This window comes from Mus musculus, chromosome 18 (assembly GCF_000001635.26).
Source record: "Mus musculus strain C57BL/6J chromosome 18, GRCm38.p6 C57BL/6J".
Lineage (NCBI taxonomy): Eukaryota > Metazoa > Chordata > Mammalia > Rodentia > Muridae > Mus > Mus musculus.
The window spans coordinates 46678942-46823120 of record NC_000084.6 but is presented as its reverse complement, the minus strand read 5'-3'; the positions used below and the strand labels follow the sequence as shown (position 1 = coordinate 46823120).

General features: G+C 41.2%; 3 protein-coding genes across 8 annotated transcripts; 2 read left to right on the top strand and 1 right to left on the bottom strand.

The window, feature by feature from the left end:
• Positions 1 to 32294: 32294 nt before the first annotated feature.
• Positions 32295 to 81427, bottom strand: Ap3s1 (adaptor-related protein complex 3, sigma 1 subunit). 4 transcript variants are annotated; one of them, NM_001303015.1, is made up of 7 exons: positions 81040 to 81245; positions 68659 to 68750; positions 65007 to 65118; positions 43862 to 43933; positions 42353 to 42460; positions 39322 to 39362; positions 32295 to 33224 (listed from the first exon to the last, which is right to left on the bottom strand). In NM_001303015.1, the coding sequence occupies exons 1-6, from the start codon at positions 81106 to 81108 to the stop codon at positions 39327 to 39329; spliced, it is 489 nt and encodes a 162-aa protein (NP_001289944.1). In that variant the 5' UTR covers positions 81109 to 81245; the 3' UTR covers positions 32295 to 33224; positions 39322 to 39326. The 4 variants fall into 4 exon arrangements, with proteins under 4 accessions (NP_001289944.1, NP_033811.1, XP_006525589.1 ...); XM_006525526.3 differs by having other exon boundaries at positions 32502 to 34464; positions 81040 to 81427; NM_009681.5 differs by lacking the exon at positions 39322 to 39362.
• Atg12 (autophagy related 12) lies at positions 81397 to 90704 on the top strand. Of its 2 annotated transcripts, NM_026217.3 has the most exons (4): positions 81542 to 81740; positions 85590 to 85726; positions 87804 to 87866; positions 88612 to 90704. In NM_026217.3, exons 1-4 carry the CDS (start codon positions 81575 to 81577, stop codon positions 88669 to 88671), a joined length of 426 nt encoding a protein of 141 aa, NP_080493.2. In that variant the 5' UTR covers positions 81542 to 81574; the 3' UTR covers positions 88672 to 90704. The 2 variants fall into 2 exon arrangements, with proteins under 2 accessions (XP_006526250.1, NP_080493.2); XM_006526187.2 differs by lacking the exons at positions 85590 to 85726; positions 88612 to 90704 and having other exon boundaries at positions 81397 to 81740; positions 87804 to 87865.
• Positions 90705 to 94618: 3914 nt separating this feature from the next.
• Cdo1 (cysteine dioxygenase 1, cytosolic) lies at positions 94619 to 109928 on the top strand. Of its 2 annotated transcripts, none has more exons than NR_151681.1 (5): positions 94619 to 95148; positions 99726 to 99803; positions 102680 to 102834; positions 107306 to 107524; positions 109160 to 109928. NR_151681.1 is itself a non-coding variant. In NM_033037.4 (5 exons), the coding sequence occupies exons 1-5, from the start codon at positions 94979 to 94981 to the stop codon at positions 109187 to 109189; spliced, it is 603 nt and encodes a 200-aa protein (NP_149026.1). In that variant the 5' UTR covers positions 94619 to 94978; the 3' UTR covers positions 109190 to 109928. The 2 variants fall into 2 exon arrangements, 1 of the variants encoding a protein (NP_149026.1); NM_033037.4 differs by having other exon boundaries at positions 107355 to 107524.
• The last annotated feature ends 34251 nt before the right edge of the window (positions 109929 to 144179 follow it).

The following is a 144179-nucleotide window of genomic DNA, read 5'->3' as shown; positions in this document are numbered from 1 at the left end:
TAGAGGGTTAGTCAAAACAGAATGTATATGAAAAAGCCAAAGGGAAACCTACTGTCTTATAACCCAACTAAAAATACATTAAGAATAATTACTTAGAAGGATGATATCCTACAAAGCTAGATAATGCTGATTCTAGAAGTCATTAAATAGATATCCCAGTACCAGCTTTTGATACCTTCCTTTGTGTTGCCAGTCAGGGAAGCCAGGACCACCACCCCCCAACCAAAAAACACAAGAGGGGCTCTTGCCATCCTTCTTGGTTGTTTACCAGAACTCCATAATAAGCCCTTATTGCTGAAGATATCACATACCCTGTTTGCAAGACTTAGAGAAACTGAGCTGAAAATGTCTTCTTGCCCAACTCACTTCCATATTGTCAAAGGGGACTACACAGTCTCCTATAGAAGAAAATGCACCATCATTCCTAACCAGCTGTGAACTTTAAGAACTCCAATAGCAACCTGGCAGGCTTGATGAGCCCAATTGTGCAATAGTGGTATGCCTATTTGGGGGATAACCAACCACTCTATGCATTTGAGTCTGCTTTCTAGAAGATCAGTCATTCCTGATACTGTCACTCCAACTAAAAATAAATGTCTATGGAAGTCAGGAGCCCCAAGATAAACTCACCACTGCTGTTTAGTTAAATAGACACGGAATCAAAATGTCTTATAAACAATTACATTTATGTCTACAGGGAATTGTTAATATCAGCCTCAATGAGAGAAGCCTCTCTATGTAGTGAATGGCAGTGGATGCAGACTCTTGGATGCTCAAGGTGCTAAGAATAAGTGACTGTTGAATGCTTATCCCTAACCAAGACTCAGGGAACATCACAGATGAAGGAGCTGAAAGAATGTAAGAACAGGAACTTATTTCAGGAAAGGGGCTGTTTTCCTTTTCTGTTATGTCTATTTGATTTATGTTTATGTTGTCTATTTGAATTATATCATTTGACTTTAAAGTTTCTTTGCTTAGTTTTTTCTGGATGGTCTGTCTGTTGGTAAAAGTAGAGTGTTGAAATCACCTCTATCTTTGTGTTGTGCTTAATCTGTGGCTTTCAATCCATGAGTATTTAGAAGGTTCTTTAATTAAGAGACTGAGGGATGTGATACTAGAATATAAGTGTCTTAGTTAGGGTTTTACATGCCCACGTTTCTGGGTATAACATGGCCATTGTAATCACGAACTCACACCAGCAGCAGTTACCTGCACTGGACCAGCCCCATGAGCAATCACTATGGACGGGAGAGGGGTTTATGAAACCCTATTCCCTACCCCTCCCATACTATTCATTACTGACAGGTTCTACTGGAGGGGAAGTCATTATCTTCTGCTGTGTACCCACTGGTGAGGCCACCAGCATCTAGTGGATAGTTCCAAGCCTGTGGGACACAAAAGAAAACAAAAAGATGTGACTGTGAGAAAAATAGTTTGTGGGGAAGAAGAGGTGGGGAGGGTTGACAGGGATAGGAGGAAGGTAAGGTAGAGGGTGAAAATAATTAGAATCACACACACACACACACACACACACACACACACACACACACACACACGTATGCCAGAAGTGTCAAAGAACAAATTTAATTACTTTTAAATACACCACCCTCCTCCAACCGAGAAAACACTAAAGTAGAAGGTTGTTTTGCTTGAAAAAACAAGAATTTGCTGTCATATGACATTATGACTACTTTTTTGGTAGATTGAATCATTCTAGAAAAACCTGAGGCTTTGTTTACTTTGGCAAACTAGGATAAAGCAAGCAATCTTCCCAAGTGCTCAGAATAAATCCCTTGTGGATGGAACTGAGAGATGCTTGTATTAACTGAAGAGGGAGATGAAGCAATGCACCCTAAGGGAGAAACAGAACAGCCAGGGGTATTGCACAGACATATTTTCATAATAATTTAATAAGCAGGGGACAGGGAAATAAGAAAACAGGACAATATTTTGTTTTTAATGCCTCATTCATTATGCCCCAGACCTCAGGAATACTACCCAGCTCCCTTTTACAGGAACAGAGAATATGTGAGGATTCCATTTTCCCTTCGCACCTCTGAACAATGGGTTCTGAGAACTTCATTTAGCAGCTGCCTTCTTAACCATGCCTTCCATTGTTTTCAAACTCCAAGCCAGAGCTCAGTTTCTTCATAAAAGACACGTAGCTACTTTTCAATTGCTTTAACAAAACCCCAGGACCAAGACAACTTTATCAAGTAAAAGGTTTAATTCAGGGCTCACAGTTTCAGAGGGTTGGAGACCGTCCCAGTGGAGAGTGTGGCGGCAGGCAGGCAGCTTTTGTTCCAGGCACTGGAACAAAAGCTGAGCACTCCTATCTTGAGGGAACCAGAAGGCCCGATGTTGCTGAGACCCTCCTTACTCTGCTTGTTGTCTCTTTAGCATCCCCCAACGTGGACTGCTCTCTCCTGTTGGAGCTCTGGACCTAACACTCTTTAGCTCCTCTGTTCCTCTGTGGTGTTTCTGTACTTGACCTTCTAGCCAAACACTAAGTCTGGAGTTGCTCAGGGATACGTCTTAGCCCTAATCTCGTTCTGTGCTGTCACTTTCTCATAAAAAAGATGCCATTTCCAGATAAAAAAACAGACACACACACACACACACACACACACACACACACACACACACGCACACACACACACATGTATCTAACCCTACACCTCAGCATTCTAACTGTCTCCCAGGCCCTTTGGCCTAAGCTGCACGCACTCCCTCTCTCCTGAGCTCTTACCCTACACTACCTACCTGCTGCTCTTCAAGGATTCCCTGTCTTGGGAAGGTATCTCCATTCCTACCCAAATGCTAAAACCCCATTGTGAAGATTTAGCTGTCCCCCTTCCCTCCCTCTTTGTCACTGTTTACATTAAATCAATTGCCTAGTTTTATCACCTTGTCCACCAGCATCTCTCTCTAAGTTCTCTGTGCCTTTGACTTCCCTGGTCTTGTGCCAAGTTGATCATAGCCCTACCCTAGAGCCTTAGGAAGGGCTCTTGGATCTTCTGATATGAGGTTAGTTGTTCAAGCCTGGTCTTATGTACTGGACTCTTTACCGCTGTAAGGATAAGGACTGTCTTAGTTGACACTTCACTTACAGCCACTACTCCTACTTCCTGACACAGTCCATGCCTCATAGATCTTTCATGAAAAAACTCAAGGAACACAGATTTTTTTTTTCTAATTCAAATCAACTAGTCTACCATCTCAAACAAGCACACTATTGCCTCGACCCCAAATCCAACAACAAAGAAACATACTAGGAAGTGCCACACATTCTACCTGTATCATAGTCATTATGGGTAGACATCATTAAGGCCTTGGGGCAGAAGCTGGAACTGACTGCTCTCCCAGAGGTCCCGAGTGAACTCCTAGCAACCACATGGTGGCTCACAACCATCTGTCAGAGGATCTGATGCCCTCTTCTGGTGTGTCTGAAGACAGCTACAGTGTACTCACATATGATAAATAAATACATCTTTGGAAAAAAAAAAGCTTCCCCAAACTTCATCTTCCCAGATGATGAGATAATCATACATGAGGCCCTAGGTTCTGTCCTCAGCACCACAAAAAGACACAAATTATCCATATCATGAAGTATTACTTGGCCATAAAAAAGAATAATGTATTGTTACACATTACAACAAGGAGGAATCTTGGAAACATTCAGATAAGAAACCAGTCACAAAAGGCCACATATGAAATAATTATACTCATATGAAAATGTGTAATAACCAAATATATAGAGCCAGAACATAGAGCAATAGTTGCTTAGGGATGAGTAGAATAGGGGAGACAGCAGAATATGCAACTAAAGGGTACAGAGTTTAATCCTTGGGATGACAAACATATTTTCAAGTTGACAGTGCTGACTGTCTCATGTACTGGGAATTTTACAGGAAAAAAAAATCAAATTCTGCTTTTTAAGGATTTATTTTATTTGTAATTATGTATATTTGAGGGTGGGAGTACCTGGACAAGGAGACCAGAAGAGGGTGTCAGATCCCATAGAGCTCAAATTACAGATAGCTGTGAGCTGCCCAACATGGGTGGTAGGAACTGAACTCAGGTCCCCAGGATGCTTAACCACTGAGCCATCTCTCCAGTCCCTAAACTGTATGTCGTAAGTGGGTGAATTGTATGGTATATCTGTTGTAGCTAAATAAAGTTGCGGTTTTGATGTTTGTTATTGTAATGGTGAGTGGAGTAGAGGAAGGGTCTAGGACTGTGCCCAGGCCACTGCTGGGTCAACTGGAAAGGCCAGTGGAATGGCAGAGAAGGAAGACGGGCAAAGGATGCTGGTTTAAATACTGCACCAGCTGTCACACATGTGGACTCTGCTGTCACTGACCGATCCATGTGGATTATCGAAGTGAGCAGGTAACAAGGAACAGGAGAATACCCTTCTCTTCTCAAAGGCCACCAACTGTGGCCCTGGGTTTGTTTGAGAATGACAGAAAACCACTTTGGGACCAGATCAAACACATGCCAATTCCACCTACCTTTAGAGCAGAAGAAAGCTATTAATTTTTCTTTGAGGGTTAGATGGCAGTTCTTTCATAGCTTGATGCTGTTACCATAGTTCCCCTCCCACTCCACCCCCTCCCCGCAGGAATTCTGTCTGTGGTCCTGGCTGGCTCTTAACAATGTCGGCAATCCCCACTTTAGGTAGCTCAAACGCACTGTCCAGCATGTCAGCGCTGCCCGGGAGTTCTCAAAGTTCTATGTTCCCTTTACTAACTTCAAGTGTTTGAAATACCAAGAACTCACATCATGAACCCAACGGGTTGCAGCCTGGTCCACATCCCCCTACATCTCCTCCTGCAGACTTCCTTTCTGGGATTTCAAATGCTTTGTAACACTGTCCTTTTTGGGTCTAAAATATTTATATTTGTGTATCAACATCATAATTTTGTGGGGGTTTTTTTCCTGGAATTTCCTTCTTTCAGCTTTCAGTTCTTTATGACAAAAATCTAAGGAGAGCTGATGATGGGTGGCCCTCAAAGAGAAAGTTAAGGTTTTCCCCTTCTGCTGTGTGGATACCCAAGGATTGCACTCCACTCACAGGCTTTGCAGCCACTAAAGCAGACATCTTTAGGTACTGGATCATCACCAGCCCTCTGAGTCTCTGCTTTCCAAAGAAGGAAGGAAGCTACATTGGAAGAGAACTATCACTAAGTGGCTTAAGTTCACAACTTGAAAAATTCCAACACAGCTGATTTAAATGACACACTTGCCTACTCCTTATTATAAAGGTCTCCAAAGAGCAATAATAGTAAGAGATTTTCAAGTGCTGATAGGACACCATCATGACCATCTGGAAAAAGTTTATAGAGATGGAGTAAGAGGAAATAGTAAAGGCCTGTGTGAACACTCTCTGGAAAGAGGAGAGAAAAGCATTCAGTGGATATAGGAGTTTCAAATAAGACGTAACGGCCATCATGGAATTGTTCAATGAGACAGTGGTTTCATGCTCACCTATGTTGTTCTCTTCTATGGCCCATGATGTCATAGGGGAAATCCAACATGCTTTTTGTAGTTGCTGTTATTGTTACGTTTACAACTCATTGAATTTTATTGCAATGTCTTTAATTTGAGCTGTTATGTTTTGCATGTTCTTCACATGTTCACATCTTTAAACAGTTGACTCCCAGTCTCTGGTTTGGGGATGTGGAGGGGAGATAGTGAGCTCTTAGAGGTAGCACCTAGCTGAGGAAGTGAGGGGTTAAGGTAGGTTTGAAACTCATAGTCCAAACCGGCTCTAGCTAAGGTCTCTTTGCTTTCTGTTAGGCTATGCTAGCATAATTTCCCTGCAGAAATAGACTGTTCCCTTTAAACTGAAAGCCATAATAAATCTTCTCTTCAGGTGCTTCCTCCATGCGTCCTGTCACAGAAATAAGACGAAATGATGAATACAAAGATTCATATAATTTTAACTGTTCTCGAAGGGAATGTCTACTGGGTTGGATTTTATACACTCTTACATCATCTTCTCTACTACCTACAACTCATAGCAAGAAATATTTACGTTTCAATAATGTTAACAATAATTTATTCACTTTATTTCAAACTAGTAAAATCTTATTTTTATTTTGAGATGTTTGTGACAAATAAGAAAATGCCCAGTCCTTTTAAATTGACGTCATAATGACCATATAATAAGATAACACATGATTCATTCACAAAGCAGAATTCTTCAACTGTGGGAGGTCAGCTTTCTAATTCTTTCACCTGTAACCCAGACTGAGATTTTTGCCACACCTAGAAGTAGAGCCCTCTACATGGGACATTAGAGGAAAACATCTCAGGGTCCGGCTGCAGGTTTTCAGCTGTACACAGACCATGGGTCTAAGGTCCAGCTCTGTTTCCTCTCTTGAATTCCCTCGTGGTGTCTATTGTATTCCTCCAGCTGCAGTACCATGGCTGATCCCACAACAAAAACACTGAACTCCAAGGACACCATGTCTCCCAGATTTGCTGAGGGACTCTGCACTGGCCTGGTTCCTGCCTAGAAAGGGGCTCAGACCAGCCAAGCCATCTGAAAGAAACAGAGGTCATCCAAGCTGACTGAAAGCAGCAGAGCCCAGTCGAGCTGCCTGGAAAAAGCTGCGACCAACCGAGCCACCTGGTGAGCTCCAGGTTCCCAGCTTGTGTGAGCTGTCACCCATGCTGGGGTGGGATTCTGGAGACACAGCTGTCTTTGAGTCATTCCTGATCCTGTAGTCTCTCACCCACATTCCTGTAAGTAACTGCAATGAAACTTATTGGTTCACTAAATCGGACTTTGGTAGTTTTCACACTTTGGTCTGTCATCGGTTCCCTATCTGGGGTGAACAGTGTCACACAACATGATTCCACTGTCTAGTAAAGCTTCCCCCAACTCCTTCCTAAGAGCCCACTCTGGGAAATCCAGACTAAAGCTTTGTTTCTTAGGTAAGGGCAAACTTCCTACAGAACAAAGAAAGCTGTCATAGTCAGATGTTGCAGTGGAGCTAGATCTCAGGGACATGTGCTGTGTGGACAGGATCTGCTCAGCCAACCCTCACCCTTCAAAGGCAAGAACCTAGATCGCTCCTGTATCTTTCCACCTCCCCTTATAAGCTGAGCTTAATGTGTGTGGGTTTATCTCTTGCCTTTCACTCAAATCAAGAAACTTGGAGCAGAGGGGAGTGCCCGGGTCACTTTGTTCCCTACTTAAAATATTGGAACTATTGTGTTTGTGTTTTCTTTCTTTTTCTCATAAGATACAGAGCAAGGACTGTTTCAAAGTCCTTAACCCTCATCTGGTAGTGGTGTCTGCTATGGAAACATTTGTTCAGTCAAGCATCCGGCCTCTGAACACCTACCAGAGCACTTTCAGATGTGTCTTTATGAGTAGTGCTTTGGAGGTACTTTGGGGGCAGAGTGGAAGTAAGCCAAGAGGAAAATGAAGGGGATCTATTATAGCAAGTGGGACAGTTTACAAGTAGATTGTTACCAGACCGATGCAATGCATCCACCGAGCCTTTTACAGTAAAGCCTATGTTCAAATGTCATTCACAGTACTGCAATTGCTTTGACCCAGACACATTTTGTAGCAACTAATGTGCCTGCCAAAGGCTGAGTACTTTTCTTCCAACTGAAGAAGGAAATTCTGGGGTAGTTATCCATGAGATAGAACTGGGTCCTCGTATTTGAAAAGGAAAACTCTTTGATATCCACTGTTGTCACTCTCCCTGAACACCTTAGAGTATCATTAGGCGTGAGTCACTGGACGCTGGGGTCTTTTTAGCATCATCCACTGTCCTTATCCAGAAGGTAAAGAGCCCACACTTGATGCATGAAGCAAGGCCCAGGGGCAGGTAGGGCTCACCAGGGCTGCCAGATGTTGTACAAGTCTTGAGCTTGGTTACTTCCTTTCCTCCTCCTTCTGCCCTACCCACTCCCACATTGCAGGAACAGAAGCCTTACTAAAGCACTCAGCACAAGGCTCAGAGGAAGTAGTAAGAGATCAAGAGCACTCATCAAAACATCAGGATGTTAGTGTGCCAAGACACAGGCTCTAGACAGCTGTCCAGATGTTTGCACTCCAAGGTCTCCTTTATTATACTCCTTCTCTTCCTGAAGCAATAACTCCTTTCAGGATTCTGTGAACAGGGTCCTTTGAAAGGGTGTTCTCTTCTTAACCAGAAAGAAAGAAACCAAGAAAACTAGTCCATCTGAATCAAACATCAATGGCTGGATTAGAAACAGAGTGGTGTGGGATCCAGGATGCTGGTCTTAGAGAAGGGCCACAAAGGACAGCTCAACCGAACCCAATAAGGCCACTTTCAATCCGCTTCAGCCCACCACATCAGAACAGGAGTTCAGAGGCTTCTAGTACACCACCGCTAGCTCCCACTGTCCTAGTTTTCTTTATCCTCTGGGAAGGATAGTTGTGAGACCCCTTTGGTATTCTGGGATTCATCAGCTGGTAAAATATTAAAGTGGAATTTTGAGAATGCCACTGGCTCAGAGCCTCTAATATGCTAGGTTGTTACATTCCTGGTATTATTCAAATACGGAACACAAAGATTTCTACATGCTTTTGTGAAGTCAGTCAATGGACTGTCACTGAATTCACTTACTGGGAACAAGATGGTAGACAACTTAATAACAGCCACATCATACATAATGGCATATCAGAATGTTTATGAGCCTCCTGTTGTATGAATTGTTCATTTCTAATTGTGAGGTGGTAGCGTGGGCTGTCTTTTGTCTCTCTAAAACCTTGAAGTCCCAACCCCCAAGTACTTCACAACTTAATTATATTTGGAAATAAGGTTGTTACAGATGTAATCAGTTAAAAGGAGGTCATCTTGGGGTAAAGTAGGCCATCAAGCCAACATAACTGGTGCTTATTAAAAGGGGGAATGAATGGAGCTGGACAGATGGCTCAGCAGTTGAAAGCACATCCTGAGTTCAATTCCCAGCACCAACTTTAAGTGGCTCACAACTGCCTGTAACTCCGGCTCAAGAGGCTTGAATGCTTTCTTCTCCTGGCCTCTGTAAGTTCTACATTCCTGTGCACAAATCCATCCACCCACCCCCGTACCCGCCCCCACCTATATACATAATTTTAAAATAATAAAATACAGCATTTTTAAAAGGTAGCATAGACTAGACGACCACAAGAATAGGAAAACAGATTGAGCATTGAGTGCATGAGTTAAGGAAAACTACAAACTGTCAACAAGCCTGTAGACACAGTGGAGAGTTCTAGAACAGGACCAGAGGGCGTGGCCCAGCAACACCTTGATGTTGGGCTCCTAGGTATTCTCCAGAACTGTAGGACAGGGTCTGTTGCTAGAAAAGGCTCGTGTACGGCTCTGTTACAGCATCTCTAAAACTCAAACAGAAGAGGAAGAGGTCTGGGGCCACAGGAGCAGACCCAGTACACGCAGGAGGAACACTTGGAGGTTTGGGGCAGTGCTTACTTACCAGTGCGTATATAAATCTATTCAGACTTTTATCCATCTATTTCACCACAATACAACTTCTTACAAACGGTAATAATACTAAGCATGTGTGGCAAGCCCTGGGGAAGTCATAGCCTCATACTTAAAACGAGAGGAACAAAAAATCCTCTCCCATTGAGTAAAAGACTCCATGTACCTTGAACTGAGGTTGGGGGACAGGAATTTTATATGGGGTCCTTTGTTGTTGTAAGTAACTTGAGGACCATTCTTTATTCGACACCTATCACTTACAAGTTACACAGCTAGCCTAGACCATGACATTGGAACAGAAACCCAATACTGTATTTACAGGAATTTATAGCTTGCTTGTTGGAATAAGACTGGGTCCCTTGAAGTAAAACAAATTAGATAAAGCAATTGGAACTCTGGTATGGGAGAATTGGTATAAACTATTACTATCATTAAGGTTAGGTAGCAGCTTAGGTAAGAGACTGTTGATAGCACAGGGTTCCTGCTGTAAGACACACAGTCCTAAGATTCTGGGACTAACAGTTTCTGTCACCTCTGCCAACTTGTTACCCCATGTGCTAGCTGCTCACAGTGTTGGGAAGTTGTTCACTATAATAAATAAACAGCAGTCATCTGTAAAGGAAGCTGACATGAAAGTACCTCTCAGATATGAGGTGCATTAGTATGGAAGGCCCTCAGGCATCATGGGGCCTCGAGGTGGGGGCAGAGAGGAGCAGATAGAAGCAATGCAATCAATAGAGAGATAAACTCAATGGGGCCTTAAAGGGATGGAGAGCCATCTTTTGAAAATCTGCACAGGAACTTCATAAAGAATGAAAGCAAGCAGCATGTCCAGAATCAGGCAGAAGTGGACCTGCCTTTTCCCTTTCCCAGGGATGGGATCATTCCAGTTATAGCATCTGAGTAAGTAGCAACCTGCCCTTTTGTCAGCCTCTTTTCCCTCAGTTGATGGGAACTGTCAGGTGATGCTGGAGTTTTCTACAGAACCACAGTGAAATCAAAGATGTAGAATCATGCCATACCCACTCCAGTGGAGTCTGCGTGACAAATCCAAAGGCTTGCCTGAGGTCCTGAGGCACAAAGTTTCACGGAAACTTGTCTCCTGGACAGGCTCTGGCATCCCATAAACAGATATGGTCCAGATTTGTCCTTGTGATAGTCAGTGAATGGTCCTGTGTGCTTTTCTTCAGTATTGTTTTATTATAGGTACCCCCAAAGAATGATTTGACAAATAGCTAGTTAGATTGAACATTGCTTCCTGGCCTTCACTGGTGTCCCAATGTCCTAGGCAGTCCTTGAGCTGACCCTGGGCTTGGAATTTAGTAAAAATGTTACTTATTCAGACAAAATGCCTCCAGTATTAAAAGAGAGATAGTGAAAGAAATCGGGCATTACAATCTACTAAATAGAGTTAGAAATTCCAGGACAAGCTTAACAAAATAAGTTTAGAATTCTTATTATAGTCATGTATGACAGACTTCATTATATAATAGAAGAAAGTTTGGTGGGCTCCTCTGGTAAATGGAGGTCCCTCACAAAACACTTAGAATAACAGCTGAGTCACTCCCATATACAGGAATTTACAATGGTTTAGGAAGAAGATTGGGCTGTGGTTTAAGAAGGAACTAGAGTACTGTGTTGCTCACGGAAAGGTTAGCAAGTACGGACCCTCCCTAGAACATATTTTCACTAGCCAAGAAGAATAGCATAGTTAGGTATTTACTAAGAGCTGGCTGATGGTAGGTTGAACAATAGAATTAGAACTATGGTTTGGGTGTGAAAGCCCTTGCCCCTGGAGTGTAAAGACCTCACACCTGGCTTCTAAGAATAAGCTAACCTTAGATAAAGATCTGTCTCAGTTGTTACATTGTCTGGTTCCTGCCAGTCTTTATGTATTCATTTTCCCGCTTTGAGTAAAGAGTCATTAAGCATCAGGTAACCTCAATGTACCTTGTCACCTAACTTTCTTATTTTCTTCTGTAATATAAGTCTGATGCTCGCTTTGAGAAATTACATTCAGATCAACACTCCCTTGTGTTCGTGTCTATTTGTCACTCGCCAACTCCTTGTCCACCTGAGTACCAGGACCCTGATTTCTCCTGCAGGTTGAGGGACCGAGTGAGTCCAGTCTGTGGCAGAATCATTTGACTGTGTTCCAGGAAGGAAGCACAGTATGTCGTGTTTCAGAGAAGGGGGTGGAAAAGACAGGGGCTTGTGGGTGTGGTGTATTCTTGTCACCTGGGACCCTTGGACTTTATGATGCAGTCTTCTTTATTTGGTTGTATATGGAGTTTCTGTTAATGTGTACTGTGTTGACTGTTTGAAGTAAATTCAAACTCCAGTGAACACTTTGGGGGTCTCCATTAACATTAAAAGGAGACTGAATGGGAGGGTCTTTGGGACATGGATTCAGGAAGGCCCTGCCTGGGTATACTTTCCAATCCTGTGTAATGTTTAAGTTGTGAGAATGAATCAGAAGCAGTGTTAAATTATAGCACCATTTGTACTTCAGAAATGAGTACCTAACTGTATGATCCTACTATGTAAATGCCACTTTTAAAGCTCTAAGTAGACTTTGTACATTTTCTTTGACCAGGTTGTATCCTATTTAAATTTTTACACCCATCACCACTACAGGTAAAATTTGAGAGGAAAGAATGTCATTTTTTTGGAAATTTTGATATTAAAAGAAATGAATCATTTATTTTTACAATAGGCTTGGCCCACAAGTGTTTGGTATCCCTAACATGGGATATGATTTGATTCTTGGCAGCAAATGCAGATGTAGACCGACAGACATAGCTGAGTATCTTAGTAAATGTAAATTTGAAGGTTAGAAACGTGAGAATGAGAGTCTCTCTGACAGTGGGGGATGGAAAAAAGTCTCTTTAATGACCCACAGAGCAATGTTCCACAAGCCTGTCCCCGGAGTCTCCGACCCATGCCTTTAACAATGGCGACAACCAAAAAGGTCTAACTTTTATAACCTTGTAGGGGTGGTGGGGAGTTTCATGTCAAGCGATTTAGTTCAGCCTGGCTTACATGACGAAGAGCTAGGTATCATAAACTGAGACCTCTCAAGTCCCGGCACAGTCTGCTTCTTAACTCTGTCGCAGAGAGTTGCAGAGAGGCGGTGGCAGATTTGAGCTGTAGGATCTGGCCAAGGTTCAAGGCCATTTTCTCACTGAAGTGAGCATCTCTTTCGGCTGTGAGCTGAGAACTGACTCTTTCAAAAAACAACTGGAACTTTGCCTTATCCCTTTCCACAAGCAATGTTAGTGATTGCATGTTTCTTAAAATCTCGGTCTTGACGGTTGTATCCATTTCCATTTGGTTTCTAGATGTCCGTGTCCGTGAATGTTAAGGTAGCCAGGCTGTTTCATCGACGTCTCTGTAGCCTGTTGAGTTTTCCTGCCTGCTGAGGGCATGTGGATGTAGACTAAGCCCTTAAATGTTAGCTGTGCACTGAATGACCCTTTCTAGCAAATTCCAAAGGGAACTCTGCATTGTGAGGAAAGCCTGTCTGACAGACAGGAAATGAGAGGGGAAGGGTGAGGCTAAAACATAGCAATAAGGAGGTCTTCCCAAAAGGAGCAGAACCAGCCAGGGACACATCAGGACATGAGGTCTGCCAGGAACATGATGCACTTTTGAGCCCCTCAGGAGATAGCATGCTCCAAATGGTCACTTCTGAGTGAGAGTGGACATGGCCCCAGAGGCCAGGACAAGTTCTGATCTCCTAGTCGATTAAGCTGGGAAAGCCTGAGGGATGGAAATATGGCCATACAATTCCAGAAAGCAGCTCCGACATCTGCTGCATGTGTTCCTGGGCTCAACATGAGGTCCTGCCAAGCCAACTGGCAAGTGATGTTCTTCTCCCAGCCAGAGTCACACAAGTCCCACAAATCCAAATTCACCTTGAATTCTCTCTTCCTTCGGGAAGTTGTTGTTCTTACTGAGTTTTGTTTTTCTTTTATTTAGGCTTTTTTTTTTTCCTGAATTACTTTAAAGCTTGAATTTAAATAGGTATTTAAAAAAAAAATGCTGGCACTGTAGGTCTCATGTGACCATAGTAACCACAGTTCAGGAATGCATGGAATAGAAATAGGATGTTATCTTGTTATTTACAACCAGAGTCATTGTTCCAGTTTGCTGTGTGTCTGTATTTGGAGAAATGAGGGGTCTTTCAAATAGGAAGTCTCACCTCATAGCTCAGACTATCCTGGGCCTCCTATGGAGCCCAAGTTGGCTTCGAAGTTCCAGTCCCTCCACCTCAGCCTGCAACCACACTCAGCTCCACTACAGTCTCATGGAGATGACACCGCCATCCCTTTTCATTTGGTTTCTATATGCCCTTGGTCATTAAAAAGTCTAAATCTGGGCTGGAGAGATGGCTCAGTGGGTAAGAGCACCCGACTGCTCTTCCGAAGGTCCAGAGTTCAAATCCCAGCAACCACATGGTGGCTCACAACCATCCGTTGACTCCCTCTTCTGGTGTGTCTGAAGACAGCTACAATGTTTAAAAAAAAAAAAGTCTAAATCTTCCCCATGACCACGCGTGTCTCAAGGTACCACTGATCCGGTGTGAGCAATGCCAAGTCATCTCTCCCTCCGCTCACACTCCTTTGCCGTTTCTCACTTCATAGTCCTTTACAGACTCTGCGGACTTTGACTTACAAATAGTCACTTTGCTTCCGTAAACTAAGGTCTGCATTATGTTCCCTTCTTCTTTTATTCCTAGTCTCAGAGATAGATTATTTTTTTACTAAGTCCCTAAGAATTTTGACTGTTTGTGATCATCGGTGGCAAACAACTTCCCACAGTCAGTCGGGAGAGTGTCCGGTGGGCTCACACTGCTCCTACTTGTACAATCTTCCCAGCATGCTCCTTTGAGGGGGCAAACAACACAGTCTCATTCAATCCCCAAATGCAGGATTTCCTGAAAACGTGGGCTAGCCACATAGGTTAATTAAAACACCAGTACACACGCCCACCACATAACAGATATCCAAAATGAAATCGACAGGAGATGAAAGCATTTGGATATTTTCTGCCCACTGGTTGATTTGTTTGAATTGTTCTGGAGTTTTGATTTGTACTAGTCTATAGTCTGTGGGCTTCTACCCTGGCACATAGAAAAAAAAGAATGGAGGAGGAAAAAAGTTATCATCGGTGGGAACCAGACCCTCCTGGTGGCCTTTGCTGCTCACTGCTGAATTTGTGCTTTCCAAAAACCGTTGCACCCTACTTTGTACGTTTACCATGGAGCTTCAATTTGCAGGAGAAGTGACATTTTAGAGAAAGTCCTTACATGACAGAAGAGCTGGGGGCCACTTCTGCACTCCCCGCAGTGCCCAACACAGAGCCTCTAATATGTACCGATGTCTCAGGAATGTGTATTTGCTAAATTTAGATGAATTCTGAAAAGCTGCATGTGAATTCAATTTTAATACGCTAAATCATAATTTTAAGAACACATGGAGAGCACATTTAAAGGAATACAGCATGGAACCAATCCTCCAAAGTGAGAACTTCCTGTCAGGCTCCTCTACGGCTGAGTATGATGGCCCTCTCCATTCCTTACCTGCTACACAAAGAGGTTAAAATTCAAGATCCAAGTCTAAGATGCTGAGGCCACAGAACCTAATTTTAGGAACTGATATATTTGTCCATTTTTTCTGCTTTGATGTGCAGAGGAAAGATGTCTTTTTCAGCCTAGCTCCAGTCCAAGGCACAGCTTGTGTGCAGAAAGGAGCTTAGCACCTCTCAGATCAGGAGAGACTAGCAACGAGGTGGTTGTAGCCAGGGCCACACCCCGACCAGGAACTGCTTAGTTTACCTCTTGCCTTTTATTTAAACCTAAAGTGCAGGTCAGGACCCTGAAGATAGACTTGGGAAATTGGAGCAGCCAGGAGACTTCTTCGTTCCTTTTCCTAAAGTGGCATTGATTTATTCTCCTTCTGCCTGTTACTTGCTTCAAGAGAGTGAACGAGCCTGGTTGTTAAGGGGCCTGACAGAGCTGAGACTGAGCCTAACTCCAGTAATATAGATATAATTCTTATCATTGATTCTCATCCCCATCCCTGCCTTGTCTATCCATCAATCTATTCATCAACTATCTCTCTATCTCTCTATCTCTCTATCTCTCTATCTCTCTATCTCTCTATCTATCTATCTATCTATCTATCTATCTATCTATCTAATGTGTTGGGGGTAGAACACATGCCATGACATACAAGCAGAAGTCAGGGGACACTTGCAGGACCCCTACACTTGAATTCAGGTGGCCATGCTTGGCAGTACATGCCCTTGCCTACTAAGCAGTCTCACCACACTATCTTCATGGTTTCTGGAATTAATTTTTATGATCTATGTTTTTTCTGCTCCATGTCGGATTCTTCTCAAGGCTAGATTTACCTGAGCTTTGCATTTATCTTTCATTTCCTTCCTCCTCTTCTTGCTTCTCTTTTGTGATTCTTCTATGGTATGTTTCTTCTCATTCATCTCTCAAGTCCTACAGGTCCTTTTATCCTCTTGTCTTATACTGTTCAAATAGTCCTGTCAATTCCTTAAGTTCTTAGAGAAATCAACATATCCTAAATTCCCTTTGAAATGACAGATGCTCTCCTCAAGCTCCTGAATTCATTCCCGTGTGTCTTCCAGTACATTTTGCCCTTTTCTGCTCTCTTCCCTTCTGTGGTAGTATCTACTTGCTCTGTGCTCTGTCCTAATAGTCCCTTATTGTCAGCTGAAGCCAAGGGTGAAAAGGGATAGGAAGGTCATAAAGCTTTGTTTCAGGTTAATATCAAAGGAAGGAAATGAGAGAGGTGATCATTAGTTGCTGGTGTTCAAAGGGTGATACAGTGGCCTAAGCTTCAAGCCCTATCCTCTTTGTTAAGTGGAGAGCTCTCACATGATCTCATTAGGTTAGCAAGCAGAAGGGATCTCACTAGGCCAGCAAGCAGAAGGGGTGGCCATCGCATGCCAGCAGAGCCTGCAGGCAGCTTCACTTTCCTATGTGTTGGGAAGCTTCTCCTAGAAACATTCCCTGCTTCTCCCCTGGGCAAGCTATGTTCTTGAGTCTGACCAAAATAAGCAGAGATCTTCCTAGATAGACCTCTTCACCATGTAAGTTGATTTCAGGACAATGTTTCCAGTCCAACATCTTAGAAAGCAGAGTTAGCTTTTGTCTTCTTCCCCAGTTTGATTGCACAGTATTTCAAGTGCCCTTTGGAGTTTGTGGCCTGGGCTTTTTTGACCATGTCTTTATATTATGGAAGATGGAAAGGCTATTTGTTTTTTGTTTGTTTGTTCAGTGTTGGGGGGGGGGGTGAGGGAGGGCAGACTCTTTTTGTTTTTGTTCTATTGTAGATTTCTGTGAGTTTAAAGAACTGTGGTATAAAATGCTTTGTTAGATTACACTTCACAGGAACAGCCAAGGGGTTTCTAAGTCTTTCCTCCCTGACCCCTTCTCCAAATTGGCAAAGGCAGACAACCGAACAGTGGATGGATATCATTTATCAAGTAGTCAACATTAGTGTGTCCGTATGCTCAAGACCCAACATGAGGTCCATCTTCAGAGCCTATTTTGTATTACAACATCCTTGCCATCCCTCCCTCCCTGTAGCTACAGTCCCGAAAGCCCTGTTCACCGGTCTCCTCCCTTCCGTCCAGGTATAAGTGGCCTTGAAGTAGGGGACTTTGCTTTCTGTTATCTTCTAATTTTTCACTTCATGGAAGTGGTTTAACCAAGGGAACGGAGGCTGGGTAGATGGCTCTGTGGTTATGAATGCTTTCTGCTCTTCCAGGTGACCTGAGTTCAGTTCCCAGCATCTGAGTCAGGCAGCTTACAACTTCCTGCAGGAACTTCCTACAGCTCCAGGGGGTGTGATTCTTCTAGCCCTCCAAGGGCATCTGAACTCATGCCTACTCGAACACACACAAACACACTAAAAGTAAATCTTTCAACAGGGAGAGTGGGCTCTTTAGATAGGATACTACCAAACTGTTTCTATTTGGCAGCAAATACTGATTCCTGGGTTGAAAACTGTTGTTCATCAAGCCAGAGAGGAACAGGGCAGCTTCCTGTCTGTGTTGTACAGGGAAACTGAATTCCCGACAATTTGTTGTTTATTTTGCTTTTTCTGAGACAGGGTCTTAGCAACCCAGGCAGGCCCTGAACTTTCTAGGCAGCCAAAGCTGCTCTTGAACTACTGATCCTCCTGCCTCCACCCACTAAGTGCTGGGATTACAAACCAGCACCTCCAAGGCAGCTGAAATTTGTATCCCTCATGCTGTTAACTATGAGCTAATCTTGTGGACAGCCAGCATTCTTTGTGAATTAATAAATCCTCCTTTAAGAGTATTCTCATCTTCACAGAAGCATCCCACAGAGTATAGAACAGACCACTCCATTTTCATTTGGCAGTGTTATTCTTTATTGAGCAATGGGTCCTGTGCACACTAGTCACAGATTTTAAGGAGAAATGTAACAACAGCATTTGCTTGGATCTGTGTGTCATGAGTGCACTCTGAAGTTTCATATCAAGAACTTCATTTGTATTTACTGAAACTGAGAAGTCACAATGGGACCTTTGAGGCAATCAAGCTTCAGGAAAACATTCTAAGGTTTACATAATCATGTAAAATTAATTTTAGAAGAAATGTGGTGGATAAGAGCAGGCATATAGTGTGGGATAAAAAAAATCCTGGCATTTATGCTCCATTGCTTTGTAAGTCATATCTAAGCACTGAATAAACTTAACCTTCCTGACAAGCAGATTTCAGTTACATTTCTCTCATTGTATCTTGAAGGAAGAACCAATTATGGTTGCCGTGATGTTAGCTCTTAGAAATGACCACAGCAAAATTCCTGTTTGCCTTCTTGAGTCTTATCATCTTGCTCATCTTTTAGGATGATGCTGGATAACAGGGTACAGTGTCAGTGAGTCCCTGGGCATGTGACTATTCCTGATGACCTACAACCTTGACACTGGTGTGGTCACGGGCCAACGCACCTCTCCCTGCCTCTAATCAGCCTGTACAAAACTGTGGGTGGAGTTCGGGTTTCAAATCCCTCATTCCACTTCCCATTCTGTAAATACTGGAGCCAGGACTCTATGAACTGGAGCCAGGACTCTATGAACTGTGTTTCAAAGAACCCCTTAGCAGCTAGCTCCCTATCTGTACACCTAATTCTGAGATTAGAGGGTGGGGAGGCGTATTCTTTCTCACGTTTTCTATTTCTTGTCAGCTACCCAAGTATATTTATTTATTTGGCAGTTTGTTCCAATTGGTGTCAATTAGCTCTTTTCTAGACGTGACTCAGAGATGAAGCCAGCAGTTGGTCAGCCCCAGGTCCTGCATCTGAGCAGTGACTTAGCCCCACCTTCTGTTCCCTCAGTTCTTGTCTGCTCGTCTAACCTCTCACCTACATTAAGTCCTACCTATGTTCTCTTGTCTGACTACCTACGTCAGAGTCTACCTATGTCAGATCTTGTCCACTTCGATGATACAACATACTCTCAAAGCGGGAACAGTTAAGTCCGGCTCATGGTTTCAGAATTCGGTCCATGTCTGGCTGGCTCTGTTGTTTGGGGCCCGTGAGAGGTGGAAGGTTGTGGCAAGGAACGAAGAGGGAGCAAAGCTGCTCAGATCACAGAGGCCAGGAGGCAGGGGGAGAGGCCAGGGCATCCTCTTAGGAAACTCCTTTAATGATTTCACTTCCTCCTACTAGGCATCCTTTCTACAAGCTCCATTCACTCCCACTAGTACCAGAGCCTAGAAATTAAGCCTTTGATATATGGGCTTTAGGGGACATTCAGGAACTCTGCTATAGCACTCTTTAAATACCTAGTGTTAAGTACTGTTTTCCCGACTGGACTCTAAATCCATGAGACACAGAGTGTTCAGAACTTCCAAATGCCAAGTAAGCAATTTACATTTCTTTTTTTTTTAAGATTTATTTATTTATTATATATAAGTACACTGTAGCTGTCTTCAGACACACCAGAAGAGGGAGTCAGATCTCGTTAGGGATGGTTGTGAACCACCATGTGGTTGCTGGGATTTGAACTCAGGACCTTCGGAAGAGCAGTCGGGTGCTCTTACCTGCTGAGCCATCTCACCAGCCCTGCAATTTACATTTAGTTGAAAATAAAGACAATATATTCTGATCCATTTCCCCTCCCAAATCCTCCCACCTTCTCATTATTCTAACGCCATACCTTCTTTCTCTCTTTTAAGAAAACAAATAGACAAATAAAAAGACAAGGAAAAAAACAAAAGAAAAAATGAAACTAAGATGGAACATGAGAAATACACACACACACACAAACACACACTCAAAATTGAAAACAATAATGTACATGCAAAAGACCAGTAAGGCTAAAAGAAACCTCAAACAAAGCAATAAGAGACAAAAATAAAACAACAACCGCCCCCCAAAAATCAACAACAAAAACCTCCAAAATAATTCTTTTACTATCATTTATTTTGTATTGAAGTTTGTATAGGGAAATATTAACTCCTGTTGTATAAAGGTCAAATACTTGACAAATACTCAGAAATGAGCATCCGCACTAAGATGGTAACGCAGGACAGCTTACTACCCCAGGTTTCTGCTGTTGTCCTTTAGAGACAATCCCTTCTCCTAGCCCCAAGCTCTGGTAGAGACACTGATGCTCTTCATCCGTCCTTCTGTCTTCTCTGCAGAGTCATATAAATGAAAGCATACATCACACACTTTTGACCTGTGCTTATTTCAATGATGAAAAATCAAATTCAAGATTTGTTTGTATTGTTGACTGAATTTTAAATTACTTCAACTTAATAACCCTATATTGCAGTATAATCCAGATTCTGCTCTGGGAAGTGCCTTGAAAGCCATAATTGTGTATTGCCTATAATAAATTACCACAAATTTAGGGGCTTAACATGATACCTATTTATAGCCTCTGTGGATCTGGAGCCCAGTCAGGGTGGGTGTCACAAGGCTGCAGCCACATGTGGGGCAGGGCTCAGTCTCACTTGAAGCTCATGGAAATGGTAATGAGACGATGCATATGAGACATCCCATGCCAGACTGCTGCTGTCACAGCTGGACAAGCACCTCTGCAATGTGTGATCCTGGCCATCTCAAAATCGACTTGATCGTCATGGCTACTGCAGCCAGGTGTAATGCATCTGAAGAGGACCCAGGCGGCAGGGGCTCACTGTGAATATATGAGACTGACTCCTGCTTTCTAATGCAGAATGGCTGTGTTCATTCTAAAAACAACAACAACAAAAAACTTTATCTTGAATTTTCTGTGCTTTGCACTAGGAGGTGCTTAAGGGTGAAAGGACTAGTCAGTACCTGGCTGCTGTTATTTCTACAAGTAACCAGTATAAATGCACCGTGTGTTTAGGAAATGACATCTAACTAGAGCTTCTGTGGGCAGCTTCCCCCCCCCCCGCCTCCCCCCCGGGGCAGGGTTTCTCTGTGTAGCCCTGGCTGTCCTGGAACTCACTTTGTAGACCAGGCTGGCCTCGAACCTCAGATATCCGCCTGCCTCTGCCTTCCGAGTGCTGGAATTAAAGGCGTGCGCCACCACCGCCCGGCTGTGGGCAGCTTTATATGGGCAGGTGCCAGCCATGAGCATAAAGCCAGCTCCCTGGTCAGTGGAGCACGCAGCAGTGGTGACTGATGCCAAAGCCTTGATTATGGTAATGGTGTATTTCCACTTAGGGGATACGTCTCACACGTATCGCTGTTTTGAGGTCTGGGTAGGGCTGTGTCTTCTGCTTCCATATGGACATGAAAGCACCAATAAAAACGACTGCCAGGAAATGAAGGATGCACTACACAGACTCTAAACACACGCATCACAATCCCTGCCTCCTGAAACAAAAATAACTCACTGGGAAGACACCATGATGGGAATTTCTGTGTGGTGGTAGGCAGCCCCTCCCCAGCAGTGGGACGATTGGACTGTGGTGAAGAGTGGTCTCAGCAAGCCAAAATTCAGAAGCCTTAGTAAGGAAAGGAAGGGTTTTGAAGAAAAGGTTTCAGCTGGGTGGCGGTGGCACACACCTTTGGGAGGCAGAGGTAGGCAGATCTGAATTCAAGGCTAGCCTGGTCTACAGAGCAAGTATGGCCAGGACAGCTGGGGCTACATGGAGAAACCCTGTCTCAAAAAAAAAAAAAAAAAAAAAGAAGGAGGACAGAAAGGAGAAAACGGACCAACAAAAAAGGAAAGAAAAAAAAAAAAAAATTCAGGCAGAACCAACCCCTAATAAAACAAAAACAAAAACAAAAAACAACAAAACCCACTACTTCCTAGACCTTCTATGGAGTTTCTGAAAGAATGGCGTACATGTTAAAGACAAAACAAATCATCATCGCCATCAACAACAACAACAACAACTCCATTACAACAACAACCCCGTTACCCGCAACACTGCTGACACGCACGGCACTGCACTGAGTACTTTATGTGGATTAGTGTGCAGTCATCCCAGGGACGGAGGGCCATAAGCACCACTGACATTCCCACTTCAGACTTCGAAACCCCGAGTTAGGAGGACTGTTTTACAAGGGACCCATGCTAGGACCAGAAGGTGGATCAGTGTTCTACTGCTGTGGAGCGACACCATGACCGTGGCAACTCTTACAAAGGACGGCATTTAACTGGGGCTTGCTTACAGTTCAAAGATTTAGACGGTTGTCATCATGACGGAAGCATGATAGCATGCAGGCAGACTTGGTGCTGGAGAAAGTAGTTTGTGGTTTTTCTACACTGGGGTCCCCTGGCAACAGGAAGAGAATGAGACTGGGCCTGGCTTGAGCATCTGAAACCCCAAAGCCCATGCCCAGTGGCATCCTTACTCCAACAAGGCCACACTGTCTCGTCCCTGTCAAGTAGGGCCACTCTCTAATGATCAAGCATTCAAATCTATGAGCCTATGGGGTCCAATCTTCAGATCTTCAAACCAGCACAGCCGGCACTTGGGTCTTGAGGCCCTATAGTTGATCCTGAGGCGTGGTGCACGAGGCTCTTCCAGGCTCTGCCTTGGCTCACTTTACAGTGTGAAGGGAACAGAAAGCTGAGTGGGTTGAAATGGAAGAAGCCAGTGAGCTGTTAACTGATGTCAATGCTATGAACTCTTATGGAGCCGGCTACGACAGAAACTACTTCTGACACAATGTACGTGTCCTAAATCTTTTGATGTTGTGTGTAGTTACCTAGTGAATATCTTTACTCTTACCCATAAACAACAATATTATCAGGTTTATGCCCAATTCTTGTTCAAGAGAGAGACTGATTTTATTTTTTCGAGACAGGGTTTCTCTGTATAGCCCTGGCTGTCCTGGAACTCACTCTGTAGACCAGGCTGGCCTCGAACTCAGAAATCCACCTGCCTCTGCCTCCCAAGTGCTGGGATTAAAGGCATGTGCCACCACTGCCTGGTAAAACTGATTTTTAATATCTCACTTTGAAATTATACCCAGTTAGCTGTAAACCAGCAGATTAGTGTATATAAGTGGGGACACTCATTCTCCCTATGGTACCTGGGGTGTATGTAATATACTTACTGGGGACATAGCATCATATAATGGCCACTGATTTAGCCATTGATTTAACCCTGGAGAATGTGGCTCCATCTTTGTAGGGTATCTTGTTCAAGCTGGTGGCCATGTTGTAATGGCCCTCCCAGATCAAAGGGACGGCAACAAGGCAATCAGTATCTATGTGCCCACATTGGACTCTGTCATTACCCTGTTGCAGAGAACAACAATCAATCAAGATGTATTTTATCACACAAGCTATGCCAGTAATGATTTCTTGGTTTCTGAGGGATCCCTTAACACACAACACACACACACACACTCTTACTACACCCCCAACCCCTCCATTGATGTCCATGTGTATAACTAAAAGCCCCAGCCATTAGAAGTATTTCTCCTTACCCAGTCCCAGGAACTAAGGGAAAAATATTGGCCAACAGTACAAAGTAAACTGGGGTCAGTGCTGGTCTGGCTCATTGTGCCCTATGCCCCATCATCTCCCACATGTACCATTTCTTTTTTGTTGTTGTTTTTTTTTTTTTTCAAGACAGGGTTTCTCTGTGTAGCCTTGGCTGTCCTGGAACTCACTCTGTAGACCAGGTTGGCCTCGAACTCAGAGATCCGCCTGCCTCTGCCTCCCAAGTGCTGGGATTAAAGGCATGCGCTACCATGCCCGGCACATGTACCATTTCTATCTTACTACAGACTCTTGTACTGCCAGCCCTGCCTATCCTTATGATCTGCCAGATTGATAAAACCCCAGCTCTATTCTGGGTGCACAGCCCTTGCCAGTCAGGGCTAAGATGCCCAACAAACTGTTTTCCATAAGCCCTGCAATTTCCCTGTCAGTGGCATGATTTGACTGTAAAATCCTATGCTGGATTCTCCCAGTGAGGCATGCCCATAAACACCACACAGTGTCTTCCCTCTCCCATCTCTGGCAGCTCTAATACTGCCAGGTGCTCAGGAAGTATGGTGCATGAAGAACCCCTTGCAGCCTGAGCTGCTGAACAGCCCTGCCCTGGGGCCTGCCCTGGGGTGTGGTTGACATCCCAAATGATACTCCTTTGGAGAAAACTGATTTGCCCTTTAACAGTGGCTATCAATAACAGATAACTTCTTGGATAAAGATAAGATTTTGTGTCCACTGCCCCTACTCTGTGCTGAGATTTTTTGCCTTGTTTAAAATTGTGTAGGTCTTGTGCAAGCTCTCAGTCTTTTTGAGTTCATGTGTTACCTGTCCTAATGTGTCTAGATGATTCTGTTTCCTTGGAGGCATCCATCACCAAAATAAATAAAATAAAAACCAACCATCTTTCCTTGTCCACTAGAGGCCACTATTTTCAAAGCTACCTAAAGGCTCTTAGAGGAGACGGTTTAGAAATCAGGTTTGCTCTTTGGTTCCACCTGCGTGACTTTTAAGTTTCTCCTACTAGGCTGTTTATGAAACTAGAAATGTTATCCTTGCTTGATTTTTTTTTTTCACCAGCCAAGTTAAATCCCTCCTTCCTCTTACATCTTTTGTGTGATCAGAAGATTCATTATTAAAGCAAAACTAAATAAAAATATAGTACAAAGAAAGCCAGGCATGGCTGCATGTGCCCAGAAACCGAGCACTGGAGTGGTGGGCTGGGTGGTGTTGGCACACGCCTTTAATCCCAGCACTTGGGAGGCAGAGGCAGGCAGATTTCTGAGTTCCTGAGTGAGTTCTAGGACAGCCAGGGCTACACAGAGAAACCCTGTCTTGAGGAGAGGAAGAGGAAGAGGAGGAGGAGGAGGGTGGAGGAGGAAGAGGAGGAGGAGGAGGGGGAGGAGGAAGAGGAGGAGGAGGAGGAAGAGGAGGAGGAGGAGGAGGGGGAGGAGAAGGAGGAGGAGGAAGAGAGCTCTCTGTCGGCAAGACGGGTCAGAATGGTAAACTTCTAGCTTAGTGCTCAGCCTTTTCTTAAAGCAGTAAGGCAGAGTGACAGGAAAGATGCACACCTAAGGCTCTGGCCTCTAAATGCATGTGCACCTACACACTAACATGTGCACCTACACACTCACCAGAATGCATTTACCAGATCAATCGTGTATGTGTTCTAGTTGATATTTAATCTGAAATCAAGGTTTTTTTCTACCCTGCCTTTGGTCATTCAGTACCCAGATAAAAGACACACAACTTTTATATTTATAATAAGCCTATAATGCACTAGAGCTGGGCAGATATCTATCCTCTAAGCTATTATGACTACTTCCCTGCCAATAACCCCACAATATGATTGTCACGTTCTGTCTGGGCTGCTCTTAACTCCAGCTGGCCAGCAATGATTTTTAAGCTTTTTACTCCTTGGTGTCTTCTCTTTTCTCATGGTCTCTCCTCTCTCCCCAAGCCAGGAACCAAAAACCTCACCTATCTCCTGCCCAGCTATAGGCTGTCAGCATCTTTACTAAACCAAGTTTTAAATTAAGGAGCAAGGTCACATTGTACATGTGGGTTATCTCATCCCTGTGGGTAGCCAGGCATTGGGGGCCAGTATTAGCAATACACGACAAAAGACCAAATCTCAGCATGCATGTATGTATGTATGTATGTATGTATGCATGTATGTTTAAATGTATGTAATATATGTGTATCTATATGACACACCATGGTTTTATTAATCTCCTCTAATATATATATCACACTGACACAGTAGTTACTATTGGGCTGCAACCTGAAGTTGTTCATTATCATCTTCCAAGGCCAAGATGTAGGAAATAGATCTATCAATTAAATGGGAACATGAGACCTCCTACCCACAGTCTCAGACACAGCACCAACACTGACTTACAAGAACAGCTAGAGGGAGGAACCACAGGTCTATTTGTCTATATTCACGCATTTCAAAGTTATGTGAAGTATTTCTTCTCTGGCAGTAATACTACCAGCCCACTACATAAATCAGTTTATCTGCTTCGATTTCAACTTTTAGGGATTAAGAACGATCTAAAATGGTTTGAAAATAATGTTCTTTGAGAAGGTTTACTTGGAGTCCCAATTTCCTGTTTCTTCTCACTAAGTATGTGTGACTTACCTTTGCATTTTAAAAAAAAGGTAGATACAGATACTCATCTGGCCCCGGGAAAGAGATTTCCTCGTCTCACTCCTTTTTAACTACGACACTGGATCTTTCCTTTCTTAGGATTAAAAACTGATTGGCTGCTCCTGAGCCCTACATCAAGTTGATGCTGCAGATCTTGGGACTTGTCAGTTTTTTCAACATCAAGCAATCCAACTCCTATGAAAACCTCTCAATAGTTTCCTACATAGAGTTCTCCTGAAAAGCCCTTACATACATGTACCATACCATACCTTACATCCACTTCACCAAGTAGTGCATTCTAAAGGCTACTTCTTGGCAATCTTCAGGGACCTTTTCATCTTTCTGGCAGTGGTAGAACTGCATGGTATGGACATAATGTGGCCTTTCAGCTAATCTTGGACAGACACTGGGTCATTCTATTCTTTCGCTACTAAAACTAACATAGCACTTACTCTAACCATTTTCTTACAGATAAACAATTATTTTCACTTACTCTTTTGTTTGGTAGAAAATTAATGTAATAAATGTCTTTTATAGAAAAGGATATCAGCCCAGAGTTGTGAGACACGCCTGTAGTCTCAGCACTCAGGATGTTGAGACAGGAGGATCATCAAGGTCAGCACTGGACACACAGATCCTGTTTTTAAAAATCAAAACAAAAGACACACAGGAATTCAGAATCACCACAAAGTGTTACAAGGGATGTTTATAAATGTTTATTTTTCATTAAAATTTCCCACAGAACTTGATTTTTTTTAATGTTAAATCACAACCGAGTTATCAATAGTGAGTTCTCTCATGTTCCCCTATCATCTCTACCACTGGATGTAAGCCAACTCTACTAAGTTTTGCCAAGATGACATAACATCTAATTCAGTGGTTCTCAACCTGTGAGTCATGACCCCCTCTGGGATCAAATGACCTTTCCACAGGGGTCAAATCTCAGATATGCAGATTACCAGATATTTAAAATTCATAACAGTAGCAAAATCACGGTTATTAAGTATCAATGAAAATAATTTTATGGTTGGGGGGTCATCACAAGAAGAGGAAGTGTATTAAAGGGTTGCAGCATTAAGAAGGTTGAGAATCTGTGATCTAAAGAGTTGACAGGTAATATCTGCTATGACCTTGCAGCTCCTTTCCTCCCCGTTGCACCTACAAACCAGTCCTCTACCAACAAATATGCTAAAGGCCTGATCTTAAATGGAAACTTCCAAACCTATTAAAGACAAGTGCCACGTGTTTATAAGCTACTTTGAGCATTTATAGCAGCTCAAAGAGAGTGAGACAATGCTTAAAACTCTTATATTGAAATGCTAACTACTGAGGACTAGAGAGATGGCTCAGTGGTTAAGAACAATGACTGCTCTTCCAGAGGTTCTGAGTTCAACTCCCAGCAACCACATGGTGGCTCACAACCATCTGAAATAGGATCTAATGTCCTCCTCTGGTGTGTCTGAAGAGAGCAACAGTGTACTCATATGAATAAAATAAATAAATAATGTTCTCTGTAGATGTCCTTAAAAAAAAGAAAGAAATACTAACTACCAATGCAAAAGTATAAAGGAGCCCTTTAGAGGTAATTATGCCATGAGGATGAGCCTTTTATGAGTGAGATTAGTTCCTTCTGAGGTCCGGAAGAGCTAGCTGGTCCACTTATCCTCAAAGGACACAACTAAGAGGTATTTGTCTACACCAAAAAACCAACACCCTTGCCAGACTAAAATAAAAATCAAAAGCAAAAAGCAAAAAACATGCTGATTTCTTGATCTGAAATGGCTTAGTCTCCAAAACAGTGAGAATACATTTCTGCCACTTATAATATACCCAACGTATATTATTTTATTACATAGCACCAGGACAACTAGGGCACTAGTATGAGTCTTTTTCAATATGTACTCTGAGAGCCCTTGAACTTCAAAACTTTTACAACCCAAGTAAACATTAAGAAAAAATGGAAGATGGGGATGTGTGCTAACTTCCCTTTGTCTTCTGACTCCTCCACCTATGGAATTTTATGGAATAATTCTCATAATTTTATCTTCTACTTTCTAAATGTCTTTAATTTAGTTTTCTAGAAATTGAACTTTATCTTTCATCTAAATATTCAAATTTATTGTATTTAAAAATATATCCAATAACTGGGCCTAAACTCCCTCTGTCCCAGGCTGATTTTGGATTCAGGCCTTTGCCTTTGTAAGCACAGACAATAGGCTGGCTGGGTGGGATCTTGCACTGTGATCACCACTCCCTAAATCTCCTTCCTTAATATCTTCCTGACAAACTGGCTCATAGCACAGCTGCCTCTGTTCTTAGGTCTGTGAAGCCAGCGATCTGAGCACCAGGAAGTTGAGACCAGACTGAGTTAGAAAAATGTTTATTTATCCAATAATTTCATTTCCTTCCCCAAATCTTTTAAGTATAGGTATGACAAAGTGTATTAGGATTAGCTGTTGCTACAAGACTTTTTTTTTCAAGTTACTTTTATTTTTTACAATGCAGTCATTACCCCTCCTGGTCCACCCTCCCCATCTCCAAGAGGATGTCCTTGCCATCCCACCCCACCCCACCCCTGCCAGGCCTCCCCACTCCCTGGGGCCTAAAAAGCCTCTCTTGAGGGTTAAGCACGTCTTCTTTCACTGATGCCAGCCCAGTAGTCCTCTGCTGTATTTTTGTCAGGGGCCTCGGACCAGCTAATGTATGCTGCCTAGTTGGTGGCTCAGTGTCTGAGAGATCTGAGGGGTTCCAGGTTAGTTGAGTCTGCTTGTTTTCCTAAGGGACTGCCCTCCTCCTCAGTTTCTTCCAGCCTTTCCCTAATTCAACCACAGGGGTCCCGACTTCAGTATCTGAGTCTGTCTCAGTCAGCTTTCTGTTGGGCCTCTCAGAGGACAGCCAGGCAAGGCTCCTATCTGTAAGCACACCATAGCATCCGTAATAGTCCTTGGAGCCTCCCCTTGAGCTGGATCCCAAGTTGGGCTGGTCACTAAACCTCCTTTCCCTCAGTCTCTTCTCCATTTCTGTCCCTGCAGTTCTTTTAGACAGGAACAGGTAAGTGTCTTTGACTGTGGTATGCCAACTCCATCCCTCCACTTGACGCTCGCTCTGTCTACTGGAGGTAGACTCTACAAGGTCCCTCTCCCCTCTGTTGAGCATTTCATCTAAGATCCCTTCTTTTGATTCCTGAAAGTCTCTCACCTCCCAAGTCTCTGGGTATATTCTATAGGGTCCCCCCACCTCCCACTCTACCCCAAGGTTGCATATTTCCATTTTTTCTGGTGGCCCTCAGGGCTTCTCTCCTGTTCCTACACCCCCATACCTGATCCTGTTCCCCTTCTCCCCCCCCCCCACCATGTCCATCCCTCCCTCTGCCCACTGTGATTGCTTTCTTCTCCCTCCCAAGTGAGACTGAGGCGTTCTCACTTAAGCTCTTCAGTTTGTTTACCTTCTTGAGTTCTGTGGACTGTATCCTGGGTATTTTTTTGGCTATTATTCACTTATTATTGAGTACATACCACGCACGTCTTTTTGCGTCTGAGTTATCTCACTCAGGATAATGTTTTCCATAAGACTGACATCAGGGAGATTCAGTAACCCTTTCTATCTTTCATTCACTCTGCTGCTGGCTCCTGCTGGTTCTCAACTATCCTAAGCACATCCCTGAATATGGGCTCTGCTGTTCACTACAAATTCTTCCTGACCACCTGTACTGGCTAGTTTTGTGTCAACTTGACACAGCTGGAGTTATCACAGAGAAAGGAGCTTCAGTTGAGGAAATGCCTCCATGAGATCCAACTGTAAGGCATTTTCTCAATTAGTGATCAAGGGGGAAAGGCCCCTTGTGGGTGGGACCATCTCAGGGCTGGTAGTCTTGGTTCTATAAGAAAGCAGGCTGAGCAAGCCAGGTGAGGCAAGCCAGTAAAGAACATCCCTCCATGGCCTCTGCATCAGCTCCTGCTTCCTGACCTGCTTGAGTTCCAGTCCTGGCTTCCTTGGTGATGAACAGCAGTATGGAAGTGTAAGCCGAATAAACCCTTTCCTCCCCAACTTGTTTCTTGGTCATGATGTTTGTGCAGGAATAGAAACCCCGACTAAGACAAATTGGTACCAGTGGAGTGGGGTATTCCTGTGACAACCTGACCATGTTTTGGGGAGGACTGTGGAAGGACTTTGGAACTTTGGGCTTGAAGATCCATCCATTGTTAAGACCTCTGTCGGATGTTGTGTAGGAGCTTGGAAGATAATGTTGAGAACACTGCAGAAGTTGGAGCTCTGGTGTGTGAAATTTCAGAGGGAAAATTAAAGACTCTTTTCAGGGCCATTTCTGTTTTGATTGTGAAGATTCTGTAGTTCTGGTTAGCTGGGGCTGAAGAATCAGCTGTGATTAACAAGATACCAGAACTACTAAAGCAAAAACTTTGCATTACTGGGACTATTGATGCTGGTTAGCTGGAGCTAAGAAATTAGCGGTGATTAAGAAGAGACCAGCATCATTGAGGTGACATCTTCTGGGAAGTATTTTCTGAAAGCACAGTGGCTGTGTTCCAGATATAGCCAAAGTTGTACCTTGTGCTGTGGCTGGACTTGGTAATGTGTAAGGGTCACCCAGGTGGTACTGGTTTTGAAGGCATGAAGGAGTTGAGCAGAGCAGCTGAGGCTTGGCACTGTGAGAGGCCATGGAAGGCCATTGGTGAAAGTGCAGCCTCAGTTGCAATTGATGGCCCAGGACTGAAGGGGTCATGCAGTGTTTTGGAGATGCCAGTACCATGAGATGACCACCAAGAGCAGCAGCAGCAGTGGAGTACAGGCATCTGGAGCCTAGAGGATGACTCGTGTGCTACAAAGGGCCTGGCTGGAGAAGTGACCCAAGCCCTTGGAGGAGCCCAGAAGATCGTGAGTTGGATCCCAGACATTGGACAGTTGGAGATTGACTTTTGCTTTTGATTGTGACTGTGCCCTGATATTTTCCCTCTTGAAGGAAGAAACTGTTTTAGTGGAGCCCACAGTTAAGAGACTTTTAATTGTAAAAAGACTTTGGATTTTAAAAGAGATGGATATTTTAAAGAGATTGAAATTTTAAGCATATGTAAAGACTGTGGGACTTTTAAAGTTATTTAGAATGGGGATGAATAAGATTGTAAGGGTTGAGGCTTACTAGTGATGTTTTTGTGTGTCAAGTTGACAAGGGGTCAATTGTACTGGCTAGTTTTGTGTCAACTTGACACAGCTGGAGTTATCACAGAGAAAGGAGCTTCAGTTGAGGAAATGCCTCCATGAGATCCAACTGTAAGGCATTTTCTCAATTAGTGATCAAGGGGGAAAGGCCCCTTGTGGGTGGGACCATCTCAGGGCTGGTAGTCTTGGTTCTATAAGAAAGCAGGCTGAGCAAGCCAGGTGAGGCAAGCCAGTAAAGAACATCCCTCCATGGCCTCTGCATCAGCTCCTGCTTCCTGACCTGCTTGAGTTCCAGTCCTGGCTTCCTTGGTGATGAACAGCAGTATGGAAGTGTAAGCCGAATAAACCCTTTCCTCCCCAACTTGTTTCTTGGTCATGATGTTTGTGCAGGAATAGAAACCCCGACTAAGACACCACCCTTCCTTCACAAGTTCCCACTTGTACAGCTTTCCCCTAAGTCTTTTTACCATCTCAGAACAGGTGGAAATTGCAAAAACCGAAGACTCAATTTTCTTTTACCTCAATATGATAAAGTCTGTGATTCTACATAGAAATAAATACAGTTCAGTATAAAGGGGAAAAAAACTCTATTAATAATAGATTGTTTTTGTCTTATTGCTTAAAGCAGTAAAATAAATGAGACAAAGCTTGAAAAAAAAGATGATATTTTTTCTTACAGAATTCTTAAAGTAAAATTTATATGTAAGACAAATCTGGAGAAGTGCTTCAAAGAAACCATGTCTGGAAAGAGAACTATATGGAGACCATGGTCTGGAAAGAGAACTATATGGAGACCATGGTCTGGCTAGGGGAGAAACAGGAGCCCTCAGCTCCTGAAGAAGAACATGTGTGAAAATATGCGCACACAAGAACTTACAACATGTGCCAGAACTTAAGAGGTAAAGCCAGCCACTCAAGACCAACAGTTAGCTTAGCTATGACTTTGTAACACTGTGTGCAGTCGTCACAAACAGCGATCTGCTGACATCACTGTTCATCACCTGCGCAAGAATGGGAGGCAAAGAGTTTAAGACAAGGATATTTATAGAAAAACAAAACATATCTTTAACACTTTTGAAAAAGACCCACCATCTCCCACTGTAAGTCTCATCATACAAAATAAACAGCCTGAGATACAACACTCGGTCTTTGACAGAGCAGTTTCTGACTGGTTCAGTGAGCCACTGAGAAATAAAAACGTGAGTATGAATTGAAAAAGTCAACACTGACAGTTGCTTAACAGTGGGAAAATATACTTTTATTTACTTTGTTGAGTCAGAAGATTGTAAAAAAAAATTATTGCTAAAGTAGATACCAAGCAAAACAGAAAGGTACTTTAGAAGTCCAGTTACCTTGGAGTTTATTTAAACTAAAGAAAAGGTCATGTTTTCATGCAATACATACTTGGTTCTTTAAATAACAATTGTGACAAACAGCAGAAAGAATTAGAGAATGCTGCACTTGTGATCCATACAAAACATCAACATTTTGGGTTGTACATAATTAAAGAAACATCTCACTTTTCGAAATACTGTAATAGCCAATATATAGAGGCATGCCTTTATGTGGGCATAGGAATGCAATTTAGAAAAGAAAAGAAAAACAAAACAAAACAAAATCACACGGGAGCTAGTCAATTTCTTTAAAATCACTGAGCAAGAAAAGCAACATTGAACTTCCATACTGATTTTATGCAGCTTCTATACAGTACCTTGACTTAACTCCAAGAGCAAAGTTAAGAGTCTCCTTCACTATTTTTGGTAAACAATTGCATGGTAAACTTAGATGACGTTCCCTCTGGATTTTACCTGGGAGTGGCCTTTTTAATACTTATTTAAAAGAGGGCAGGTTTGGCACTTTTATACTGATGTCACCAATGTTAATATTTCTTGGGATCTCAGGAAGATTCATATTCTTTACAGCTGATACAGCACGGGCTGGAGCTCCTGCTAAGCCAGCCTGTATACGGAAGCAAATAAAAGAAAAAGAAAATGTACAACTCAGGTGTAGCTCATTACAAACAAACTTAGCAATGGAAGACAATGATAAAGTGTTTCACATAACAAGCTTAGAGCAGATGGTAGTTTGAATCAGTATGAGATGGTTACTTTGAAATACTAATCTATAAAGAAAAAACAGTTGACACATTAGAATATACAGTGAATACATGCAATAAGAATGTAAAGAAAGATTTAAGTACGAGTTATGTGTGCTATCCAGATAGCACACACAATGTGCACATAAAACCTAAATGTTTCGCTACAATCTGAATAGTGGCGAGTTTTGAAGAATGATTATTATTACTTCCCTTATTAAAACCTTAATCAAGCAGGACAGATTTATTTTTTATTTTAAAATGGAAATTATCATCAATATATGTTTGTAAAATAAAAGTAATAGTAATTATTTAGTTTCTTCATTCCGGGTTCCCCTTACATTTCAAAACAATGAAATTGGCTTTAATACTATGAAGGCTCTTCCAAACTTTTCTAAGAAAGGTCTAATACACTAAATTAAAAAAAAAATCACACCCTTAGGGAAGCCTTAGTCTAAAAAAGAACAATTTTTTCCAAAGCTGAAACGGCATGGAGACTCTTTTAAGCAACTCATTAGTGGGACTCTAATGATTAAACATGCTTTGTCATCTGAAGTAAACTCAGTAACACAAGTCAAGTTTCAACCACACAAACTTGGAGAAAGAATAGTATATGTAAAGAAATGAATTTTAAATTTATAGTTATCACCATTGGTACATAACACTTGGCTTCCTCTAATAGGAACATTTGTAATTTGTCAAATAATTTGACAAAAATTAAGCTTTAAATGAATATATGTAACTTTTGAATTTTATTAATAGGCTTCACTGTCAAGATTTAACATACGCCAATAAGATTTCATTGTTTTTTAAAAAGTCAGACTATATAAAAAGCAAAAGCCACAAATACATCTGAGTTCAATGGCACTGTTTTACACAAAACAAATAATAAAAAAGAACCCTTCCCCTCTGATCAATTATATATATATATGAAAAGAAAATATCCATACAATTAGAAGCAGTAGTTTTAAAGTCCCTTTTCATAATTTAAGCTTTTGTCTTCTGTAATCCTACCTCTCTTAATTAAAATAATAATAATAATAAAGCTGTTGTTACCTGAGAAAAATCTTGACTGATACAAAATAGGCCAGTGTAAACTATTTGCTGAATAAAGGATACAAACATTGTTAAGCAATAAAATAAAAGCCATGGATTATCAATTTAGGATTGGAAATAGAAAGATTAGTAATATTGTATAATAATAGATATGGTCTACACAGGCAACGATATGGGTGACGATGGATGAAAGTTCCACACCCAAGTCCAGATAGGGTGGGATAATGCAATTTCTGTAACTTAATGAAGGTTGTTTTTGATGCAAGATTGAAACTTTGACTGACTTCTTCATTTGTACCTACCTGAAACAATGAAGTTTATGATACACACTACTTCCTTCCCACCCACTCCCAAAGATGTTAAAAATACAACTAAATATCACATCTTCAGAATAATATAACTGAATATATATCATATTCAAAAGGATCTTGATAATTTCAAGTAAAAGTCCTAGCTATCAAAAAAAAATTTGGGGGGCGGGGGGTTTGGCCTCAAACTCAGAAATCCGCCTACCTCTGCCTCCCGGGTGCTGGGATTAAAGGCGTGCGCCACCACGCCCAGCAAAATTTAGAATGACTCTGGATCAAATAATCCAGTTCAAATATGGTTACCACCCTGTAAGTTTCCTTATCCCAAGAACATGTCTGCAAGGGAACAGAAATTACTTCAAAGTTGTAGGCATCTGAAACTACCATAATTTTTCTAGGTAAATGACTTGGGAAATTTTCAAATGGCCAGACCAACTTGCTACTATTTTAATGTGAAATTTCCATAAGGGGGGTTACATATGAAAAATTGACAATGGAAATTGAATGTAAATATTTTAAAGGTTTAATTATTAAAACACTTCATTATTGTGAAAGAATGTGTCTTATTTTGCTGATTGTCTAGTTTACCTTTGTATACAGGAGCCCTATTGTTCACTATGGTGAAGCCTTGTTTCCTATAATACCATGTGTACAGCTGAGCTCAGGCAAAGGAAAAGAAAAACATCCTGTTGCATTGCATGAACCTGTTTCTGTGACCAAAGATGGCTTCTTAGCTACTAATGAAAATATACAAAGTCACCATAGAAACGGATGTCAATGGCATTTATATGCCACACAGTGCTAAGCAAACCCGGAGTTTCTAAGTGCAACAACCTAGACCTCTTCTAAACATATGCAGCAAGCCGTAGACATGCAGAGGATGGGAACTGTTTAGAACACGCAGATGAATTAGCAGAATCAAATTATTTCTCAAGCATGTTCAATGCTTTTGTGTACTAGGTATACTAGGAAAGTAAATGGTAATAAATAATGAAATATTTATTTTAGTTACTCTAATATTCAAAGAGATCAGATTCTGCAGAATATAAATAAAAAATTAGGCCTACTAATCACTTCATAAAGCTTTCATGGATTATAGATGTTTGAAGATATATTATGACTTAAACAAAAAGACTGTGTTACTCATATAACACCAAAACAGAAAATAAATTTCATTTTCAGACATCCTTGACTGCAAGTCTGAAATAGTTTTACTAAAACATGGAATATGTAAAAGGTAATTTCCCATTAGGAAATTAGTTTTCTGACACAGGTTGACAGTAATTTCCATCATGGCTCAGCTTTTTTTGAAGATGTACTCAAAGCAAATTGGTAACCTTTACTAAGGACTTTTCCAACAGCAACATTTACAGAAATTAAGTTCATCTAACTTTTTAGTAGTATATATAATTTTAAAATGTAAAAAATAAGCTATTCTTGACAGTACAGCATTGCTGGTAAAGATTTAAGATTGCATAGTAGACACAAAGCAAAAATAAGAAGAATGAAGTTCTACTGGAGAAATAACTTGTTTCCATCTGTCACACTAGCGTACTACCACGGCAGCTAAGCAGCGGCCACTCCACTAAGGAAAACAAATCTATGAATCCAAAGCAGCTAAGAGTATGAACTGGATGAAAGAATGAAGTACCACAGAGAAAAGAATGGCCATGTTTTCTCTCCCATGAGGTTAAATAAATTAACAGAATTAAGAGAAAGAAAACAAAATGAAGTCTGCAGGTATACCAAAATGAGGCCAAACAGATAGAAGACTGATACAGACAGACTCTCGGGAATTTCAAGCACCTCAGTCACGAAGATAGTAATGGATGGATATGATTTGGTTTTGGTTTCGTTTTTAAATTGCCAGACCCAAAAATAAACAAAATATGTGCAAGCAAAACTGAAAAAGCAGCATTGCTAAAATATATTTGAAAGAACCTGAAAATTTCCCTTTCCTCATGCAATAATCAATTTTCTTGAAGGGAAACAGAAATTAATAGCTTATGTACTTATTTCATAAAGTATAAAATACCATCCTACCACCTTGAAGTATTTTCTTCAAGCTTGAAATATAGCATTGTAAGATGGTAGTTGGAATAATCTATACAAACTGAAGTCTTTCTTTAGCCTTTCCTCTAGAAACTGCTATATGAACATTCATAATTTTGATCTAACAGCCAAATCAAAAAGACCAACATTAATAAACATAGTATTAAATGGTTTCAGAGTCAAAATCATTAACAAAATAATGATATTATTAATTAATTAAATTTAATTAACATTATTTTTTTTAGTAAAACAGAAAATTCCAAATCTTTTAATTTTTGAATGTGAGGCAGATTAACTCTTAATTTAGGAACTTATATAGCCGTGTTCTTGCAGGGCACAGTGGCACACACATGTAATCCCAGAACTCAATTAAAACCCAGCCTGAGCTATATTGCCAAACTAGGTCTCAAAAAAACAAAACAAAAAACAAGCAAGACAAAACAGGCTTGTTTCTTGCTTCGAAGGCAGTACTTAAATCACAGTTACAAACACATTAGACATTCGGATGACAATCTAGTGAGCCAGACCTGTAGTACTTTATAAACAATTTTAGCAAAATTTCAAAAGCTTTTAAACCCTAAAAAAATAAATTTATATATCATCTTCAATTTCAATTTTAATTTTCCTCTCTCCCTGTCTGTCTCTGTCTGTCTGTCTCTGTCTGTCTGTCTCTGTCTCTGTCTCTGTCTCTGTCTCTGTCTCTGTCTCTGTCTCTCTCTCTCTCTCTCTCTCTCTCTCTCATTCTGTTTCTTTAAGTAGCGCTGGCTGGCTGGTAGTTCTCTATGAAAAGCAAACTGGCTTTGAACTCTGCTTGCTTCTTCTGCATAAGCACTGGGAATAAAGGTGTGTGCCACCACGACTGGCCCCACAGTTTCAATATGTGACAGAAAATCTGCCTGAGTGAAATAAATACAGCAGACTAATAACATTCATGAGTTGATTATAGGTAGTTCTGAGCATAGCACGTGACCTCAGGGGTCCTCATAGTAATTTTGTAAAAATACTACATAAATGTTCCTATCAAGTTAAGGGGAAAGAATCAACTCATGTGCTAACCAACCTTCACAGGTTTCTATCTTCTGCTCTTTTGAAAAAGACATTTAATTTCTTTAAAGTCAATTACTAGTTTTAGGGATAAAAGTTAAAAGACCTAAGTGGTTATTGTCTCTTGCTAGAAAACACTTTACTACAAGTAATTACTGGAACATAGAAACTGCTGGTGGTCTCAGTCAGTGAAGGGAGGAGGCCATTTGATAGAGGGACCAGAAGTTGCATCTGAACTACTACTACTACTAACCTGTAATTTCAAGTTATTGGTAGCCTGGTTCTGGATGGGATCTCAAGCCCATCTAGACCAGTAATGTCGTGGCTAAAGAACAGTTCCAGACTTTAAAGAAGATTTTTCTAGTCAGCCACGACTGGAAACACCTGCTAACCTAAAGAGCACTTTATCTTCCACAGAGGAAATTATTTTGATTTGTCTCCATTCAGTAAATTATTTTGATTTGGAAATTTTCCATAGGAAGTTTATAACCATCTTAATTATTTTTTCCAAACAGAATTTTATTTAAAAAACAAACAAAAACAGTGCTCATCACCATCACACTATAAAGCAATCCACCACTAACTTATGAGACAATCAACGGTGTGTGCTTGTGTGTGTGTCTTAAGGTAAGTGCACGGTGACTGGGGGCATTGTGGGTGTGTGGATGTGTGTAGCATAAACAAGAAAAATTAGTTTGGTAAACCTAGGAGTTAATTTGAAAATTTTCCAATACTTTCCAATAGGCTTTATAAACACAGTGTGTTTGGATGTTTGGAATTTTGATATATATAATTTTAGTCTTAGATCCCATTCATCTTTTAAAAGTTAAGTCTTTTTGTTAGCCACTGTTACTATGTACCCGTAGGTCAAAACTGTAAAAACAATTCTGTTAAGATTTTGGAACTGAAAACCATTTTACAAGGAAAGAGATTTTAATTATTTAACAGTCATTATTCTAAACCTTCACTGTTTCCCACTTTATATGGAAAACTCAAAAGGTTCAGCTTTTGGTTTTCAAATTCACAGCTCCCAAGATCCAGCAGGTAATTTTATGTTGGAACCTTAATGTAGCAATTTTTTAAAAAAAAATACAGGCATATCTCTATATAAACTGCCAGAGTTAAAATGAGATTGATTCTGCTAAGGGGATGCTCACAATTAACTTTCTGTATATAAAGTAAATTGTCATTTCTACAAATGTCATTTTTTAATTAAATGACCATATTTTTATAAAAAATAAAACAAAGAATTAAAAATTTCCTCTTACAATGCAGGCAGACAAAACAGAACAAACATGACGCCAATGATATACTAGTAAAATACACTACGTCCAATAAAAGATGGAGAAACTACAAGGAGAAACTAGAATGGAAAATAGGCTACAGGGACTATATGGGTTTATTAACACAAAGAATTTTTGAGTCTGGCCTAAAAAGTAATTGCCTTCGACATCATTTTGCTTTCCCTTTGTTAAGTACGTTTTCTCAAAGTCAGCAATACCTTGTCTACCTGTCCTGTCTGGGAGACTGAAAGATAAAGGTCTGCAAGAGAGAAGAATGGAAAGAGCTAGAAAGATCAGGATGTTCAGGAAAAAGGAGGACTGACTTAAAAAGTAGTAACTAGATTCTGATCCATTACCCCTTAAGAGTAACATGAGATACATAATCCCAACAAGTCCCCCCCACCCGACCACCCCCAGAATTCCTTTTATTCCCTGGCAGATTACTGGGTGACTCTCAAGCTTCCCGAAACCCCACCAACCTCCCAGCTGAACCCCCCCTTTCCCCAAATCCCAAATAGACAATAAACCACTTTTTTTCCTATCAAATCACAACAGATGAAAATACACTGTGCATGTCTTTGCCTCTCTCCTCCTTCACGATGGGACAGACCTGTCCTTCTACCTGTCTAGACTCTAGGAATTAAACTGGTCATTTTCTTCCATCACTGGAAACTCACTGCCTCAAAGTCACCATATTTAATTATTAAAATAGTCACCATATTTAATTATTAAAATAGGTAACCTAGATAAATTTATACTGTAAAAGCCATAAATTAATTAAATTCAGGGTGATTTTTCAAAAGCTAGAAGATAATCCTAAAATAGTCCATAAGAATTTAAAAAATATGATCAGTTCTTTTTACCAATCAGAATTTTAGTTATGTCTTCCTTATTATTTTTCTTTATGATAATTTAACTGGAATTTACTAAGAAAATAATACTTTACTCTCAAATAAATTTGGATCAGTCTGTGGAGCCACCTGGCTGGTTAGATCTACATACCTGAAGTCAACTAAAAAAATTAAAGACTTGAATTCTTGGAGACTTGAATATGAAAATATGAAGACTTGAATTTTAGTGTATGGTCTTCCAAACATTGAAACTATAGTTAAGTCAATGAAAACGAAGTCAATATAATATTAACACTATTTCGAGAAATAGAATGGAATGTAATTTGGTGGTTTAATCCTTATCTGATTAAATGATACCTTCTCGAAAAGTACATGCACATAGAAAAATACTAATCTGACAGAAAATAACAGCTGATTATATATATTAAAACATGGCCCGTGGATGACCATTAGAAGCATTCATCAATATTCTAAACTATAAACAAGAGTATACCTGTGAAAGAATATTTTTGCATAATAATTTTACAACTATAGCATTCCCAACAAAAATGTAAATTCAGCATCTTGTTACTCTCTGTAGGTAAGAAAAACTGTCTTATTAATATAGTCTACTGGAAAATCAAAACCAAAGGCCCAAAATCTACTTCTTACTCATTACTTTTACAAATACGATTCAAAACATTATGTAGAGCAAAAGGAAAGAGAAGAGAGAAAAGAAAAGGAAGGAAAAGAAAGGAAGAAAGGAAAAAAAGAGGAGGAAAGGAGGGACCATCACTAATAAGTAATGAGTCCCTAAAATGTGACAAACCAGTCATGTGACGTGTGTGTTTACAGATTACAGAGTTCACAAACAAACCCTATATTTTAGACCAACCACTGAGGCATTATGTTACTGTGGCCTTGGCATTTAAACACTGTATTTATTATGTAGTTTTGTGAAGCAATGCTGAAAAATTTGCATACATTTCAAGTCAACATTTTAAAAATTTAAGTGATAAATTCAAGTTGTTAATAGTTTTTCTTTTACTGTACTGAATAATGTTACGAATAAATATGCTGAATAACACTGTTCTTTTCCTTGATCTAGCACAGACCTTTCTCTAGTAACATGCTGCGTGTTTTCTGCTTTCAAAGTCAGTCATGTAAAAACAGGTGGTAGAACATATATGATACACAGTGACTTTATGAGTCCTGTCTTAAGCTCTTCATCCCCATCACAAGCATCTCCTTTGGAAACTAATAGGGATGGCAAAGAGAGGTAAAGAGAAATGGAAGATACCTTTATTTTACAACACAGGAAAGTGTTTTTTATAAGGAGCTTTCTGGCTCATATCCTACATTTTCTTCAATTAAAATGATTATAAAAATATATCAAACTGAACTTTAAATATGAACAAGATATTTTCAGAACTCACCTGTTGTAAATTAATTTAGTGCAGTCATCCTACTCCTTTCATTGACTTTTACTGACTTACATTGACTTGAAACTGACCGAGTGTCTGAACTTCCACTAATAATCATGTGAATGTGTTTGTTGTTGTCTTGTTTATTTCTAATCTGAGTTATAAAATGTAAGAATACTCTTAAGGGATGGGTATGGTAATATATGTTTTGAAATCCCATTACCCAGGAGACAGAGACAGGTGGATCTCTGTGAATGCAGGCTAGCCAGGACAATACAGTAAGACTCTGTCTCAAACAATAAGAGTCTTCAAATAAATATAATACTGAATAAGGTATCAAGACTGCTCATCTTTCTAAACCTGTGCCCTAAGCAGCAGTCACCAAGATAAGTTGAGCTTAAACAGCTCAGATGCAGCACCTGCGGCTGATCTGAAGCCTGGCTCTTGGGAGAAGTGACTGAAGTTCTAACGTGAAGTGCAAATAGCCTTACTCAACCTGTTCTGAGGCTGAATCTCGCAGCACAGAATTGGCCACAAACATGATTCCATTATAGAAAACAATAAAATGTCTGTGTTAATGTATAAACTATGGAATGTAACAACCCTGTCGTTGACCTTTGGGAAGGATCTAAAAAAGATGAAGGCACTGAATCTCTTTGTCTCAATATGCAGTTTGACAAAACACCTATTACAAAACACGAATTCCTCAGAATTCCTATTTCCTCTCCTTTCCCCCTCCAGAAACAGTTTAAAACCATATTTTTAGGCAGCTACGACTATGGTTAAAGAAATACATAAAGCTATATGGAGATTAACAGTCTTGGGACATTCTGACATACTAAAATGTGCATACTGCTTTTCTGAAACTGAACGAACACTCCAGCTGCTAAAGATCAATACTGAAGGGCAAGCAGTAAGGGCCACAAAGTCATACACAGAGATAGCTCACGGTCATGCTCAGAACCCTCGCTGACTAGAGCACTTTCCAGTCTCACCTCAGATTTCTCCAGTTTATTTTGTGCATCAATTTGTGTGACAATCTCATTCATGTTGGTCTCCAATACCATTCCCCCCATCACCATTTCTGCAAGAATATTATGAACCTAAAAGAAAAATTAATATAAAAGACAAGTCACTACAAAAAGTTTCTTTGTTTCAGTAATTTTTGTTTTAAAAACGAGTGAAATAATTTGTAATAAAGGCTCAAAGTCCACTTTCATCAGTGCTATGAACTTCAGACATTACACGGCCTACTTAAGTCTTAAGTTTAATGAGCTGAAAACAGATAATATTTATTGTCCACAAGATTACTGAAAGGATTGACTAGAATAATCTATAAAAGTGACTGAAATAAGTGATAAATATTTATTACAGAATTATCTCTCATATGTACTATCACTTCCTGATTCACCTGCAGTCAATTTTGGTCCCTAAGTATTAAGTGGAAAACCCACAAAAATAAAAAATTCATAATTGTTGAAAACAATTCACAAAATAAGCATATGATTGAATGAATGTTTCACTCCATTCTGTCCAGGGTGTAAATCAACTTATTCTCAAAAATAACAACAGGGGATAGAGACATGGGCAGAGCTTAAGAGCACTGGCTGCTCTTTTGGAGGACCCAGGATCAAGCCCCAGCACCCCAAGTGTCACCTCACAACTGTCTGCAACTTCAGTTCTTGGGAGATTCAGTCAGATGCCCTCTTCTGGCTTCTGCAGACACCACATATGCATATAGTACACATACATACATGCAGACAAAACACTAGACACACACACAGACACACACACACACACTCACAAAAGCTGGTTAAACCTTGAAATTTTCTTCTCGGCTTTTAATAGCTATTAGCTCTGACCAAATCTTTCTTTAGTTTCCCTTGGTTGGAATTTCCTTTTGACTATTTCAACAAGCTCTGAATTCACTTGCTTTACATCTCAATGCCTACAGATCTAATGTCTAGGCTGCAGGAAAAAGAAGTCTTCCCCAAACACATACAAACAAAACAGCATTGCCTAGGGAAAGCTGCTTAAAATAGTAAATTACTTCAGCATAAAGTCCAAAATCTAAGGCAGTAACAGCTCATCTTCAAAATCAGTCTTCTTGATCAAAACCAAACCCTCTTTACAAAACAGCCTGTATTTTATTTCTGCCACTGGTTCTCTGCTTTTCTAGCCTCCTTTTCTGTTCATACAACTTTTATTCATTTTTATTAACCCAGTTTAAATATGATTTCCTCCACTCACAGACCCCTAGGCAGAGGCAACAATGTTTCTACCAATACTATGCCCAGACCATTTCCTCTCCTAGATAGGAACTCTCCCAGGGCATACACAGTCTTACTCTTTTACTTCAAGCACAGTGGCCTGATTCATGGTAAAAATAACTAATCAGAATAAAAATTGTTGCTCATTAAATGCCATTTTACTCTGACAAGTGCAAATTAATTTTTAAAAAAAAAAAAGTAAAATAGTTGACAATATAGAAAACAAAACAGTACCTTGTCTACATGGAATATTAAATCCAGTTCACAAACATTTTCAAAACATTTGTCTAATGTTTCCACAAATACCTATGAAAAAGGAAAAGAAAAAGATATTTTTGAAAAGTAGGTAAATGCATCCGAACTTATTATCTATAAGGCAGGCAATCCTTATTATATAAAAACTTCTATTACCAGAACCTTCTTTTGAACAATCAAAACTGTAATAAAAAACAAATGTTACTTTTAGGTAAATTATATTGTGGTATATCAGACAAACTTCTGACAATTACTAAAATTAAATATGATCAGCACCATTATTTATAATTTTAAAAACTCACTTAAACATTCACATAAGGCCTCCTCAGGAAAGGGTTTGGATAAAAGCTTATTAGATAGTTTTAATGGACACAGAGTCAAAGTTTCTTTCACATCTAATGTGGCCAGTCATTTTTAACTAGGAAACTGCTGTAAGTAATCACTACATATTAGAGAAAGTACAAGGCCTCATTATCAGACTCAACTGAGTTTGAATAATTTGCATGCCTTATGAAGTTACCTCAGTGGGCACAGGTTCAAACTCTAAATACAAATCCCCAAAATGACCTGTTTTCAGGACTTGCCTTTGCTCAGCTCCTAAGAACTAAGTTCTGACCTTTTAGAATATTCTGTCTGATAATAAGTGTTTTGGAACACATCGAGTAATTGGGCCTTACCTTATCAATCTGAGCAGATTATCAGTCTGTGTTAAAAATATAATTTAGGGCCACACCTGCTTTTTCCCCAGGGGTCTTTAACTAACAAACCCCAGGTCAGCCACATGCAATTCAAGCAGACCCACAGTGTGACACATCTTACAGAGCAAGCTGTGTGCTGTTTCTACCAGCAGGACTACCCTCGCCTTTTCTCTCACAGAACATTTGCTCATTCTTTAAAATCCAGTTTCAACACGATTTCCTCTACTCGCCTGAGTATGCTGTATTTGTGTTGTGTGTATGTATGTGTATATGATGACTTGCTAGTCACCCTCCTGATAGTGTTTACCATAAAGTCTGGTTTTTCTCATTTTTTTTCTTTTAAAGTTTGTTGTTGGAAGGTCTCAATTTAAGAAAACATTACCTACAACAAGGTCAGGAAAACTATTTCCCAGAAGAAAACAAAAATATCTGTAAATGACATGTATCTGGTTTTCATGGGTCTCCCTAATCCTGATCATTAGTAGACTTATGACTTAGAAGCCCGTCTTCAATGGTCTGGTCTGCTTATGCCTACCTTAGTTCTGTGGTTTTTAACTGCCATGCTGCAGTCATCCTGTTTTCAGTACCAAAAGAGCAACTATGTTGGTGAGGATGGCATACAAACAGCTTCCCTTCACTTGCTTGTTCTCACAAAAGATTGGAAGAACCTACTTAATGTGCAGATAATGCCGGGTAAAAAAAGACAAAGTTTCTAAGACCACTCTGCATGCCACTGGAGAACTACAATGGCATAAAACAGCCTGCCCACACAAGCAGTGTGATGTAGTGAAAACTAAGCTTTGAAATCATTAAGATTTGGCTTCAAATTCTTATTCTGCTGCTATCCTGCTTTATGGCCCTCAGCACCATTTAACTTCTTTCCAGTCTCAGAAATATAAAATGATAGTAGGACTACTCACTTTCTGGATTATTGGAAAGATTTAGTTAAACTGCTTGACTGGAATATTCAGGCCACGGTTATCAAACCCCAGCTAACAAATGACAGCCAATATTGTACACCTGGGATAGATGTACAAACACGGGACGATTCTAAAATTAACAGAGTAATTGAATAATCTAATTCTGCCTGTAAGTACTGATATAGAAATAAGACAAGATAAATACCTGCTCCAGTTGCCAAGACTGTGTGATTTTCTTTTTAACTTAACCACACGCTAACTGGCCTAGCAGAGAAGAGGATATTCTAAAGAGAACCTTTGTATCTCTCAATCTATCAGATTACTGAAACAATGAACCCAAAAAAAATGATAATCTCCCCTAGTGATCTCATGTTCAGAGAAAGAAAAGGCACCAGCCAGAGTGGGAAGTCTCCCAGAAAGAGACCACCTAATTCTAACAGCTAATGAAGCTAATGAATCTTTCAGAATGAGACTGAAGTCCAGACAAGAATGGGCTAACAGTGGCAGGACCACACCTTGACTAGAACTGCTTAGATGCACACATCCTTTGCCCTTCAGGGCACCTCTTTGTCCTGCTTGCCAATGTCCTTACAAAAGAAATCCTTTTCTACTTTACACCTGTAATTGGCTTACTAAGGATGGGTGGTGAGATCTGACTTGGGCACAGATTGTGGCTCTTACATTTGATGGAGCATCAGCTTCATAATAGATGAACAACAACAAGAGCTCATTATAACTACATGTTCTTAGTTTATGAAACTAATTCTTAAGATTCAAACATTAAGTGTGGTTTAAAAATTCAAACCCTCTTCAAATGGTTATTCAACAATTTTCTTTTCATTCAGCAAAAATTATAGAAATTTTTATAATAAGAAAATTAGATAATTAGAAAATTATAAATAGAAACCCAGAACCCATAAGTTACATATTTAGCATAAAACTATCTGCAAAAGTACGAAAAACACTTTTTTAGTTATTTAAAGGACCTTGGAGGTTCTAACCTGGACCACAAATAATAAAAGTACTATCCTATTATAATTTCTCAAGGAGAATGGTTTTTTAGAGGCTAAAACTTAGAAGTGATATGGTAAATAGCACCCCCTTGTGTCTCACTGTTTTAAAATGATAAAAAAGTTTAGATCTGTTTTCCAGTTTCCATCTACACCTGGAGCTGACCATGTGCCACAGCTCTCCATACCCAAATCCTCTCATGATGATGATAGAGGTCTTTAGGAAGGACATAAATAACTTCCTTCAAGAAATACAGGATAACACAAGTAAACAGGTAGAAGCCCTTAAAGAGGAAACACAAAAATCCCTTAAAGAATTACAGGAAAACACAATGAAACAAGTGAAGGAATTGAACAAAACCATCCAAGATCTAAAAATGGAATTAGAAACAATAAAGAAATAACAAAGGGAGACAACCCTGGAGATAGAAAACCTAAAAAAGAGACCAGGAGTCATAGATGCAAGCATCACCAACAGAATACAAGAAATAGAAGAGAGAATCTCAGGTGCAGAAGATACCATACAGAATATTGACACAACAGTCAAAGAAAATGTAAATGCAAAAAGCTCCTAATACAAAACATCCAGGAAATCCAGGACACAATGAGAAGACCAAACCTAAGGATAATAGGTATAGAAGAAAGTGAAGATTTCGAACTTAAAGGCTCAGAAAATATTTTCAACAAAATTATAGAAGAAAACTTGCCTAACCTAAAGAAACAGTTGCCCATAAACATACAAGAAGCCTAAAGACCTACAAATAGATTGGACCAGAAAAGAAATTCCTCCTGTTACATAATAGTCAAAATACCAAATGAACAAAACAAAGGAAGATTATTAAAAGCAGTAAGGGAAAAAGATCAAGTAACATATAAAGGCAGACCTATCAGAATTACACCAGACTTCTCATCAGAGACTATGAAAGCCAGAAGATCCTGATCAGATGTCATCCAGACCCTAAGAGAACGCAAATGCCAGCCCAGGCTACGATACCCAGCAAAACTCTCAATTACCATAGAAGGAAAAACCAAGATATTCCATGACAAAACTAGTCTTACACAATATCTCTCCACAAACCCAGCTCTACAATGGATAATAGATGGAAAACTCCAACACAAGGAAGGAAACTACACCCTAGAAAAAGCAAGAAAGTAATCTTCTTTAAACAAACCCAAAAGAAGATAGCCACACAAACATAATTCTACCTCTAACAACAAAATAACACAGAGTAACAATTACTATTCCTTAATATCTCTTAACATCAATGGAGTCAATTCCCCAATAAAAAGACATAGACTAATAGACTAGATACCCAATATATACAAAGAACTCAAGAAGTTAGACTCTAGAGAACCAAATAACCCTATCAAAAAATGGGGAACAGAGCTAAACAGAGAATTTTCAACTGAGGAAACTAAAATGGCCAAGAAGCACTTAAAGAAATATTCAACATCTTTAGTCATCAGGGAAATGGAAATCAAAAAAACCCTGAGATTCCAACTCACACCAGTCAGAATGGCTAAAATCAAAAATTCAGGTGACAGTTCACTATGTTCATAGCAGCCTTATTTATAATAGCCAGGAGCTAGAAGGAATCCAGATGTCATTCAACAGAGGAATGGATACAGAAAATGTGGTACATTTACACAATGGAGTACTACTCAGCTATTAAAAATGATGAATTCATGAATTCCTAGGCAAATGGATAGAACTAGAAAATATCATCCTGAGTGAGGTAACCCATTGCAAAAGAACACACATGGTATACACTCACTGATAAGTAGATATTAGCCCAAAAGCTCCAAATAACCAAGATACGATTCACAGACCATGTGAAGCTCAAGAAGAAAGAAGACCAAAATGTGGGTGTTTCAGTCCTTCTTAGGAGGAGAAGAAAATATTCACAGGAGTAAATATGGAGATAAAGTGTAGAGCAGAGACTGAAGGAAAGGCCATCCAGAGACTGTCCCACCTTGGGATTCATCCCATATACAGTTACCAAACCCAGAGACTATTGCGGATGCCAAGAAAGTACGTGCTGAAAGGAGCCTGATATGGCTGTCTCCTGAGACAGAGCCCTGCCAGAGCCTTACAAATACAGAGACAGATGCTTGCAGCTAACCACTGGACTGAGCACGGGGTCCCCAATAGGGGAGTTAGAGAAAGGACTAGAGGAGCTGAAGGGGATTGCAACCCCATAGGAAGAACAACAGTATCAAGCAACCAGTCCCCCAAGAGCACTCAGGGACTAAGCCATCAACAAAGGATACACATGGCTTCAGCTGCATATCTTGCAGAGGATGGCTAGCTTATCCACTTATCCTCAAAGGACACAACTAAGAGGTATTTGTCTACACCAAAAAACCAACACCCTTGCCAGACTAAAATAAAAATCAAAAGCAAAAAACAAAAAACATGGGCCCCCAATGGAGGAGCTAGAGAAAGTATCCAAGGAGCTAAAGAGATCTGCAACCCTGTAGGTGCAACATTATGAACTAACCAGTACCTCGGAGCTCTTGACTCTAGCTGCATATGTATCAAAAGATGGCCTAGTCGGCCATCACTGGAAAGAGCGGCCCATTGGACAGGCAAACTTTATATGCCCCAGTACAGGGCCAAAAAATGCGAATGGGTGGGTAGGGGAGTGGGGGGGTGGGGTGGGAGACTTTTGGGATAGCATTGGAAATGTAATTGAGGAAAATACGTAATAAAAAAAAAGTAAGAGAAAAACAAAACAAAACAAAACAAAACAAAACAAACAAACAAACAAAAAAAACCAAAAAAACATGCTGATTTCTTGATCTGAAATGGCTTAGTCTCTAAAATAGTGAGAATACATTTCTGCCACTTATAATATACCCAATGTATATTATTTTATTACATAGCACCAGGACAACTAGGGCACTAGTATGAATCTTTTTCAATATGTACTCTGAGAGCCCTTGAACTTCAAAACTATTACAACCCAAGTAAACATTAAGAAAAATGGAAGATGGGGATGTATGCTAACTTCCCTTTGTCTTCTGACTCCTCCACCTATGGAATTTTATAGAGTAATTCTCATAATTTTATCTTCTACTCTCTAAATGTCTTTAATTTAGTTTTCTAGAAATTGAACTTTATCTTTCATCTAGATATTCAAATTTATTGTATTTAAAAATATATCCAATAACCGGGCCTAAACTCCCTGTGTCTCAGGCAGGCTGACTTTGGATTCAGGCCTTTGCCTTTGTAAGCACAGACAATAGGCTGGCTGGGTGGGATCTTGTACTGTGATCACCACTCCCTAAATCTCTGCATCTCCTTCCTTAATATCTTCCTGACAAACTGGCTCATAGCACAGCTGCCTCTGTACTTTTAGGTCTGTGAAGCCAGCCATCTGAGCACCAGGGAGCTGAGACCAGACTGAGTTAGAAAAATGTTTATTTATCCAATAATTTCATTTCCTTCCCCAAATCTTTTAAGTATAGGTATGACAAAGTGTATCAGGATTAGCTGTTGCTACAAGACTTTTTTTTCAAGTTACTTTTATTTTTTTACAATGCAGTCATTACCCCTCCTGGTCCACCCTCCCCATCTCCAAGAGGATGTCCTTGCCACCCCACCCCACCCCACCCCTGCCAGGCCTCCCCACTCCCTGGGGCCTAAATCCTCTCTCGACCATACTGTGACTCTAAACATCAACCTGGTAGAACATCATATGACAGCTTCAAGTGACTGAGGTAGCAATAGAGTATATAAATAAGGGAAGTGGACATTACCAAATCTGAATGCCAGGAGAATGCAAAATCTAAGTGAGCTTTACATTTCTAATTTCTGAAAAGTAGGCATGTCAACCATGAAAACATGACTGGAGAGAATTTAGAAATCTGACCAATTCTAACTTAAACCATTTATAAAAACATTTTCTTGTTTACATACACACATACTCATGTTCACACAAATATATGCAAACGGGCGCACACACACACACACACACACACACACACACACACGAGGAACAAGTCACACTGAAAACAGAAACCTTAACATATTTTGTCTAACAGTAGGAGGCAAATTTTTCCTAAAACAATTCCTGAAACATCCCCTCTAGACTGCTCAGAATGGAGGCTGAAGGGCATCCTTCCCTTCCTCCATTAGGAAATGTATAGGAATTTCCCTTCCCACGTGAGCAGAGGTGATTTCCTCTCAACAGAGGACTGCAACTATCCACAGTCCTTTGACAATGGATAGTTGGTTTTCCCAAAAAATCTTTTAGAAACACGTGGATTCTAAATCCAGATAGCTTTAAACAGCTAAGTTTCACTCACTAATGAGAATTCTTTCAAGTCACCCTCAGAATAAAATGACAGAGGCAGTAGTGGCTCGATTAGAACATGCCACCAGGCAATCTGGTAGGCCAGTAACAATCACTTCGGTGTAATTTATTATAGGATGAAGGGAAGATTAGGAGATCTTTTTCACGTCAGTATTCTTTGCTTACCGACTGCTCTAATTAAGCCTACTATTTTTTTTTTAAGATTGTTATTTTTAACTGTGAGTATGCATGTGAGTATAGCGCCTGGGAGACTAGAAGAGTGTGTCTAATCTGGAGCCATAGGCAGTTTTAAGCCACATGATGTGGGTGCCAGAAACTGAATTTAGGTCCTTTGTAAGACTAGTATGTGTTTTTAACTGCTGAGCCATCTCTCCAGCTATGTCTTCTTATCATATATATGTGCCACGTTGTAAAACTCGTCCCAAGACATTGTACAGCATATAGGGAGAAAGATGTATAAATATTTCTAAAAATAAAACAGAAAAATGAATCATCAATTCAGTCTGTGTACTAATAAAGTCACCCTTTATATTCCTTTCTTAAAAATTTATGATTTGATGAAAAGTGTTAACTGAAAACAAAATAGAAATTATACAGAATGTCTTTTCAATGTTCACACCTACTTGGTATTATTATTTGCTCATAAAAAGAAAATTAGAGTCAAAGGTTATACATCTAGTACATGGCAGAGCCTGAACACTTAAGGTACAAGACACAACACTGAATTCACTGACCTCTCTAACCACCCCATCAGCCCTATAAGTAGTACCTTCAAAACAAATACATTTTATAGACAAAATGTACTTTTTAAAAATAGGTCTACAGAGCTTTAGTAACTCCGTGAATACTACTCTAATTTAGCACAGCATCCAAAAGTGAAATAATCACAGAAAAATAGTCTAGCAGTACTGTAATCATAGCCAATGGTACATGTGGAGCTTTAAATTAAACATACTGTCCAACACCATGGTTCTTCCTAACTAAACTCAATTTTGTTATTACAAATGAGCCAGGTCAATGCTGTGATAAGTGCTAAATGTAGTATAGAAAACCACAGCAACAATTTGGAATTATCCATTATCGTGATTCCATTATCTGTGTGGCACAAATTGAGGATAATATGTCTGCTTATAAATAACTCAAATGACCCAACATTAATATTTAATGAGCTCCTATTCTTACTGTGTAAATATTTAAGCATTTCTAATGTACACATGCCACAACAGAAGAGAACCTTAAGGGCAGCTATCATATATGCTAGGTCATCACAACACAATAGTGCATATCATGACTAGAAAAGGGGCCCAGTGGGGTTGTGCATGACTTTAATTCCCGCATTTACGAGGCAGGAGGAGGAGGAGCTCTGTGAGTTTGAGGCCAGTCCGGTCTACACAGTGAGTTCCAGGACAGTCAGGACTACATTGAGAGTCTGACTCAAAAACAAAGAAATAAAAAAATAAATAAATAAATAAAAAGGGATATTTCTTTTTAGCAACTTATGAGCAAATAAAAACAAATAGAGCTATTTTCAAGTAGGTGACATAATGACATAAACTCCACACAGAATATATTTGAATGCTTCTTCCAGATTTTACACAGCACATAAAGGCAAACCCAGGAACACATGTACACATTAAGAAAACCAAATCTCTGCATAAAATATGTATTTTTCAACAGTAATTTGAATAGTACTCTTTCAACACTAGAAATATCACAATCCAAGGCACATGTTTAGTAAGATATGCTAATGTTTGCTTGCTCTCTTTTCTATGGAACACGCAAGGACACGTGGGTCTCAGCTCAGCTCTTGTAGGTTCCTCATTTTCCACTTTTAATTTTTTTACGTAGAGATGTTATCTCACAACCAAATAATGAAAGTACCCAAGAAAATCAGTCCTAAATAAACTCTGAACAGTGGTTTGATGTAACAAAAGCAAAAATGATGATCCCCTCCAATCACTTTGTTCACTGGACCATGTATTATGGTAGCTGGCTCACACATGTTCAGTGTTCCCTTGTAAGCAATACATCAGCCAGAAACCAAGAACAATGACGACACGAACATACTCATGGTGATGACAAAGTCACCACCTTTAGGGAAACGTAAGTTGACATGTAATAACACCAAAGGGTCTTATAAAAATCACTCTGGCCTTTTTTTATAATTTTATTTTTATTTTTGTGTATTCGTGGGTATCTGTGTGAGTGTGTGCCTCGTGTGTGAGTGTGCCTGAGGAAGCAAGAAGAGGGTATTGGACCCCTCCGAGGTAGAGTTATAGGGAAGTCTAAGTGTGTACGTGCTACACACTTGATGGTGGGTGCTAGAACGGAACTCGAGTTTTCAGTAAGAACACCTCTTAACCACTGAGCCATGTCTCCAGCTCCTCTAAGTCTACTTTTATAATAAGTAAAACAACAGAACGTTTCTGAAACACTCTTTTCTGCATTTTATCTAATCAAAACAAACTATCAGGGTAGAACATGGTTCACTAGTAAGAGTCATGCTTAGCACATGTAAGGCGCTGGGTTTAATCATTGACACAAACTCAAAAATACAAAATTCAAATCCCATTACCACCAAAGTTACTAATGTTTGAACAATAAAGCCGAAACCATTAACAAGATGGTACATGATGGAGTCCCTTCAGTTGCACAGTACAATTCCTGTCCTTTGACAGTCCCTCTTCTAAGTCCCTGAAACACACAGCTGTCCTATCAGAACATACAGATGGGCCTCAACATCAAAACCTAAGTACACAAGAACAGAATACTTCTGCTTTACCTTTAAGAAAATTCACATCCATTTAATCTTTCTCAATAAAGCAGACTAAATTTTAAATGAGTTCTTTCTCTTGTTTTAACTCTAGAGACTACTAATCAATGGATAGCAAAGGTAATTCATAAAGTTTAAGTGTGGGATAAGTCTACCATTCTCTTCAGCCAAGGATAGCCAACAGAGAAACAGAAACCACAGAAAAGTATCTTCTAAAGAAATTTAAAGTTTTAGAATAAAACTATAATTATATATCAAAAAAATAGTAAGTGTAATAATGAATTCAGTTAGAAGACAAGGTAAAATACAGTCCTGATCACTCCCTCTCTATTACCAAGCCATATAAACACAAGAATTGTCATCTCTTTCTTTACTGGGAAAGTATACAGGGAAACAAAACCCTGGCTAGGTGGTCTTCAGAGGTACAGGACAGACAACTGAGGAGCTGGAGTCATGGTTACTGCAGGCTCAAACTTCCTTTGAAGTCTCTGCTTAGAGTTCTAAATCAACTTTATCCTATATGTTTATCTGAAAATTATCATTTTTTTCCACCACTACCACTAATTTAGGATAAAAGGAATGGAGAGGAAAAGGGAGAAACAGACACACAGCAAATGTTTACCATGATTACTTTGTGGTTTCATGTAACTGGTACCTGCCAAGTACTCAAAAACCAGTGTAAGAAATTATAGATTTTGAAGCTGGAGAGAGAGAAGAGAGGTGCAGAACACTTAAGATTCTTTCAGAAGCCCTAAATTCAGTTCTCAGAATCCTCACTGGGCACTCACAATGGCCTCTGATGAGCCAACACTCTTCTGGCTTCCTTAGGTACTCTAATGCACATGCACAGACATATACATAAAACAAACAAAAAAGAATTATTTTCCAAGTATGATACTACACACCTTTAATGCCAGTACACCTTTAATCCCAGCACTCATGAGGCAGAGACAGGCGAATCTCTGAGTTCAAGGTCAGCGTGACCTACATAAGCATGAGGCCAGCCAGGGCTACATGAGACCCCTTCTTTAAAAAAAAAAAAAAGAAATGAAAGAAAGAAAGAAAAGGAAAAGAAGAAAAGAAGGGGCCACAGCACCTGGGGGATCCATCTTGGTTCCCGGATCCCACCAAGACTAGTCTGCACAGGTGAGAGTGTGGACTACAGAAGCTACACAGATTCTGGGACAAGCCCTGTTTCAGGCCTTCATCTTCTGCCAGGAGGCAGGTCCTAACACCAGATATCTGTCTACCTTCCCTGAAAAAGGAGAGCTTGCCTGCAGAGAGTGCTCTAACGACTGAAACTCAGGAGAGAGCTAGTCACCCAGTTCTGCTGATAGAGGCTAACAGAATCACAAGAGGAACAAGTACTAACCAGAGACAACTATAACTAACTCCAGAGATTACCAGATGGCGAAAGGCAAACGTAAGAATCTTACTAACAGAAACCAAGACTACTCACCATCATCAGAATCCAGCACTCCCATCTCAGCCAGTCCTGGGCACACCTGAAAAGCTACACCCGGATTTAAAAGCATATTTCATGATGATGGTAGAGGACATCAAGAAGGATTTTAATAACTCACTTAAAGAAATACAGGAGAACACTGCTAAAGAGTTTCAAGTCCTTAAAGAAAAACAGGAAAATACAACCAAACAGGAAGAAGTCCTTAAAGAAAAACAGGAAAACACATCCAAACAGGTGATAGAAAGGAACAAAACCATACTAGACCTAAAAAGGGAAGTAGACACAATAAAGAAAACCCAAAGTGAGGCAACACTGGAGATAGAAACCCTAGGAAAGAAATCTGGAACCATAGATGCGAGCATCAGCAAAAGAATACAAGAAATGGAAGAGAGAATCTCAGGTGCAGAAGATTCCATAGAGAACATCGGCACAACAATCAAAGAAAATGCAAAATGCAAAAAGCTCCTAACTCAAAACATCCAGGAAATCCAGGACACAATGAGAAGACCAAACCTAAGGACAATAGGTATAGAAGAAAGTGAAGATTTCCAACTTAAAGGGCCAGCAAATATCTTCAACAAAATTATAGAAGAAAACTTCCCAAACCCAAAGAAAGAGATGCCCATGAACATACAAGAAGCCTACAGAACTCCAAATAGACTGGACCAGAAAAGAAATTCCTCCCGACACATGATAATCAGAACAGCAAATGCACTAAATAAAGATAGAATATTAAAAGCAGTAAGGGGAAAAGGTCAAGTAACATATAAAGGAAGGCCTATCAGAATTACACCAGATTTTTCACCAGATACTATGAAAGCCAGAAGAGTCTGGACAGATGTTATACAGACACTAAGAGATCACAAATGCCAGCCCAGGCTACTATAACAAGCCCGACTTTCAATTACAATAGACGGAGAAACCAAAGTATTCTATGTCAAAACCAAATTCACACATTATCTTTCCATGAATCCAGCCCTTCAAAGGATAATAACAGGGAAAAAACCAATATAAGGACGGAAACCACGTCCTAGAAAAAGCAAGAAAGTAATCCTTCAACAAACCTAAAAGGAGACAGCCACAAGAACAGAATGCCAACTCTAACAACAAAAATAATAGGAAGCAACAATTACTTTTCCTTAATATCTCTTAATATCAATGGACTCAATTCCCCAATAAAAAGACATAGACTAACAGACTGGCTACACAAACAGGACCCAATATTCTGCTGCTTACAGGAAACCCATCTCAGGGGAAAAGACAGACACTACCTCAGAGTGAAAGGCTGAAAAACAATTTTCCAAGCAAATGGTCTGAAGAAACAAGCTGGAGTAGCCATTCTAATATCGAATAAAATCGACTTCCAACCCAAAGTTATCAAAAAAGACAAGGAAGGACACTTCATACTCATCAAAGGTAAAATCTTCTAAGAGGAATTCTCAATTTGAATATCTATGCTCCAGATGCAAGGGCAGCCACATTCATTAAAGACACTTTAATAAAGCTCAAAGCACACATTGCACCTCACACAATAAAAGTGGGAGACTTCAACACACCACTTTCATCAATGGACAGATCGCAGAAACAGAAACTAAACAGGGACACAGTGAAACTAACAGAAGTGATGAAACAAATGGATTTAACAGATATCTACAGAACATTTTATCCTAAAACAAAAGGATATACCTTCTTCTCAGCACCTCATGGTACCTTCTCCAAAATTGACCATATAATTGGTCACAAAACAGGCCTCAATAGATACAAAAATATTGAAATTGTCTCATGCATCCTATCAGATCACCATGGACTAAGGCAGATCTTCAATAACAACATAAATAATAGAAAGCCAACATTCACGTGGCTCTTCTCAATGATACCTTGGTCAAGGAAGGAATAAAGAAAGAAATTAAAGGCTTTTTAGAATTTAATGAAAATGAAGCCACAACATACCCAAACTTATGGGACACAATGAAAGCATTTCTAAGAGGAAAACTCATAGCTCTAAGTGCCTCCAAAAAGAAACGAGAGAGAGCACACACTAGCAGCTTGACAACACACCTAAAAGCTCTAGAACAAAAGGAAGCAAATTCACCAAAGAGGAGTAGACTGCAGGAAATAATCAAACTCAGGGCGAAATCAAACAAGTGGAAACAAGAACTATTCAAAGAATCAACCAAACGAGGAGCTGGTTCTTTGAGAAAATCAACAAGATAGATAAATCCTTAGCGCGACTCACTAAAGGGCACAGGGACAGCATCCTAAATAACAAAATCAGAAATGAAAAGGGAGACATAACAACAGATCCTGAAGAAATCCAAAACACCATCAGATCCTTCTAAAAAAGGCTATACTCAACAAAACTGAAAAACCTGGATGAAATGGACAAATTTCTAGACAGATACCAGGTAACAAAGTTAAATCAGGATCAGGTTAATGATCTAAACAGTCCTATATCCTCTAAAGAAATAGAAGGAGACATTAATAGTCTCCCAACCAAAAAAAAAAAAAAAAGCCCAGGACCAGATGGGTTTAGTGCAGAGTTCTATTAGACCTTCAAAGAAGATCTAATTCTAGTTCTTCACAAACTATTCCACAAAATAAAAGCAGAAGGTACTCTACCCAATTTATTCTATGAAGTCACAATTACTCTGATACCTAAACCACAGAAAGACCTAACAAAGATAGAGAACTTCAGACCAATTATGAATATCGATGCAAAAATACTCAATAAAATTCTCGCTAACTGAATCCAAGAACACATCAAAACAATCATCCATTCTGACCAAGTAGGTTTCATCCCAGGGATGCAGGGATGGTTTAATATATGGAAATCCATCAATGTAATCCACTATATAAACGAACTCAAAGACAAAAACCACATGATCACCTCGTTAGATGCGGAGAAAGCATTTGACAAAATCTTTTTTTTTTCCACCCTGTAGCCCCTGCATTTGACAAAATCTAACATCCATTCATGATAAAAGTCTTGGAAAGATCAGGAATTCAAGGCCCATACCTAAACATAATAAAAGCAATCTACAGCAAACCAGTAGCCAACATCAAAGTGAGAAGCTGGAAGCAATCCCACTAAAATCAGGGACTAGACAAGGCTGTCCACTTTCTCCCTACCTATTCAACATCATACTTGAAGTCCTAGCCAGAGCAATTAAACAACAAAAGGAGATCAAGTGGATACAAATTAGAAAGGAAGAAGTCAAAATATCACTTTTTGCAGATATGATAGTATATGTAAGTGACGATAAAAATTCCACCAGAGAACTCCTAAACCTGATAAACAGCTTCAGTGAAGTAGCTGGATATAAAATTAACTCAAACAAGTCAATGGCCTTTCTCTACACAAAGGATAAACAGGCTGAGAGAGAAAATAGGGAAACAGCACCCTTCTCAATAGTCATAAATAATATAAAAAAACCTTGGTGTTACTCTAACTAAGGAAGTGAAAGATCTGTATGATAAGAACTTCAAGTCTCTGAAGAAAGAAATTAAAGAAGATCTTAGAAGATGGAAAGATTTCCCATGCTCATGGATGGGCAGGATCAATATAGTAAAAATGGCTATCTTGATAAAAGCAATCTACAGATTCAATGCAATCCCCATCAAAATTCCAACTCAATTCTTCAACGAATTAGAAAGGGCAATCGGCAGATTCATCTGAAATAACAAAAAACCTAGGATATCAAAAACTCTTCTCAAGGATAAAAGAACCTCTGGTGGAATCACCATGCCTGACCTAAAGCTGTACTACAGAGCAATTGTGATAAAAACTGCATGGTACTGGTATAGCGACAGACAAGTAGACCAATGGAATAGAATTGAAGACCCAGAGATGAACCCACACACCTATGGTCACTTGATCTTTGACAAGGGAGCTAAAACCATCCAGTGGAAAAAAGATAGCATTTTCAACAAATAGTGCTGACACAACTGGTGGTTATCATATAGAAGAATGCAAATTGATCCATTCCTATGTCCTTGTACTAAAGTCAAATCTAAATGGATCAAGGAACTCCACATAAAACCAGAGACAGTGAAACTTACAGAGGAGAAAGTGGGGAAAAGCCTCGAAGATATGGGCATCGGAGAAAAATTCCTGAATAGAACAGCAATGGCTTGTGCGGTAAGATTGAGAATCGATAAATGGAACCTCATAAAATTGCAAAGCTTCTGTAAGGCAAAAGACACTGTCAATAAGACAAAAAGGCCACCAACAGATTGGGAAAGGATCTTTACCTATCCTAAATCAGATAGGGGACTTATATCCAATATATGTATAAAGAACTCAAGAAGGTGGACTCCAGAAAATCAAATAACCCCATTAAAAAATGGGGCTAAGAGCTAAGCAAAGAATTCTCACCTGAGGAATACCCAATGGCTGAGAAGCACCTGAAAAAATGTTCAGCATCCTTAATCATCAGGGAAATGCAAATCAAAACAACCCTGAGATTCCATCTCACACCAGTCAGAATGGCTAAGATCAAAAATACAGGTGACAGCAGATGCTGGCGAGGATGTGGAGAAAGAGGAACACTCCTCCATTGTTGGTGGGATTGCAAGCTTGTACAACCACTCTGGAAATCAGTCTGGCGGTTCCTCAGAAAATTGGACATAGTACTACCAGAGGATCCTGCAATACCTCTTCTAGGCATATATCCAGAAGATGTTACAACTGGGTAGAAGGACGCATGCTCCACTATGTTCATAGCAGCCTTATTTATAATAGCCAGAAGCTGGAAAGAACCCAGATGCCCCTCAACAGAGGAATGGATACAGAAAATGTGGTACATTTACACAATGGAATACTACTCAGCTATTAAAAACAATGAATTTATGAAATTCCTAGGCAAATGGATGGACCTGGAGGGCATCATCCTGAGTGAGGCAACCCAATCACAAAAGAACTTACATGATATGTACTTACTGATAAGTGGATATTAGCCCAGAAACTTAGAATACCCAAGATATAAGATACAATTTGCAAAACACATGAAACTCAAGAAGAATGAAGACCAAAGTGTAGACATTTTGCCCCTTCTTAGAATTGGGAACAAAACACCCATGGAAGGAGTTACAGAAACAAAGTTTGGAGCTGAGACGAAAGGATGGACCATCTAGAGACTTCCATTCCCAGGGATCCATCCCATAATCAGCCTTCAAACGCTGACAGCATTGCACACACTAGCAAGATTTTGCTTGAAAGGACCCTGATGTAGCTGTCTCTTGTGAGGCTATTCTGGGGCCTAGCAAACACAGAAGTGGATGCTCACAGTCAGCTATAGGATGGAACACAGGGCCCCCAAAGGATGAGCTAGAGAAAGTACCTCAAGGAGCTAAAGGGGTCTGCAACCCTATAGGTGGAACAACAATATGAACTAACCAGTACCACCCCACCCCCAGCTCATGTCTCTAGCTTCATATGTAGCAGAAGATGGCCTAGTCGGCCATCATTGGGGAGAGAGGCCCATTGGCCTTGCAAACTTTATATGCCCCAGTACAGGGGAAAGCCAGGGCCACAAAGTGGGAGTGGGTGGGTAAGGGAGTTGGGGGGGGGGTATGGGGGACTTTTGGGATAGCATTGGAAATGTAAATGAAGAAAATACCTAATTAAAATAAAATTAAATTAAAATTTTAAAAAAAAAAGAAGGAAAAAAAGAAAGAGAGAAGAACCCCAGCATTAGAAGTTGAAGAGTAAAGTGGTGTGCTAGCAGCTCCACTGGCACTTACTGTTTGTACTTTACTAATAAAAGATTTTACTACCAAAAGCTTTATTTAGTCTTGTCCCTTATACTTCTAAGCTTTGTTACTCAGAATTTATTACTAACTTTTCCTGCTTAGTAATTTCTCATTTAAAATCAAAGGATGCTTCCTTCCTGCAGATTTAAAAACCATACCTCATTTCACAAAGAAATCTTTTTACATGCAGCTTTTCCCAGCTTACAACTTATTGATCCACATCTCTATTTGGGTATATTCCGAAAGGAAAAAGAAATTCTGTGTATTTCCTCTTGATAATCTTGATTCAATACAAATTATTTGTAATATTTTTTTAATTTTATTTATTAGTGTTTACACACACACACAGAGCTACATATGTGGAGGTTAGAGGACAACTTCATGGAGCTGGTTCTTTCTACCATGTAGATTCTGTTCACAGACTGAGCTCAAGTCAGTCCGCTTGCAAGGCAAGTGCTTTTACCTATTCCCTGGCCTACAACTACATTTGTGAATGCAATTTACTTTTTTCTTCCTTTTTCTTTAGCTTTTAGAGATGTGGCATATAAGATGAAAATATAAGAAAATCATATATATACACATATATATGTGTGTGTGTATATATATGTGTATGTATATATATATATATGGATATATGACTTAATGCTTCTCATAATTAGCAAATCAAGTAGAACTCAGATAAGAAAATGTCCATAGCATATGAGTGACAGCTATACCTTCCATATAATTATTCTAACTAACTTTTTGGCTTTATTGTCAGTTATTTTATACTAAATACTGTATATGGGCATTAAATTCATTCATTTACTTGGGCATCAAACAATTATTTGTTGAAGACTACTATTCCTTGTATAAATCAGCAACAATAACGCAACACAATATATAGTCCTGGTAGGTAAATCAATAAATAACATAACTCTAGGCCCTCATGGAGTTTTTATTCTATTAGCAGTAAATGATAATAAAGCATCATATAAAATAACGGGTGCTAGGGGAAAATAGAGCAGATCAATGGTTAGAAATGCAGAGGGGACTGCTAGAAAGCGTGGCTAGAGAATTCCGTATTGAAAAGGTAGTTTCTAGTCAAAATCTGGAAGACTGAAATGGAGCCTGCCAAGTGAGTAGCAAAGGGAAGAACATCCCAGGTATAAGTCAGCAAGTACAAAGTCTAAAGTAGGCAAAGGCCTGTCCTGAAGCATCAACAAGAGGCTAAGCACAGGAGGAGACAGAAGACAAGCAACAGGAGGGGGGTCGGAACACATAGGCTCCTGGGTAGCCCATGACAAATGTGGCTTTTACTCTAATAAAAGCTGAGGTTATAAAGAGTCTAGAATAAAAGGTATGAGATGCGGTGTGTTACAACAGCACTTGACTGGTGCACCACGTAAAGACCTAAAACAGTAGAGAGACTGTCAGGAAACTGCCAAAATACAGACAAATGGGGTAGCCTGGACCACAGTGAAGAAATGAGAGCTCAGGCAAAGGATTTGCTTAAGATGGAGCCGAACACAGAGAATAAGACCCAAGAACAAGCAAGCACTCAGGTTCTGACTCATCCACTTGAAGAGTTTAGCTGCTAGTAACAATAAGACAAAAACTGCAGAAAGTATAGATTTTAAATCTACCTCAGTGTAAGATCTTCATGTAATACCCAAGCGGAGACATTCAATAGGATATTGGGCCTTAAAATCAGCCTTTCAAAGGAAAGGTCTAGGCTAAAGATTAAATTTGGTACCATCAATACCAAATTTAGTAGATATTATTTGGATGAAATCACATTACCAAAGGAATAAAGAGAAGATACTCAAGACAAAAAGCAGGCAAGAAAAGTACCCTCAAGTTCAAGTAGAGTCCTTGTCAAGAGACAATGGCAATCTGAATCAAACAGAGGAAGACTGCTGGAACCTGGAATTCAGCACCAATAACACAAGAGAACAAAACAGTTTCAGATATTCCTTCTATAGCAAAATGTTTGCTATCAAGGAGAGAAAGAAATTAAGAGAGTGGTAGAAAGGAAGCGAAGGTGGCAGAGCCCAGGGCTGGATGAGGGAATGATTTAGAAGAGGCTACAAATGCTACAAAGTGAGGGGTGTTGTGTTGCTGGAGCAAGAGGAAGTGAAGTGAAAGCTAACCTCAAAAGGAGCACAGTGAGTGCAACGTTTCTACAACACACAGTAGGCAGGCAGGTACACAGCAAGAGCCTGCCAATGTTCTCTCCTGACTGCTTCAATTTTGCTTGTGATGGTCGAGAAGTGAGGTCTAGCTACAGTGTAGAGAAATGGTGTCAAGAGTGAAAATTGGAGCACAGAGATAAACTGTAATCAGTGGACAGCACTGAGGACTTCCTGAGAGCCATGCTCATGGATCTAAAGTGGACAGGAAATAGGACTGTGCTTTTCTTCTGCATATTTTCAGATGTCTGAGAACAGGCCAGGAGTTAACTGCATAGGCACACTGACTACCCCTGGAATCTAAGCTAAATAAAGACAAGTCAGACCTCAGTAGGACCAGGGAGAATGAAAAAACATGACATGTTGAAACCTGAGGGGCCTAGAATAAGAGCAACAGTAAAACAGAAAGATAAAAAGGCAACTGAGAGTAGAAATTGAAACAGGTTGTGGACTAAGTAGTACTTTGTACTTAAAAAAAAAAAAATGAGACATGAACAGAAAGCTGGGACAGAAGGCAAAGCTCTGAAGGAATGTAGTTCCAAGTCTGAAGGCATGAGGCTACCAACTATTACACATCTGAACACTGAAGTCCCCACGGGCCTTCACACGTGCAGACAAACTTCTACTGACTGTCACTGGGTAAGAAGCAACTCTGAAGTCTATAGATTGTAGGTTTCTGCAATCCTAGGAACAGAGGCAATTGTTATCTGTGTCTTGCACTATCTTTTCAAATCTGTCACACTGACAAACAGACTCGGAAAATAGGGTCTTACTTAAGAGAAAAGGATAAGCTTCCCTTTTCTTCTAAAGAGACTCTCATCCTTTTCAGAGCAGACATGATTCACCTACTATAGAGAATGTCAGCTCCCTAACTCTGTCCCCTATGTGATCTGATCTGCTGGGGTGCAGCATCACCTTCATAGCACCCTTCTGGAACTGAGAACTAATGCAGGCAAATGTCAGCATGGTTTGGGGTGTTTTGTTTTGTGGATAATGCTTCTATTATTAGTAATACAAGAAGAAATCTTCTGTCTCATCTTCTGCTGTTACCCTTTAAACTACAAGTTAATCTCTAACCCTCTACAGTTGTTGACCAAAGCCCCAAGTATGGGAGATAGACAGAGATGGATACAACTAAACGAGTAGCAAGATGACCAGTCTGATAACATGAGATAAAATCTGGAGATGTTATAAAAGAAGATATCCTGGAAAAAACAAATAGAACATCTCTAGGCTCAATGATATGAAGAAGCAAACACACACACACACACACACACAAACTGTTACTTGTGAAGGTTGAAGGCAATAATGAAGAAGAAGCAAGGTTTAAAGAGTTGAAGCAATATAACAGTTAAGATTCAAAATATGAGTTTTCTGATAACTGACGAGTGCTAGACATTCCAAAAGCTTTTCAGAAGAGTTAAGTCTCCAGGCCAGATTTAGACACATGCAGAGAGATTCACAATCGTGGCTTCCTTGCAGTAACTCACATAACAGACAAGGCATGATGAAATGAAGTCTTAAGTCGTCCTAGTCAATTTAGTTTCTACAGCCCTTGACATGGTTTGAACTGGATCATGATGGCACAGTCTCTCTAAGTGAATTAATCTATTTATAAGTTCATACCTAAACAGGATATTAGGAGATGGAACCTGGTCGGAAGAAGAGGTCACTAGGGGGTGTCTTTGAAATGTTTATCTTGTCCCTGGCCCCGTGCCCTCTTTGCTTCCCACCTGCCATGAGGACAGCAGCTTTCTTCTACCAAATTCTTTCTTCCACCATGCTACTCCTTTGCAATGGGATCAGCTGGCAGATGGAAATTTCCAGAACTGTGAACCAAAATAAATGTTTCCCCTAACTTGACTTACATGGCACTATGCCACAGCATACCCACCTAATATCTACTATGGAACAGCTCTTATCAAACAAACATCATTTTAAAAAATTATAATCTTACATTTATAAAAATAGAATCAAAAAACTAATTAATAGTAGTAAGATGCAACTCTGAACTTACTTGAATTAGATCTAAAATGCCAAGTTCACTTTCTGAGGAGTCCACACAGAAGACAAAATATAGTGTTGCATAATGTCTGTAAATGAGCTTGTTGTCAGAGCCTCCAATTAATCTAAATGACAAAACAAGTTAACTGAAATGGTGCAGGAAGCAAAATGCAGAACATCTCATTAGCTCAAACAAAATCACATTGGTTAAAAACTTTTATAAAACAAAATATATAACAATGGCATAGCATTCAAGTAAACTTACTTCAGAAACTAAATTAAGATAGCAATTTTCTTCAGAAATGTCAAGTAAAAGAAACCAGTGCTTAATTTTAGTTAGTTTATTCATTAAAGTATTCACTGAGTAAGTACTGTGTGTCAGGCACTAACAGCAGGTAAAGTGACAAGAAAGTTAACAGGTAGGGGAGGGTGTCACACAGAGAACCAAGACAGGTCCCGAGCATATCCATGGAGTTCCCACTAGAGAATGGACATTGAGAGACAGTGCTATCCAGACTGACATCTAATCAGGAGCACCTTGGGCTAAGATAGCAACAACTGAAAAGGTCTGTTTCATCAAGACAATATGCACTTTCAATGAGATGTGAGGCCAGGAGACAGCAAAAGATTAGTAAACAATGAGGCTAAGCAACAGGCAGAAACCAGATCACAGGGCATGTGCAAGTGCTTACAAGATCACAACTCCATAGTCACAGTAAAACACACAGCTTAAGGCTGATTATCAGCTAGAAAACAAACAAAAAAAGAGTATTTTTAAGCTATAAATAAATGTGGCATCAAGATGCCCTACAAAAACATTTTTCTTAAATCTAAATGTAAGAATATCATGCTAATAAATGTTCAATATTTTCATCAAATACTTTTATTCATACATTCATACTAGAGTTTAGCATTTTAAAAATAATTTAGGAATTATCTGAGGAATCTTATTTTTTTCCAAATATACTTTAGCAGCATAAGAGTCAATTTTATAATAGCAAATTCACCCTCTCAAGACCACTTCAACATTAACATAATTTAAAGCCAGGCTATACACAATCAAAACTAAGAGAGCATTCTTAACAATATAGGGTGTGGCATTTTTCCTATCCCATAAATATAACCCTAAACTCACAAGCTCATAGAAACTACTTCTCTAAGTACATATACTTTCTTGTCTTGTAAGAACAACAGTAGAAATGATCTTGGGTGAAAAAATGAAGGATTCCTACTATGCTGGGTTACTTGTCTAGACAGGGTTTAATTTAAGTCTTTATGTACACTTTAAATATTTAAATATTGTTTTGACAATCTCAGTTACAGTTACAGTTGTTCACGGGAGGGGCAAAATGAGCCCATTAGCAATCTCACTGCAGGTTTTTTGATTTGGTTTAGTTTTGTTTTGTTTTGTTTTAAAAGAAGGCCATGCGTCTGAAAAATATGTTACAAAGTAGCCATTAGTGCTCAGAGAAACTAAGGCTCTCTGCAAGGCAAGTATACAGCTGGCCTTGAAAACACAACTTCACTTTCAACTGGTCTAATACTGATTTGTTAGGGTTTCTGTTGCTATGATGAAACACCATGACCAAAACAGAGGTCGGTGAGGAAAGGGTTAAGGTGGCTTACACTTCCATAGTAGTCCATCGCTGAAGGAAATCAGGGCTAGAGCTCAAGGCAGGAACTGATGCAGAGGCCATGGAGGGTGCTTACTGACTTCTTGTCCCTGGCTTGCTCAGCCTGCTTTCTTAACAACCCAGGACCACCAGCTCAGAGACAGCACCATGCACAATGGGCTGGGTCTTCCCCCATCAATCACTAAGAAAATGCCTTACAGCTGGATCTCATGGAGACATTTTCTCAATTGAGGCTCCCTCCTCTCTGAGGACTCTAGTTTGTGTCAAGCTAACATAACACTAGACCGTACAGAGGTAATATATAGTATGTACAATTTTGCAAACAAAATTGCTAATTTTTGATTTCTTAGATATCTTTGGAGAAGAAAATGAAGTTTCAAGAACTTGAACAATCTGACCCAGTGTACTGACTGCCCAGATTCAGAACTCTAACAAGGACAGACAGGCACAGTAGTTGGTTCCCGTTAGGAAAGAATCTCAATTTCAAAGTATATTTCCATCCAAACAGGACCCTCTTTGTATCAGCTTGGTTCTCACAGTCTATCTTGTGCAATGCACTACGCAAGGTGAAGAAGTCTGTGAGATAAAATATAAAGATGAAAGAGAAACAATATCTAGGGCAAAGACAACTAAATTCCTACAGAGATCTACAGAAACACAAGTGGCTGCCTTGGCCATTAAATTAGAGTCTGGAGGGGGGTTAAGAGCAAAATCTACAAATCATAAATACGCAGAAGTGCAGCATGATGTAACATTCTAAAATCTATAAATCATAAATATGCAGAAGTGCAGCATGATGTAACATTTTAAAATGCAAACAACAAGGTAGCTGCTGATATGCAAATAAACTTTCCACATGATAAAAAAATCAATGTATGGTCAGACAAAACTGGGTTCTGTTGCCCCAATTATTTTTTACAATATGTATCTTATCATTCATGAGGCTTAGTTCATGCTTAGCTTTAATTCTCAATGAAAAAATATTAACTATATTAATTATATAATCAGGGAGGAAGTATTTCTAGAAATATTTAGAGGTAAATTGTTTTCAATAGACTCCATTTTAAAGTATTTCTTTAGAGTTAGGGATGGACATCAGTTGAAAAGCACTTGCCAAGCATACAGGAAGCCTTGGGTTTGATTCCCAATGTTGCAAACAATGAAAAAGAAATAGAAAAAATATTTATATTTGTTTAGTTTAGCAAGATATCTTTTTTTCATTTTAAAAATAGAAACGCCTACAGGCTGAGTCTATACTAGTGGTATATAGGTACATAGATATAATTGAAACAGACACTGTTTATAATAAAATAATATGATCTGAATGTTTATGTGTATTCACCAGTTATACAATCGCCATTATACAGAATTCTATTCCAGATTTTTAAAAATGCATTACATCTGCGTGTGTGTGTGTGTGTGAGTGAGAGAGAGAGAGAGAGAGAGAGAGAGAGAGAAGAAAATTGATAACTTGTGAGAATAAGTTCTCTCTTTCTACTATATGGGTCTTAGGGATCAAATTCAGGTCATCAGGATTGACAGCCAGCACGCATGCACCTTTGCTAGATAAGCTCCATTTCTCCAGATGTGCTTATAGATAAAACTTTATAAAATATTAGGCAAAAAAAGCAACATGCAAATGAACATTAAGTGTGATCTCATAAGTAAATACTGTAAGGCTCTATTTTTATATGTCAGTAAATATAATATATACTTTGTAGGATATACAAGAAACTGGGGGAAAGAACTAAGATTGGGAGAGGAAAAGTAAGTTAAAAATTTTTATTTCCCTATAATAAATGAATTCTACTATATGAATATATTAATGTTAATATATAAAATAACACTATAAAATTGTAGAAAGATTGCACATTTTAAAAAGTGTATAGACTAGACTTATACCTACGAGTGGTAGCAATGAAATTACCTAATTTAATTAATTATACTGAGGAATTTTCACCATAAATTGGCTAGCAATATACAGTGTCATCACACTGGAACTCAGACAAACCCATGAAATGAGGTACTTACAATCCTCCTTCTAGGAAATTACAAACGTTCTCATCGCGCTTAGACACCAAATGGAAAGTCTCCCTGATGATTTGCTGTTGCGTGTCTTCACTCTGAGGAAGGATAAGTCATATGCATTAACATCAAGTTTACAGGGTTAACAGTAGTTTAAGACATTCTGAAAATAAAAGGTAGTAATTTTAATCTGGAAAATTCTGGCCGAAGGGGAAAGGGTCCTTGAAAAACAGAGTCAAATTACAGAAGCAAAAACTAACTGTATTTGATGAAAATGGAAAAAAAAATCACTATAGTTTACGACTACAATGAAAATAACTTATCTCTATCTTCAAAACCAAATGAGAAACAGACACACTTGTAAAACTCAGACACACTTGTAAAAAGGAAAGTAGACATGAGCTAGCCAAAGACTGCTGCTTACAAATGGCGAAACTGAGCAGGGGAGGGACATTAGATGCCTCATGAAACACTATCAACTATATTTGTATGCAGGGACCGTAGAGAAAGCTTGAAGTTTGCAGGTAAACGTAAACGGAAATGAGAAAATACAGATTGAGTCTATGAGTCCGATGCATTCACCTGAATATGTCCACACTAGAGACGTATGTTCAATATGCCCATATCCCTCCCTTGCTCTGGGGAGGGTGGAAAAGTAGGAGATGATCAATCCTTTTCCAACTTCAATTAAATGAAATAGATATGCCCCGGGAGGTACTTGAAGATGGAATGGAACCCAACCTGGGAGCACTGTAGACAGAGAGATAAGTGAAATAGAGGAGGGCTCCTCTTGGCACCTGGCCCCACGGGGCTCTGCAAGTGGAGGTGGGGAAGAACTCTACAATCTCTCTTTGGCCAAAGAGACGTTTACGATGCAGTATTTTAAGATCAGTAAATTACAACAATAAATACCAAGGCGAGGTGAAGGGACTCCTGTTAGAAAGTTTAAGTGGAAGTGGGGTGACATCTGTCTTCTTAGAGAGCATCCTACAAAGGGTGTTTTAGGATCCTCAATTTCCACAGCTCCCAACCATCTCTAGTTGAGACTTTGGCCAGATCCTTCTCCATCCCTCATTCCTGGCATCCATTTCATAGGTTCAGTAATACTAACCCCATCATGGTTGGGTAAAAGGAAAACCTTGGTCACTGGGCACAGAAGGACTTGAGACTCTATCTAAAAACAGGTTCTGATAAAAATAAAAGCTACCAATATGAATCCAAACTGGAGAAAAAGATCTAAAAAACTATTTTCAAAGAGTGTGTGCGTGTATGTTAGAGAGAGACATAGACAGACAGACAGAGGATGTGTGCATGAACTAACCATATTTAGCAAAGTGAAAAGATTCAAAATTAATACATAAAATTCCCTTTCTCACCATAAGCATGTTCCAAATTTCCTTCAGACCTACCTGTGAAGTTTTCTCACCTGCTGCTTCTCCCCTACGGAAGCAGATCAGCCACAATGAACTTTTCACAGATCTCTCCAGTTTCCTCCCTGTGTCTTGAAACACCTTGTTCACCCTATTTGCTATCAGTCCCTCTGTAAATCTCAGCTAACCTTTCTCACTCTGTGCACTTCTGACTCTGAGAGCAAGCTCTCCTTTCTGCCTCCGTGCTTCCTTAGTACAGTTTTTATTCCTGCTACATACTTAAAACAACATGCCTGAATAGACTCCTTTGTAGACTCCAAATTCTAGCAGCAGAATCTCAGCTCTGTATCTGAAACACTCAGGAGAAAAGTATACCATGAAACAATTAAAATTCAGAAATGAAGGAGGGTATCATGAAAATTGTAAACTCAAGAAATTTTCAAATTCAGGATATAAATTAGAAAAAAAAAACTTCAGAAAAATGCCTACAGAAGAGATTGGAGGGAACATGTTAAGAATTTACAATAGTCCAGAGGAATGAAGTAAAGACTCATAGAATAGAGCAAGGAACTGGGGATTTAGAGAACTCAATGATAGTACTTGCCTAGAATACTCAAGGGCCCTGGGTTCAACCCCTGCATCAGAACAGAATAAAGGGGAAAAAAACAACACAAACAAACAAGAAAGGATCCCAGTAGACAGCTAGAGTTTCCAGAATGGAAGCCCTGGTGGAATTCCCATACTATGGATGTGAATAGTCTCAAAGCAAGGGGCTCTAAAACTTTACACACAGGAATCAATACATTTCCTGGTAAATCAGTAAAATCATCATACAAGCAAAAGGAGTAGTCAGAATTGCTACTGACTTTTTAAAAACCAACACTGGAAACAGAAAGGTGGCATAGCATGCAGTCATGGAAGAAATATTTCTGACTTGGAATTCTAAAATTCAATCAGTGTCTTATTAGTAAGACTTTAATAAGAACTGTAAGGTCTCATAAGATCTACTTCTTGTTACATTTTACTCAAGAAATTACGAGCTCCCACTTGGTAAGACAAGAGACAAAGAACCAAGCAACTGAAGGTCTAACATAGAAAACAGGCGAGAGGAGTCCCTCAGATAACAAAGTCCAATATGACTGCCAGGCAGCTGGTGCAGACCGGTCCTAGCCAAAAGGCTCCAAGAGAGATTTCTTCATAAACAGGAAACTATCAGACACATGCTGGCAGAGACATAAATTAGAGATAAGTAAATTAAAAAATAGCTCAAAGAAAAAGCAATTATCTTCCAGGGAGATAAAAATGCCAGAAGGAAAAAATTACACAAAGTTTACAACATGGCTCAGCTTACAATGATTTATATAAAACACTAATGTGAGCACTCAAGAGTGACCTAGTGAGAAATATGAGAGAGCTTTAAGGGACTGTGACTCAGATGTTGTAAGAGAGAGCTAGATAATTATTCCCAATATTATAATTATTCTCAATATCGGAACCAAATAGATCATGTCTACAAATGAAAACTTAACCAGAAAGCACTAAAGTAATAACCAGAAAAAAAAAACTTGAGGAAGAGGGCAAAGAAAAGAGATTACTTTTGAGATTAAAAATTGATTACATTTCTCCCTTCCCTTTCCTCCTCCAAACCTTCCCATAGATCCCTCTCCACTCTCCTTCAAACTCAGTAATTATTACTGTATACATACAAAAATATGTATAGACACATACATTCCTAAATATAGCCTGTTCAGTTGGTATAATGCTAGCTGCACATACATTTTAGGGGCTGACCATTTGCCACTGAACAACCACTTGGGGAAGACAACCTTTCTTGTTCTGTTTTCCTGTCGCTTTTGGTTCGTTCTGTAGGGTTGAAGCCTGTGGGCTTTTCTCTGTCTGGTCTGGCAATTCATTGGTGTCATCCTTCAAGCTCACATCTGCATAATCATGTTGGTAAGCCTTTATGGGCGTAGCTTCTGATATTCCTAGGAAACACAACTTCACAGCAAATTCCCTGACCCCTGGCTCCTACAATCTTTCTGAAACGTTCCCTGAATCTTGAGAGTGGGAGTGTTTTTGGAGATTATCCACTGGAACAGAGTTGAACATTTTGATTGGTTGTGGTTTTCTGTAACATACTCTGTTGCAAAGAGAAGTTTCCTTGATAAAGACTACAACTATCTGTGTTTATAAGGTCAAATGTTTATAGATTGTTGTTAGGAATTATGCAGGTTTAGTAAATGAGTGGTGGTAGATTCTCTTTCAATAACCACAACTTCAGGAGAAATAAGTAGTTAGCTAAGTTTCCAATAGCAAGCACGGTCTCTCCCTTTTGAGTAAGCCTTAATTTTAATTAGAAAGCTACTGGTTACTGCCAAGGTATGTGTGCCACTATTACACCCTTGGGATTAGCATGCTGTGCCAGCCACTGATTTATATGTTCCTTTTCATGATAGACCTTGGAGAACAGTAAGGGTCTTGTTTTTCAGAAAGACGTGTGTAGTGTGTAGTGTGTGCATGCATGTGTGCATATGCCCAAGGTTGAGAACAGGGTCTTCCTGGGTTGCTCCCTACAATACATATTGAGGTAGAGTCCCTCCTCTCATTCTCTCAAATGTCAGGCACTCACAGAGGCCTTCCCTGATGAACCTACCTACTCTAGTCCCTTTCTATCATCCTCCATCAGTCTTTATCCCCTTCCATTGTCATGTTCTTCGCTAACTAGCCATAGTCACATGTATTTTATTAATTCCTATCACTAGAATGTAAACTCACTGAGTGGTGAGACATTGTTTACACTATGTTGTTCTTAGAACAATGCTCTACAAACAACAAATACATCTCTTAGGATTTGGGCAGGGAAGGGGAGAAGAGTACAATGGAAAGAAGTCTAGACAGCTTGCTCTTCCTCTCCAAGGTTCAACTCCAGGGGTGCACTGAGTTCATCTCAGAAAATCCCTGGTAATCAGAGATGCCTCTTTATTCCTCCTATATTACAAACCCTTTGAGGAGCTGGCTGGCCCTCCAGTAAAGGGAGTCTTCTACTTATGCTTCAGTTGAAAACATTGGGGAAGGAGAGAGTGATGAGGCAGCATGAGTGAGGGGAGAATAGCTGCAATTTATCCTAATAGGCAAGTTTTATAGATGCTCATCACTGGGATTATCAGCAGCAGAATGAATGTGCAGTACAAAGACTCCAAATACTAACAAGAACAAACCTGTAACAAAATTCATTAAAGATTTATCTGTGGAATTTATTTATTTATTTATTTATTTTTTTATTTTTTTTTTTTTTTTTTTTTTTTTTTTGGTTTTTCGAGACAGGGTTTCTCTGTATAGCCCTGGCTGTCCTGGAGCTCACTTTGTAGACCAGGCTGGCCTCGAACTCAGAAATCCGCCTGCCTCTGCCTCCCGAGTGCTGGGATTAAAGGCGTGCGCCACCACGACCGGCTTATCTGTGGGATTTAAAAGGAAAGGGTCTTGATATACTCTAGTTTCACATATGAGTTCAATTGTGGAAAACACACAGTACACTGGGCATGAATGCCATTGAACCCAGTACCAAAGAGGCAGAGGCAGCAAGATCATGTGTTCAAGACCAGCTTAAGTAACATAGTTCTCTGAGAAAACCAAGGCCTGAAGATGTGGCTCACTGGAAAAGCACCTGTATCGCCTGTAGGAAGCCTGGGGTTCAATCCCCAGCACTGGAAGGAAACAGAGAGACACAAAGAAAAAAACATGCAAACTATTAATCTGCCATTAACAAACATTATTATGCATTATGTGTACATTTGTGTGTATGTGCACATGCACACACATGCCTGGCCCTGCATTTGGAGGTCAGAAGTCAACATCAGGTGTCTTTAATTGTGCTCCACCTCAATTTTGTTAAACCTGGAGTTATGGATAATTGTGAGTCACCATGTGGTACTGGGAACTGATCCTACATCCTCAACAAGAACAACAAGTTCTCTTTTTCTTCCTTTTTTTTTTTAAGATGTATTTATTTATTTATTTCATGTATGTGGGTACACTGTTGCTGTCTTCAGACACACCAGAAAAGGGCATTTGATGCCCATTACAGATGGTTGTGAGCCACCATGTGGTTGCTGGGAATTGAACTTAGGACCTCTGGAAGAACAGTGCTCTTAACCGCTGAGTCATCTCTCCAGCCCCAACAAGTACTCTTAACTCCTGAACCATTGCTCTAGCCCTCCACCTAAATTTTTGACACAGGGTTTTTCACTGAAACTCAGCTTCCTCTATCAATTCAAACTGCTGGCTAGGAAGCACCAGAGAGGTCCTTGTCTTTACTTCCTTGGTTCTGGGCTTAGCGGCACATAGTACTGCACTTGGTTTTTTAACATCAGTACTCAGGATCTGATTCTAGATCGTCATGCTTACACGGCAGTGTATCTACTGAGCTATCTCCTCAGTCCTAACGTGTAAAGTCCAACAATGCAACTGAACACAGTAACACACGGTTATTTTTAAACTTTTTTTAAAGATTTGTTTGGTTTTATGTGTCTGAGTGTTTTGTCTCACATGTCTATATGCAACAGATTCCAGCAGTGCCTGGGGAGCCCAGGAGATGCTGGATCCCCGGAAATGGAGTTACTGATTGTCAGTCACCAAGTAAAGCTGGGAAACACTCGGGACTCTGGAGGAGGAGTACAAGCTCTTAGCTGCTCCCACAATAATGAGATTCTTTTTAAATAGACAATAGTAGCCCCTCAGTTTGTTAATCAGCACACGTTCCTGTCTGCCAGCTTTCTAACAAAACCATTTAATCTGTTTCCATGTTCATTATTAGCTCCAAGCTTGGACCCTGATGAAAGAAAGCTATTGTTAGTCTTGGTTGGGAATGTCTAGCCAGATTGTTGGTTTGGTTTTTTTGCTCCTTGTTTTGAGGGGGTAGGGCAAGGGACAAATTCTAGGTTACAGGAACAAAACCCTTTGGGTTGCACTCTGAGGAGAAAATCGGCCTTTGGATAACTAATTTTTGTGCCAAATAAAGCAAGACGCACTCTGTACGGAAGTCACAGGCTCCCTGTGCTGGAACCCATCTACTGCTCTGTACTACTTACCCTGCAGCAACAGTGCAGAAGCCCTGGCAGCAATCACGTGAGACCCGGGTTAGCTACCCCAAAGGATTCCAATACGAAAGAGAAACAACCATATGGAGGGCCTGAAGAGACAACTAGTGGTAAAAAGCAGCTGTTGCTCTTGCAGAGGCCCAGGTCCCACACAGGTGGTTCATAACCACCTCTAACACCAGGCTTCCATCTTCTGATCTCCACAGGTACCAAGCGTGCACATAGCGCACATATACTGATGTAGTCAAAACACTCCTACACATAAAATTAATCTTTAAAAACATTTTTTTAAAAATAATATGATTTTTTTTCTTTAAAAAGTTGGAATGTGAGAGATGGGGAGATGGCTCAGTGGTTAAGAGCACAAGCTGTTCTTCCAAAGGACCCGCGTTCAATTTCTAACACTTATATGGGAGCTCACAACTGCCTGTAACTCCAGTTCCAGATGATCTAATTAATACCCTTACACCAATGCATATAAAAATAAAATTAAATAAATCATTTTAAAAAGTTGAGATGTGTAATAAAATGTACTGATATTCCAATACTCAGAAATGTTGATAATTATACCTTTTTCAATCTCATTTTGTTCTGAATTTTGAAACAGGATCTCACATCTCACTATGTGGTCTAGGCTCCAATCTATGGGTTCAAGTGATCTTCCTGCCTCAGCTTCCCTCGTAGTTGTAAGTACTGGGAGTACAGCTGTGTGCCACACTGATTAACAACTGGCTGGGGGTATGGCTAAGTGGTACAGCACAACTAAGCATACAAAAGTCCCGGGTTTCACCCCCAGCCCTGGGAAAAAGTAAGAGAGAAGGAAAACAGTGCATTTAACTATCGACCTGCCACACCATCTTAAGTTACTAAAAAGGAAACCAACAGCATAGATATAACTTCTTTTTTTTTTAAAAAGAATTATTTATTTTATGTATATAAGTTCCTTATAGCTGTATTCAGAGACGCCAGAAGAGAGCATCTGATCACTTTACAGATGGTTGTGAGCCACCATGTGGTCTCTAGCCCCTAGATATAACTTCTTAAAAGAAAAACTATCCATTCAAAACCCCCTATTTTATATTTTAAGGACTTAAAGAACGGAATCCCTTCTAGAATCTGAAGTTGTTAAACAACCTAATACTTAAACACAAGTTATAAGGATATTGTTGGGTAACTCATGCATTTTACAGCTTAGAAATGTCAGGCTTATTTATACTTTAATTGTGTGATAACCTTTAATATCTGTAGAAATGAGGACAGCAACTCACATATTCCCACTTTACTAGTATGACTCACTAAAGACTATGTTATGGCTTACCAATAACACAGAAGCCGGGCGTGGTGGCGCACGCCTTTAATCCCAGCACTCGGGAGGCAGAGGCAGGCGGATTTCTGAGTGAGTTCCAGGACAGCCAGGGCTATACAGAGAAACCCTGTCTCAAAAAACCAAAAAAAAAAAAAAAAAAAAAAAGATTACCAATAACACAGAAATCATGCAGCTCAAGGAGGTTTGGTTGCATTCTTGCCTAACAACTGTGTAAAAATACAGATTGGTTCGAGTGTCAGTAATATACTATAAATTTCTAGCTAGGCAGTGGTGGCATACGCCTTTAATCCCAACACTTGGGAGGCAGAGGCAGGCAGATGTCTGAGTTCAAGGCCAGCTTGGTGCACAGAGTAAGCTCCAGGACAGCCAGGGCTATACAGAGAAACCCTGTCTCGGGGAAAAAAATAAAAATAAATATAAATAAAAATTTCTAAGTAACTTAAGACTAAAAGTCACTCACTACTGCCAGACTGCTGTGGCTAAGCATCCCTAGAAAGATAAAATGCACATGCGCGTGCGCACACAAACACACACACACACACACACACACACACACACACACACACACGAATTAGGAACTTCTGTAGTGACAATCTCAAAGATACAGATGGCAAAATAAAAGGGGAAGCACTGAGCCCACCCTTTCTTAGTCTTTGACTCTAGCAGAATGAGCCAAAATTTTGGCTCAGCAAAGCCTAGTAAAATACTCGTGTTACCTCATGTGACACAAATGGCACACATCAGTTAACAGGCATGACCTACATATTACAACACAACATCTACACTACAAAGGAGTAGAGATAACCACCGGAAGAAGCCTAACTGTAGAGTAAAAGCCTATCGTGGTAGGGAAGCACGTTGTTAAAGTTAAGCAATCTTCAAACTGTTAGTATTAACCGTAAACGATGAACTCAGACCTCAGCATCCTGCCAGGGTTTGAAACTATTGGTGTAGAAATATCCTTATATATTGCTTAATTTACTTAAACTGCTGGTCTACTGAATATAATATATACTTCTTTTTAAATTAAAAAAAATTATTAACTTCCTTGTGAGAGGGAGACACCAAAGGGTCAGAGGACATGAAAGAGGGGTCCTTTCCTTCCACCACATGAGTTCTGAGAAGAGAGCCCAGGTCTTCAGGCTGGACAGTAAAGGTCTCAGCAGCTGAGCCATCCTGCCAGTCCTGTGACGAACACAGTTTAGAGGTTTCCTTCACCCTAGCCCAGGAATGGCTGAAGTTACTTTGGTAACTTCATTACTTTTGTTCAAAATACATATGCAGAAAAATCTCTGCTTCATGAAGGACTAAATGTTAACAGTAGGAAAGAAATTTAACAAATCATTTTTAATCCAAGTTTTATCCCAAAGTAATGCCTTCAGCAGCAAGTCACGGGGTCTACTACAGGAGCTGGAGAGGACTGCGGGGTTACCGCTCTGCTGGAGTCAGGTCTGGCTCCCAGCACCTACTCCAGGCAGCTCACTACCAACTGAAACTCCAGTTCAAGAGGAGCCCACTCCTTCTGGCCTCTGCAGGCACCTGCATGCATGCAGTACATGCAGACATGTCAGACACGTGCACATACACATACACACAAAGAAAAACTAATTTTTTTAAAAAGTTTAATACGCTGGGCGTGGTGGTGCACGCCTTTAATCCCAGCACTCGGGAGGCAGAGGCAGGCAGATTTCTGAGTTCGAGGCCAGCCTGGTCTAAAAAGTGAGTTCCAGGACAGCCAGAGTTATACAGAGAAACCCTGTCTCGAAAAACCAAAAAAAAAAAAAAAAAAAGTTTAATACATTAAAGGCTTAATGTTGACTGCTGGAGGTAACACAAAAATACTTAAATTGTAACTTTAATAAAAAATTCTATAGGATATCCTAAGGAGTTATGGGCAGTGAAACAGAATACCATCCCATAAAAAATAAAATTCGAAGACAAGAATAGCAGCAGGTAAATTCCTTCAGAAAATGTGAATTTGGTGTTTGGGGCTAGGCAAAGAACAAAAATTCTATTTTAGACATGTCACGAAGAAAGGAATTACCTAGGAAAGGACCTACACAAACAAAGCTATTCCCAACAATGCTTCCCCAACAGCCTCCATTTGCAATGCTTGTATTCATGATGTTCACTCTTCAAACTTCAGCAAAAGGATCTGTATATCCATTTCCCTCCGCATGGAATGTCCTTTCCGTTAGGTATCTCTCTGCAAGGCTGCCTTTCTCACCACAGACCACATTTTGCTTAACAATTACTCTTTGATGAGAAAGTAACTGGCTGCAGTATTTCACATTTCTTCCTCCCACTATCTACTTTCCCTTACTTTACTTTTTCCACGTCACTTACTACTATTAAAACCCAAAATATCATATAGGCTATCCACTAGCCATGGTTACACCCACAAAGCAGAAGGAAGATGTATTTGTTCTGTACAGTGCCTACACATGGCAGACATGCAGTGTACATGACAAACTGACAATGGAATACATAAATGAAGAATAGTATCTGCCCTCACAGGGGTTACAGTCTAGTGCAAGAAGCAAAGCAATAAATTGCTCTCAATTATTTCTGAGAGACAATTTAGCACATGGCTGGGGAAATCCGATTTGTAACAACTGACACAAAGAAACAGCCTTTGGTGCGCCACCTCTACACAGCCAGTATACGTTTTAAAAACTTTCCATCATCACACTTCCAACAGTACCGCCACTCAGGCAATGGCCACGATAATACCACTACAGCTCCTTCAACTGCCGTGTCCCACACAGGATTTCACTGCTACGCAATAATTAAAGGTAAAAGACAGCTATAAATCTAGACTTTCAAGTTAAATTCATATTTCATGATTTAATTCTACCTATGCAGTGATTACAATTTTATTATAGTTTGGCCAAGGGATGCATTATTCTGTTTAAGAATTGAATAATTGAGTAATGTTTAATAATTAATTTTATGACTAGGGATTGGAGCCAGGACATTGTGGACATTAGACGCACTATCACTGGTCCACCTTTTATTTTTTTTTGTATTGAGACAAGGTCTCACCAAATTTCTTGAACGCAGTAGCCCGGGCCTTGAACTTCCAATTCTCCTGCTTCAGCTTTCTGAGTAGCTGGAATTACAGGCCTTTACCACCAAGCCAAAACAATTACTAAATTTAAATATGAGGAAAAAAAAAACCTTTTCAATTTAATTCACTACTGGAACCTACCTTTTCTACACTGAAAAGGGACTCAGCAAGGGCTCATTACCATTTTAGGTATCTATCAGGTAATGGTGTCAAGGTAATGCCATTGCTTTCCTCAGAGGGAACAACTAGAATTTTATTTTGGATTCAAGAAGAATCTAGAATTTTTCAACAGACCATTAGCATTTAAGTTACGCCACACTAAAACCCACACAAAAGTAGAGCAAAGGGTTCTTTGTCATTAGGGAATGCAAAACAACTTAAGGAAATAAGGCGGCGGCTCCTTTTCTCACTTCAACCAACACCTCCACAGACTGCATTATCACTTCAGGCGAACTGACATTTTCACGTTTCATTTTTAATGGCAGGAATAATTTCCATCTGGGGCCATCCGCATAAAGTGTTGGTCTTGGCAGGTCTTCAACACTGAATTGAAAGTCCGTGTCTGGCTATAAAAGCAAAACGCCCCAAGATAGCACAACAGCTACATAGCTCCCATTCACCCGACAAATGGCAGCTCAGACCTAGAATTAGTTTTGCCCTCAGGTAAGGCATAGAAACCTATTACCTCTCCTCAAACGCTTATAAATGATCTTCGCGACTTTAAAGTCATCTGCTCCTAGCAATATTAAACAATGTTCACAGTTCTAGAAGAGAACTTTCACAGATGCTACTTCGTTGATACTAAAACCCAGGGTAAATGTCCATATGTTCTGCTTTAAAAAGAAAAGCCATACAAAATGAAATCGTTAATCCTCAGATACAGAAACCCTTTCTGATGGGTCAACCACTTACGCTGCCAATTATGTCAAGAGTAAATTCACACAGTAGGTTAAAAGTCCAAGAAAAACCTCAACCCCCCCCCCACCCCCACCCCTTTAATGTCTTCTTTCAATAGCCACCGGGAAGTCACACTGGGCTTCCGATGCTTCCGTATGGAAACACCCTGGACAGACTGGCCAGGGCGTGCAGCGAGCCAAAGTTGCTGAGCTCGGAGAGGATTAGGGCGGACACGGTGGCCCATCTGTCCGCGGACAACAGAAAGCGGTCCACCGGGGCCAGCCAGGGCGGCGGGGAGCCGGACCCGGAGCGAGACTGGACGCCGGCTACCCGCTGCGATCGCCCGACAGGAAAACAGCGGCTCGGCCGCGGTGTGGGGCTCAGGGGCCGGACTGAGGTACCGGGCAGGTGGGCAGCGCCCCTTGAGGCGGAGAAACCGCCTCTCCCACTGACCGCCAGCGGCCGGCGGGGAGTGGCAGCGGCTCCCGGTCGCCCGAGCTGACAGCCAGCGGCGCGAGAAGTCGGACGCCGGGAGGGCCGCGGCGGCGCGAGGGTCGTTCGGAGGAAGCCGCTGGGCGCTGCCCGGCGCTCGCCCTCGCCCGGGCTCCGCGGCAGGGGCATACTCACATAGGGCTGGTAGAACTTGGAGAGCCGCGGCTTCCCGTGGTTGTTGAAGATGAGGATGGCCTTGATCATGGCTGGGCCGGGGCCGACCGGGTGGGCGCTGGGGCCAGGGCGGGGGCGGGCGCGCGAGCCTCGCCTCCGGGAGCTTCGAGCCGCGGCTTCCCCACCCGCCCCCTCCCGCACGCGCGCGCGCGCTCCCGCGCCGAGGGGCGGGGCAGGAGGCGGGGCCTGGGCGGGGCAGGCCCGGAGGAAACGGAAGCGTCCCGGGGCCAGCCAACTCTCCGGAGGGGTACGTGGTCAGATGGCTGCTCACGGAGGCGCGTCACGGAAGCCCTTCATAACTCGCTGCGACTAGATAGCGCTCCATACTCGGTTAATTACCGTGTTTCCAACATACTATCTACCTGGACTGCTCCCTAGACATCCCAAAAATTCACTGTTAATCCCAGTCCCACCTCCTTCATGACGCTTCCTGTGTCAAGGCCCAACCCCTTCACGCTGCTACGTCACTTCCGCCGCCGCCTCTCAGCAAGCAAAGATGTCGGAAGATTCAGAGGTTGTGCTGCAGCTCCCCTCGGCTCCTGTAGGAGCCGGCGGCGAGAGCCTTCCAGAGCTCTCCCCGGAAACAGCCACCCCAGAGCCCCCGTCCTCGGCTGCAGTTTCGCCCGGAACGGAGGAACCTCCCGGAGACACCAAGAAAAAAAGTAATGTCAACATCCGTTAGTGGGCGGGGGCAGGAGACTTACTGCTGTTTCTAGGAGTGGTGGCTCGCGAAGAAGCAAAAGCTAAAGAGGGGCGCATCGCAGAGGTGCGCTTTCTACTCTTAGACTTGAGCAAAAGTGTTAGACCTGAGGTGTGTGACGTGGGTAACGTTTACACGGCTGTCTGATGAACCCAAACTGTATTTAGAAATGCAAAAGGAACCGGCCAGACGACTGCCTGGCCCTAAATCGGGGTTTTAGAGAACAGCCCTCACTGGCTTTTGAGGTTCTTTTTAAGTGGAAAGGTTACAGTTGATTGAAAACAGCAAGATAATTGAATGTTAGCGTCTAGATAGAAGAGTAGGGGACTCAGGTCTGAAGTCCACGTGTGGGGAGGATAAGTGTCAGGATACATCATGTGAAAGGGGCGTCATCACGGGTGTTCGGGAGTTTAGGAAGGCAAAGATGTGGGCATACGTCATGGGGTTATAAGTTCAGCGTAGATTCAAAAAACATGGTTTGTAGGATACTTTAGGTTTTTGGAAGGTATGGAGACATGTATACCGATGTGTGGCTCCTGTTCGGGTTTCACAAAAGTGGTCTGACAGCACCTTTTGAGTGCTTAGGTGAACCGAGTGGTTCCCCATCATTCGCACCTTTTACAGCTTTTGGTCTTTGAAGGTGGGAGCCAAGTGGGATCTCAGTAGGTCCAGGTACTTAAACACAAGACAGGTGACTGGAATAAAAATTTGAGGTGACAGGAGTAACCAGTGGGTTACAACCCACGAGTTTGGGCGAGTTCGCTAGGGGTCTGCCCCAACTGAATATTAATTTATTTTTTAGAATAAGAATAATAAAAAACTGGAACTTTGGATACTGCAGAATGCTAAGGGGAGACTAAAGGTGTTAAGGTGTTTGCTAAGTAGTGTAATGCTAAGGTGTTACCTTTTTGTTAGCTTTTCATGCCTTATGTAAGTCATTGAATTACTTGAACTAGTTGTCCTCAACCTCTGTATTGTCTTAGAGTTGTGCTTGCCACTGGAAAGTAAAGGAAATTCAGATTAACTTGCACTGAACACTGTGGAGTTAGAGTTGACTATAAGAAAAAAAATCAGCAAGTAAACATATTTCAAGGACAAGGTAAACTTTGTCCTTATCTGTTCTCCTTTCAGAGACATAACACGTAGTCTCTGCTCCTTAATCTCACCACCTTGTTATGTTGCCTGGGAGGTTTGTCTCCCAGCATTGCTGGGGCTGCAGGCGTATGGAGCTCAGGAGTAGAACATTTCAAAAGGCCCACAGGCTCAATCCCCAGCTCCACAAGAAAGAAAGAAAAACAATAGACTGACTGTGCATTTGGAAGAACTCTGCCATGTATTCATAGTGTACTATTATGAGTATTCAGAAAGAGAACCACTGCTGTTAACTTTAAAAGAAAAAAATCCCCCCCCCTTGTTTTTTTCTCCAGTTAATTACGTGGAGCTGATTTTCAGAGGTTTCCTTTAAGGTGGAGACTGGAGGCTTGAGAGTGGTGACATACATTTTTAATCCCAGAACTCAGCAGCCTGAGGAAGGCAGATCACTGAGTTCAAGGCCAGCCTGTGTTCCCTCAAAAAAAACAAAATAAACAAATAAAAATATAAATGTAAAATTGTAGTCCTTTTTTTTTTAATAGATGTATTTATTATGAGTACACCGTAGCTATCTTCAGACACACCAGAAGAGGGCATCAGATCCCATTACAGATGGTTGTGAGCCACCATGTGGTGGCTGGGAATTGAACTCAGGACCTCTGGAAGAGCAGTCAGTGCTCTTAACCACTGAGCCATCTCTCCAGCCCAAATTATAGTCCTTCATACTGATGATTGCTGTACCAGAGAGAGAGAGAGAGAGAAAGAGAAAGAGAGAGAGAGAAAGAGAGAGAGAGAAAGAAAGAGAACTAGAGAATGAGAAATAGTCCAAGATATTGCCTGAGATGACTGTGTTTGTTTGGATCTATATTTTCCTATTTTCCTTTTTTTTTTTTTTTGGACAGATTGAAATTCTGTTTTTATCCTTATGTAGAGAATTTGATGAGAAGGGCCCTAGTGGCACAGTATTAACAGACTTACCTAAACTTTTGAATACCAGTGCTAAGATCCTGCTTAGCAAAAGATTTCAGCTTGGTTACTGTATATATTAGCTGTTCACCAATTGATGCGAACCTGTAAGCAGGCTTCTGAGGTACAAGCAAATCATTTGGGGACTGCAGCTGTAATACAATAGTTATTATTATCATTATTATTACTATTATAATAAACACTTCTCTAGCTTCCTGCCCTCTGGTTCTTCTGTCTTCAGTAGTACAACTTGGTGCCTAATTGCCACCGAGTTACTGATTGCCTTGGGGTTGAGGGAACTAGGGACAAAGGTATGAAGACAGGCTAATCACAATCATCTTTCTTCCTTTCCAACTTATCCAGGGTTCCCAAAATAATGAAAGGATACTGAGACTGCTCTTTAGAAAGATAAGCTGTGTGATATGTTCCGGGAGCCTGTATTTTATTTCAGTGTGTAGACCAGCCCACCTGCCTTTGCCTCCTGAGGCTAGGATTAAAAACCTACATCACCAACACCTGCCTTCTGGAAACAATTTGGATAAATTGATCCCAACTTTGAATACAAACAACTGGGGCAAGTGTGGTAGCAGTAGTACAGCTCTTTCTGGGGTGCTTTTGTTGTAGCTCTCTCTTAAAGGGACATAAGCATCTAATTAAGGATACCAGTCTTGGCTCACATATCTTTTTTTTGAATCTTTGAAACATCTTTTGAGTCCCCAATTGTATTTTTTCTAAATAGTAATAGATTATTATTATTTCATAATTAAGTATAAAAATTGGTATTTACAAAAAGCCATATGTCACTACTATGAAAACATTTTGATGTGTATCAATACTAATATTAATATTTGTTCGTAATACTTTGTTAATGAAGTTGGGGTTGTAGACACATGATTTTTATTTTGTACATTTTTGTCAACTTAAACTATTAGCCACCTTTATAATGTGTTTTTAAACAGCTATGTAGTAATCTTAGCGCTCTGACTGTAAGTCGTGGTCTGGGTACTGTTGTGCACGCACATTAACTCACTTATGGTCTCATCAACCTTGTGAGGAAGTAGATGTGTGGTAGGGTTTTGAGAGTGAAAGATTACAAAGCTTGTAGCTCTAATAAGTGACAGAGCCACGGTTTGGACCAAGTTTGGAATGTGTCTGCTCTCTATAATAAACTCTGTCATAAAGCATCTCACCCTTTATTTTATCCATCTGTGTGTGTATGTTGAATATATAAATTTACTGCTTTTCCCTGTAAAAGTGTATGCTTTGATGAAGGTGACATCCTTGTAAGTGAATCTGTGTAAATCTCAAGCTTTTTAAGACTCTAAGTAGTATGTTCTTGAGTCAAGGCATATCTGTATGTTAGATGTGTATTAGCATATTGCTCTCCAGAAAGGTAGGCCATGCCACAGTGCCACAGCAGCATCGCCTGACCCTTCACCCTGCTTTTACGAAACACCAGTTGGATGGGAGAAAGGGCGAGAGGTTTGTTTCTCTTGGCTGTTTGGGTATTGTTTTATATCATGGCCAGTTATGTTTCTTACCTTTAGAATTCTGCTGCGCCAAAGTGTGTCTTAAAGTTTAATCCTATAGGGAGAACTTTGTAGGATCGAGGCATAAAATAGTGGAAGAGTCTAATATTTTTATGTCTCTGACGTAGCTCCAGAGTGCTAATTACATGAACTCTGGAGATAAAAGTTGGCCATCGCAGTCTCATCAGATGTCTCAGTACAGTTGTCTTTTTTTTTTTTTAAAGTTGACATCCTGCTGAAGGCTGTAGGAGACACTCCTATAATGAAAACAAAGAAATGGGCTGTGGAGCGAACCCGGACCATCCAAGGACTCATTGACTTCATCAAAAAGTTCCTTAAACTGGTGGCCTCGGAACAGTTGGTATGATGACAGTGGTGACTGTTTGCCATGGGAACACATGCACACAAAGCTACACACTGCTCTTTTTCTCCTTTCCTCTCATTTGTGGTGAGACCTATGTACTGTATCAGAAGATACTTTGAGAAGCTCTGGAATGAGAGAAATTTGGATTCACCTTGCTACCTAAAAGTTGTTTTTTATTATTTAATGTTTATCTCAAGCTTTGTAAGACTCTGGGGGTTGGGATGTTCATGCAGAGGTCAGAGGACAATCCTTGGAAGAGGGTTCTCTTTCCACCATGTTCCTGGAACTCTCTCACTCGGATCATCAGGAAGTGCCCTGACCTGTCCAGTCAGCTCAGCTCGATGACCCTTGACAGTGTCTTTGTTGTTACTATCACTGCTGACCAGGATTTTTTTCGTTTTTCAAAGCGCGGGGTTTTATTTACTTTCCTCAAAATATCACTGAATAGTCATGCATAAATATTTGTCATGGAGCATTATGTCCTCTGTATGTTAGCAAAGTTTGGTGTTTACTTTGATTCTGTTATTACTTTTGTCCCCATTCATCGGGTTAGCAGGGTATCTTTCACCTACTGTCTGCCTATTTCACAGTGTAGTATACGGTAAGCACTGTATTGGGATGGTATTTTTAGTAACAGGTTTGTTTCTTTGAAGAACCTTGGGTACAGTGCCATGCTTCGTTTGCCATTCATCTTGTTTTGTTTTGTTTGAGACGGTTTAATTGGCCTGAACTTCACCAAGTAGGCTAGTCTGGCTACCCAGTAAGTCTCAGAGGTCCACCTGTCTCTAGCTCCACAGTGCTGGGATCACAAGCATGTTCTACCATGCCTAGCTTTTCCTGGAATATATGAAGGTTAGAACATAAGTCTTCATGCTTGCATTTCAAGCACTCACATCATTTAACAATGGAGACATTGGAGAAATGCATTATTAAACAATTTTGTTCTTGTGTGAACATCTTAGAGTATGGTTATGCAAAGTAACAGAACATTACATGAAAGTAGGAGCTTACAGGGCCGTAGTATGTAGTCCCTCTGTAACTAAATCATCACTAAAACACAGCTATGCTTAGCATTATGTATTACTTGGTATGTATTTTATCTTTTGAGTAGCCCCATGAGATAAAAATACTTTTCTTTTCAGTCCCATTCGTATACATAGGATAGGCTTTAAAATGTTATTTGTATTTAGCTCCAGGACTTTTAACTGCTTCATTCAGTACTGAAAGAGAAAAATTTAACCAACATTTATTGTTGTATAAATAACGTACTGTTTTGTTTTGTTTTGTTTTTAAAGAGAAAGAAATAAGATTGTTAAGCAAAAAACGACTTTATTATTAGATCTGGAGGTGAATGTTGGATGTTACATTCCACTTTCCTTCTATTTTCTAAAAAATAGTTGATCAAAAGCATCTCTGGTACTGTGACCTTTTGCTTTAATATCTTTAGGAATTTTTATCTTTTATTGTGGCTCAGTGGGATTTTTTTTCCCCTGTTTTGGGGTACTCTCACTGTTTAGACTGGCCTTGAATCCTGTGGATTTTGGTATAGTGTTTTGAATATCCTTGCAAAAACTATTTGTGAAAAATTACTTAAAATGTATTTATCTGGGGGAATAGATCAGTCTATAAAGTGCCTTCCACTTAACAAAGATGAAGACCTGAGTTCAGGTCCCCAGCATTTAAACTCGGGGCCCTGTACTCACATATGTAACCTCAGTGCTGGGGAGGGGCGACAGGAGGTCCTGGGTCTCACTGGCTAGCCTCCCTAGCCATTGGATGGGCTCCATCCTCAGAGAGATCCAGAGAGGCTCTGTCTCAAAATAATAAAGCAAGAGAGCCATCAAGGAAGACACCCAGTGTCGCTCAGTCTCTCTCTCTCTCTCTCTCTCTCTCTCTCTCTCTCTCTCTCTCTCTCTCTCTCTCTCTGCTGTGCACACATGTGCACTTGCGTGTGCACACACACACACACACACACACTATTTAAAAGTGTCTTAGTTATTACAAAAACCTGAGAACAAAGCCTTGTATTTTAGGATAGCATTTTGAATACATTTTTTTTTCTTCTTCCCTATAGTTTATTTATGTGAATCAGTCCTTTGCCCCTTCCCCAGACCAAGAAGTTGGAACTCTATATGAGGTAAGTAACACCCACTGGTACCATGTCTTTTGTATAGTGTGAGTTGCTAATTCACAATATCTTTAAGAGATAGCATGCCATCTTAATTATCAGTGTAGAAAGAGAACCTTGTTATGTTGTGAACGCCTTCAGAGTAAAGTCTGAAGATTAATAAGTTAAGCTTAAACAGTCAAGAAATAAGTTCTGTTTAAAAGTCATTGTTTTCTTAGAATTTTCATCTAATCTGTATCACTTCTGCATTATTCATTACTGTCTATAGTTGAGCACTACAAAAATTTGATTAAAATGCACTAAAATGACCTTATTCAACAGTGTTGCTTCCTGGCAGTAATCAATAATAAATATGCTAGCACTACTGGGAAAGAGCTGAAAGTACCTCATGTTCAGAGAGGTTGTAAAGACAAAGTATTTAAGCCATGCCCAAGGTACCCTGGTTTTGTTGAATGTTTATAAATAGTGATATATGTGATAGGAAGAGACATCTTTTGAAAACAGTAGTATGTTATAGAACATACTACATGTATTTTTTAAATGTATGAGTGCTCTGACTGAATATACAACTACATGCCACAAGAGGGCATCAGATCCCTTTATAGATGGACATGAGCCACTGTGATAGCTTGGAATTGAACCCAGGACCTCTGTAAGAAAAGCTAGTGCTTTTAACTGCTGAGCCATCTCACCAGCCCAATAGGACTCTTTAACAGAATTAATGTTTTATATGTTGTCTTTTTCTTCTTTATAGTGTTTTGGCAGTGATGGTAAACTGGTCCTGCATTACTGCAAATCCCAGGCATGGGGATGAGCCAGAAATGAACAACTTGATATTTTCACAGAAGAAAAAAAATCAGAGACATTTCGGTGCTGTGGGAAGAGACTTACTATCAAATATTCAGCATGAATCTGTTAGGACCTGTGTTTATGTATAAGAAAACATCATAGAGTATATAGACTAATGAATGAGATTTGTGTCACCATAAAATCATCATGAGAGATTGACGTTAGAGTGTGCCATTACTCCCACACACTCCTGTTCCAGGTCACGTTAGAAAGGAGACTGAAGTTGTATGTGGATTGCAGGTCTCAGGATGACTGAAGGCATTTACTTGGTTGGCACTATGTTAATTCCGTGATAAGAACTAATTTACTGAAGGGTTTGTGTTTTGAGGTAATTTAGTTTTTTTGCTTATTCAGGGGACCTCTATTTGGGATATAGAATGTTTACATTTATCTGTATTGCTCTGTAAAAAATAGTGCACTGATCTAAGTTGTCCGGTAGAGGGCAGCCAGTTGGCAAAAAGGCTTGACAGTTTTCATGGCTTTGCCAGGTGATTGGGGGCAAGACTGTTGAACCTAATTTCTAGTTAATGTGTAATCCGGAAAGCAGCTGTGTTGACACACTGGAGGATGTGCATAGTTTAAAATTAATCATGCAGGGACACAGTTTTACAAATTGTGAGCAGATGAGTCTCAGCTCTTCAGTCCTGTCATTTCTGGTTCTTGCGCCTCATCCTGGGCATTGTGATCCATACCTGCTGTCTCAGCGCTCAGGACACCTGAGCAGGAAGAGTGAACCAGGAGTCCACAACTAGACTGCACTGCAAAAGAACTTATCCCAAAAAGATTCTAGAGCCCTACCCAGTGTGGGGACCACGCAGCACCAACTTACCCATCTCCCAACCCTCACTTCTCGTCTCTATGTGCTTTTAGTTTGGGTTTTGTTTTGGTTTTTTTGTTTTGTTTTGTTTTTTTTCCAGGCCTGGGGATCATTCCCCTTGCTTGTGCACTCAAGGCATGGGCTTTGCTGAGCTGCATCTCTCCAGCATTCATTGAGTGTTCATAATGTATTTCCCAAATTGAAAGTATTCAGAGCTAATGGTTGAAAACTAGTATCCAATTTTATGTGTATTCCGTGCCATCACATACACACAAAAAGAGTGCAGCTGTCACTGGTGATGTTAGCCTGGCTATTGCTTGAGCTAACATTTGACCTTTTTCTTACATATTTTATCTCAAACTTTTTTTTGAAGCTGGGTCTCACTATGTAGATCTGCCTAGCCTGGAACTTGCAGAGATCAGTGTGTCTGTCTATGCCTCCAAAGTGCTGAGATGAAGGGATAGCCCACCTCACTCAGCCCCACAGCAGTCTTAAATTCCAACCAGAAGCACACATGGCAGCACTCCTAGCATTGAGGAAGTGGAAACAAGCAGACTGAAAGTTTAAGACTGTGTGGGCTACAGAGTGAGATTGTCTCACCTCTGGGGGAAAAATTACAGTAAAATGCTACTCTGTTGTTGTCCTGCTTTTGAGATTGACTGTGTCACTCAGGCTGACCTGCCTCAGGCTCCGGGGCTTGCAGCTGTGCACCACTGCATCTGGCTCCTTTTTAACTCTTTAGCTAGAGTGTGCTCTAGAGGAGCCTCAGCCATGTGAGCCATGGAAGAAGCTGTGGAACAACACGGTGCAGTGCTGACCACTTGTCTTCTGCGCAAGAGTGTGAATTGTGGACATGCCCTTCCTCAGCATGCCTTGCAGTGAGGTCATGCAGGGAATAGTCACAGAGCACTGTGGACAGTGGCTTATGCACAGTACAGCCTTAGGAAAACACCTTATATCTTGAAAACTGGGCCGTATTATTTATGAACAATGTCAGTGGGAAAGAAAAAAGATGTGTTCTAGCTTTGCCTGGTAATTGGTGACTGAAAGAACATAGTAGTAGATATTTACAGGAGAAGTATGTTGAATTTATTGTTGGCTGGTATTCATTCGAGATGACAGAATGCTTATTACTTCTATGAAATCAAAAATAAACTTGAATTTGAAACATTTTTACCAGAATAACTTATTGTCACATAAAATCAGAAGCTAACTAAGTATGTATACCACATTTGTTTTCTTTCCCCAGGAGCTTTGAGGACTGTGTAGGGCTGTCTAGCACTCAGGAAATTTTAGCATACTATTTAACATCGTCTATTGGTCTTTGCCCAAATAGTTTTGAGCGGTGACGTTATAGCACTCTGAGAGCCTAAAGTCTCTCAGATGCAATTGAAGTTTAGGAGGAAGGGAAGGGAGCCTTCAGTTTATTTTCAGTGTTCCATGTGTACAAGTGGAGTAATGCCACACTCAATGTCACTGCAGAGGCACAGCAGCACACTGAGTACATAAGACACAGGTAAAAAGCCCCACACCTGTCTTTAAAATTATGCTAAGGATTTCATAATGAGATAGGTGTGTGCGGGGGGGGGGGGGGGGTATGTGTGTGTATTTAGGACATAAAGGAAGTTAAAACGTGATTTATTGTTAATCAAAATAAGATTGGGTACTTCCTGGAGTCTGATTCCTCGACATTTTAACCTTAAAGGGCTTCTGCCATGGTTACTAACCAGATGAGAAAACTGAAAATTGTAAGTGCTGCCTCAGGTTACATAACTTTAGTTAACCAGTTCACTTGTGTAACTTAACAGTCGGTAGCATTACATTGTAAGAGGATGGAAATAAGAATGAGTAGCTTGTGGGGAGGTCCCAGTTCGTGTTCCAAGTATTATATGCTGGGTAAGCTGTTGACATGAAAAAAAGCCAGCTGCAAGCCACTTAGTTTTTTGGGTTTTTTTTTTTCTTTTTTTTTTCTTTTTTGGTTTTTTGAGACAGGGTTTTTCTGTGTAGCCCTGGCTGTCCTAGAACTCACCTTGTAGACCAGGCTGGCCTCGAACTCAGAAATCCGCCTGCCTCTGCCTCCCAAGTGCTGGGACTAAAGGCGTGGGCCACCACACCCAGCTGTTGCAGGCCACTTAGTAGTGGGGAAGATGTTGGGGAAACTTTGGTCTTTGTCTAATACTCCCCGGAGCATTTTGCAGCTTTGTGGCTGTATTGGATTAGTCGCTCCCTGGTTTGCTGTTGATCTTTGTTTTAAGGCTTCTCCAGGGACTCACTAACACCCTCACTCCTCCAGGACTTTTTGAACTCCAAAAATCTGTGTGAAACAACTCCAGGAGAGTCCCTCCTCACAAGAACACTTAGAGAAAGCCAGCACTGTGACAGCACCTAGCCTCATGCTGCCATGGCACAAATGCACCCTGCACTCATGATTGTGGGGCCTGGAGAGGGAATGTCGTCTATTTCCTTTTAGTGACCTAAGTAAGAGTGCTTTAACTTCAAAAGCAGCAGAGGAAATCTTTAGCTTCTGTGCAGCAGAAGGGAACAGAAAACACTTGGAATGCATGGGGAGATTAGCATTCAATATATGGATTTATTTGGGGTGAGGCAAACACAATAGGCAAAAAGAAAATGCAGGCCTGGCGTAAGCCCCCCACACCAAATAATTAAAAGGTGAGAAATGGCTAATGAGTGTGAGAAGGCCTTGGGTGGTTAACAACTCTAAATGTCAGTAAGTAAAAGCAGACCTTGGTGGTCTGGTGGTGGGAAGTAAGCCTTGCTGTCCTAGGTGGTTGGAGTGGAGGTCCTTGCTTCCATTTTTAGGGGATTGTGGTGCCAGTGTCCCCCCCCCCCCAAAAAAAAGCCTCAGAAATGAAGTGTTAACTTTGATCCATGACACTTGCAGTGGAGTAAGCAGGTTTTCTTATTTTAAGCCTTAAGGGTTTGAAGGTGTTGAGGGTTTTTTTTTGGGGGGGGTTCCCCCCTTGTTTTTGGAAATAATGGGAAGTGAAAAAAAAACTGACTTTACTTGTTTTCTTAGTTTTAGTGCATGAATGATCAAACAGGAAAGGCCATGCTGTAATTCAGACATTTAAGATTGTGTCCATCCCAAGGATTCTTGCACTTAATGTTTCTCCACCTGGAAGTATCTCCAAGACAAATGCACCTGACACCTGTGCTCCTCCCTGCTCAAGCTGCACTGTAAGGAAGTCTTCCCCGAACACCCTTTAAATTAGAAACTCCTCAGTCCCCAGCTTCCCCTGCTTTATATGTCTCCGTTGTATACAGATGCTGCCAGTGTCTGTCCGTCTCCATGTGCATTGCTGTGCCTGAACCCTCCTCTTAGACTGTAAACCATCTGAGGTCAGTGACTTAGAACAGGGAATTCAGATTCTATGGACAGTGCTTGGCTGTTTGAAATGTTCTCCATTTGTGGGCAAATTGTTTTCAGAACTCTAATGCTTGTAGCTCCTTTTTTCCAATCCTGGGTTTGTAAGGAACTATGAAGCCTGGTGTGGAGGCCCACATCTTTAATCCCAGCACTTGAGAGGCAGAAATGGATATATATGAGTTCAACGCCAACCTGATCTACATAGTGAGCCACAAGTCTCAAAACAAGAAAGGGCTCTGAAGAATGACTGAGTCAGGCACTGCTGAAGCACCTCTAGAATCTGACCATACACTCGAGGGGCTTGTGAAATCCTGCACTTGGGGTGCCAGCAGAACTTCCAGGATGTGCTTTCTGTCATATAAAACCAGATGTGGGAGTGTGTAAACAGGCAATAAATGGACAAAGGTAAAGGAGAATAGTGTGTATGGAAAGAGCTTTGAAAATGAGAGGAAGCTTAAAGGATGGAGAGTAAAACACAAAAACATCAGTTTGGACTTATATTCCAAATAAGTAAAATGGGCTCAAAGACAGACATTGGCAAGAATAAGTTTTGAGTGACCAATTAAAACTACGTGTTAACTTTATCTCAGATACTTTACTAGTCACCTTCCAGAACGCTCCACAAAAGTGTTCAGTGTGTGTTTTGTTTACTTGTTTGGGCTGTGAGACAAGGCTGTATAGCCCAGGCTGTCCACAATCTGCAATTGGGCCTCCACCTCTCAAGTGCTTGGATTACAGGAGTTTAAGCCATAGTGACTAGTCTGTCTCCACGGCCATGGTTTTCCTAGCAGAGGTGTTCCAAAGTGAAACCATGCAACCCAAATAACTGTTATATGTCTCAGAAGTGGCCAGGGCAGGGGATACAGTAGTCTATATCTTGAATAACCCAAATCATTTATAATGGACTGAAGGAGTATGTACTTCGAAATGTGTCTGTTAGGGTTTTATTTTTTAACCATACGTAATCCATGCTGTTCCCACAACATGCTAAGTGACAGGACATAGAACTGTTTGCTTTGTGTATGTGCCTTGAATTGAAGTCATCTAATTAGAATATTTTAACTGACTGCACAGTGGCAAACACCCCCACCACTCAAGCCCAGCTGCACCAAAAAGCCTATTCTCGCAATCTCTTAGCACCTTCAGCTCTACCAAGCAGTGTTTAAAAGCAAAGCACCTGGATTGCACTCATATTAGAAACTCAGGTATTCTTTGTTAAAATTTACTCAATATACTACTGCACAGTTTACACTGAAAAAGAGGAATAGGAGAAAGAAAGAAACCCACCAACCCCTGGAAGGCAGAAGCAGGCGGATCTCTTGAGTTTAAGGCCGGTCTGGTCTACTGCCAGCCAGCCAGCGAGAGCTACAAAGTGACGTTCAAAAATTCATTTTCAACATGCCTGGGGCACATATGTAGACCATTTAGGTTCACAGCACAGTCACTCTAGCCTGGGAATGGATCCCATTGTTGATTTTTCCCAGGCATCTTAGCTACATTTGGAAGATGGGCTCCTTTTCCACAGCATCTCCCACGGAGATCTAAAACACACAGACAAGTATTGAAAACCAAGCCCGGGAGGTGGGGTCGGAATGAGATGGGCGGCCAAAATCCGCCGCTAAGGAAGGGGGAGAAATAGCCCGAGGCTCACCGCAAGTAGGAGGCAAGGGCAACAGTGGGGCTTCTGAGGGCTGGCGTGCACACACAGTGCTGTGCCAGGGCCTTCCCTCTGGCTCTCTCCACCTCCGGCCCCTTCCTCAGGTCTCTCCCCGCCTCACTCCACCCCCTGAAGGCGGTTGGTACGTTCTAGATGACTCCAAGAGCTTAAAAAGGGCCCGGGAGGGCGGACTCCTCAGATTTGGTCTTGACCAGCCAGGGCTTCAAGCTGGTCTCCGGTGACTCCTAGTCCTTAGTTTTGATACCCACCCTTGCGAGAGCTTTGAGCGTGGCGGGTCCCCGGCGTTTGGGGTCCGGGGTGTGTGTGGTTGTCTAGCCTGCAGCCGGGGTCCTCGGCGCGCTCGCGTCCTCCGCCGCTGGCCAGAAGAGACGCGCCCCAGCCCTGCGGGGATGGAACGGACCGAGCTGCTGAAGCCCCGGACCCTGGCGGACCTCATCCGCATCTTACATGAGCTCTTCGCGGGGGACGAAGTCAACGTGGAGGAGGTGCAGGCTGTACTGGAAGCCTACGAGAGCAATCCCGCCGAGTGGGCTTTGTATGCCAAATTCGATCAATACAGGTGAGCGCGCTCGGGCTTCTGCAAAGCTAGGTCCCCTCCGTTGAAAGGGAGCTCCCCCCGCCCCCATCCCACCTCTGCACGGCTCTCAGATTTTCAGCTCTCTGTCGCCCGCGAAGCCCCACCACCCCGGCCCCCAGCCTCTGACACAGAGACACCCCACCTCTGCAGCCCCCGCTGGCACTGCACTACGGGACCCCTCGGCCCTCTAGCACGTTAGAGCTCCGGCGGGGCAGCCGCCTAGAATTGACCGCAGAAGGTCAGAGGACTCTCCAGGAGATCACCCTACCAAACATTCAGAAAAGGGTGGTGGTGGTGGGAGACACAACTCCAATTCAGACCTTCGTCACCAACCCTGGAGTGCTATAATGTAAAACAGAGCTCTGATTTTGCCAGCTGTTACTATCCAGTTCCTCCAAGGCACTTTCACCGCCCCACTGAGGGTTGGCTCACCCACTCTCAGGTTTTGCAAAATGGGCACATCGTGACCTTCGCAGCCCCCAAGCCTTTGGCCCTCTCTTGCCCCTGTTTTCCAGAATCTGGACGGGAAAACTAAATAAAAACCGCTACTTTCCGGGCTTGCTTGAATGAGGTGTCTGGTAGTCCGGGGACCTTTGAAGCCTTGATTTAGGGATTAAATCAGGATGATTAAGTCAGCCCTCTGGGGCCAGAGGAAAAGTAGTCACCTGGAGGTTAAGAGGTCAGGTGTGTGAAAGAAAGAGCAAGCTTCGGTGCTTGTACCTGATAGGCAGGCTAGCAGGAGGAAACTGGCTGCGGAAAGGATAGCGGAGAATGGGGCTTTTCCTTGAAAATCGTCTCTCCTTAACATGTAACATATACAATAAAGTTTTGTCAGAAAGGACCTTGTCAACTGTATTTTAGGACTTGTGAGTAGTAAAAACTAAGGACAAAGAAAGTGACATTTTGCCTTTGGGAGTGGTCTTAAGCAATTTCCTTTGATCTGGTCACTCCGTTTCAGGCTGAGTCCTACAAGAGTACACGTAACATGTCTAGCTTTTTTTTTTTTTTTTTTTTTTTTTTTTTGGTTTTTCAAGACAGGGTTTCTAACCCTGGCTGTCCTGGAACTCACTTTGTAGTTCCAGGCTGGCCTCGAACTCAGAAATCCTCCTGCCTCTGCCTCCCAAGTGCTGGGACTAAAGGCGTGCGCCACCACGCCCGGTTTACATGTCTAACTCTTAAATGCTGGCAGGTAATGGCCAGTTTGTGGGCCAAGTTTTCTTCCAGTCATTAAGCCTAGTGAGAGACAAAGCTGTTCTTATCTCAGTTTTACCAGCAAAAACCAGCCTGAAAAGAGTTATGTACTCTATACGAGGTCTGTTTCCCCATTATTGTTTAGGAGCCTCCCCTAAACCAGGGCCACTTGCAGCCCCTATGGCCTGAAAAGCTTTTACATAGCTCCTTGTATGGTGTATAAAATAAAAGTATTTACTGGAAGTCAACCATAATTTTTTTTTAAAAATTGGCATACATGTAATTTTATCATTTATTAAAAATTAAAGCAAGTATGTATACTAACAAGGTGGATCATTTACTTTCACATAAAGAAATGTTGCTGAATATTTGTTATTTTGATTTTACATCTGAATGAAAGATTATTAAACATGAAAAAAAATAGGGGCTGGCCATGATACTTGCACTTGGGAGGTGGAGATAGGTAAGCCGGGCAAACCTCAGCTCACAGCCTGAGCTACATGAAAACTCCAAAAAGATGCCCTCTGACCTTCACACCAGCACCATGGCACACGTATGCCCAAGTGCACACATGATATACACATTAATAATAAATATTTTTTATTGCTATGGAGTCTGTGGTAACACAGACAAGGGCTGCTGGGTACTGATATATTTCACATTCCAGTTTATTTGGAATTAATTTTTGCCTGTACATCCAGAAATCTTATACCGTTCCTGTTTTCTATGATTCCACATTCTACTATGCAATGCACAATTTAGGAAGCTTGGGTTCTAAACCGCTAAGCAACTTCCTCTAGACCGGTGGTTCTCAACCTGTCGGTCACAACCCCTTTAGTGGTTGAACGACCCTTTCACAGGGGTCACCTAAGACCCTATCCTTAAATACACATATTTATGTTACAGTTCATAACAGTAGCAAAGTTAGATTTATGAAATAGCAACAAAAATACAGCGTGAGGAACTGTATTACAGGGCCCAGCATTAGGAAGGCTGAGAGCCACTGCTCTAGACCTATAACAAATTCTTTTATTATAAGTAGCATCTCTGGCTACATTTGGCATTGTCCAAGAGAAATTAGCCAGGTATGCTGCACACAGCTCCTGCTCTCTAGAACAATGGCATTGCCAGGGACTTCTTGTTTGACCCAAGGCACAACTCATTAAGATAAGGTGAAGTCCTGGGTGGGATGTATGTGGGCTATAAAGTAAGAAGAGCAGGTGGCTGGCGAACAGGAGTGAATTCCATGGTATTATGATCCTTAGTGCCTAGGATTTCTATCTGTGATCTGGGGACTGGGAGCAAGGCTATGTGTGTCCCAGTACATCCAGACTGAGTTCTCTGAAGAAGTGCTCTATTATACAGGAACCCTGATTGCTATGATATAAAGGCTGTGTGTACAACCTCTTCTTAGGTTATAAGGAGCTAAAATATAAGGGAGACAAATAACTAAAAAGAAAATAATAGTCTGGACGAGGGTAGTACACACCTTTAGTCCCAGCACTTGAGAGGCAGAGGCAGAGGCAGGCAGGTCTCTGTGAGTTTGAGGCTAGCCTGGTCTACAAAGAGAGTTCCAGGATAGCCAAGGCTGTATGAAGAAAAGCTATCTTGAGAAACCAATAATGATGATGAATATTATAGTACTTAGCAGCTCTCTGAAGACTCATATCCTGCAAGCACCTGCCCATGAGTTTGGGGTATGGTAGGGAGGACAAGACTGAAGGAAAGCAGCCCAGAGGGCATGAGGTAGCAGATGACTAAGTGAACAACCGACCCTTTCCTTACCCTTAGAAACAGCAGTCTGGAATGAATGTCACAACCAGCTACCTTTGCTGGTTAGATGCTAACAAAGGAACCGTTTGGACTGAATTACAACTTGAGAAATGAAGCATCCTTACGATGGTTGTTTTGGTTTAGATTTTTTTCCCCTGCCAATTATAGTAGTAAAAGCTTTAGTATTCCGACCTAATGTAGCCTTTGTTCAGCCCTCAGCTTCTTTGTGCAGAGATTTTTCTTATGAGTGCTTTTGAATGCATTTGTGTCAGCGCCTTAGTAGTAAAACTGAGCAGAATTCTAGAACTGTCTTTTAACGAAACCTCAATCCTCAGAGCCTAAAAGTGGGGAAAATGCCCCACACAATAACAGCATTCTTTCCTGGAGTTGTTATAGGCTTTCCAAATACCTTCCCCGAGAATGCTACTTTTTATTAGTTTGGACTGATAAGCTCAGAGAAACTTGAAATTTGCATTATCTCTCCCCTCTTATCTATCCATACCAGTAGTTAAGGCTGAGCGGCTGCCTCAGGAAAGTCAGTGATTCAAAATACAGAAAGGTCTTGTCATTCTCCCTGGACCAGGGGGGAAAAAGGCATAAATTGAAAAGTCAAAATTCAGCTCTTGAAGATAGTTTTCATTTGTTCTGGCCTTTGAATTCGAAAACGGTGTTCTGGTTTTATCAAGGTAGAGCGCTGGGGCTGGGATTCAGGCTCCTGTGTACACACCAGGCTCGGCAGGTGTTTCACTTTGAGAGTGAGCGGACCTTTGAAAGGCATCTTCCATTTCCAGGAACTGCATCTGGAGGCTGAGTACTGCTTTTTAAAAATAATGCCTTCCTTGTTTCAAAAACAAAGACCAAAAAAAAAAAAAATGCATATTGAAGTGGCTCACAATTTGTTGGGGTCTAAGTAAGCAAACTGGGGCTCATTATTTTTAGATGGCTGCATGAGCAAAACCGAACTATATATTGTGTTAACATTAAATGGGCGTGACTGTTGGTGGTGAGAGAAAATGGGTTTGCTTAAATGAGATTTTATGTGATCTATCCTGTGATCTATCCTGTCCTGGATTTTTGCAAAGATGAAAGATCGGTTTGTTTGGTTTGGTTTTGGGGTTTTTGTTGCTGTTTTTAGTTTTTTGTTTTATCTTGAATTTCCCTGAGTGGAGGGAAGGGAGACTGCAGTTGGAATCTAATACAGGAGAGAAAAAAATAATTAATTAGTTAGTTAAAAATTAGTTTAAAAATAAAATAAAATTTTAATTAAATTAAATATTTAATAAATTTCTTTTTTAAAGAAGAACATACCCTAAGCCCTATTGAACATCTACATTTGAATGAAAGATTATTAAATAGAAAATGGAAATTAAGACTGTCCATAAAAGGGATGCTTCGAGTCCAAGCTCTTGGGAGACAGGTAGAAGTACCAGGAGGTTAAAGTCATCAGCTACACTGTGAGGTCCCAGCCTGGGTTACATGAGACCCCTGTTTAAAATAATTAATAATAATAAATTAAATGCTACTTTGTTATACTTATTTTTTCTACTACTTACCTCAGTGGGCAGATTCAAACTGGACTATGTTTGCTTTTTTAGGTATACTCGAAATCTTGTGGATCAAGGAAATGGGAAGTTTAATCTGATGATTCTGTGCTGGGGTGAAGGGCACGGCAGGTAATGTAAGAACTAGTCACTCATTCCAGAAATACCTTTGGGGGTTCCTCCTTGTCTCAACAGCACTTTTCTTAGATGAATCTATGTTTTGAGCAGGTGTGTTGACACACACCTTTAATCCCAGCATAAGAGGCAGAGGCAGATGGACGTCTGTGAGTTTGAGGTAGTTATAAAGCCTTATTTATGTCACCTCTATGGAGTCACATTTTGGTGTGTACTCTATGCTAATGCAAATGTGTGCTGGTGACTCGCTCTTCACGAAGTTGAGGTTATACATACCCTTCTATTTTGTACATTTTCTCAACTTCTCAAACTGTTAACTGCTTTTATAACGTGTTTTTAAATGGCTATTTGATAATCTCAAAGGGTTCTAAGACTCATATTAGACTAAGTTATATGAGTACACGGCAGTTGTCTTCAGACACATACCAGAAGAGGGCATCGGATCCCATTACAGATGGTTGTGAGCCACCATGTGGTTGCTGGGAATTGAACTCAGGACCTCTGGAAGAGCGGAATATGCTATATACAGTGAGTTCTAGGACAGCAAGGGATATATACTGAGACTCTGTCTCAAAATAAATAAATAAGTCTATGTTTTGCAGTGCTAGGAATCAAATGCATATCTCTGGACACTAAGTGAGCACTCTACCTTCTAATGTCGAGATGCACCCCCCCCCCATCTCCATTCAAGGTATTTCTTACAGCGTCTGGCCCAACACATGAACAGTAATTAGTGCCAGGCAAACCACTAACTTTAAAAAGACTAGCAATTCACATTTTAGAATTCTTTCTTTACATTGTTCCCTAATCTCAGCATGGAGTTAGCATGGGGGCTGGGGTTTCAGGCACTCACTATGTACATTAAAACCAGACCCCCACCTCCCCCCCAGGGCCAGCAAGATGGCTCAGTGGGTAAGTGTGTTTGCTACCAAGAATAATTAGTCTTTGTTCAGTTATTGGAATTCACAGAGTAAAAGGAGAGAACTAACTCTCACAAGAGAAAGAACTCTTTTACACAGACACATACACATACATGCACGCATGCACTAAACAAATAGATAAATGTAAGAAATAAAAACAGAAACAAGCCTCTTTCCCAAGTGAGTAATATTTCAAAGGAAGAAAACACCCGTCTTCATTTGAGCTCTCTGTCTCCTATGGAGTTAAACGTTTTTGGGAGCTGTGCTTAGCCCTGACCTTTGTAGTGTGTGAGGTGTGCGTGTCAACAACTGTGGGATCAAAGACCAAACCGGCAAGATGTGGAGGTAGAAAAACTTGTCAGAAATTCAGAAGTCTTTCTGCTTCCAGTTTACTGTTTAACCTCTTTACCAGGAAGGGAATTTAAACTGGCGCTAAAGCGCCAACAGTTGTTTCCTTGTCTGCAGCTTGTACGTTTGCCAGTCTTGTTACCGACTGGGTATTATTAGATTTTTAAACAAGATGTGCCAGGTTTTGTTCTTAAAAATAACTCAGAGCCATTTTTGATGAGAGAAAAGACATGCAAAATTACAAAGCTTTAGAGTGTGGGATCTCTAGGGAGCAAATGCTGCAATGAACAGTTGGTGAAATGGGGTAGTAAGCAGTCATTCAGTCACTATTTTTTAATAATTTTCCTAATTGTTATAATTGTATTCAATATTAATTAATTAATTAATTAATCTATTTATTTATGTATTATAAGTACAGTGTAGCTCTCTTCAGACACACCAGAAGAGGGCATTAAATCCTATTACAGATGGTTGTGAGCCACCATGTGGTTGCTGGGAATTGAACTCAGGACCTCTGGAAGAGCAGTCGGTACTCTTTACCATTGAACCATCTCTCCAGCCCATTCAGTATTTTTTTTTAAAAAAACAGATTAGCAAGGCTAGGGTTAGAGCATACAGACTCAAGAAACAGTCCTTTTATGGTGCATTGAAATATTAGCAGAATTCAACATGATGTAAATCCTAAAGATGATATACACTTATGTATTTTAATCATCCTTGCAGCTATTATGACTTCATATACCCAAATACTATTTGCTCTAAGATCACATGAATAAATTCCTTTTTACTTATTATACAGTTTGCTTTCTCCCACCAGTATCAGAGGATCATCACAGGTCGGCTACTCCAAGTCAGTAAGATGGTAATACTAAGACCACCTTATATTATCATTTCAGGATAAGCATATACATGCGCATATACACATTCTCCCTCACACACAAAGAAAAAAAGAGGAAAGGCCTGGGGGGGGAAACATAAAATATTCAAAGATTCCAAGGCACTCAATTAACATAGATGAGTTACTTTGTTCTTTTAAAAATCACACACACACACACACACACACACACACACACGCGCGCGCGCGCGCGCGTGATGGCAGAGATTTAAAATCCAAGACCTCACACACTATGCGAGCAATCTTCCCCTCCTAATATTCTTCATTATCAATGCAGGAAGATCATGAATTGTATGACTGCATAATGAAGCTGTGTCTCAAAGACAACTGTAAAACAAAACAAATATTATAGAAAAAATATACCAAACCAAAACAAACAGACAAAAAAACTGTGTTGGGGGAAAAAAAAATAAAAGGAATGGTTTCTAAGTTTGTGTTTTGTTACCGTGTCACTGTGACAACACTTTTAAAGCATTAGCCGCTCTTTAGTGGCAGTGGACATTAAAGCTGTAAGTCACATGCCTTGATGTGGGTGATGTGTGGTTGTTGTGCCCAGAATCACAATGCTGAAGTGCAAATTGATAGATTTAAAACAGAGCATCTGAAATGCATTAGGTCCAGAGAGCTTCTGGACACTGTATCCGTTGATGCTCAACCGATGGGGTGCTGGACCAACCACTGAGTTCATCTGTCATTTTGTGCATATATAGCAGTATTCATGATCACACGGACTCCCACTGCTTTCTGAAGCTGCTGCAAGGAAATCTAAAGGAGACATTGTTTGACTGGCCTGACAAAAAATCCAACGAGATGATCAAGAAGTCTGAAAGAACCCTGAGGGAAAACCAGTGTGCCTACATTAATGGTAACATTCTATACTCCTGTCTATGAGGGTGTTGGAAAAACTAAACTCTTAGCTAGACATGCTGATGGAAAAATGGCCTAAACGCAGTGGGTTTCTAAGGCTGTAAAGCAGGGTTGGACTCATTCATTCAAAACATATGCATGAAGATTACCACTCATTGGAAAGCCATTTATCTGCCCAAGCTTAGAACAGAGAGACAGGGATCTGAATTTACACAAAAGAGTTGTGTCTAATTGGGCAACATACAGTGCGTTTGTATTAGAAAATGTAACATGTTCTGGAAGTGATTAAGAACATTAGCTAGTGCCTTTTTTTTTTTTTTAAACTACATACAGCATACCTCAAAAGCCTTTCTCAAGAGAAATTTTGCAATGTATATTGTTGGGCAGTGACTTAAGGACATCTTACCAAGAACTTGTTCTTTCCCCTACATGTCATCTGAAATAGCCCCAAATGCTTCCCAGGAGAGGCAGGGAGTTTACTTCTAGTTCTAAAAAGGATCATAACTTTCCAAAGATTCATGGAAACATATGAGATTCATAATCTTTACTCTCAGTTATATAGGAGACTGCCAGTACAGATGAAGATGAAATAACTTGTCTGGAATCACTCAGTTTTTAAATGTGTAGCCAGTATTTGAATCAAAGCCGTTTGAGTCCAAACATATGCTTTTAATAAGGATGCTGTCCTGCTTATATAAAATGAAATATTACAGTCTTTCTCTGGCAAGCACAGTACTTCCTTTATATATATCTTAAGTCTAGAATTGGCCTTGCTACTTGGCTCTAGCTTGTTAAGATTATTAGTTTAGGAATGCAGATCACTTACAGAGATCCGACTGGATGGGAAACATTTTCTCTTCTATTCATATTACATGAGGCTATGGTTCCCTCCATAGACATTTTCCTTTGTTTTCTCAAATATTTCAGGGTTGCTGTGTAGGAGGCACACCACCGTTCTGAGGACAGACTTGTCACCTGTACCATAGCACAATAAAGCTAAAAGCTTCCTAGAATAATTACTTTCAGTTGGAATCAGAATCTTTGGGAATGTACATTGGATATGAAAAAAAGAGCTTTGTTAGGGATCTTCAATGCAGAAGCCAGCCATGTAAATTGAAGGAGGGAGCCGCAAATTTGGGATTAAAAAGCTTTGGTGAGGACCTGATGCACACTAAAAGGACAGGAGTGTTGCCAACCCAGTGAGATTGTCCTGATTCTTTTCCCATAGAAGTGTTAAGTTCTGGTTTTTAATGTTAGTTTTTGCCAGTCAGTAAGCTATGAGGTGAGTTATATTGAATAGTTTTTGTAGACTAACTACTCCTCAAATACATTAAAAGCTACAAGTTTCCGACCTCTGGTTTCTACAGGTCAGAGGTGGGCATGGGTATGATCAGGGGGAGTTCCCAGTCCTTGCAGGGAGTGGAACCTTGAGGAAATGGGGTTAAATGGAAAAGAAGAAGGAAGATGGGGTTAGGCAGGAGTTATGAGGACCTAAACAAGATCAAGGCATGAGCCTCTAGGAACAGTGGAGAGATGAGCTCTCCCCTATCAGCAGAACTGTAATTCAGAATGTCTTAACCATATGGTAGCAACCTACAGCACAGGGTAAAGGTGAGATGAGACGAGAGTTGGAGCAGAGACCCAGGAGCCTGTTTGAAGTGGGAGGAGGTCGACAGGTCTTGGCTAGTTGACCTTGATAAAAGACACCAAGAAAGCCGGGCAGTGGTGGCACATGTCTTTAATCTCAGCACTTGGGAGGCAGAGGCAGGTGGATTTCTGGGTTCAAGGCCACCCTGGTCTACAGAGTGAGTTCCAGGACAGCCAGGGCTACACAGCGAAACCCTGTCTCAGAAGAAAAAAAAAAAAAAAAAACAGAAACAAAGTCACCAAGAAACGTGCACTGGAACAGGGTGCACCAGGCACACAAAAGAATAAGAGACAGGGACTACAGTGCTCAGACTCAGAACGGTGAGGTTCGTGCATGAGCCCTGGACTCTTCTAAAGAATGAGTGACTAGATCTAGTTGTGCATCAACAGGTGCTAGATCATCTTGGCTTTATACGTACAAAGTGTTGCTGTGCCATGTAACTCGAGCACTCGAGAGGCTGAGACAGAAGGGGCTTTCAAGTTTGAAGCAAGCGCCGGGGGCTACATAATGAGTTGAGTGTCAGCCTAGGAGACACAGAAATCCTGTCTCAAAAAGAGAACACTGGGCAGGTAATATACACCTTTAATCTCAGCACTCCAGAGGCAGAGGCAGGTGGATCTCTGTTACTTTGAGGTCAGCCTGGTCTACAGAGCGAGTTTCAGGACAAACCATGTCATGAAAAAACTATCTTAGGGGAGAGGGAGAAGGAGGGAGAGAGAGAGAGAACATGGGTTTTTGTTTTTTGTTTTTGTTTTGTTTTGTTTTATCTTCCTGGAAATAGTTCTTCCTGGCTGTTTATCTCTAGGCCAGGCTCTCAGTCAAGCTACAAGTTCCCTTGATGTCATCTCAGCCTTCTCTTTGCTCTTCTCTTTGCTTTTTTCCTTTGGTTGAACTTATTTCCTGAACTCAACAAACTTTGTTCTTGCTTCAGCACCCTTGTTTGGGTAATCATATCTTCCAATGTCTCTTCATGAAAGGAGGCATGGACGGTAAATTCTTGAGACTTCCTAATATCTAAAGACAACAACAAGGAAACAACAGGCGCCCTGTATTCAAACCTTATAAGTTGACAGATGAAGTAGCTGGGTGTGGATTGTGACCTGTCAGTCACGGCCCCTCAGAAGTCAGTGTCTTTGCATTTCAGTGCATCCTACTCCTGTTGAAAGTCCTTTGTCATTCTGACTCTTGCTTTCTCACTGAAAGACCTTCTGGAGGTATTTGGAATCTTAACATATGCTGCCTTTATCCTGACCCGTGTTCTTTCACGGTAATACGATCACCTAGGGACACCTTGTTCTGACAGGTGCTTGGTTCCGCTCAGTTTGGACATTTGGCTCGTGCCCATCAACACAAGAACTGTCCTCATGTTGTTCCTGTGAGTTCTGTCTCTGAAAGGCCTCTTGTTTGGATATTAAGCTTCCTGGACTTCTCCTTTGATCTTTTTCTGTTTCCTATTATTTTAATCTTTGGGCTTTTTATTTTTTTTTTGTTTTTTTTGTTTTTTTTGTTTTTTTTTTTTGTTTTTGTTTTTTATTCTTTGAGCCTACCTCAACTTTTTCTGCCAGCCCTTCTGTTCAGGTTTTGTTTTACTTGGCGATCCTCCTGCCTCTGCCTCCTCAGCGTTTCCTACAGGTGTGCACTACCGCACCCCGCTGTCTTTTTCTTTGGAGAAGCCTTTTTGAGGCCAGGGGTGTAGCTCGGCTGGAGCTCCCTTAGTTTGTGTGCACCAGGTACTACTGGCTTCCATCCCGAGTCTCACATAAACCAGCCCTGCACTTAGATCGGAAAAGGAGGATCAGGAGTTCAGAGTGACCGCGGGCTGGATGAGACACTCTCTCCACGAATAAATAAATAAAAACAAAACCCTTCGATTTCCCGCTCCCCTCTGGGTATTTTGTCTCAGGGAGAATGCTAATAAGACTTTCCCAGCTCCTATTGGTGTCCTGTTGGAACTTGTTTTTCCAGGCTGCTCAAGGCCACTCTCTGACTTCTGGACTAGAGGCTAACTCAGTTGTGTGCTCATGTGTAAAATCTAAGGACAAAAAAACCCTCACTTGGTGGCCCCCAACACAGGATGGGGCTTACTGACAGGCTCGCTCGCTCTCTGGGGATCAGGCAGAGACCTTTAACAGAGGTCCGAGAGGCAGAATGCTTCCATCTCAGGCTGGAGATGGAAATCCTGGATGATGGTTGGCTTGGCTGGTGAGGAAATCAATTGACAATTGTCAATCACGTGTAGCCTGAGGCTTCACTCGATTGCTTTTAACATCAACCAGTCCTGATCCCTGCTGTTGGACTCTTTCTAGTTCTAGAGAGCAAATCTCCATCTTTGGGGGTTGGAAGCATGGGGGGGGGGGGGATGAAGTGGGATTCAAGACCCTACTTCCTAAATAGGCTTTCAACCAGTCAGTTGTCTTTAGCCCAGTCTTCACTCCTTTCCAGAAGAACCTGGGACTGCCCATTCCTGAGCTATTTGAGAGTTTCAAAATACAGGGTTGGGGTTTTTTGTTGTTGGTTTTGGGGTTTTGGTTTGGTTTATTTCGGCCTTTTCCCTGAATGGTTTAGGATTTTGTTTTTCTCTCTCTCTTTTTTAACGAAACTACCTTTTAAGCTTTCAAGTTCTTATGAATGTTTTCTTTCGCACTATATTTTATCTTGATTTAGTCTTTGACTATAATGTAAGACAGCTTGCAGGATTGATGCCTATGTGGCACTTACTATCCATACATAACCAGCAGCTTAAGTCTAATATGCATTCATTCCATATTCATCGACATCAATTAAAGATTGTGGGTGATTACGAACGTTTTTTTGCCTTCAGCTACCGTCTTGATTCCTTCGTTGTTTTCTGTCCTCTTTGGTCTGTAAAGATTCCATTGGCTTACACCGAGTAGAGAACGTCAGCCACACAGAGCCTGCCGTGAGCCTCCACTTGTACAGTCCACCCTTCGATACATGCCACGCCTTTGACCAGAGAACAGGGCATAAAAACAAAGTCACCATGACATTCCACAGCAAGTTTGGAATCAGGACTCCATTTGTAAGTACAGTTTCCTGGGTTCAAATGACTTAGAAGGAGCTAGGGAGATGGCTCAGGAGTTCAGAGCACTTGCTTCTCTGGCAGAGGACCCACATGGGGACCACACCATCGTTAACACCATGTCTAGGAGACCTGATGCCAGTGTCCACGTATGATCTCTATGGGCAGTTATGCATATTGTACTCATGCACACATGTAAGCATACCATAAAATGAATCTAAAATGGTGGCGCACGCCTTTAATCCCAGCACTCAGGAGGCAGAGGCAGGCCTGACCCAAAGTGCGTTCCAGGATAGCTAGGGCTATACAGAGAAACCCTGTCTCGAAAATAAACAAACAAACAGACAAACAAACAAATAAAAGAATCTAAAAAATATACATGACTTAGGGGATTGGCAATAGTACGTTGTGTGTAGGCTTTTATTGACCTAAGTATTGTTTAATGTGCTGGGGAGATGGCTCAGCGGATAAGAGCTATGGTAACTTGCAGAAGACCTGTGTTTGGTTCCTGGATGCATGTGCAGCAGCTCACAACTGCCTTTAACTCCAGCTCCAAGGAAATCTGATGCCTCCGCCTCCTTGGGCACTTTAAGTCACATGCAAATATCCTCCCCACCCCCACCAGGCAAGCACACACTTTATTTGAAAACTAAAAATAATAAGCATTAATTAAATATCATAAATCTATGATATTCTTGGACAAACTCACAGGATAGAAGACCATTCTCTCCTAATTATGTCTTAAACCTTGAAGATAATTCATTTTTTAAAAATTAAATTAGATGCAAAGACTTATTTCTTGAGAAACTTCAATATGTATGTTCATTCCTAAAGAAAATGTCTTCTTCACTTGGGAAATTAGAGTGAAGTCTTTATTTGGCCTGTTTCCCACTAATATGACAATATTTAGAGGACTAGTTTACTGGGATATCAGTAAATTGTGTTTGCTAAAACTATCTGAAGCTTGTGTTTTGACTGGCACATGTGCTAGTTCATTGAGACGTAATGTCCTTAGATCACAAATATATTGGGATATGCTAAGACATCCTTCTTGAAGGGCAAGCATTTCCCCCCATAAGGCAATCAATATCACTATGGTAGGATAGCCTTCTGCCATTGACGAAATAAATTGGAATGAACTTCATTTAGTCATGAATGAAGTAGGAGACATGTCAAGAAATAGCACATGGAAATAGGCTGCTATGATCCTCGGGTGTCTTACTGACCTTGTTTTGCCTTTGTCCTTCACATTCAGAACTCCAAAAGGTTTTCTTATCACAAGAAGAAAGCCATTAGGATGCATTGCCAAGGCTAGACTTTCAAATTCTGCTTGGAAAACCAACCACTTAGGGAACAGTGGTTCTCAACATTCCTAACACTGCAACCCTTTGTTGTGGTGACCCCACGTGCGTGCACACACACACACACACCCAACCATAAAATTATTCTCGTTGCTACTTCATAACTGTCATTTTGCTACTGTTATGAATTGTAATGTGAATATGGTCTTCCCATGGTCTTTGGAAGGTGTGGGGTCATGACCCATACATAATTTGAGAACTGCTGACTTGTCACAACAGCTTATATGCTCTGTGCAAAAATTCTTACACAGCTTTCTCTTTTCTTTTCTTACAGACAACTTCAGGGTCACTGGAGAACAACTAGGGCCCACCAAGCCCTTGGAAGTTTCGCTTTCTGATCCTCTGAATGTTTTCCCTTGGACAGAGAGGCCACCCACCATTTGCTGTCCAGTTACACAGTTAAACAAAGGCTATGCTCAGTTCTACTGCAAAGGGTGTGTCCTAAGGAAGCAAACAATACCCTGAGCTATGCAGGTGGAAAATCCTACTAAAGAAAAAGTCACTTGATTTTTTTAAATTAGGTATTTACTTCATTTACATTTCAAATGCTATCCTGAAAAGTTTAAGTTTTTAAGGACCAGGTTCTTTTGTCCTCTAACTCTATTGGGGGTGGGGGAGAGGTTGTCCATGGAAACTCTACTTGGGCTTCTGGTGGGTTTTTTTCAGCCTTAGGAAACACTCTGGTCTCTGAACTCTAATAATCAATAAGTAAAAATAAGAAACCTCAAACTATCACGTGTCTGTTTTCATACCTGGAAGTCTCAATGTGGAAATCCTTAATATACTTTGTATGTTCTTAATATTTGACAAGAATTTTTTTTTTCAACCCTATTTGACAAATTCCTATGCTGTGGAGACTAGGGACGCATAGAGCAGTTTGGTGCTTGGTAGTGACCAGCAGGGGGTTAGAGATGTGCGTGAACCCAGACCTCCCGCAAACAAAAACTGAGACTCGTGTGTAATGTGTGCCACCACCTTGAGCTGCCACCAAAATTGCCAAACAACTTTAATAAAACTGGATTTGAAAAGAACTACACATTGCCTTTTTGATGCACATGTTTTTTTTTTTTAAATCATATAAATGATAGTCTCTTAGATTTAGAGAAATTACTGAAGCAATTTTAAAAAGATATTTTGGTTTGGGAGGGTGTGTGTGTGTTGTAGGGGTCAAGCTTGGGTTTTCTTGAGTGGTAGGCAAGTACTTCACCATTGAGCATCTTCCCATCCCAAAAGATGCTTCTATGATACAGGATTGTGAAGGCCAAGGAGCTACATTCACAGCAACTTCGGTGCCTTATTTTCACTAATTGACAAGAATACCAACACAAGGACACTGTTGCCCAAAAATGTGTGTCATTTTTTTCCATGTGTTCAAATGGGGTTTTACTGCTGTAAACAGACACCACGACCAAGGCAGCTCTCATTAGAAAAACATTTAATGGGGACTGGCTTACAGGTTCAGCAGTTCAGTCTATCACCATCAAGGCAGGAACATGGCAGCATCCAGGCAGGAGCAGCTGAGGGTTCTGCTTCTTCATCTGAAGGCTGCTAGCAGAATACTGACTTCCAGGCAGCTAGGACTAGGGTCTTATAGCCCACACCCACAGTGACACACGTACTCCAACAAGGCCATGCTTCCTAATAGTGCCACTCCCTGGCCCAAGCCTACACAAACCATCACAATATCTAACATTTAAACACTGAGAAATGTTTTAGAAGGTAGATTCTTAACATCTTAAACCTTGAAGTAATCTGGCAACATCAGGCTATAGTGCATTTCCCTGGCTCAGCAAGGGTCTCCTGAAGAGGCCATTACTCCAGCCTGCTGCCACCCCAACCCACCTTTTTCTGTTTCTGTTACCCTCCTAGTCTACATACACATTTGAGTTTGCTGCCCCAGGTTTAGACAGTTTTCTTTAAAATGTCTCTTGTCATCTTGGAGTAGGCAATCTTGGGACTCAGTTGGGAAGTAAAACCTTCTCTGAAAAGAGTTTCTAGACCTATCACCCTGGAAGCATTTACATTAAGCATCTTATCTTTGAGATGGATCTTAACATTTATTGGATGTTTACCCCATAGTAAAGATTATTCGAAGTTACTTGGGCATAACACAATTATTCATTCTGGAAAGCAAGGCCTAGCATATTAGATACTATTACTTTTCTCCTATGGCTACAATATACTAATTATACATATATATATATGTATGTATATATATATATATACATATATATGTATATATAATGAATGTGTAATATATATGTATATAATATATAGATACAATCACATACAATATAATATCCTAAAGTGATGCAGATGTACAGTTTGCTATCAGCTCTTGTCATAGAAGTCTAACCGTTTAATGGCACTAATCAGAACTTTGTCCCTTTCTGTAGTTTCTGAGCAGGAACTGTTGGTGAAGGCCCCCAGCCTCCTGCCTGACCCTTTCTATCTTCAAAGTTAGCAATGGCAGGTTGACCTCTACACGTCATCACATCTATTGCCTTCCACTTCTGTATCCTACTTTGAGAAACTCATGATTGGATGATGTCTCCATCTCAAGTTTGTGCCCTTAATCATATCTGTCAGACTGTAGCATTAGTAGGTCACCAAGATGTATTTTGGGCCGGGTGTGGTGGCTCACGACTTTAATCCCAGTACTCGGGAAGCAGGGGCAGGCGGATTTCTGAGTTAGTAGCCAGCCTGGACTACAGAGTGAGTTCCAGGACAGCCAGGGCTACACAGAGAAACCCTGTCTCAAAAACAAAACAATACAAACAAACAAACAAACACAAAACAAAAAAGATGTTGGTATTTTGGGTAGGGAGCCCTCCTATCTATTCCAGCCTATTCGCTGACCCTCAGTGAGCCCAGTCTATCTCACATGCCAGACATAGTCACTGTGACTAGGTCTCCTCATCCCATTATAATTTCAAAGTCCAAAAGTCTTACCCAAATCTCACTCAAAGTAAGTATGAGGAAGACTGTTGTGTGGCACTATTCCTGGGGAAACGTGAACAAACATCTGCTCGCCCCAGACGGGGTACTGACACTAAGCCAAAGTAAGGATCAAGTCCAACTTTCTGAATCAGTGAGTTTTATTGGGATTTTTTTCAGGAATGTGGGTGAAGGGTACCTGACAGGCAGAAGTGAAGTGACCCAAAGACAGTTGCATCACCCAGAGCCCACCCAGCATGAGTGACAGGTCACACAAGCTGGGGACCTGGAGCTCACTGCGCAGCCTGCAGGCAGCTCTACATGCAGGTCAGCGAGTCTGAGCATCGTCCAGGCAGCTTGGCTGGTCTTGACTTTTTCCTCACAGCCTTGCCATCGGCTTCTTCCAGGCTGTTCAGCAGGTATCTGGGTCTTCACCATTCTCAGCTCCACTGGTCTCCACCCATTCAAGGTGGCTCAGCTGGTCTGAAAGGATCTCTCAACAATCATTACTATTATATATACTTGGGGGCGGGGGTGGGGGGGAAGGGCTCTAGTATATCTGTTCAGTTTCAGGGACTTCCTGAAGCCTTCCAGTATTTACTTCCTAAGGCTAAAGAGCATCCTAATACGATGAATTGTTTTTGCCTCCCTTTAGGACATACTGTGCCTTAAGATTTCCTCCAAGATGAAAGCTTTTATAGTGCAGGAAGCTGCTAGGCAACACTGTTCTAATTGACTCTGCAACACAATTCCTTTGTATATCTGGGCCGGTTGAGTTAAGACATATATGCCAGAGGTCCCCAACCAAGATATTAGAAATCTAGGACAAGATCTCAGCAACCTCCTTAAACTCACTCTCCATGTATTTAGATAATTCACAGGAAAAGCAGCCAGAGCCACTTCCATTTTTGTCCCATTATAAGGCAAAAAAATATTAAGTGTAGTTGTTTATATTTTTAATGTTTTTTTTTTGTGTGGGTTGATGTTTTGCCTGCATGTACATCTGGTTAAGCATGTCAGATCTTAAAGTTACAGACAGTTGTGAGCCACCATGTGGGTGCTGGAAATAGAACCCAGGTCAGCTGGAAGAGCACACAGTGCTCTAACCACTGAGCAACCTCTCAGCCCCCTGGTTATTTTATTATACTCATTCTGTACATAAATATTTTAATTATAATATTCTTGTGTGTGGTTTCTTATATCTTAATTTTTATTATATTTACTTAGTTTAGTTTTTGTGTGTGTGTCCACATGGAAGTCAGTAAACACCCTGTAAGAGTCAGTTCTTTTCTTTCACTGTATAAATTCTAGGATTGAACTTGAGTTGAGCCTGGCAACAAGTGACTTTACCTGCTGAGCCATCTCGTCAGCCTGGTATACTTAAATCTTTAATAGAGACCACTGTTTCCCATCGCAGAGAGGAATTCTCCAGCCACGCTCTCTAACAGCGCAGTCTCCAGGCCCTGTCCGTCCGGTTTCACAGAGCAACTCTTCCAAGGATGCTACTCGGTTCTTCACTCATTTATCCTGGAGATATGACTGCCTTTCTGCTGTATGCTGACCGTGAAGATACACAGTAACTGTCCAGTATTTATTAAATGAATAGGAAAAAAATACCTCACTCTCCTCATGCAGTAATCTGATATTCATGTATCCTGACAGAATGGTCCTCTCTGCAATCCACAAAATTAAATGAACAATGTGATTTTCATTGACTATGCCAATTCTAGGGACCATTCTTTTGATCCGCTATTTTTTTAGGTTAGACTTATGTCTTTTGTTATGGGGTCATTAGTCACATACTTAAAGCTGATGAACTCTAAAGGGATTCTGGATAGGTTACATGGAAGAAGGATGTAAGGATTATGTAGCTTCTTTTGATGACTTTGAAAATCTGAAATGCAAAAGAAAAAGAACACTGGAAATAAGCCACCACAATTTACACACAATTTCAGAAAGGATTCATGAGCCCCCTCAAGGGTCCTGGGGCTCTAGGTAAAGATTTGGCTTCAGATGGGTGTAGTAGCATACAGCTAAATAATCCCGGGCACTTGGGGGTGGGGGAGCACAGCAGAGGCCTGAGGATCAATTGACATCTTCCCCAGTTACATAGTGAGTTAGTTGGAGGCCAGCCTGGGCTACATGAGACTCTCAAAAACACTGCTGTTAGGCAAATTTAAACACCTTCCTTGGATTTCTCTTGTTATCTTGAGAATTTTCTTCCACCTTTGAGAGGTTGGTTTTAGTATACAATTGGCTACACTAAATCTAACTAGTGGCCTTTGGCATTACTGTAGCTGAATACTTGTATACTTCGCCAGGTTTGGGAAATTTTTTGTTTTGATCTGTTTGAATTTTTCTAGCTTTATTAAACACCCATATATCTTGACCAACAAACAAACCAAGAAAAATGACGCATAAAGCTGGGTGTGGTAGTACGCACCTTTAAAACTAGCACTTGGGGAAACAAGAGGAAGGTGGATCTCTGTGAGTTCAAAGCCAGTCTGGTCTACAACATGATTTCCAACCAGGGATACACAGTGAAACCCTCCCTCTGAGGAAGCAGAGTGGGGAGCGGGCGGCACACACTTTTGATCCCGGCACTCTGTAACAGAGGCAGGCAGATCTTTGAGTTCCAGGACAGCCTGATCTACAAAAGCAAATTCCAGGACAGCCTGATCTACAAAAGCAAATTCCAGGACAACCAGATCTGCATGGAGAAACCCTGTCTCTAAACAAACAAACAACAAGCAAAACCCAACAAAACAAAAAGCCCAAAAATGAAGTAATGTCCAGGCCACAATACAAGCCAGGACTCACAGGAAATGAAGGCTATTGGGCTTCATTTTGTGAAATTAAGATGGTATTAACTTATAAATAGGAAAGGCCAACAACTAACATTTCTTTGTTTGGTCACATGGCTTTGCTGAATATCCCTGGCTAGCCTGGAACTCAATTTGTGAACCTGCCTGGCCTGAAACAGTATTTTTTTGTAGGTAGCCCACACTGGCTTTGAACTCACCCATCATCCTCTGGTTTCCACCTCCCTAACGCTGAGTGAGATTGAACACACCTCCAGCAGGGTTAAGTAAACTTTAAAAAAAAAAAGAAAACTCAGCACTGAGTGGGCTGGGACTGTAGCTCAGTGACAGGGTACTTGCCTAGCTTGCACAAGGCCCTGGATTCAATCCCCAGAACTTGAAAAAAATTGACATAAAAATCATCACTGAGGATCCAAAGTAGGGCCTTGCACACACTAAGCAGGTACTCTACCACTGAGCCACATCCTTGGCCCTCTACTTAGCTTTTCTGGGGTTATAGGTTCTAAAAAAAACAAAAAACAAAAAAACAAAAACAACAACAAAAACCCATCAGAAGCATAAGTCACCTTGTCCAAGGTTTGTCCACTCATTTCATAAAGGAGCGTCCTCTTTGTCTCTAAGGAAACCTCAGACTTTCCTAACTGTATTTGTCTAACTGGAAGATGTTTACAAGTAAAATACACACGGGAGCACGACACAAACCAGCCCACAGGAAGACAACTGTTGTAGAGTCTGTGTATTTGAAGTACCTAGGATATACACATTCCTGAAGACAACGTAGAGGAGAGTCCTGGGGACCAGAATGGGGAGGACTGAGGATGCATTGCTTAAGTGGTAACAGAGGTTGTGGTGGCACGCACGGATGAAGCATGTGCATATAGTTGGTGGTGACGGATACACAGCACTGTCACTGCGCTGAACACCACAGAATCAAACATTCGTGAAGGTTTAGAAGAAAAATATTTTTCTCACCATGACTGTTTCAAAAATTGTATTTGAAAAAAAAATGTGTGCCTGTGTGTGTTGGGATAGGTAGGGCACAATAACTATACATAGAGAAAAGACGTAGAAGGGACATGGTGGGATTGCTTGCATTCCAGGCACAGGGCCTGGGTTCCCGCTTTAGAGGCAGCCGGTATGCAATGGCAGCCATACGCCATTTCATGTGGTTCCTCACTTTGTTCCTCCATTTTTATAAACAGGTTCATATTCTGAGCCAGTGCTGGTCACCCATAAGCTCTTCCCACATCAGAGTCCACTATGTGAAAGTTAGTTAACGACTCTTGGTCCAAGATGGACCTTTTTACTCTTGAATATTTGCAAACCTTTAATCACTGCAAACAATTCTGCAATGGACCCAGGGAAGGCAATGCCATTTTGCAAACACCACTTCCTCCTATTCTTCCGTAAGAGTCCCCAAGCTCCATCCACTGTTTGGCTGTGGGTGTCTGCATCTGTCTGAGTCAGCTGCTGGGTAGAGCCTCTCAGAGGACAGCCATGTTTGTCTCCTGTCTGCAAGTATAACAGAGTTATCATTAATAGTGTCAGGGATTGGAGCTTGCCCATGGGATGGATCTCAAGTTAGGCTGATTATTGATTGGCTTTCCCTCAGTCTCTACCTGTCTCCCACCCCCACCCCCTGCCCTCCATCCCTGCATTTCTTGTAGACAAGATAAATTTTGGGTCTAAAGCTTTGTGAGTGATTTGGTGTACCTATCACTCCACTGGGGTTCCTGCCTGGCTACAGGAGGTGGCCTCTTCAGGTTCCATATCCCCAATGCTGTGAGTCACAGCTAAGGTGATCCTCATTGATTCTTGGGCATCTCCCTTATCCCAGGTCTCTGTCATGTCCTGGAGATGCCCCCCACCTCCCTACTCCCAGCAGTCACAGATTTCCATTCTTCTTCATGGCCAATTCTCAGTGGGCCTGCAAACCGGCCTCAATTGTGAAGTAGTCCTCAGGCCTGTGCCTCTCAAGCACTGTTAAGGTAAAGTGTGTACCACCGTGCCTGGCTACTTTTTGTGGTTTTATTTGGGGCGGAGGCAGGGGGGGCGGGGAGTTGCAGTACTAGGGATCAAGGCCATGCCTCACGCATGCCAGGCAAATGTTCTTTTCTGCACTAATACTTCAGTCCTGGTTGGCTTATTTAATTTTTTTCTTTTTTTGGTTGTCCGAGACAGGATCTCACACTGTAGCCCAGATTATCCTAGAACTCTACGTAGCCCAGGCTGTCCTGAAACTCATTCAGTAGCCCAGGCTGACCTTGAACTCCTCCAGCCTGAGCTTTCCTAAACCCTGGGATTAGAGCTACCAGCCACCACACTCCGTGTATCTTTAAAAAGAACGCACAGGGACATAAAGAAACTATGTAAGACTGATTCTCCCTCTGTAGTCAGAAGGGCCTCCTTACACATGGGCGTGTTCATCTGTCATACATCTGTGTTACAGGATATTTGATTATTGTACATTAGAAAACCTAATTGTTACCAAAATATAAAAGCTTAAATAGATGTCAGATGCAGGTAGTTGTGTCCTGAAGCGAGGCCTTTTGGGAATGCCTCTAAAAGCCTCCATAGCTAAGAATGCTAAAGAATGGAAAATTTCTACCTATTTCAAGGCAACGTACTTGGGAGAGGTCTCGTGGTCTTTGCTCTATGACCCCAGGCAAAGTCAGCGGGGTAGCCTTGAGTTCCCCACATTAAAGATTCAGTCCCTCAGGACTTGGTTCGGAACCCTCCCACCGTGACAGTTCAGCATGCCAGGGAGTAGGGAGGAGCTAGGGACTTCTCTGATAAGCCATTGGATCTGCGATAGGAGCCGCCCTTTAGCCTTGGAAGAACCTTTAAGGGAGGAGTTCGGAGTAAGAGATAGGGATTTTCTCTTTGAGCTTGCAGGAACCACAGAGAGAAGCAGCTGGGGGGGGACACAGATAAAACAGAATTCTAGGAAATGGAAGAGCTCAAGAGAGAGGTAGACTAGCTCGGTAGGATAACACAGACAGAAAGAGATTCCTAAAGAGCTAGCACTTTAACTGTAGGATTGGGCTTGTAAATGGACATTTTGTATTAGTTAAGAGAATAAAGTTACCTCACTGAGCTAGCAGGTTTTTACTTCATTGTAGGCCTCTGTATCTTTAGACATTAATATTAGATAATTTAAATGGTTAAATATTACACATCTAGACTGAATAGCCATATGCCAGAGTGACAGATATCATGCTTACAAAGAAGTACAACCAGAACGACTTTTTGAGAATAAAGAAGTCTCTAAAGCAGCCCAATGCAACCAAAGGCTGATAGCCTTCCACAGTCAGAGCCCTGACAGGCGTGGCATGGTGTAAGAAGTGTCCTAAGTCCCAGGGAGAACATTATAGGATTGTAATGCAGCTGTACTGAATTCTCCTGATCAAATGTCTAAGAGTATAAATAATGATATTTATGGAATCTCGAAGGTGAAATGTACTTGGGAGAGAGTTTGAGTCAAACAGGCATTGTGGCAAGTGAAGACGCTGAGCGTATTGGGCTTCCCCTGAGTGTTTAATCAGTGTTGTGCGGTCATAGGCTCAGAGTTCCTAGGGGGTTACATTCAGAAAATCTGCAAGCAAATCAGTGGCTTCATTAGCTGTAATGGGGGTTGGGCATGATGGCACACACCTGTAGTAACAGCACTCGGGAGGCAGAGGCAGACAGATCTCTGTGAGTTTGAGGACAGCCACAGCTACATAGTGAGACCCTGTCTCAAAAACAAAACAAAAAGTAATTGAATAAAAATAGAATTGGCCATAAAGGGAGCGTTCATACCATGGAAATTTGTCAGCACCATAGACCGGAGGTATTTTTTTTTTTTTAACTTAGAGAGCTTGTTCGTACTCACCAACCAAGTCAGAGGACAGACAAAGCGTCCCTGGACCATTCATGTTCAGCTGGTAAATACCCATCTGTATCTTGTTTCAAAGATACTTGAGCAAAGTCAGATAATCAGCCTTTGAGAGCCTTTCCTGCTTGTATTTTCCCTCCCCCATTTTTATGTGAGGACATTTTATGACCTTGTCTCTAGGGACTAAAGTTACATCAAGCCAGCCTCTCGGGCCCCTTTCTTTCTAATGTGATTGAAAAGATATGGTTTTCTGGGGAGATGCTGGGGAGGGTGAGGAGGCAGGTTTCTGAAGGCTTTTGTGGATCTAAGTACATGGAAAAAGTGTGTGTGTGTGTGTGTGTGTGTATGTGTGTGTGTGTGTTTTGTCTCTATGTCTGTGGTGAGGGCTGTCTGTGTGAATGTGTGTAGGATGTGTGTGTAGTGTGTATATGCAATGTGTGTTTATGTTATGTATGTGTGAAGTATGTGTGTTTGTGTATGTGTGTTGTGTGTGCAGTGTGTGTGTGTATGTGTGGTGTCTGTATGTGTATGTGGTGTGTGTAGTGTGATATGTGTACAGTGTGTGGTGTGTGTGCAGTGTGTATATTTGTATAGTGTATATGTGAGATATATATGCAGTGTGATGTGTGTGTAGTATGTATGTACAGGGTGTGTTGTGTGATATGTGTGTATTTGTGCAGTATGTATGTGTAGTATATGTGTGTACAGTATGTGTAGTGTGTATATGTGGTGTGTGTGTGTGCAGTGTGATGTTTGTGTGTGTGTGTGTGTTTGCATATGCCAGGACAGAGACCTATGGTCTACCCTAGTAAGCATTTTGGAAAGAATATAAGGAAGGCTGGTATCTGGGCTCAGCATGTTCTAACCTCATCACAACATAGGATCTTTCAAGGTACCAGACAGATTTAAGCATAAGCAAACGTGATTATCAAGATGAATCAAAGCCTAAAGATCTTTCTGAGCTTTCTCAACATTATACTTATAGGCTTCCTCAATTGTTGCATAATTTGAGGGAAGAAACTTCCTAAAATAAAATTGAAAACAGAGTTTCCCACCAGCCTGGTAGATATTGAACTACAGCTAAAATTAGTTAGTCTTACAGAAAATGAAATTATACAGCTCTAGTGGTGCTGAACACCCTGGCTGCTGTGGTCTGCATACAGACTCATAAACTAGTCCTGCATCTGACTCTGGGACAGGAATCCATAGGGAACACTTGAGTTTCTAACTAAAAAAAAGTCTAAACCATGGGCCAAGGCATCCAGACTGCGTAACAATATAGGTGTCCTAGTTAGTGTTTCATTGCTGTGAAGAGACACCGTAACAACTCTTATGAAGAAAAACATTTAATTGGGGCTGTCTGGCATTGTCATCATGGGGCCTATGGGAAGCATGATGGTATGCAGGCAGACATGGTGTGGGAGTGGTAGCTAAGAGTCTACATCTGGATCCACAGACAGAAGGAGAATGACACTGGGTGTGGCTTGGGCTTTTGAAACCCCAAAATCCATCCCTAGTGGCACACTTCCTCCAACAAGGCCACTCCCTATGAGCCTATGGGGGCCACTTTTGTTCAAACTACAATTCACTCCCTGACCCTCGTAGGCTTGAGGCCATATCAGAATGTATAAAGGGCAAAGTTATTTGGGATCAGGTGAACCCTTAGAAGTTATAAAGCCAGAGCATACAATGAGTTCTGCCTTCTTCTGTGTTATAGCAAGTTACACAAAATGGGTATTCTGGGCTTGGCAGGCAGGCATTCACAGAGATATGAAATGTACACCAAGAAAAACACCATAATTAAAGGCTTTTCAAGAACAGGTTCTAAACATAGATGTGTTCAAATTAGGAGATGAATAAGTGTTGTGTGATTCCCTGGTATTTTAGTAACTGGTTACAATTGGGAGAAAATTGTGAATAAAAGGTTGTTAGTACCTTTACTTTTAGAAAAACGAATCTTGGGAAACATTTTCATATTTACAAAAGATTTATTTCTCTTTATTTTTTATGTGTATGGGTACTTTGTCTGCATGCATGTATGTGTGCAGTAACCACAGAGGCTAGAAGAGGGCGTCAGATCTCCTGGGTCTGGAGTTACTAGTTGTTGGGAGCCGCTATGTAGATTCTGGGAACTGAATTCAGGTCCTCTTTGAAAGCAGCAAGTGCTCTTCAGTGCTGAGACTTTTCTCCAACTCTGTAAGATATACTTTTAATAGCATAATTATAAATCAAGAGAGGAGAAAGGCTCTGTTCAGATGTTGACCTGAGGCAGCTCAATGTTCTGGATTACCATATGAATTAGACTTAGGTCTCTGCAGGTTTCTTATTTAGTATAAATTATGTCTTTGCAGATTTATTTGTCTTATTATGTCTTAGTGTGCTTCTCTGTTGCCATGAAAAGCACTAACCTAAACCAAGTTGGGAAGGAAAGGGTTACTTCTGCCTACGTTTTATAGTTCATTACTGAGGGAAGCTGGGCAGGAACCAAGAAACACTGTCTGCCACCTTGCTGTCCACAGCTTGGTCAGCTTGCTTTTTTATACAACCAAGAGCCACCTCCCCAGGGGTGACACTACTGGACCCTCTCACACCCATCACGAATCAAGAAAATGCCCCATGGATTTGCATACAAGCCAATCTGATGGAGGTGTTTTATCAATTGAGGTTTCCTCTTTGAAGACTTGTCTAGATTTGTGTCAAGATGACAACAACTAATTAATACAAATATGGAGTTGGAACCTTAGCATAAGGGGCCAGAGCTGTTTCCTGTCACACACAGGGAGACATGGCCTTTCCATAGACCGTAGAATAGCCACAAGCCTAAGAAGCCACATCTAACCCTACTATGAGTTTGTTCTGGCTATAGTTCATCTCACTGTGTTCCATGAAACATAGTTCCTTTCAATTTAGTACTTGGTGGGCTGTGGGAACTCAATGGAAGATTGAGTTGGGCCCTAAAGAAGCCATAGTGTTCTTTCCCTGAGGCCAGAAGTGGAGATGCAGTGATGGGTCAGTGACTAGGCAGGTCATGAAGCAGTGGCAGCTGTGTTAGGCTAGACATTCTCAAAGCCACCTGAGAGTTTCTTTGTGAGCCCGTGGAGCTCAGGCCATGCCCTCAGGCCAGGTCTATGTTCATACATGCTGGCTGTGTAAGCCACTGTCAGGCTGTGTCTTGCCTGAGTTAATTCATTTTACTGGTGGCATCCGTCTCCATTTTGAGTTCAGATACAGGGGCAGAATGGCTACACATGCCGTGGGGCACACAGGCACCACCACCTATCTGTTTGGCACTGCACATGAACCACAGACTGATAAATAACCTTATCTCTAAAGAGAAAAAGATACTGTTTATGATCTCACCAGAGTAGTCTAGGCATATGTGTCGTATGAGCATGAGTACGTTAAAACTAAAGATCTGAGAACTTACTGAGCATAACTGGCCAATGAAAGGTGTAACACCTTCACCTGTGCCCCACAAAGAAGATGTCCAACACTGCAAGGGCCACGCTCCCACCAGCTTCTCTTGACACCCTGTGAAAGCATCAAGGGACCAATAAAAAGGGAATGGCCAAGTAGCCCCGAGGTGTCCTCTCTGCTCAGCTGCCACAGTTTGCTGTTTAATGCCATTGTGTTCAGGGTCATAGTAACTGACCACAAAACAACCAAATCTATGCTCATGGGTTTTATGGAATTCACCTTTCCACATTTCTGAGATTCTGAGTCGGGAGCAAACAGGGAGACAGTAATGTTAGAAGCCAGACAGAATTGAACATATCAACCTGGGTGTGATTACTCCTGTAATCCCAATGTCTTAAAGAGTAATCCTTGCTGTGATGAAACACCATGACCAAAAGCAACTTGTGGAAGAAAGGGTTTATTTGGCTTAGATATCCTGAGTCAGTCTAATGAGGGAATCTAAGACAAGAACTCAACTGAATTCCCATTCATACATACCCAGAGATACAAAGGCCATGGAGGAGTGCTGCTTACTGGCTTGCCCCTCCTAGCCTGCTTTCTTATAGAACCCAGAACTACCAGCCAATGGTGGCACCACCCTCATTAGGCCCTGCCTTTCCCATCAATCACTAATTAGAAAATGTCCTACAGATTTTTCTACAGCCTAATCGTCTGGAGGTATTTTCTCAGTTGAGGTCCCCTTTTCTCAGCTGACTCTAGCTTGTGTCAAGTTGACATAAAACTAGCCATCACACCCAGCTACTAGGACCATGGAAATGCAGGGATTACATGTGCGTTTGGGAGTTAAGCCTAGTCAAGATATGGAGATGCCCATCTAAAAATGAAACAACCAACAAAGACTACTTTTCAACCATAGCCTTTGTTACCATTGGTAAATGTGGCTTCAGAGTTTCAGCCAAGTGTTTGACTAATCTGTTCTTTTCAGTTAGACCTAGTCACTTAGACATGGGCTTAGCAGAATCACTGTAGGCTTCCTGTCTCCCATTCTCCCCGCCACACAACTGGCTCCAGGCACAAAGCCCTTGCTGAAAGAGAAGGGACACCTCCCCTCTAGCACGGGGAAAGTTCCTTTCTCCAGAACTGACTAATCAAACCAAACCTCCTTCCACAAAATAAGGAGCATGGAAAGATACCATTCCTGTGAATGCAGCTGATGAATTATAAAGAGATAACTGCCCCACCTCTTCCAGGCTATTATTAAATATTGTCTTTATTGATGGTCTGCCTTGGCCTAAGCAAAAATTCCCGTGAGATCCCATAATTTAACTATATATTTTCTAATATATGTAAGAAATTACTCATCAAGGGACTGCTTTCAAAAAACATCACCCATAGAAGAAAATAGCAACCCCACTTGGAGGTAGGAAGCTATGAGAGTCTGGTACACAAATGAATAAAGGCCAACTCAGGCAGCCCAGCCGAGAGGCAATGAGGAGGAGGCCGAGACACAGCAGCTTCTGAGTTCTCAGAGCCTCCTTTCTACTCAACTGAGGCTGGGATGCTGCCCTGCAGAAGAGAATTTGAGTCAGTATGATGCAGAATTAGTTTGTTAAGAAAAAGAAAATTGTCACAGATTTAAGCAAAGACATTGTGGGAGGCACCCAGGGAGGAAAGGATTGCGTGTACCCAAAGTGACTGTGGGCTTCTCAAGAAAGACTCATCGCTAAAAGTGCCTTGACACAAAGATTTGCAAGAAAGTAAAGATTTTATTTTGTTTTTGTTTTTTTTTTTTTTTTTTTTACTCCAGATGCGGCTCATGCTTTTAATTCCAGCACTCGGTAGACAGGAGGATCCCTGTGAGTTCCAGGACAATCATAGTTACATAGTGAGTTCCAGGACAGTCAGAGTGCCAGAGTTACATAGTGAGACCCTGTCTCAAAAAACCAAAAAGGAAAAAAACCAAAGTATGTTTTTACAGTAAACAAGGTGTATAGGGTTTTGTTGGGTTTTTTTTTTTTATTGTTGTTGTTGAGTTTTGTTTGTTTTTAGTTGGTTGTTGGTTAGTTGGGGTTTTTTTGTTGTTTTGTTTCATTTTTTGTTTGTAAGAGTCTCAGAATATTGTAAGTTAACAGTTGGGAAAAGAATGTGACTATATATGCTTAGACCTTAAATATGACTGACTCTAAATATGACTGACTCTAAATATGACTGCCTCAAGACCAAAGTTGTCTCTCTAACTGCAGCCTTCACAGCAAATGTGAATTATGCTTGAATTCTGACTCTCAGCCTGTGAGAGACTTCAACCAACCTCTGGAGAAAGGGGTTCCTTTCCCTTCCTGTATCCCCTTAATTTTCTCTCCTTCTATCCTACCTTGCAATGTTTGGTCAAAGACAACCACAGGACAAAAATTGATACAAAAGAGAGGAAAGTGAGATGAACTGTCCCCATGTCTTTCTAACAGTATAATCTTAGGCTGAAATTATTACTCAGTGTTAGAGTTCTTGGTCGGCATACTCTGGCCTTTGGTTCAATAGCCAGCACTGAAAAAAAAAAAGATAAAGAAATAAGAATAATCTAATCCTCAGGTAGACTCCTTAAAAAGGATTTTCGAGCCAGGAACCAACAATTGTATTGCTGTAACAGCGTTTCCTGTTTCTTCTAATAGTTGTAGAATTCTGTGCAGGATTCATGAGTCTAGCATGCCTGGCAGCTGCTTTTGCCTTCCGGTGAAGGAATGCCTAGCATAAACAATCTGAGTGAGAAATGATTTGTTTGGGGTCACGGTTTCAGGGCATTCAGTCCCATGATCTCTAGCCTCGGGCATTTGACAGAATGTTCTGGCCACGGGAACAAATACAAAAGCATGTGGAAATATGCCCAGGAGAGGTATTGCTGGGTCTTCCGGTAGTACTATGTCCAATTTTCTGAGGAACTGCCAGACTGATTTCCAGAGTGGTTGCACCAGCTTGCAATCCCACCAGCAATGGAGGAGTGTTCCTCTTTCTCCACATCCTCGCCAGCATCTGCTGTCACCTGAGTTTTTTATCTTAGCCATTCTGACTGGTGTGAGGTGGAATCTCAGTGTTGTTTTGATTTGCATTTCCCTGATGATTAAGAATGTTGAACATTTCTTTAGGTGTTTCTCAGCCATTCGGTATTCCTCAGTTGAGAATTCTTTGTTTAGCTCTGTACTCCATTTTTAATAGGGTTATTGGGTTCTCTGCAGTCTAACTTCTTGAGTTCTTTGTATATATTGGATATTAGCCTCTATCAGATTTAGGATTGGTAAAGATCTTTCCCCAATCTGTTGGTTGCCTTTTTGTCTTAATGACAGTGTCCTTTGCCTTACAGAAGCTTTGCAATTTTATGAGGTCCCATTTGTCAATTCTAGATCTTATGGTGCAAGCCATTGGTGTTCTGGTTAGGAATTCTTTTCCCTGTGCCCATATGTTCGAGGCTCTTCCCCACTTTCTCCTCTATAAGTTTCAGTGTCTCTGGTTTTATGTGGAGGTCCTTGATCCACTTAGACTTGAGCTTTGTACAAGGAGATAAGAATGGATCAATTCCCATTTTTCTACATGCCAACCGCCAGTTGAGCCAGCACCATTTGTTGAAAATGCTTTTTTTCCACTGGATGGTTTTAGCTCCGTTGTCAAAGATCAAGTGACCATAGGTATGTGGGTTTGTTTATGGGTTTTCAATTCTATTCCATTGATCTACCAATCTGTCATACCAGTACCATGCAGATTTTATCACAATTGCTCTGTAGTACAGCTTGAGGTCAGGGATGGTGATTCCACCAGAAGTTCTAGGACACATGATTCACTATGTTCATAGCAGCCTTATTTATAATAGCCAGAAGCTGGAAAGAACCCAGATGTCCCTCAACAGAGGAATGGATACAGAAAATGTGGTATATTTACACAATGGATTACTACACAGCTATTAAAAACACTGAATTTATGAAATTTTTAGGCAAATGGATGGATCTGGAGGAGGATATCATCCTGACTGAGGTAACCCAGTCACAAAAGAACGCACATTATATGCACTCACTGATAAGTGGATATTAGCCCAGAGCCTCAGAATACTCAAGATACAATTCGAAAAACACATGAAACTCAAGAAGAAAGACCATAGTGTGGATACTTTGATCCTTCTTAGAAGGGGGAACAAAATACCCATGGAAGGAGTTACAGAGACAAAGTTCAGAGCTGAGACTGAAGGAATGACCACCCAGAGACTACCCTATCTGTAGATCCATCCCATATACAATCACTAAACCCAGACACTATTGTGAATGCCAACCTGAGCTAGCTGTCTCCTGAGAGGTTCTGCCAGTGCCTGACAAATACAGAAGTGGATACTCACAATCATCCATGGGATGGAGCACAGGGTCCCCAATAAAGGAGCTAGAGAAAGTACCCAAAGTGCTGAAGGGATTTGCAGCCCCATAGGATGAACAACAATAACCAGTACCCCCAGAGCTCCCTGTGACTAAACCACCAACAAAAGAAAACACATGGTGGGACTCATGGCTCCAGCTGCATATGTAGCAGAGGATGGCCTAGTCAGTCATCAATGGGAGGAGAGGCCCTTGGTCCTGTGAAGGTTCTATGCCCCGGTATAGGGGAGTGCCAAGTCCGGGAAGCTGGAGTGGATGGGTTGGTGAGTAGGAAGATGAGGGAGAGGAGGGGAGTTTTCAGAGGGGGAACGGGGAAAGGAGATAGCATTTAAAGTGTAAATGAAGAAAATATCTAATAAAAAAATAAGAAAAACAAAAACAAAAGCATGTGGAAGAGGCTCAACTCTGCTTCTTGTTGAATAGGGATGAGAGAGAAGCAGGAAAAAGCAGGAATGCACATAGCCCCAAGGGCACATGTGCAACAACCTACTTTCAATCACCCCCCCAATAAATCTCTTATATATAACCACACTATATAATAAATCTCTTATTATAACCACACTAAGCATGAGCCCCACTCATTAGTTCAGCTCCCTCACAGTCTAATGGTCTGGAAACAGCCTCCCACCCAGAGGTAAATTATACTAATCTCATAAGCGTTTCTTAATCCCATCACATTAGCAATCAAGAGCAATCAGACAGTTCTGGGACAGGCGGCTTAGCACATTTCCTGTTGTGCGACGGGTCTTGGAGGTGAATTTTTGATGCTTTATTTTTCACTCGCCTCAGCTTTGGCAAGGACAGGGACCACTGGGTTCCTTTCTGTCTCTCTCTCCAACTTTACCTTGATACCTTCACCTTCCCTTGTAAGATCTCACCGTGGAGAAGTCAAAGCAGAGGGCCAGCCACATGTAATCTCAACCACAGCAAGGTGAGGGTTCCAGGGTTCGAGTTTGCTCAAAGTGCTGTTCACAGCACAGCTGGCTCCGTCAGTAGACTGGGAGACCCTTGGCTGGCTTTCTTTCTTTCTTTCTTTCTTTCTTTCTTTCTTTCTTTCTTTCTTTCTTTCTTTCTTTCTTTCTTTCTTCTCTCCTTCCTTCCTTTTCTTTTTGTTTTGTTCTGTTCTGTTTTGTTTTTTGAGACAGGGTTTCTGTGTATAACCTTGACTATCCTAGAACTTGCTCTGTAGGTCAGGCTGTCCTACGAACTCAGAGATCTGCCTGCCTCTGCCTCCTGAGTGCTTGGATTAAAAGCATGTGCCACCACTGCCCAGCAAGACCCTTACTTTTTTTTTTTTTTGACCCTTACTTTTTAAGACAGGGTTTCAGTGTATTCCAAGCTGGCCTCAAATCCACTTAGCAGCAGAGGTTGACATGGCATGGCACTTTTGATCTTAGGCCTGAATGCCGAATTACTAAGCTGAGTGGTCCATTGCAGCACTGGGGATCAAATCCAGGGGACTGGATGACTTTGTGATAACTTTGTGCCTCTTCTGCAAGAAGTCCACTGAGCTATAACCCCAGCCAGAGTATCAGACTCTCTTTTAAAATGTTTTGTATTAGCATATGTTAACTTTATGTAATAATTGGCTTCATTTATAATTATATATGTATATATACATACATACACACACACACACACACACACACACACACACACATATATATATATATATATACATATATATCATATATCCTTATCCCCTGCCCTCTCTGTGGATCCTCTTCCTCTTTCCAACTGGTCCCTTCTACTTTCAGGTCTTTTTGTTTTCGTGTATAGTGTGTGTGTGTGTGTGTGTGTGTGTGTGTGTGTGTGTGTGTGTGTGTGTGTGTTTGTGTGTGTGTGTGTGCATGTATACCATGTATGTGCAAGAGCATGCCTGTATATATGTGTAGATTCATGGAAGACCAGAAGTCAATACCAGGTGTTTCCTCCATCCTTCTTCACTCCATGTTTTTTGGGGGAAAGGCAGTACCGGGGATAGCACTCTTGGTCCAAGAGCATGCTGGAGAGGTGCTCTACCACTGAACTACACCCCAGCCCTTCTGCCTTATCTCTTGATAGACAGGGTCTCTGATGGAACATAGCACTCAATTGGCTACACTGCCTGGCCATTGAGCTCCTCGAACTGTCTGGCTTCCTACTTCCTGTAAGGACCCAAACCCACCTCCTCATGCTTGCACAGCAAGCACTTTACTGACTGAGGCATCTCCCATCTATGTATTTTTTGTTTGTTTGCTTATTTGCTGTTGGTGACCAGTTAGTATCATTATTAGGGTTGTTTTCAAAAGCATGGGTAAGGGGCTATTTACAGGAGCTAAAAACTCCTTGCCAGGGGCTATACCACTGAAGACAATGTCTCTGCCTCCACAAATCAACCACTAATGGAATATAAATCTTCAGAGAGGGGTAGGAGCTTGGGAACTTTGTCCCTGAACATGAGACTGGGTGAGGGCCGTAGCACCATTTCTTTCTGTGGTTTAAGCATCAATCAGAAAAAGGAAAACATCCAGTTTCTCCCTAACATTCCGTGCCTCCTGGACTGCTCACTCCTGCATCTCTAGAAGGAAGAGAGAGCTAGCTCTGCAGCCTGCTTGCCCACAGCCACACGAAGCAGCTTCAGCAGCAGCAGGCAATTGTCCTATCTAACACTGGCCTTTCTCCACCATAACTGAGGTTGTCTCCAGGGTTACTGACAGAAGTGAGGACAGAGCTCTGTTAACTGCAACAGCTGGAGCCACACAGAAAACTTTGTGATATGGAATACTGTGTCGGCTTCATTGTAATTGAGAGAGAGAGAGAGAGAGAGAGAGAGAGAGAGAGAGAGAGAGAGACGGGGCCATGTCTCATTAAGTTTCCCAGGCCAATGTTTAACTCACTGTCATTCTGTCTCAGTCTCTCAGATGTTAGAACTACAATCAAGTGTCACTACACCCAACTCCAGCGTAAAGTTCTAATGTCACCAGTGAGGCTGGACATTTGGTTTGTTATTGCTCCAGTTTTGAGTGGTGCTGGGTATTAAATTCAGTCCTCATCGTTTAGTACCAAGTTACACCTCCAGCCACTACAGTGCTCTTAGGAGTTAAAAGCCAGTGCCAGCAAGATGATGCCCTGAGTGAAAGCATGTGTTGCACAAGCCTGACACCACAGGCACAACCCTCCCCTGCGCCCCCAATCCTGACATCACATGCATGACCCTCCCCCACACCCATATCATATATATACACACAGTAGTAATAAAATGAGACTAAAATAAAAACCGAAAGTCAAAGTCACAAAGGTGGTGTGCGGCAGACACATTCTGGTAAAAGCTACACTTTTGGGTCTTGTCAAAAAGGCTGCTGTGGGAGGGTGGGGTTCCCCATTGTCAAGTGTAAAAATTCTGTACTAGAGTTTTTCAGATCCACAACCCAGAGGACCTGATGCTATAGGAGGCTGGAGTAAAGATCACACTCCCCAGAGACCTAGAACATTCTGATACTATAGGTCTATAGCAGGGGCTTGAAGAAATGCCACATCACAGTGCTGGAGAGCCACTTTGGCGATGGTGTGCATTTGTCCCTAACCTGTATTACTGTCTCTCCTATGGCATTGTCTCCTAGCTTCTGCCCATCATAGCACTGTGGTGGAAAGAGTAACAAGAACACAGTCGAGCATCTAAGCCCTTGCTTTGCTCTGACGTTGGCTTGTACTGGAATGTTCTATGGATTATGGTTTCCATGATCACTATCTGGTTAAAGAATTAAAAATCAACTGATCTCAACAGAACCCCAAGGTTCCTAAATTTGTCACAGTCCAGATGATTTAATGAGCAGTACAGGATGGAATTTAAAAATAGTCTGATTTTGATCTTGGTCCGGGACCCGCCGAACTTAGGAAATTAGTCTGAACAGGTGAGAGGGTGCGCCAGAGAACCTGACAGCTTCTGGAACAGGCAGAAGCACAGAGGCGCTGAGGCAGCACCCTTTGTGGGCCGGGGACAGCCAGCCACCGTCCGGACCGGAGGACAGGTGCCCGCCCGGCTGGGGAGGCGGCCTAAGCCACAGCAGCAGTGGTCGCCATCTTGGTCCGAGACCCGCCGAACTTAGGAAATTAGTCTGAACAGGTGAGAGGGTGCGCCAGAGAACCTGACAGCTTCTGGAACAGGCAGAAGCACAGAGGCGCTGAGGCAGCACCCTGTGTGGGCTGGGGACAGCCGGCCACCTTCCGGACCGGAGGACAGGTGCCCGCCCGGCTGGGGAGGCGACCTAAGCCACAGCAGCAGCGGTCGCCATCTTGGTCCCGGGACTCCAAGGAACTTAGGAATTTAGTCTGCTTAGGTGAGAGTCTGTACCACCTGGGAACTGCCAAAGCAACACAGTGTCTGAGAAAGGTCCTGTTTTGGGCCTTCTTCTTCGGCCAGGAGGAGGTCCAAATACAAGATATCTGCGCACCTTCCCTGTAAGAGAGCTTGCCAGCAGAGAGTGCTCTGAGCACTGAAACTCAGAGGAGAGAATCTGTCTCCCAGGTCTGCTGATAGACGGTAACAGAATCACCAGAAGAACAATCTCTAAACAGAGTCAACTATAACTACTAACTCCAGAGATTACCAGATGGCGAAAGGTAAACGGAGGAATCTTACTAACAGGAACCAAGACCACTCACCATCACCAGAACCCAGCACACCCACTTCGCCCAGTCCAGGGAACCCCAACACACCTGAGAACCTAGACCTAGATTTAAAAGCATATCTCATGATGATGGTAGAGGACATCAAGAAGGACTTTAATAAATCACTTAAAGAAATACAGGAGAACACTGCTAAAGAGTTACAAGTCCTTAAAGAAAAACAGGAAAACACAATCAAACAGGTAGAAGTCCTTACAGAAAAAGAGGAAAAAACATACAAACAGGTGATGGAAATGAACAAAACCATACTAGACCTAAAAAGGGAAGTAGACACAATAAAGAAAACTCAAAGCGAGGCAACACTAGAGATAGAAACCCTAGGAAAGAAATCTGGAACCATAGATTTGAGCATCAGCAACAGAATACAAGAGATGGAAGAGAGAATCTCAGGTGCAGAAGATTCCATAGAGAACATCGGCACAACAATCAAAGAAAATGGAAAATGCAAAAAGATCCTAACTCAAAATATCCAGGAAATCCAGGACACAATAAGAAGACCAAACGTACGGATAATAGGAGTGGATGAGAATGAAGATTTTCAACTCAAAGGTCCAGCAAACATCTTCAACAAAATTATTGAAGAAAACTTCCCAAATCTAAAGAATGAGATGCATATGAACATACAAGAAGCCTACAGAACTCCAAATAGACTGGACCAGAAAAGAAATTCCTCCCGACACATAATAATCAGAACATCAAATGCACTAAATAAAGATAGAATACTAAAAGCAGTAAGGGAAAAATGTCAAGTAACATATAAAGGCAAGCCTATCAGAATTACACCAGATTTTTCACCAGAGACTATGAAAGCCAGAAGAGCCTGGACAGATGTTATACAGACACTAAGAGAACACAAACTGCAGCCCAGGCTACTATACCCAGCCAAACTCTCAATTATCATAGAGGGAGAAACCAAAGTATTCCACGACAAAACCAAATTCACGCATTATCTCTCCACGAATCCAGCCCTTCAAAGGATAATAACAGAAAAAAACCAATACAAGAACGGGAACAACGCCCTAGAAAAAACAAGAAGGTAATCCCTCAACAAACCTAAAAGAAGACAGCCACAAGAACAGAATGCCACCTTTAACAACTAAAATAACAGGAAGCAACAATTACTTTTCCTTAATATCTCTTAACATCAATGGTCTCAACTCGCCAATAAAAAGACATAGACTAACAAACTGGCTACACAAACAAGACCCAACATTTTGCTGCTTACAGGAAACTCATCTCAGAGAAAAAGATAGACACTACCTCAGAATGAAAGGCTGGAAAACAATTTTCCAAGCAAATGGTATGAAGAAACAAGCAGGAGTAGCCATCCTAATATCTGATAAGATTGACTTCCAACCCAAAGTCATCAAAAAAGACAAGGAGGGACACTTCATTCTCATCAAAGGTAAAATCCTCCAAGAGGAACTCTCAATTCTGAATATCTATGCTCCAAATACAAGAGCAGCCACATTCACTAAAGAAACTTTAGTAAAGCTCAAAGCACACATTGCGCCTCACACAATAATAGTGGGAGACTTCAACACACCACTTTCACCAATGGACAGATCATGGAAACAGAAACTAAACAGGGACACACTGAAACTAACAGAAGTGATGAAACAAATGGATCTGACAGATATCTACAGAACATTTTATCCTAAAACAAAAGGATTTACCTTCTTCTCAGCACCTCATGGTACCTTCTCCAAAATTGACCACATAATAGGTCACAAATCAGGCCTCAACAGATTCAAAAATATTGAAATTGTCCCATGTATCCTATCAGATCACCATGCACTAAGGCTGATCTTCAATAACAAAATAAATAACAGAAAGCCAACATTCACATGGAAACTGAACAACACTCTTCTCAATGATACCTTGGTCAAGGAAGGAATAAAGAAAGAAATTAAAGACTTTTTAGAGTTTAATGAAAATGAAGCCACAACGTACCCAAACCTTTGGGACACAATGAAAGCATTTCTAAGAGGGAAACTCATAGCTATGAGTGCCTTCAAGAAAAAACGGGAGAGAGCACATACTAGCAGCTTGACAACACATCTAAAAGCTCTAGAAAAAAAGGAAGCAAATTCACCCAAGAGGAGTAGACGGCAGGAAATAATCAAACTCAGGGGTGAAATCAACCAAGTGGAAACAAGAAGAACTATTCAAAGAATTAACCAAACGAGGAGTTGGTTCTTTGAGAAAATCAACAAGATAGATAAACCCTTAGCTACACTCACTAAAGGGCACAGGGACAAAATCCTAATTAACAAAATCAGAAATGAAAAGGGAGACATAACAACAGATCCTGAAGAAATCCAAAACACCATCAGATCCTTCTACAAAAGGCTATACTCAACAAAACTGGAAAACCTGGACGAAATGGACAAATTTCTGGACAGATACCAGGTACCAAAGTTGAATCAGGATCAAGTTGACCTTCTAAACAGTCCCATATCCCCTAAAGAAATAGAAGCAGTTATTAATAGTCTCCCAGCCAAAAAAAGCCCAGGACCAGACGGGTTTAGTGCAGAGTTCTATCAGACCTTCAAAGAAGATCTAACTCCAGTTCTGCACAAACTTTTTCACAAGATAGAAGTAGAAGGTATTCTACCCAACTCATTTTATGAAGCCACTATTACTCTGATACCTAAACCACAGAAAGATCCAACAAAGATAGAGAACTTCAGACCAATTTCTCTTATGAACATCGATGCAAAAATCCTTAATAAAATTCTCGCTAACCGAATCCAAGAACACATTAAAGCAATCATCCATCCTGACCAAGTAGGTTTTATTCCAGGGATGCAGGGATGGTTTAATATACGAAAATCCATCAATGTAATCCAATATATAAACAAACTCAAAGACAAAAACCACATGATCATCTCGTTAGATGCAGAAAAAGCATTTGACAAGATCCAACACCCATTCATGATAAAAGTTCTGGAAAGATCAGGAATTCAAGGCCAATACCTAAACATGATAAAAGCAATCTACAGCAAACCAGTAGCCAACATCAAAGTAAATGGAGAGAAGCTGGAAGCAATCCCACTAAAATTAGGGACTAGACAAGGCTGCCCACTTTCTCCCTACCTTTTCAACATAGTACTTGAAGTATTAGCCAGAGCAATTCGACAACAAAAGGAGATCAAGGGGATACAAATTGGAAAAGAGGAAGTCAAAATATCACTTTTTGCAGATGATATGATAGTATATATAAGTGACCCTAAAAATTCCAACAGAGAACTCCTAAACCTGATAAACAGCTTCGGTGAAGTAGCTGGATATAAAATTAACTCAAACAAGTCAATGGCCTTTCTCTACACAAAGAATAAACAGGCTGAGAAAGAAATTAGGGAAACAACACCCTTCTCAATAGCCACAAATAATATAAAATATCTCGGCGTGACTCTAACGAAGGAAGTGAAAGATCTGTATGATAAAAACTTCAAGTCCCTGAAGAAAGAAATTAAAGAAGATCTCAGAAGATGGAAAGATCTCCCATGCTCATGGATTGGCAGGACCAACATTGTAAAAATGGCTATCTTGCCAAAAGCAATCTACAGATTCAATGCAATCCCCATTAAAATTCCAACTCAATTCTTCAACGAATTAGAAGGAGCAATTTGCAAATTCATCTGGAATAACAAAAAACCGAGGATAGCAAAAACTCTTCTCAAGGATAAAAGAACCTCTGGTGGAATCACCATGCCTGACCTAAAGCTTTACTACAGAGCAATTGTGATAAAAACTGCATGGTACTGGTATAGAGACAGACAAGTGGACCAATGGAATAGAATTGAAGACCCAGAAATGAACCCACACACCTATGGTCACTTGATCTTCGACAAGGGAGCCAAAACCATCCAGTGGAAGAAAGACAGCATTTTCAACAATTGGTGCTGGCACAACTGGTTGTTATCATGTAGAAGAATGCGAATCGATCCATACTTATCTCCTTGTACTAAGGTCAAATCTAAGTGGATCAAGGAACTTCACATAAAACCAGAGACACTGAAACTTATAGAGGAGAAAGTGGGGAAAAGCCTTGAAGATATGGGCACAGGGGAAAAATTCCTGAACAGAACAGCAATGGCTTGTGCTGTAAGATCGAGAATTGACAAATGGGACCTAATGAAACTCCAAAGTTTCTGCAAGGCAAAAGACACTGTCTATAAGACAAAAAGACCACCAACAGACTGGGAAAGGATCTTTACCTATCCTAAATCAGATAGGGGACTAATATCCAACATATATAAAGAACTCAAGAAGGTGGACCTCAGAAAATCAAATAACCCCCTTAAAAAATGGGGCTCAGAACTGAACAAAGAATTCTCACCTGAGGAATACCGAATGGCAGAGAAGCACCTGAAAAAATGTTCAACATCCTTAATCATCAGGGAAATGCAAATCAAAACAACCCTGAGATTCCACCTCACACCAGTGAGAATGGCTAAGATCAAAAATTCAGGTGACAGCAGATGCTGGCGTGGATGTGGAGAAAGAGGAACACTCCTCCATTGTTGGTGGGATTGCAGGCTTGTACAACCACTCTGGAAATCAGTCTGGCGGTTCCTCAGAAAATTGGACATAGCACTACCGGAGGATCCAGCAATACCTCTCCTGGGCATATATCCAGAAGAAGCCCCAACTGGTAAGAAGGACACATGCTCCACTATGTTCATAGCAGCCTTATTTATAATAGCCAGAAACTGGAAAGAACCCAGATGCCCCTCAACAGAGGAATGGATACAGAAAATGTGGTACATCTACACAATGGAGTACTACTCAGCTATTAAAAAGAATGAATTTATGAAATTCCTAGCCAAATGGATGGACCTGGAGAGCATCATCCTGAGTGAGGTAACACAATCACAAAGGAACTCACACAATATGTACTCACTGATAAGTGGATACTAGCCCAAAACCTAGGATACCCACGATATAAGATACAATTTCCTAAACACATGAAACTCAAGAAAAATGAAGACTGAAGTGTGGACACTATGCCCCTCCTTAGAAGTGGGAACAAAACACCCATGGAAGGAGTTACAGAAACAAAGTTTGGAGCTGAGATGAAAGGATGGACCATGTAGAGACTGCCATATCCAGGGATCCACCCCATAATCAGCATCCAAACGCTGACACCATTGCATATACTAGCAAGATTTTATCGAAAGGACCCAGATGTAGCTGTCTCTTGTGAGACTATGCCGGGGCCTAGCAAACACAGAAGTGGATGCTCACAGTCAGCTAATGGATGGATCACAGGGCTCCCAATGGAGGAGCTAGAGAAAGTACCCAAGGAGCTAAAGGGATCTTCAACCCTATAGGTGGAACAACATTATGAACTAACCAGTACCCTGAGCTCTTGACTCTAGCTGCATATGTATCAAAAGATGGCCTAGTCGGCCATCACTGGAAAGAGAGGCCCATTGGACACGCAGACTTTGTGTGCCCCGGTACAGGGGAACGCCAGGGCCAAAGGGGGGGAGTGGGTGGGTAGGGGAGTGGGGGTGGGTGGGTAAGGGGGACTTTTGGTATAGCATTGGAAATGTAAATGAGCTAAATACCTAATAAAAAATGGAAAAAAAAAAGATTGGAAGATAAGAACAAATTTGATATTATTAAAAAAAAAAATAGTCTGATTTATCCCAAAATATTTACTTTATAATTTGGGTTTCAAATATGCGGTTTGTTGGACAGATTGACAAACTATTCTGTGAGGATTACCCAGAAAACAAAAATCCAATTCATTTAACTTAGCTGGATGAATAGATTGTTATGGAGCAAATAAGGTAATGTCTCTTTAGATACACACTGGGCATTTTTCAGAAAGAAAGGTCTCTATGAATATGATTAAAAGTAACTTCGGTGTTCTGTGAAAATCTAGTTCACTTACTTTATGATGCTTCATCTTTTTGTAGGATCTAAGCATTTCTGCATGGATTCATTCAGCTCATCTTCAGAGAAACACCAAGCTTTTCTCTAACCGGCAGATCTGTGCATTTTAAGATCTGTGTAATAAACCTGGGTTGTTTCACCTTGCTCTTTAACCATCCCAGAAACTGAAGGTGTGCCAAGTGGAGGAAATGGATTCTCAATGTATGTTTATTGCTTTAAGTCTCAGAAAGTCGGACTGCAACCTCAATTTTTCTAACTCCAGAATGTAAAATTAGTGGACTCATGATCCTCATCTTAAAAAATCTTTTCAGAATAGCAATAAACTGGTTTGGGTGCCCTTCATCCCATCCTCTCTCTGTGAAACGTGAAGAAACCAATGAACCAGCCCATTTCAAGGCATTTTGAAGTAATGGTTCTGGAATGTACCTAGAGATAGAGCCAACAGATTAAGATAGAGGTCACCTACCACCCCCATCCCACCCCAATTCCCCTAATGTGCTTTAAATTGGGCTTGCAAGCTCACTTGGTCATCTCCATCTTGGAATGAGAGACCCCAGCATGCTGCATTTCTACAGAATAAAATGTTCTTTGCTTTTGCATACTATTTGAGTTTGGGGTATCATTCTTTGGTGAATCATGGACCCTTACAATAGCAATTTGTATATGTATATGTATGTGTGTGTATGTGTATGTGTATACACATACATTTATTACATATAACAAATTATCCTTTAAGTTGTTCGTGTGAGATATTTTATCGTAACAATGCAAAAATAACACGCTATGCCCTTGGATTTGCAGATCTGTGAGCTAAACAAACCACTTTTTTTTTCTTTATAAAGTTACTAAGTCATAGGTATATCATTATAGTAACAGGAAAATGTACAGATTTGTAAGCCTGTATCTCTGGTCACTGCTGTATATCATTTTGTCTTCAGAAGCAAGCCAGCCTTGAACGGAAATGCTTTCTAGAATGGCAGGGCAGGGAGATGGAAAGGATCTGGGTTTCTGATGGTACAGTGGGACTCATGAACCAACCAACTGGAAGCCTGCTATGCTGTTGGAGTTCCAGCCACATGATCTAAAACTTTCTTTACTGTTTTACAACTCTTTGGGGTTTTGTTCACTTTCAGCTCAATGCATCCTAACTGTACACTATCAATAGCAGCACTGTTACTAATACAGAAAAGTAGCCAACCAACTTAAACAGAGAAGTGTTTAGATAAACCAACCGTGCCATACCTGTGGTAGACAAGCAAGGGAGCTAGCGACTGAGACCCATTTGATGTTTATTATGCATATGATCTCCTTACCTCCTCCAAGTGCAATAATGTACTTTGGCAGACTTGTTTCTTTACCTGCACATATTGGGAGCACATACCCCTCTCCAAACAATGTACCTAGAAATCTTAGAACCCCCTCAACACCCCACTTACATTACACTCCACATACCCCCAACTCTGAACAATAGTACAGGTTTCTCTGCCCTTAGTAATAATCAAATGTAGGTAGCTTTTATTATTCTCTTGTCCCAGTGCATTCTGGGGCAGAGTATAACAGGTCCCATCTGTCCTGAACTTGTTTAGGGTGCACAGTTGTAAGACAAACAGTGTCCTTCAAGTGAACTTTTAGGGAAAATGCTCTCTTAACCATCTTATGCTTACTCATAGTTGGGTGTGCACATGATTAAAACCAGATGCATTATGGGAAGGGACGTGTACAGTAGAATATATGATATAGTCTACCAGTTAAAACAGAACCACTCAAACCATGCCGTTCAGTAACCAGCATCTCCTTCCTTTAGATCCCATAAAAAGAGAACCAGGTTATTTGTAGCCTGAGACCCTTTCAGTGATGTGGCCTGCTGTCAATCTTGATAATCTTTTCACTCCAAACAATGTCATCTTCTGTTGAAAATCTAGGGGAGCCCTTATTTTTAATTCTTTGGAGAAGATACCCTGAACCTGGAATCACCTGGCTGGGATTCCAAACACCTATAGCATAGTCATACTGTAGAATATTATGCAGCCAGTAGAATAAAGGAAGTGAATCTCTATACACAGATTTTCAAGAAATTGATAAATGAATACAGCATATTATATATATATATATACAACATATTACATATACATATATACAACATGTTATACATACATATATACAACATATACATATATACAACATATTATATAAACATTATTACAACAGTGTGTGTGTGTGTGTGTGTGTGTGTGTGTGTGTGTGTGTGTGTTGGGTTTCATCCACAGTTTCTGACTTCTAACTCCTTCCCCCCTCATGGCAGGTCACAGAAACTCTCACACCTCCTTCCCTTTCTATAGCTGACTACAAAGAAGCTCTCTGACCTATCTTGACTGATAAGGATCTCAAAAAGCCTTCCTCATTCTAGAAGGGTTCTGCCCCAGACCTTAGAGGGAGGAATGCTACCCAGAGAAGCTGAGAAAAATACTAGGCAGGTTTTGCTCAGTTTTCCCACCCAGTCTAGTGAGTATGATGCCTGGGCAAGGAGGTCTCCATAAAAATCCAGCAAAGCAGCTGACTTCTGGATGGCTGAACTCATGGAACTTCCTGGGAAGGACGTGTAAGTCTGGTGCCATTCCCTCCACACTGCTCACTTTCACCTGTATCCTCTCGACATCCTTTACTCATGACCAGTGAATATGTGTTGAATAATAATAATGAGAATAATAATATGAATAAGTGGTCCCTGAGCTCTGTGACCCAGTTGAACATGTATTGCAGGAACCCCAGTTTATGGAGGTTTGACCAGAAGTATGGGGAGGGGCATGGACAACCTAGGGTTTATAACTGGCATCAAAAATGGGCAGGACTCAGCCTTGGAGAATGGACCAGTTGTTAGCTCAAAGAAGCAAGTGTTAGAAATCCGGTATCTGCTACTGGGAAAATGTTTACTCACTTGCTTGTCGTGTGTGGGGAAACTCCATTTCTGGTGTCTGAAGTGGTCTGTGCTGTGAGAGCAGAGGGTGGGAAACTGAAGGCTGGGGTTGGTTTTTCCTTTTACATCTTCAGAACAAACAAAAGGAGATGACCCCCTACTGATGCTCTAACAGTTACATGTGTCAGTACTCAACTGCAAAAACCAAACCTGGAGGGACACACAGCCCCAGGAAAAACAGTGGGAGTGTGGGAGAAGAGGAGAAGGAACGTACACTTCTGTGTATGTCTTTCTTGTCTACGGTGCAGTGGGAGGGAAACCATATCTATCTTGTGCTTACAAAGGACTGACTGTCCATTAACTCTGCTAAGCTGTGCGATTTGCCTTGGTACGCTGTTCTTTTCGTTATTGTTACCCACAATCCTACAAGCCTGTAGGAAGAAATTGTTTTCTCCTTTATGATGACAGTTGGTGCTGGCGTATCTCAAGGATGAGTAACTTAGCTGACACTGATGTTTGTACACAGGTGCTTTTATGACCCAAACACCTGGCTTTTAGGTCTGTTTTTACTGGTTATGATTTTTACATAGAGTCTCATGTACCCAAGGCTGGCTTCCACTTCACTCTATAGCTGAGAGTCTCCTTGAACTTCTTATTCTCCTGCCTCCACCTCCCTTGTGTGCCATCATACTCGCTTTTTAGATTTGCTGCTGGGGAGAAAACCAGGGGTTGGTGCAGGCTAGGTGATCAATCTCCCAAGAGAGCATCTCTGCCTTCAAGTTGTTTTCTAATTTTGAAAAGAAAAAATGTTTTATCAATTCTGTTTTTGTATAAAACACAAGGTACAAAGCTGGCCAATCAACACATGGAAAAGGATGTATCGCATGTTGAGTCTAAGAACATAAGAATGCTCATTTACCTTGTCTGCAGTACTTGTGTATAACTCAAGGAGTCATGTAGCCTTTGCTGGCTGAGAACCTGTTGTGTAGCTGAAGCTGGCCTTGAACTACTAATCCTTCGTCTCTACCTCCAAGTGCTAGGATTACAGTCTGCACTATGAGGTGATGTTTTGATTCTCTTCATTGAGACATCACCTCTAGCTCATAATCCTCCTGTCTCAGCTTCCAGAGTGCTAGTATTCCAGATGTGCACCGCCATGCCCAGCACATTGCCTTTGACCTCAGTGTGTAATCCTTCAAGTCAACAGGCTCTGGCTCCGGCACCCATGATGCCTTTTATCAGCTGAGTGTGAACAGAAGCAGAAAAGAAGCAGAAAGCAACATAGACTGAAGTTATACTGGGCAATGTTACCAGAAAGTCTCTAGCTGACTCCAGGAGGAAGTCCAGGGTCCCGGGACATCCGGTGGAACTCCTTGCTAAATCTTACAGCTATTTAAGTTAGAATCAGCGTGGCAATTTCAATATTGTGACTTTTTCATTCACTTGAGGTGCCTGAGACACTGAGTATTTCCCTAAAGAAGTGGCAGGGCTTGAGGGCACTAAAGTCCCAGTAAGTTGGGAGGTAGAAGAGAGAGGATCTGAGGATACAGCAGGGAGTTAGAAACCAGCCTGGTCTACCTGGGATCTTGACTTAAAACCAAAGAAACAAAAGACATTATAATATCCTTGCTGTGGCATAAAAAAAAAAAAATCTGTTTACGTGCCAATGGATCCTGTTTCTTCCCCCACCAAAAAAACAAACAGAACAAACTCTTACTCATTCTTCTCTCCTTGTAGCCACTCATTCACCCACTGAAGGCTTATCTCTTGTTGAGAGGGTTCATTTCGTGTATCAGCCTGTTTAGACGATGTGACCAAGTAATTCAACAACAACAGAAAGAATCTGAGACAGTGTAAAATCTATATGTCAGTGTTTGAGTATTTACCCAGCATGCCAGAGCCTGCCCAGGTTCAATGTCCAATGCTGAAAACAACAACAAAATCTAATCTTCTCATGCACACGAAGTCAACTTGAGTGTGCTGTAGATGCGACATTTACAAACAGATGACCTTGAGTCTAGTAGATTATCCTTAATAACCTGCCTGAGTCTCATCCAAGGACTGAAAGGCCTTCCAAGCGAAACTAATTTACCCAAGAAGAAAGAATGGTGCTGTGGCTGCCAGTCTCAGGTCTCACTGGGAGTGTTCAGTCTGCTGTCAGCACAGTGCGTGAGCCAGTCACTGTGACAGTCTCATCAGCTAGAGTGGCAGTTTTCAACCTGTGGGTCTCATGCCCTTGGGAATTGAATGACCCTTTCACAGGGGTCACCTAAGACCATCGGAAAACACAGATGCTTACATTACAATTCATAGCAATAGCAAAATTGCAGTTATAAAGTAACAATAAGAATAATTTCATGGTTGGGTGGGTCACTACAGCATGAGGGCTACAGCATTAGGAAGGTTGAGAACCACTGACCTGGATAAACTATGGGGGCCAGTAAAATATGAAGCACACTATAGTGTAAATGTATTAATATTTCCAGGGCTTAGCATGCAAAGCTTTATGACTTCAGATAAGTAAATGAGCAGAATGGTGAATCTGCAGGGCTATGGTAATTCTTCTAAATTCTAATATCATTTCTCTGAGAAAAATTTCACTCCCTCAATTTCGCAGCATAAAGCCAATATTGTTTTATTAAGTGGGAGCCATATTTAGGTAACTTTAAGAGAACTTTACCTAGAGTGAAGTTGAGAGTTCAGAACCACCCATGCTGCCAGGAACACACATCCTTAGTATAATAAGCATAATTTGGGTGCACGCGTGCTGCTAAAACAAAAGAAGAGTCTTTCGTTCCTCTTGTTTCTAACTCTACTTCAAGTCATTGACTTACCTTTACCTCAAATTTAAATTTTCACCTCACTTCAACATTTCAGCTTTGCAAATTACCCAGGCTTCCATCTCACTCACGGAGTGATTTCGCCCAAACAATTCATCATTGTTTATTGTCACTTGGGGATGTGATAGGTCACTCCCTGCAGTAAGGACTCCTTTAAAAGGTGCATATTCCGAGGTCCCAGCCCAAACCACTGAAGCAGAAACTTTCCAAGAGAACCCAAGTCAGCATTTCAAATGTGCCTTCTAGTAATTCTCTTCTGAAAAAAAGATATATCATGGGCTGGAGAGATGGCTCAGCGGTTAAGAGCACTGACTGTTCTTCCACAGGTCCTGAGTTCAAATCTGTAATGAGATCTGATGCCCTCTTCTGGTGTATCTGAAGACAGCTACAGTGTACTTATATATAATAAATAAATCTTTTAAAAAGAGAGATTTCATATTAGTGTGTGTGTGTGTGTGTGTGTGTGTGTGTGTGTGTGTGTGTAGGTGCACACTTGCCACACCACTTGTGTGAGGTCAGAAGACAACTTGCAGGGGTCTGTGCTCTCCTTCCATTGTGGGTTCTGGATATAAAGTACAGGTCAGCAGGCTTGGCAGCAGGTGCCTCTAGCAGATGAGCCCACCTCCCAGTTCTGTTCATTATTAAAAAAAAAACAAAAACAAAAACAAAAAAACCTCACAATTTCTTTTCTCTATTTGTTTGTTTTTAAATATACATCTTTCACACTCACAACCCTCAGCTTTTAGCTGGGTATGGATTGTGCATGCCTTTAATGCCAGCACTCAGAGGCAGAGACAGGCAGTGAGTCTGAGGGTAGCCTGGTCTACCTTGACCCTTGCGATAACCAGGGCTACGTAGAGAGACCCTGTCTCAAAAACAAAAACATGCAGGGTTTGCTGGGTGTGATTGGGCACACCTGTAGTCCTAGCATGCAGGAGGCTTATGTAGGAGGCTTAAGAGTCTTACCCCAACCTAAACTACAGTGTGAGAAATTAATAATAATAATAATGATAATGATAAATATAAATAAAATAAACTAGCATTTTGTACTAGCTAGTCTTAGGTCAACTTGACACAAACTAAAGTTATCTGAAAGGAGGGAAACTCAATTGAGAAAAATGCCCTCATAAAATCCAGCTATAAGGCATTTTCATAATTAGTGATTGATGGGGGAGGACCCAGCCCATTGTGGGTAGTTCCAACCCTGGGTTGGTGGTCCTGGGTTATATAGAACAGGCAGAGCAAGCCATGGGGAGCAAGCCAGTAGAGCAGCAAAGCCTCCACGGCCTCTGCATCAGCTCCTTCCCCAGCTTCCTGCCCTGCTTGAGTTCCTGTCCTGACTTCCTTCAATTAGGAACAGCAACATGGAAGTGTAAGCCGAATAAACCCTTTTCTCCCCAACCTGATTTTTGGTCATGGTTTTTAGTAATAAAAACCCCGACACTTTTTTCTTTTTCTTTTTCTTTTTAAATGTATGGGCATAGGAACTCTCTGGATTCTCTA

Bases quoted from the DNA above. Each gene is read 5' to 3' on its own strand.
- Ap3s1 (NM_009681.5), bottom strand. From the start codon at position 81,108: ATGATCAAGGCCATCCTCATCTTCAACAACCACGGGAAGCCGCGGCTC. The intron at 65,119-68,658 runs GTAAGTACCTCA...TTTGTCATTTAG, and splicing joins AATTTCCTAGAAGGAGGATT to ATTAATTGGAGGCTCTGACA. The intron at 33,225-42,352 runs GTGAGACTGGAA...TTCCGTATACAG, and splicing joins ATAAACTGGAGAAATCTGAG to GCTGGCTTAGCAGGAGCTCC.
- Atg12 (NM_026217.3), top strand. From the start codon at position 81,575: ATGTCGGAAGATTCAGAGGTTGTGCTGCAGCTCCCCTCGGCTCCTGTA. The intron at 81,741-85,589 runs GTAATGTCAACA...TTTTTTTTAAAG, and splicing joins CGGAGACACCAAGAAAAAAA to TTGACATCCTGCTGAAGGCT. The intron at 87,867-88,611 runs GTAAGTAACACC...TCTTCTTTATAG, and splicing joins AAGTTGGAACTCTATATGAG to TGTTTTGGCAGTGATGGTAA.
- Cdo1 (NM_033037.4), top strand. From the start codon at position 94,979: ATGGAACGGACCGAGCTGCTGAAGCCCCGGACCCTGGCGGACCTCATC. The intron at 95,149-99,725 runs GTGAGCGCGCTC...TTGCTTTTTTAG, and splicing joins GCCAAATTCGATCAATACAG to GTATACTCGAAATCTTGTGG. The intron at 99,804-102,679 runs GTAATGTAAGAA...GTGCATATATAG, and splicing joins TGGGGTGAAGGGCACGGCAG to CAGTATTCATGATCACACGG.